Source organism: Aythya marila (assembly GCF_965140915.1).
Source record: "Aythya marila genome assembly, chromosome: 2".
Classification (NCBI taxonomy): Eukaryota; Metazoa; Chordata; class Aves; order Anseriformes; family Anatidae; genus Aythya; species Aythya marila.
In genome coordinates this window covers 86,237,305-86,381,483 of record NC_139043.1, presented here as the reverse complement: position 1 = coordinate 86,381,483, position 144,179 = coordinate 86,237,305, and the positions used below count along the sequence as shown (strand labels likewise).

The following is a 144,179-nucleotide window of genomic DNA, read 5'->3' as shown; positions in this document are numbered from 1 at the left end:
ACAACAACTTGGAACAAAGCCTGATTTTGTCAAGTAGTTGATTTAAAGGATTTGCATTTCTAAACATTCTGTATGCATTTTAATGCACTTAAATAAGAAAAACATCTGTGCATTTCTTTCTTTATTGGGAACTATGCTTGGCAAACAATCATTACAATTATAAGTAACATACCATTAAGCATATGGTTAAATGACAACATATTTGCTTATTTCAAGATCAATCCACTTGAAACACTTTTTTATATATTAATATTCATAAATCAAAGTTTTATAATTAAAACTACCTATACAATAATTCTTTGCCTCATGAGAAAATGCATGACCATTGCATTTACAGTTGTGCACAAAGTTAGTTTCTTGGCACAGTTCAACATTCCACTTGGCCGCTTGCTCAAGGAAATTTTTGTTAAATTCTGACAATCTCAGATATTGTGCCTGGAAAATAATTACCTCTTCTGTATGAATTTGATGAGATCCCATCTTACCTGTAGTATGTACTACTGCAATTCTTGCTAGCCGATAATGAAATGTCACAATCCTCAAATGAAAGATCACAGAATCACAGAATTGTGGTTGGAAGGGACCTCCAGAGATCATCGGGTCCAACCCTGCCCCGCCAAAGCACATTCCCTAAAGCAGGTTGCCCAGGTAGGTATCCAGACAGGCCTTGAATATCTTTGGAGAAAGATATTGTATCAATATATGCAATATCTTGCCTTCCTACAGTTTTCTTTTACTTACAGGATACAAGACAAACAACAGGAAGGAAAGCAGGCTTTATCATATGAAAAAAGGAACTGGGATACAAAATTTAGAGGCTTAGGTCTTCTTTTATTCCTTCATTTATTCCTTCTTAGTTTTGTTACAAAGGAATATAAATTCTGTTTTTACTGTGAAAAATGCCTGCATAAAAATCACAGTTCTTTACCTCTTATGTGCATTACCTTTCAAGTCCTTAAAAAAATCTGTGGCATTCAGAACTAAAAATATGATTCAATGAAGCTGCTTGATCTGCAAATTCAGCCAGGGGTCTGATATTTAAAGTACTTTCTTTCTTGCTCCACTATAATTCCCAGGCTAACATGTCTGTTAAGAATTTGGTGGGTGATGCAGTCCATCATAGTGTCTCAATGCCACATTTACCCATCAGAATTAATAAGAAATTATATGGAAGTAAATGGGGAAAATGGATTTATGAAGAAATCAAATTTATAACTTCCTAGTCTCAACTACTTGAATAAGATAATGCTGTGTTTTTTAATTGTGCTCTTCACATGTAATAATTAAAATACATTAACAGAAGTATATTCAGAAACATTTAATTTGTACATTGCTGAACAAACTCTTTTGGTAAGCAGCACTGTGTGCTCTATGTCAGTGAGAGTACATAGCAATGAACCACAAGGTACCAGCTTCAAACTGGCAAGAATACACACACATAAAAATAAAAACATTAGGTGGTCACAAAGGTGAGAGAAAGTGATATATCTGAGTTTTGGTTCTGAAATTACAGTTAGCACACACCTGCCATGATCTTGAAAGCTGCAGGTATGAAGTAAGGGCTAGCTGGAGACTTCAAATAGTATGGGCAACATGTACTTGTTTACTAGTTATAAGGGCCAACCTACTGTAAACAAACAAATAATTAAACAAAAAACACCAGAACCTGCTTTCCTTCTGTATCATCAGTCAGAGTAGATAACTGCACAGGTGATGTAAAAAAGAGGTAGTGTTTTGCATACTTTGAATTCAAAATGTAGGGTGGTGAAGAGCAGTTGCAATTTCCCATTAGCCCAAGAAACAGCAACAGCCTGGGGCACAAGTGGACATTCCCTCGTGAGTCTTTTTGTATAGAGAGAGAGTAAGAGAAAACAATTTTTTCCACCAATGCATGAGAACTTGAGCTAGTCATGAACTAAACACGTTTTATTTTTTTTTCAGAATCACAAAGTTAATGCATTTCTTTTTCCTTTTCCTTATGTTCCATGAGTTTCATTAGAAGGACAAGCCTTCTTGTCCTTTTCACTCTTGCTCTGATCAGTCTGTATCTTGCTTTTATCAGGCTGTATAGGAAATGTATTTTTTATTTCTGCCAGCATGAAGAGAAAGTATTGCCTAAACCAATGTCTCCTCCTTTACTGTCCTCTGAAAAAAATGTTCTTATTTATATCAATGGACTAATCTCTGTAGAAGAATCTGAGAAGCCAGCTTCAGCCTTCCAGATTCATCCACCAGGTTAGAATTCTCCATTGGGACGCAAATGGTGGATTCAAATCCTGACCAAATCCATTGGACATTCTAACTCAAACAAAACACTTCTGCAGTATTCAGTTAGAAATCTACTTTGCTATGATGTGTACAAGGACAAGAAATTAACTTCATGATATGTGGTCTATTTTTACTGTTATCTTGTTTACTTAACCCACTGTAGCCTGACGAGAGTTCTGTTCTGCTTTTCATTGTCCTGCATATTTCTTCCATAGCCTCCTTAATAAAATCTCAGAGCAAATTCCTCTAAGTCCTAGAGACTTGATAGCTTTCATTTGTGCTAAATTACTAAATGCTTCTGGCTGACCGGTCACAAAATCATTCAGAATACTGCATACACAAATAGTGTCAGATGGCATATTTTTCCTGATCTCTCAAGTAAATACACTGGAGAAGCATCCATGCAATTGTCTGTCCCTCCATCCTTTTTCCTAATCTCCATGTATGATTTTTTAATTTCTTCCTAAACTGAATTCTCAGTTTTGTTAACTTAAAATGTATTGTATATATTTTTCTATAGGTCTAATTTTAGTTCTCCTGGCATTGAGTCATTGAGTTTTTTGTTTTTTTTTTTTTTTTTTTTTTTTTGCATTCAGTATTTTGTTTGAATGTTTGAATTCTTTTCATTATTTATGTCCTTTTCTGTTGTTGCTTACACTTTTCACATAGCTGACTTCTATTCTTTTCTAAATTGGTCCAGTGACTAAATTGGTCTGATATACTATTTTTAGTCAGGATCAGTTCTTATGTTTGATAGATATTTATGTAAACTAGGATGTTGATTGCTGAGTCCTCATATTTCACTCAACTTTATTTCCATCCACTGGGAAGTTTCAGGTGCTTTTATTTACTGCTACAAATAAATATCTTTATATAATGTTCTGAATACAAGATGTGATCTAGCAGCTGCATCTCCTCTACCCCAATTCTGTTCTCTTGGTAGATATTTATCATTTCACTTTCTACTAATTACTAATATAAACTTTGATTTAAAACTTTCATTGTTTCTTTATCTCCAGGAGTGACAAATAGCAATATTTCATCCTTTGGATGAACCATGTGGCAAAAACAGCCATTGGGACTACCCTATGATGTGAACCCAATTTCCTAGCCCAGGATGCAGAAAGCAGGAGATACAAGAAATACAGCAGTGTTCCAGCATTTTCTGTTCTGACTTCTGTGCCACGAGCATCATTATGGGGAATTCAGAGCCAACAAATAACATTCCATGTCCAGAATTAAGGACTTCTGTGCACAGCTAGAATAAAAAGATTCTAAATGAATGATGGATCAGGCCTTCAAGAGAGATTTTACATACACTGTAAATTACAACAGTTTAGACTCCTTCAGACTAATCTCTGATTTTGGCCATTAGTCTTTTTCTGCTGTAATGCAAGCCATAATAGATTCATTCACTTTACTCTTTTAATTATACACATCTAATGAATATTACTGGGCTTTGTCTCCCTCTTGTATTCTGTCTTTCTGAAATATTGTATGACCTGAGCTTACAACCTCAATGATGGATCTTTAATGATTTGTAGGCAATGAGCCTTATAACTTCCTCTTGCCAACCAAGCTTTCATTTCAGACAATTTTATTACTTCTTAACATTATAAACACAAGTATGTCTCTATTTTGTTTAGAAGAATTTCCATTTCTAGTGCTTTATCCATTCTTCATCTATTGAATTTATGCATTTAAAATAGCTTTTTCAGTCTAAAGAATACCCCACTCTTAAATGGGAGGAACAAGCAAACAGGTCACCAGGCTGACTGATGCAAGGAGTTCAAAAGCAGATGGTACGTGGATGATGCCTTACAATGTTTAAAAATATTTTGCATTGAAATGAACACAATCAGTGTCTGTTCTTAGTTGGTGTAAGGGGATATCAGCTCAAAGAGAAGCACAAGGACCTCCATCTAGCTCTGAACTGAGAGCTTCTAAGTGACTTCCCTTTGCATGTCTCAGCCTGGGAAAAGCTAGCCCCCTACACAGGTATCCTCATTACAGTTGGTGTCTTTCCTTTACCATTCAGTGTATGTCGGGGCCACATGTCTTGGGTAGTTTGCTTCACCATGTCACCTCCCATCATTTGGGGGAAAAAAAAAAAATGTGATCAGGAAAGACAAAGTTAAGAAAGCAGGCAGAAGTCTCTTGCTGATCCCAAGGCTAAGCTGAGTAGAGTGGATGGAATGCCATTAAGTATTTCTGTCATAGCTGCTAGCTGTGTTGAATATTCAGCAATAAATCAATGTCCTAGCCCATCATGACTTCTAGGTGTGGATATAATGATGTTACACATGCAACGGGACTTATTCAGGCTGTTAATGATGCCAGATATTGGATCCAGGTGCTAAGGTAGAAAATCTATCCTCCTTACTGCCCTTAACTAGTGACCTTCCTCACATTTACTTGTATCCTGCAAGGGTGGGTAGGAAGTGAGGAAATGCCACTGACTATCCAAACCTGTAAGGTGGTGAGTGGAGAACACAAAAAATATAGGAAAAAATGCCCTCTGTGAGTTCTCACAGGAAATTTTACTTCCTGGAGTGGAGGATTTTCTCATTTCAACATAAACTAATGACACACATGTATAATTGAGTCTAATCTGCAGTATTCCATCTCATCTGCCACAGGATGTTGACCCATGCAGTTAACTTCTCCCATAGACAGCTGTACTACTGTCAAAATGTATTACCAATACTCACAGAACTTAGCTTGGAAGTTTTCTTGGCAGGTGTTCAGTATGCTCCTATGCTGTCATGCAAAAGAATTACAGGGTGTCCTAATAGCTTCCCAGATACCATTAAAAGATGAAGAGGCTGATAATCAGATAATCCTCAAAGTTCTATAAACAGATCTTCAAAAAGAGCAATAAAATTCCACTCCAAATCAATTAGAAAAACAGATTTCACTGAATGTATCCACACAGAGAATCCTAAGAATATACCTCAGAAAATTTTTATAGAAAGAAGCAGTCTTTTAAATAGAAAAGAGAGGTACCGAATGTCCTCAGCATCAACACTTACATGTAAAGAAAATAGGAGCAATACAAATGTAGAAATACTGCTGACTTGGTATTGCCAGATGCCAGATATCTCCTGCTAGCTAGGGAATTAGGAAAGCAAGCAGAAATATCTCGATAGTTCAATACACAGTTTCTGTCAACAAACTCTCAGAGACTCCGTGGTAGTGAAGGAAATGCCATGCAGAGATAGTTGGTGAGATGTCCATTTGGTTGGGAACAACATTTTGGTGCTGCAGGTATGTATCATTAACCAACATAGGAACTGCAGGAATATGATAACCTACCGTTTGCTTTGATGCCATCTGCAGCCCTGAAACAAGAACACTGTGGTCTCACCAACACAACCTTTTTTGATCTGTGCTGCTACAGGAAAGGCATAGTAATATGGCAAAATGTACAATGAAAAGCACTAATAATCCTGATTCCAGTACCCATGAATAGAGCTGCTGCCTTCCATGGGATGATGAATATATATTAGGCTAAGGGCTTATATATGCCATGTGACAACTTCATGCAAAGGGAAACACTGAGAATAAATAGTACTAAATCATGATAAAATTAAATCGAAGCAGATGAAAGCCACCCTTGCTTTGAGACAGAGTAGTGTATCTAGCAACAAAATCATTCTGAGAGATTAGTCGCAAATAAGAACAGGATGTTTTCTTATTCACAGATGAATGAATCACAGTTCATCTATCCTGTTTACATATACATACCAGAGTAATAAATAATGCACGTGCATGCAGGACCTTTCATTAAAGAACTCTTCAACATAAATACAAAACTTGTATATTTAAATTGAGATCTACCGGTAAATCTGGAAAGGCTAACTTCAAGGGATGGGGAGGAGGAGACAAGCTACCGTCTTTTGGCTTCTTTCATAAAATATATACATACATATAAATAAATAAATAAATAATGTAGAAAAATAGAACTGTCCATGCAATCCAAACAGCAGGACAGTAGGGTGCCCTTACCTTCCCTTACTAACCTACTTCACAGGAGTTCAAATTTACTATGCTATTTTTTCCTGAATGCTGTTCTTTACAGCCTACTGCTGAATAATACTGGTTAATAAACAAGCATTGTAAACAAGAAACTCATTCTTATACACAAGGTAATGAAAACACTCCTGGAGATAGCTTCATCAATCCAGTCAGTCAGCTTCAAAGTTCACACATTGTTTTAACAGATTGAATGGGAATGGTATTCTGTTCTCTCTGACATCAGCATTATCACTCCATTCTACATGACTTCAGGAACGTATGCTGGTGGCTCAAGTAATAGATTTGTTTCATCATCTGAATCCGGAGACACCTCATCTAGTAGACTCCTGGAATTCATACTGGTAGGAATCAGAAGTCAGCTGTCTTAATCTCAGCCTATTCAAAAACTTCATAAAAACAAAACCCCAAGATATTTACTTTTTGCTGGATCCTCTATTCAAAGTAAACATAAAACCGAATATCACCGTTGTACTGAAAATTCTTAGTTCTATTTTTATTGTTGATTTCAAATGTATTTTAATATATTATATCAAATATAATCAGATATTTATAGAAGACTTAATAGATAGCTCAAGATTAAAAATATACGACCAATTACCCAGGGTTTCCCTGTTTAGATAGAAACATTCAAGAGTATGACCACACATATCTCATCATCAATTAATAGTGCCACATGGTTCCACATGGTCAATAAGCACTAATAATTGTCCATAAAATACAAATAAAGTTTAAACCAGTACTATTGGCTTTGACCAGCTTCTAACCCAAAGCAAGTTCAACTCCAAATTCAGATCAAAACTTAATTCACTGTCATCCAAGGAATAATGACATTCAGGATGCTTCAAGAATTTCCCCACATCCTTTGGTATTGACAGCAGATCCCCAAACAGTAGACTATCCAGAGGCTGATAAACAGCAAGACTACTGTGGTGTAGTAGTGGTTTCAGAAATATGGAGTTACCTTGCAGTAATGCTTCACAACAAGACAAATTTGACCCCATAATCACAGTTATCAAATGTTCAACAGCCTTTAAGGAAATTTCAGCAGACAAAATTTTAAGGATGGTATCAGTCACTGAAGCATCAAAGTAACTGAGCATCAAAGCAACTGGTGTGGGACCTGTGTGGGGTGATAGGACTCCTTTCTTCAGCCTTCCTTCAGCCACACACCTCAGAATCCACCAGCTTTCTCAGCTGCCTCAGCCCTCTGGCACTGGGCCCCATTTGTCTCAGGAGCTGTGTGGCCCCTGGCTCTTCTACCCACCAAAAAAATGACTTCCAAAGGAGAAGAAATTACATAAAATTGTAATTTGAGGAAAAGAAAGTGATTTTCCAAGATGTTAAATCTGGAGTTAAGGCAGCCTGATCAGTCTAATGAGAAAGTACCTGTTTTGTCCCATGTTTTCCTTAACAACTGTGGCCTATTGTGCTCTACAAGTGTCATCTGCCCAAAGTCACAAATATTAGCATCTTCAGTGATGAAGCATGATGACTTTCCTTACAGCTACGGGAGAAAAGCTATACCTGAGACTAGATTTTGAATACACAGCTGCAGTCTCCATCTCCATCTGTTCTCATTCCGTACTTTATGTTGAACTGGAATAATGCATGACAACAGCAGTCCTGATGCATTGAATTTCTTACAACAAATCAGTGTGTATTTTCTATATTCAAACATATAGCTGGGTAGCAGATTTCTTTTATTCAGTAATTACAAATCTGATTTCAAAGCAGTTAAATTTTGTAGTTGTACAGCTGTTTTCACTCATACCACTTAAAGGAGGATTAGTACAAAAATATATCTCACCTCTTATATCCACTTCTCTCCCTGCAATCCCTTTTCTTTACTCACTAATCTTACTGGCACTTTCTCATTCACCACAGGTTTCTTGTCAAGCATCATTGTCAGATCTCAGGAAAAATAATATTTGCAATCTGTGGTACTAGGGTTACCATGAAATAGTATAATCTTGTATATTTTTAGTGAGCCAGAAAATGCTATCAATTTTTTATAGTTGAGGTTAGGAAAACAATTTTTCTTATAAAAGTTTTTTTTTTTTTTTTTTAAGTCTAGAAGCATGATCAATAGAGGTGTCTTCTAGAACATAAATTTAGAATAAATTCAATTTTTATTTGAACTTTCCAGTTCACTTTTATGACAGGTTTGCAAAACAACAGCACTGGAAATCTAACTATGCATACTGGAAATCTAACTATGCACTACTAAGGTCTGAGTAATCACTGATGTCAAATGAAACAGTACACCCCCCAGCAGATAACATTGTTCTGTATGGCAAAAGAGAATTCTCTTGATTGAACTGCACCCTATGTCAATCCTATAAATGAATACCACAACAATTATTGATCTTGTGTGAATAAAAAGCACTGATATGATCTAGAAGAACATCTTTCAACTATTAGATATATCATTTGTTGAAGGTAACAAAAATAAAATCCTTGGCCTGGAAATTCTTTTTTTAGCCTTCCATTCATGTGGAAAACCTTGTGTGACATTACACAGATTTCTATGTAATATTTTTTCAGAACTTGTGTTACAGCAGCCAGAAGACACAGTGACCATTTTAAGATTTCTACTTAATTCCTAATTACACATTTAAGAACCATTCACCCTTAGTTGCTGCTAACAAGTAAATTCAATGTTCATTATTCTTTTCTAAGCCACTGGTACCTGCAGTGAGGTACTGCAAGATAGTGTGGCCACTCATGCGGACAAGAGTCAAGTTGTGCAAGGACTTGGTAGGAAATTAGCTTGAGATGAAACAGTGGTACCTTCAACCACAGGTAGCATTGTAGAACTAGTACTTCCCCATAACCTCTGTGTGTTCTGTGTGGCAGCCCTCAGAATCTGTCTTAAACCGATCAGCAACCTATAAAGTTGTCCAAGAAGAACAGTTGTGCAGCCCTTACAATATGCTTATCTCCATGAGGAATAAAAGAAGGGTCAAAACAGCTCCTCAAGTTCTCTCTGCAAGCTTTACTCAGCTACAGTCAGAGCATTACATGCTCTGGGGACAAGGCATGTAATCAAAAAGATAACAAATGCCATGCAAATTTAGAAATCTGCAGAAATATAAAACTACTGTTTCACCAGAAGATACGGAAGAGAATCCTAAAGGTATACATCTGCTCTGTTGTAGAGTTGCACACTGTCACTGAAGACAAAATAATGGTGGCAAAGAAGGAGATGAACGTTTGGTGAATTTTTTCTCAAAGCACTGAAGTCATATCTACCTTGATGGAGATGTTAGGCCATCAAAGTGAAAGCAGCAGGGACAGGCAGAACACAGGATCCATAGTCAGCTGTTAGTTTTCAAGTTTCTAGTGATAATACTAGAATTTTTTTATATGCGCTCATGAACTTAAAGATAAACTTGCTGATAGTTGTTGCAGCTCATGTTCTTTCCTATAGAACTCACTTATAGAGAAAAATGATGTGAAACTCTTCTGAAAAATTCCTACTGTTTCTCTAAGTATTTTTTAGACTTAAAGGATAATCTTTTTTATTCATCAAACTGAGGATATCTGAAATCCAAACTGCACCTCACAATTTTTGAAAACCAACAATAGTATTTGCTTGTGATCAGAATAAGCTGATGTCTCTGCTGTCTCTGACAGCAAGAGATAAGCAATCTGTCCCACTTACCTCAAATTCCATGGTGTTAAAAATGATTGTTATTGCCAACAAGAAAAACACAGGCACTGTGCACTACCAGCTTTCACACTAGAAATTCCTATTTTAAGGGAGATTAAAGTGATGTTCAGATTATTCTTTTGCATGGAAACAATTTTCCCTCCCCTTTTATTTAGGGTTTTGATTCTCCTTTGTCTCCTCAATTTCAAACCCAAAATCAAATTTAAAGAAACATAAGAAAACAGTCCTGTGAAAGGGATCTTATCAATGTTTACAAATATCTTAAGTGTGGGAGACAGAGAGATTTGGCCAACTTCTTTTCAGTGGTCTGTGGGAACAGGACAAGGGGCAATGGCCACAAAATGGAGCACAGGAAGTTCCGCACCAACATGTGAAAAAACTTCTTCATGGTGAGGGTGACAGAGCACTGGAACAGGCTGCCCAGGAAGGTTGTGGAATCTCCTTCTCCGGAGATATTCAAGGCTCATCTGGATGCCTACCTGGGCAACCTGCTCTAGGGAACCTGCTTTGGCATGGGGGTTGGACCCAATGATCTCTGGAGGTCCCTTCCAACCCCTACAATTCTGTGATTCTGTGACTCTGTGACTCTTCAAGGCCATCAGCAACATGGTAGGCATTTTACAAAAGAAATTAAAGCTAGAGCATCCTGCAATGAAGTGGTGCATGTATGACTGACTGCAGTTTGCTTTACCTGAATGTGATCAACCACCTTGACTACTACCATTTAACTACTTCAGGACTTTGTTGCAAGAAAGATAAGTTGCATAGTTGTATACAAATGCAAATTATCACTTTCTTTTAGTTGCTTCATGCACTGGCATAGTTACATAACTAAAACATCAATTTACAAACTAGATTTTCAAAGATTCATTCAACAAACAATATAAATTCACCTAAAGCAAGGTTCAGGAACCTAAACCTAAGATTATTAAGTTGTTTTGAACAGTCATACCCATGTTAAGTCTGCATTCGAGGCAATTTTGTTTTCCGTGTATACTGCTGTGAGATTGAAGCAGTCAGTGTCTTCAGACAGGAATAAAAATACACAAAAAGAGTTCAAATCTACACATTGCAAATGGTATTTGTAACTTCACTCATATAACAACCCCTGTGGCATGGTCCTAGGAGGTATGCAGGCCTGAGACTATTTCAGAGGTGATAATAGCATAAGCCACCATCCTGAGAGAGGATTAAAGAGAACGTCTGATCTATTTTCTACATATCGCTCATTGTTCCTGATTCTATCACCCACAGAGACAGCCAGCCTTCTCTCTCACTGAATGGTCCTGGGATTTTCAATCTCTGTCCATGCAGGGCATATTCTCACTTTTTCTGTTTCTTTCATCATTCCTGATTTTTGTTTGTCTTACTTTCCTTTTTTTTTTTTTTTTTTTTTTTTTTAAGAAGGACTGTTACAGTGTTACAGAAGGTAGCAGCCACAGGAGGGCATACTATTGATCTGTCTAACAGCAACCTATTGGTTTGAGCCTGTCCTGTTGCTTCATGTTGCAGTCCACAGTGCTAGTCTGATTTCTACAGTTTAGTCTGATTGATCTAACACAGGGCATGTGCCCAGTCTGCAGCCACAGGTCAGACTGCAGTTTGTTTGTACACATCTGGGCCACCTTTCACTGAGCCAGCCTGGGTACGGGAAGCATAGTAGTCCAGCACAGGCTACAAAGTGCTCCTGAGAAGCTGACTAAATATGCAGGCAATTAGGCAAGGCTAAACTCAGTGTGGCTGTAACTATCTATGCTGCCAGGAGCACCTGAACCAGCTGTTTGTGATGGTGTTTGGGCAATGTGGATAAGCTGTGGCTCCTCAGCCCCATTGGGTAGCCCTCTCCCTTGGTTCAAGCCAGAATGGCAGAGAAAGGACAGGAACAACCTCAGTTCTGCATCCTTTGTAATCTGCTCTGTAGCAGACAGGTTGAAAATAAGAGGCTTTCATTCACCAAGTAGGTTTAATGATGCTTGAGCTCTCTGGAAAGCAGAAACCCACACACTGCAGAGTTCAGTGCATGTGCTCTGCACAGCAGACAACATGAGGTGTACATACGTAGCATGGTACAGAAGTGCTATTCTCTATGTATAGGTGCCTGAGACTACGTTTTTTTAAATTTATTTTAAATAAAGTATAGATATATACTTTTATATATTTTTAGATATATTAAAAAGGACTTAAGAACTTTGTTTTGCCATTCATTGGTTCTCTTTGATATTTTTATATCAAACTTTCTATACTGTAGTCTACATGACAGATGTTAAATTCCCTAATTCTGACACCTACTTTCAGTGAGAATTATTTGCTTGTGTTTCTTCTGAGATACACAAGGCCCGAGATAAACTCTAAAAATATAAAGAATAATAAGTTTAATTATGGATCTTTGTGCAAAGTTTAGTATTCAAGATATCCTTCAGCATGTAAGACAAATTACCTCTTGATAATCCTAGTGCTCAGATAATTTATTACCTGCATATCTTCACTGTAGAAAATAAAAAATGCATTCTATGCAATTGTAGCAATCTATGGCTTAGTGATAGCTTCTGCTTCTGTGATTTAGGTGTCTACCAGTGCAGAAACCTTTGGAGAAAATTCTTTTTGGAGGGCAGAAGGATGAATTCTGAATAAATAAGTAAATAAATAAATAAAAATAATTCTAAAGCAGCCCATTTAGATCCATACACTGTGAAAAATAAAATAAAATTAAATTAAATTAAATTAAATTAAAATAAAAAAAAGAAATCAGGTTTTATTTTTGAAGTGTGTAAGACAGCTTCATATTTTAACAGGAGGGCTACCTGGATTTATAGTCTGATTCAAGCAATTGTAGGACATAAATAGTAATGTTCTTTGTTTTAAAGCATTTTGAAAATGCTTGCAGATGATTGTCACAGAGATCTGGTTCATAGTTGAAAGATAAGAGATTATGATTATATTTGTGCCTTCCAATCTGCAAAGTTGGGATATTTGATGTAGATTCATATAGAGGATGGATGGAAAACAGCCATTTTGGGACTAAACAGACATCTTTAATACATAACACTGAAATACCCATTCAGTAAACAAACAAGCAAAAAAATGCATACATTTTTGCCAGACCTTATTACGTACTTTGCTTCTACAAATAGAATAATATGAGTTCAAACATTAGGTTGGTTTCACACCTATTCATATCATTTTGAATATGACAGTAGTATCTAGAGACTCCAACTAAGAGGGGACACAGTTATACTCAGACTGCACAAACACGCTCTAAGACAGACCTCTTCCTACAAAGTTCAACTATGTACAGGAGAAAGAAAAGCTGTGAAGAAGGAAACACTACTACCTCCATTTTCTGAACAGGGAATGTGGCACCCCAAAAAATAAACAAATTGTCATGTCCACTGATTGATGTCAGAGGAACTAAGGTATCAAATAATTTTGAAACCACAGAATGAAATGATGTGCCCTTGTCTGCAGTTAATTAAGGAACCAATTTTTAATCTACTGAATTTCAGTTGACACTTTTAACTAAAAATAAACAATAAAACAAAATAAACATCCTCCGACCATACACCACCACCACCCCTGAAAAAAAAGAAAAAAAAAATATATATATATATACATATATACACACACTATATATATATATTTATTCGGGTTTATATTATGTATATACATATCAGAAGAAGCTCACTTATTAATATTAGTATTTCACAGAATCACAGAATAGTGGAGATTGGAAGGGACCTGGTCACAAGTCACAAGTCATCTCACTTGTATTTCAAAAGATGTTACTAATGACAAGTCAATTGACATAATGCATTTTTGCTTGTATGAATTCAGTAGAGACAGGTAGTAAATGTTTGATTTTGTTTTGATTTTGTTCCTTTTGTATTCAAAGAGGAAGAGCTATCATCGTCAAGAAGATGCAGAATGGGGACACAATTTATATTAAAAAAAAAAAAAAAAAGATTAAAAAAAAAAAAAAGATTAAAAATACAGCTATTTTCAGTCATTGCTTTGAACTGGTGGTTCAGGAAGTCTGCCCTGATGATGCAAATATAAACGAAGCCTTGGAGCTTAAAAGCTACCTTCATCTTTTGTTGAGCAGAACACAAACTGAATTTTAAAACCAAAGAGATGGGGCTATACAATTTTATTGGCAGCAAATCTTATTTTCAAACTGCCCTCAGGCACCAAAACCAGGAGAATATTTCAACAACTGCATAGAGGATTATTGTTTGATCCCTGTTTCAATCTCAAAATTTGCACTATGCTTCACTCTCTATTGATAAACATCTCTGCTCTCATAGGCAAGGCGAGGTACTTTGTGACTCCAAATACCTTCCTTGAGATTAGGCAAGCTCTCAGAGAGCAGGGTGTTGTTCAGAGAATATCAAAACATAGGAAGCTCACAAAGAACAGCTGGATTGCTATCTTTTTTTTTTTTTTTTTTTTTTTTTTTTTTTTTTTTTGCTATGATTTCTCATTGTTTTGTTATTAATATTGTTTCAACCAGAAGCACCATGAAGACAAATACAAACTGTGTGAAAAATGCAAGTCAAGTTCAGGCAGTGAGTTTTCTCTAGCATGGCTAAATTTGAAAATAGTGAAAATGAAATGAGTCTGAGAAAAGGTAAGATATACAAGGAGGAGAATAATTTTACCCAACTCCACAAGTTTAGGAAATACATGCTTTGTAAACTTTCTGCTGGTGATGCATCTTCACTGCCACGTTGATGCCTTTCATCTCTTTTTTGTATTTAACTGGGAACTGCAATGTTTCTTGCTCTCAAAACTGGTGTAAAGGGAGGGGGGAAGAGATGTGGAGCAAGTAATGTTTGCTCCCTATAACAGTGCTTTTTTGTGAAGTAATTCTTTAGTACTTCAAATTTGGACATTATGTCAGGGAATGAGAATTGTTTCTGTAGTTTATTATAGCTATTACTTATACTGCAATTTGAACTCAGAAATCTATGAATATTAAATCTGTTTAAGGACTTAGCATTTAAGAATGGTGAGAAGAAAAATCCAATGACTATTCTGTACTTTCCGTATTACTGTTTATACATTTCATTCATGAATTGGTTAGAAATGACCAGTCACTGAAAAATTAATCTGATTTTTAATGGTAGGTTACATTTCATCATTGTCATATTGAGTCAAAAACATTCTACGTATTTATTTTGTCTAGCAATATATCAGCAGTTTTAATTTGCATACATAAGTATGCACATATGCACGTACATCCACTGAAAGCATTATTACTGACTCGAAGGGGGAGGAAGACTTTAAAGACTACTTTCAACTTATCTTTAAACAGACAATTTCTCTCAGCAGCTGTTACTGTACATTGAAAAAGTATGTGTATAAAGATGTAAAAATGTGCTGTTCTGCACTAGACATTCAAGCGTTGTAAAAACTCAGAATTGGTTTGTGACAAAGAGAAAGATTACAGTGAGGAGAAATAGTGAGGAGACAGTTTGTATTCAAAGGCTATGATTATTAATATTATTTAATAAGAGTCATACTTTTTTTCTCCCTAAATGTACTAGATATAAGAAAGTTCTACTTACAAATAAGAAAGGCTTCATATTTTGTTAGTGAATGTATGCATGGGATTCCCATAACAACACAACTTAATGACAGAGGAAAAAAAATGGACAGAAAAATTGCCTATATAAAGGACATTCAAAGTTAATGTAGACTCCTTGTAGTAGACACAGACTTGATTGGCAACCTAAAGTGACAGACACTGTAATTCACAGAATCACAGAATTTCTAGGTTGGAAGAGACCTCAAGGTCATCGAGTCCAACCTTCAACCTAACGCTAACAGCCCTCCACTAAACCATATCCCTAAGCTCTACATCTAAACGTCTTTTGAAGACTTCCAGGGATGGTGACTCCACCACTTCCCTGGGCAGCCTGTTCCAGTGCCTCACAACCCTTTCAGTGAAGAAGTTCTTCCTAACATCTAGCCTAAAACTCCCCTGGCTCAACTTAAACCCATTCCCCCTCGTCCTGTCACCAGGCACGTGGGAGAACAGGCCAACCCCCACCTCGCTACAGCCTTAGGTTAGGATCAATGACTGAACTTTAATGTGCTAATCAGAGTTATACCATTGATCGATTTTGAACATTTTAAGCCTACTTATCAAATGATTTGGACTGACAATTAGTAAAGCATTAAAATAATGTGTTCAGGAAGAAACAAAGGGTATTGACCAGAACTGGGAGGGGGAGAAGAAAAATAGAAAACTTGAAATTCAGAAGGAAAATATCTCTCAGGTGGTGGAAAGGCAAATTCACCGCTGCCTGAATGTGGACATTAAACATAATTAAAAAAAAAAAAAATACTATTAAGTGTAGGTGACTTTGCTGCAACAGAAGAGTGGTGATGGGAATTATTCACAGTGAATAGTGTATTCAGAATTAATAAATGTTTCTAGCTGAACATAAATTATCCAAACAGTGCACATATTTACAGAGTTTATCTAGACATTTTTAGAAGCACATCAGCCTTTGCAGCACTGCTATTTTCTGTGAGGTTTTCTGACGGCACTATCCACCTCAAATTCATTGCTCCTATTGGGTAAATGCTGTGCTTACAAAATATTTCCCTGGGCAAAGGGAGTCCTTGGGGATCCAAGAGCAGTCCCAGAAAGTGTCATGGTGATTTTTTGTTATTGAAATAGCACAAAGCAACCACAAATATACAGAGAGAGAACTGTCTTACTGTCCATAATGAAAAAGCACATGCATGTTAAACAAATGTCAATCAGCAACAAGACAACATAAGTAACAGTATTTGAATAATCATGGAGAGAGAAACTTAGTTTAGGACTACTGCAACAGGACAAGTGCTGAATGGGAGAAGTAGGACTGTTTCAGTCAAAATGACATGTCCACCCCACTCAACACGATTCCCTGACTAACACTGTCCTTTGAAACAAGAAGATGCTGTGAATACAAACATCCCTTTAAGTAGCAGCAGATCTGTATTCCTGCACAGATTCTGAGTACCTACAAACTAGAGAGTGAAGTTTAAAAATGCACCCTTAAACCCAAATTAACACCTATGAGTCATTCCCATCTGTCCTAGCTAAAAACAGAAGCCAACAACAGCTTTGAGGAAAAGACTTTTGAAATACCCAGAAGCGTTATTACACCACACTAATGACACCATCCTAAAAAGACTCATTTTACACAGCGCCAGGTCAGCTATTTGGGAACAAACACCAATTCAGCTACACTTCATCATGTATATTGCTATATATGCTACATATATTCAGCTACTCCATCATATATATTGGAAAGTGTTTGATTTAAATGAGGGGTAGAAATAGATTGCAAACAGTTATACTTTCTTGACTTGTTGCAGTTTCAAACCCTTGACTGCAGACACACATTGCCCTTCTTTATCTCACTGAAATGCAAACTACGTCCAAACCACTTAATGCTATTTGCACTTTCAACATTTTTTTTTTTTTTTGGTCTGGCTTCATAGGATAAAGCTGTTCATGGAAATGACAGAGCCTCTACTACATGCATCAGTTACTCTCTGGCTGCATCGGTAGAATCAGCCCTGACCTACATTCCCTTACTTTCTCCATCTGTAATTTTATGTTCCTATTTACAGGGCTGCCACTTGATGCCTTTTATTTTTTTGCTTCAAAATGAATCATATATTGGAACTATGCTACTGAATTTTATAGATTCCATTATTTTGAATCTTCCTTACATATCATTACAAATAATCATGCTTTTAGGTTAGCGACTAATGGTGAATGCAGAATGGGACAGCCAGTCCCGTTCTCTCAACTAACAGAGGAAATTACACAACTGCAAGTCTGAAGATTTAGATATCAGTGAACAATAGAAATCATTCTCCTTGCTATCCTATTTCAAAAGAAGAAAAAATAAAAAAGCCTTCAATAGATATAGATTACCCAGTGGAACTAGTGGTACAGGTTGAATCTTGCTTTTCATAAGCCTGATGGTAAAGATACACTTTCAGAACACGTTATGGTGTTTTTTTTCATTGTTGATTTGTGGCTGTTGTTGGTTTTGTTTGTTTGTTTATTTTGTATATGACAGTGAAGTATAAAACAACTGAGTTCTTTCCAATGAATTCAGAAATATCAATACGTGTTCAAAGAAAAATCATTTGACGTAGTAAGTAAAGGAGGTAGTCACCATAGGCTGATTTATATTTTTTTATTAACCTAAATGTTCCTATCCAGTCTAAATTAATCATTTACATTTTCTTTAGAAACAAAAAAAATATTCTAGACCTTTCCAGATGACTAATCCCACTGATTCTGTGACAGGAAGCAAGCACCTAGAGAAACAAAGGAATGCAGCACAACAAAAGAATGTTACTCCTAATCTGAATATTCTGAATATAAGGCAAATGAGAGAGATATCTATAGATTATGCTGCCTAAAACCTAAAAACAAATTAAAACATGCAACAGTAGAACTGGGAAAAATACATAACATTAAGAGCATTCTTGGGGTATGGTACAGCTAATAGCAGTGCTCCAATTTTTATTTACATATTTATTTAATATGTTGTAAAGCAGCTTTATTCCATTGAACTCAATAAGAATTCATTGATTTACACTGGTAGAGTGATTGATCAATAAAATTTACAATCAAAGGAGAAATCAGATTAGATGGCAGGCACTAAGATTAAGAGACTGAATTTAGTCAAATAGAGAATTTAAAGAAACAAGGCCTTTATTTTTTGAAAAATAAAGGACCTATTTTGGAAAATACTGAAAGGGCAGGAAAAGATGCTTCAACATTATTTGAACCTGTCACATGAGCAAACCTAAGGCACAGACACAAACTTAAGGAAGCTTTGGGACTTGGGAAGAAAAAAACTATACTTTCCCATTCAAAATATCAGTACACACTTGGGCAAATCTGTTCAGAGTTTTCATCTTCTGGTTTCCATAACCCTTAAGCTTTCTTTGTAAATGTTCTTTGTAAATACTGTCATGACTGCTGTACTGAACTTTCACAGGACACCCTGGAATTTTATGTCCCAAAGACTCTGTTGTTGCTGTTCCAATAACAGGTGTATTCACCCAGCTGGACACAGCAGTATGACTCATTTTGTAGCTGGAGGAAGGAAAATTCTACATTGCCAAGTAAGATTTACAAGCAAATTAACATGATTTGAGATTTATTTATTTTTTTTATTGGTTGGATCTCAACCTCAGTTGAGATAATGTGTACATATTGGTACATTATGAACTTTTTTTTTTTAATTCAAAATATATGAGAGACCATGAATTTCAGTAATAAAAAGTATAAATAATTTCAAGTGCAATTAGAACTCAGCATTCTTTAAGTTCTCATAGGTATATTTGCAAGAATAAACCATTGACATATATATCTACAACTGGATGTAATGTCATGTGCACAGAACTCCTTGCAAAGACTTTCTTAGATAGGAGTATGAAAACTTAAACTACTGAGTGTTTTGCCTCCCGGGTACCTAGTCAGCTCCCCTTCCACCTTAGCTTTAATTCAAAGAGTTAGCATCTCAGATATTTCTCAAAATATCCATGCTACTATGCATATCTAACAAACACAAAGTTTGTTTGTCATCAGCATATTTTGTCACACTTTTCTAGGGATAACAAATACTGAGGAGTTCTAGTGGTATATATGCTTACATGTTTGGGGCACAAATGCAGGGATAATTACTCAGGGAGTTTTATGGTCTAGCTTTGGAAAATTCAATAGACATACTTGAAATAAATCTTAGCTTTGTAATTCGTTATTAACAAGAATCATTTATGAAATGCTTCTACATTTAAACAGACGCAGATTTTGCTTTATTTCTCATTCTTTGAATTTATATTATTATGGACATTTTTAGCATATCCTCCTACAATATTGAAGATAAGGATTTATACTTATATCTCTGCATTTTATATATTATCTATCTATAATTATTTACACATGTAGTTATGAGAGCATATATTAAAAACTTTATATAAACCACACATACAAACTTTCTCCCCCTCTCCCTAAAGAAACGCCATCATCCTACAGCCTTGCGTATATTTAGAGCCTTGAACTTCATGATAAGTATTCCATCCAGAGAAAGGAGATAGTGGCCTACCCAGCTCATAAAATGCATCAGATAGCAGGAAATAGGACTGTCATTGTCAGACCTTCTTGGATTTGGATTCCTAAACATGCTTGTAGTCCATCTTTCCTTTAAGCTGCCCTAAATTAATGATAAATCAAGCAAAACTTGCTGCCTTAGATATCAAACCACTGTGCACTCACAAGATTTCCTTGGGTTGCCTCCTCCCTCACATCAGTTCTGTAGTCTCAAGTCTTTGCTTCTTCTCAGTTTCTTTGGCAAGCAAGACAAGATGATACACTGTTTGTCTCTGCATACAAGATGAAAGGTTTCTACTTTTCCTTCTGCCTGATGCTGATGTTGCAGCACAAAATACACTTCCAAGATAAAAAGCCCGTAAGAAGTCAGCATGCACTACAGAATTTCTGTTCTGCTGCTGACTACAACAATTCCTGAATAAGAAAAATAGCGAGCACCTGACTACATACAGAAAAGCTGCAGTTATAGTGGCAGTTTCTCTTGGATCATATATCACAACAATAATACTTTATAGATCTGATTAAACATAGCCAATTATTTGGATTCACAGTATCCTGAACATGCCAACATTTCCATACAGTGTTCTTAAATATCCGGAATTATTTTCCAATGGTTCTTGCATATTCAAAGAGGTAAACCTATTGAACACAATTGTTAACAACTTTAAGTAAGGCATTTTACACTGACATACAGAAAATCTGGAGAGGAAAATGCCTCCGTGCCTAGAAATTTTTCATGTGGATTGCTGTAAAACTAATGCAGGTAAACTAGTTAAGTATATGATAGTTTGCAATAGGATAATGTAGTAAATAAATGGTTTAATAGAAGAGGAAGGCTCTTATTATTTAGGAAAGAAGTTGACATTAGACTGAAAGACAGAGGTCTCCTCTTCTTACTATTTCATATATACTATATTCTCAAGGTTCCTTGAGAATCTATGATAATACCTAAACTCTTAAATCTAGCTGAAGGTTTACCAGTTTGCACATTCATCAGAAGAGCAGGCAGGAGAGATATATTCTCTCCTATATTCTACGTTATATCTTTTGGGCCCAACCTGCTGTCACTGATGCTCAGAATGATGCTCAGAACCCTTCTTCTCCTTCTCATGAAGGACTTTCATATGGCGTTTTCTGAACAAGATGTTTAGGCAAAGATGAATCAGCCATTTCCATTAGTTGGTGCACTCCTTCAAGTTGGAGGTATCAAAGGAGTAGAAATTCTTCCATAAATCAGTACTAAAGTATAGAAAGCAAGTATAAAATGATCTTATATGTAAAACTTTATCTCTGAAGATTCTTTTCCTTGCCATAAAACTTTAAAAGCTTTTAAATACACTGACAATATTATGATAAGGCCTTGAAAGTATTAGCTTAAAAAATAATAATTTATTGAATGCCAGAATGCAACAAAAGAAATCAAGTTGTTTTCTCCCATTGAATCTCTTCAACAGGAAAAAATTATGCAGTCTATTAGAGCAACTGATAGAACCAAGCAACGCACAGGCAACCTTCAATGCCAGAGGCACAGTTGCTGCTGCCAGCAGAGCTTTAATGAAAACAGTTCCTGAGAGTTTTCACTGTTTAACATTGAGAATTTCTCTAAAGAGTTTCTCTTTATTCCTTTAAAGGAATAAATGGGAAGAACAGGACTGTGTGCTAGAATCTCTTCCTTTCCTAAGTACAGCTGAAGAGAACAAATAAAGAGCAATGTTAGAAAATTAGCCCAGAAGGAGAATGATTAGCTGAGTGAAAAACATACCACAACAAAAGATAAACTGAATTACTTCAGTTAAAGCTAACTGACAATATCATGTTATGGGTACACAACCTGAGACAACAGATGCACTTAATGTCACAGAATCACAGAATTGTCTAGGTTGGAAGGGACCTCAGGATCACCCAGTCCAACCTCTGACCTAACACTAGCAAGTCCTCCACTTAAACCATATCGCTAAATTCAACATCTAAACATCTTTTAAAGACCTCCAGGGATGGTGACTCAACCATTTCCCTGGGCAGCCCATTCCAATGCCTCAAAACCCTCTCAGTAAAGAAGTTCTTCCTAATATCCAACCTAAAACAACCCTGGCACAACTTTAGCCCATTCCCCCTCATCCTGTCACCAGGCACATGAGAGAATAGACCAACCCCCATCTCACTACAACCTCCTTTAAGGTACCTGTAGAGAGCGATAAGGTCACCCCTGAGCCTCCTTCTCTCCAGGCTGAACAAGCCCAGCTCCCTCAGCCGCTCCTTGTAGGACTTGTTCTCCAGACCCTTCACCAGCTTCATTGCCCTTCTCTGGACTCGCTTGAGCACCTCCCTGTCCTTCTTGTAGCGAGGGGCCCAAAACTGAACACGCTACTCGAGGTGCGGCCTCACCAGAGCCGAGTACAGGGAAACAATCACTTCCCTAGACCTGCTGGCCACACTGTTTCTTATACAAGCCAGGAGGCTGTTGGCCTTCTTGGCCACCTGAGCACACTGCTGGCTCATATTCAGCCAACTATCCACCAATACTCCCAGGTCCTTCCCCTCCAGGCAGCTTTCCACCCTCTCATCTCCCAGCCTGTAGCGCTGCTTGAGGTTGTTGTACCCCAGGTGCAGGACCTGGCACTTGGCCATGGTTGAACTTCATAGAGTTGACCTCAGCCCATTGGTGCAGCCTATGCAGATCCTCCTGCAGAGCCTTCCTACCCTCGAGCAGATAGACACACACACCTAACTTGGTGTCATCTGCAAACTTACTGAGGGTGCACTCAATCTCCTCATCCAGATCATCGAAAAAGATATTAAAGAGGACTGGTCCCAGTACCAAGCCCTGGGGAATGGGGATGTGAAATATTATGTTTTAAGTTAGTGCCACAGAATTTGCTAAAATGTAGTTTCTTATGTTTCCTTTAGGTTTGGATACTAAAGACTAATAATGTTCAGTGATAACTATTAGTATGCTACAATTGCAAATATTTTGTGGCTATCTGGGATGAAGAATAATTACTAAGATCACAGAGAAAGTGACCCTGAAGGAGAGTTCAGGTAATTAGATGTCCTAAAGAATTTCCTTTGTTCAAACACCTTGGGTATTCCACACCTCTGGTGACTGCTTCTAAATCTCCAAATAGCACAAGTTTTTTTTTCCACAGAAAGGGTGTGAATACAAGTGCCTGTTTGCAGGGGAGGAGATAACACTACCAGGGAGACACAAAACACAGAAATCTCCAGAGGAGTCAACCACAACACAGAATACAGTATTCCTAAATGAATCATACCTCCTATTGTCACTGCAACCATTTTCAAATTTTGCAGGTACCCTCCTACTATCATATTTCTAAAACTCCTCTGCTAATAATTTCCCCATGGTGCTCTTTTCTGACTTTGAGCTATTACTCAAGGTCAGTCGCTTTCTACAGGTAACTGCTGTATATTTTATTCCACCACAAGCTAATATGGAAGGCTTTTTTTTTTTTTTTTTTTTTTTTTTTTTTTTTTTAAGCAAAAACACTCTGCAGAAGTGTTATCCTGTATGCACTAAGGGATAGCTGTTAAGGCATCTCTTCTGTACTTCCAATAGGGAATAAATGTTCTATTAAGAGGATGTTATTGCTGAAAGGGCTAGGCATCTATAAGTATATTGGCAGTCTTGCAAATTCTGTTAATTCCTGGGATTTAGGCAATGGGGAACACAGGGCTTAGCAAAGGCTCAACGCTTTTTAGTTTGTTTGGGCCAGCTAATCCAGATGTGCTACAGCAAATAAAGAGATTAGAAATATAATGTTTATTTGTGTTCTATCAAAGCATTGGCCAGTGCCAGGTCTTGTATTTTACTATAAAGGCAACATGAATGTTAATTTACATGGCAACAAAAGTTACAGTATACACTAATATAACAGTTTACATTATAGCTTCAACTTAAACTAGCAAGAGAAGAAACAAGGCAATTTTCTAGATTTTTTTAAACCAGTTCCACAAAAGTATGCTATACTATGTTTCGTATACAACAAGTTAGTTTTTTATTATTATTTATTTATTATTATTATTTTTAATTTCATCAATTTCCTTTAATTTCCTCTTGATTGTGGAAGCTCAGCTAATCAAGTCACTAGAAGAGTTAGACAGGGAAAAGCAACGTAAATCAGAGAAAATACAACTTACAAGCAAAAGTGAGAAAAACTCACTGTTAGGAAGCTGAGTGAAGAGATGCAGCATCTTAGAGTGAGGGCTCATCGCTGATCTCACAAATTTTCCCCATACTTTTCTGCAGATTCACCAGGGGATTTAAAAAATAAATTAAAAAAAAAAAAAAATCTAATACCTTTAAGCTTTAACGTACCTATTAGTACCCTGAAAACAACAGTGCTTCTGTACCTCACAGAGACATTAGAACTGAATGCTGGGTGATGATGAGCTGAAACCTGGATATTCTTTTACATCAGACCTTCTGATTCAATTATTTCTACATCTGAATAGTCATGCCCTGGACTGGAATTACCTGATATACACCATAACACTCACAAGCTGCAGCTGACCTCAGCTTTATGCTTGTCCAATGCACTGCCTCTACAACTAAAAAAAATGAGAGGACCTGCTACAGACTGGTTTGCCAGCCCAAAAGAGATTTGCACCTACCCTAAAGCCTTCTCATATATAATTCTATTTTTTAAACCAAATGCACTGGGCAAAACTTCCACATATAAATCCTATATTTTTCTTTTGTCCAGAGCATGCTATAAGATCTCAGAGATCCTTCTTCTTGCACAGTCTCTCTCTTGAAGGTTTCCCCTCCAGCTTTGCTCAGCAGTCTATTATAAGAAACACGTGACTCCTTTCCAGCTGTAACTGGTTCCCCCATTACTGTGGCCATATACCTAAAAAATGGTATATGTCTAAAGAAGGCCTATCTCAGAATAAGGCTGGTATTCTGCAGACCAAAACAAACCTTGAAGTCTGTTGTTGCACTTATCCTGCACTGACCCTTCAACTGGGTTCTGAAGCCCAAACTAAAACATCAGGAAGCTGTGGGGACACACTGAGTCTAAGGCAGTGAGGCGGTACTGTGAGGGCTACTGACATTCCCTTCTGGCCATTCACAGCTGTGCAATAATTCATTGTTTTGCACATTTTTAAGCTAAGTGCCAGAGGAGTGTATTAGATGTGAAACTGTCAATCACCAGACATACAGTCTTTAAAAATAAGAGCAGAAAATTAAAATCTGTTCAATTAACTTTTTGTTCATTGAAATATTTCTTTTTATAATTTTTATTCTTGCAAGAACATCCTAAGCAAGAAAAAAATACCTTAAATCTTTCCAGGGACTAAAATTCATTGAAACTGTACAGACATAAAATGTATTTCCCTATTCCCTGTTTGCAATGAAGTTTGCCTAAGTGAATAAAATCATGGAGAAGAGTTTATTTCAGTGAGGTCCCTCCCTCTCTATCTAGCAGTGTAGCTATCTATGGCTGCCTATATTAGCAGCAGAGACATAAAGAGAGATGGGTTGAATCACTCCTGGGATGTACTGATCTCTTTCTTCTGCTGCAAGACAGTCTAAGGTGACCATGCTTCTAACTCAATTTTTTCAGCTAAGTGTGTCAAATTAGATTATGTGAGTCTGGGCTAGAGTAAGGAAAAAATGTCAGGTAGTTTAATATGACCACATTAATACATAGGAAAGAGGTAGGTAGAAAACCATATCAGAGGTCTCTCCTACCATGTGTCCCATGCATAGGATACAGGTGTTATTTTCTGAGCACTAAAGATTGCACAAAACTCTTGGCTTATACTGTGAAGAAAGCTCTCCATTTTAGGAATTGTTTTTGTGTAGAGTCTAAATCTAATTTGATATATATATCATGTAAGAATCAAAAATAGGCAGCTGGGAAAATGGAAAATACACAACAAAATGGAAAGATTATCTTATTAGTCAATAAGACAAAGCAGTTATTCACCTTGCTGGTGTATCATACTGCCTTTTTCTCTTACATTAGCATAAACATTCTCAAATGAATTGTTTAAGAATTGCAAATGCAAAAAAAAAAAAAAAAAAAAAAAAGACAGAAGACCTAAAACTATACAATATTTTCTCTTTTAATACCATTGCTGAAGCAACCTTGAAGGGCATGCCAGGTTTGACCCTGGAGCCATTTGCTAGCTAACTACTAAGTTCTACTGAGTTAAAACCCCCCTCAGACTAAGAGTTTCAAGACAGAGCTATAACTTTAACTATTGTGTGCTTAAGGCGGGCACAGCTATGATAAAAGAAATATCCCTAGTGTTTTTTATAGTTAGTTCCTAATGCATCCTTCTTTATAAGAGCTTCAATTCAAGGAGCAGCTAGGTGAAGCAGCTCCCAGGGCAAGACATCATTCTTTAGTATTGTTTGACCTATAGGTTCTGTTTAAAAAAATAAATATAAAATTCTGGTCATCAATCTTAAAATATAATTAATTCAAAAAGGCTTTTTATTAACAAATAAAAAAAATGCATTTCTAGTTTATGGGTCTGATTTGTTTCCACTGAAATAACTGTTAAAATTCCCACAGATTTAAAACATGTTATCTTACCTTTCATAGGAACACAATTGCATTTCATCCAGTTTCACTGATTCTAGATGTAAAACACCAGCCTCAGTTTCAAAAGGACTTATTTCACTTTTCTTATTAGAGGAACATATGTATGCACCCACAAATAAGAAGGTAACTGAGAAGATTCAGCATTGCTGAAGGTAAGTCGTGTCTTACCAGCAGGATGACCATCTATGATAAAATGGATGGAGTTGTAGATAAGGAGTTTACCCCAATAGCAGCAAGACTAAACACACACAGTATTGTCCCACAATATCATTTCATCCAAGTTTGTATGTTATAGTATGAATAGGTAGACAAACAGATAGTAAAATATTACAGAATCACAGAATTTCTAGGTTGGAAGAGACCTCAAGATCATCGAGTCCAACCTCTGACCTAACGCTAGCAGTCCCCACTAAACCATATCCCTAAGCCCTACATCTAAACGTCTTTTGAAGACTTCCAGGGATGGTGACTCCACCACTTCCCTGGGCAGCCTGTTCCAATGCCTCACAACCCTTTCAGTGAAGAAGTTCTTCCTAACATCTAACCTAAAACTCCCCTGGCTCGACTTAAGCCCATTTCCCCTGTCACCAGGCACGTGGGAGAACAAACCAACCCCCACCTCGCTACAGCCTCCCTTGAGGTACCTATAGAGAGCGATAAGGTCGCCCCTGAGCCTCCTCTTCTCCAGGCTGAACAAGCCCAGCTCCCTCAGCTGCTCCTCATAGGACTTGTTCTCCAGGCCCCTCACCAGCTTCGTCGCCCTTCTCTGCACCCGCTTGAGCGCCTCCATGTCCTTCTTGTAGCGAGGGGCCCAAAACTGAACACAGTACTCGAGGTGCGGCCTCACCAGAGCCGAGTACAGGGGGACGATCACCTCCCTAGCCCTGCTGGTCACACTGTTCCCGATAGAAGCCAGGATGCTGTTGGCCTTCTTGGCCACCTGAGCACACTGCTGGCTCATATTCAGCCGACTATCCACCATCACTCCCAGGTCCTTCTCTGCCTGGCAGCTCTGCTTGGGGTTATTGTGCCCCAGGTGCAGGACCCGGCACTTGGCCTTGTTAAACTTCATGCAGTTGACCTCAGCCCATCGGTGCAGCCTATCCAGATCCTCCTGCAGAGCTTTCCTACCCTCAAGCAGATCGACACATGCGCATAGCTTGGTGTCATCTGCAAACTTACTGAGGGTGCACTCAATGCCCTCGTCCAGATCATCGATGAAGATATTAAAGAGGACCGGCCCCAGCACCGAGCCCTGGGGGACACCACTAGTGACTGGCCTCCAACTGGACTTGGCTCCATTCACCACGACTCTTTGGGCCCGGCTATCCAGCCAGTTTCTAACCCAACGAAGCGTGCGCCAGTCCAAGCCTAGGGCATCCAGTTTCTTGAGGAGAATGCTGTGGGAGACGGTGTCAAAAGCCTTGCTGAAGTCAAGGTAGACCACATCCACAGCCTTTCCCTCATCCACCCAGTGCATCACTTTGTCATAGAAGGAGATCAGGTTCGTCAAGCAGGACCTGCCTTTCATAAACCCATGCTGACTGGGCCTGATCGCCTGCTTGCGATGTTGTTTGGATGATCAGTCCAAACAATCATATTGTTTGGATGATCAGTCTCAGAGGGACATATTTAACTAATCATACATTGCTTTGGAGACCAGTAGCAAGTAGAGTATCACAAAGATTTGTCCTGGAACCTGTCCAGTTTTACATTATTCTTAGTGACCTGGAGGAGGCAACAGAGTGCTGTGATTGGGCTCCCAGAAGACACTAAATTGGGGGGACCAGCTAATATCCTTGAGGATGGAGTTGCCATTCAGAGGGACCCAGAGAGGCTGGGGGAAGGGGCCAACAGGGACCTTATGCAATTCAGCAGGTACAAATGCTGAGTCCCACAGTGAGGAAAGAAGAGCCCTTGCAATGATGCAGTCTGGGGATGAGTTTGCTGGGGAGCAGCATGAAAAGACCCTGTGTTGTGGCAGACAGCAAGCAGCACATGAGCCAGCTGCCTGCCCTGGCAGCAAAGATAGCCAAGAGCATCCTAGGCTGTATGAACAGCAGCACATTGTAATGGCCCTTGTTAGACCACATCTAGATGCTGCTTCTAGTTTTGCTGCTCCTAGTACAAGGCATTGATAAAGTGGAGTGAGCACAGGGGAGAGCTCCCAGGATGGTTGGAGACCAGAAGCCTTGCCCTTTGTGGAGAGGCTGAGGGACCAGGCCTCATTCAGAATGGGGAGGAGAGTTTTAGTGAGGGCTGTTGGGGAAATACCTGATAGCAGTCCCGCAGTAGCTACAGGGAGGTCATTCAGGAAACAAAGCTAGGCTCTTGACAGAAATGCATAGTGCAAGGAAGAGACACATTAGGCATAAACTGAAACAAGAGAGGTTCAGATTGCACATAAAGAACTTTTTTTTACCATGGGGCTACTCAGACATTAAGACAAGTTGCTGACACAGACTGTTCAGCTGCCATCCCTGGAGGTTTTCAAGACTTAAAGTCCTAAACTCCCTGACTCTGCTTTGAGCAGGAAATTGCACGAGAGATGTCCTGAGGTCCTTTCCAACCCAAATTAGATCCTGAAATTTAAATGCAAAACAACCAACCAAACAAACAAACAAAACAATAATAGATAATGGGAGTGAGTTATATTTGCATGTCAAAATAAATAAAGTTAACCTAGATCAAACAGAATGTAACTAAGAAGTCATTTTACAGCCATTCTTTACAGGTCAGGCATGCAGGCTGCATCTTTATAGGCCAGGTTTCAAAGCTTTCTCTCTTGCACACATGAAAGGCTTCTCCCTCCCAAACCTTCCTTCTCTGCTCCCACAAGGGATGCACCTTTAACAATCAGAGCATTATAAAGAAGTTAACAGTTATGATTCTTGCTGGTGCATTGAGTCCTCTTACTGACAGGAACAAATCAGTAACTTTGCCACGAGCCAAGTCTCTCAGAGGAACCTTGATAGGCTTGAGAGTTGGGCCTGTGCAAACCTTATGAGGTTCAAAAAGACCAAGTGCAAAGTCCTACATATGGGGCAGGGCAATCCCAAACACATGTACAAACTGGCAGAGAAGCTCTGAGGAGAAGGACCTGGGGGTGTTCATTGATGAGAAGCTCAATGTGAGCCAGCAATGTGTGCTTGCAACCCAGAAAGCCAACCATATCCTGGGCTAAATCAAAAGCAGTGTAGTCAGCAGGGAAAGGGAGGTGATTCTGTCCTTCTACTCTGTTCTCATGAGACCCAACCCAGAGCACTTCATCCAGCTCTAGGGCCCCCAGCACAAGAAGGACATAGAAGTATTAGAATGAGTCTAGAAGAGGATCACAAAGAAGATCAAGGGGCTGGAGCAGCAGGTTGAGGGATTTGGGGTTGTTCAGCCTGGAGAAGAGAAGGCTCTGAGGAGACCATACAGCAGCCTTCCAGTACCTTTAGGTGGCCTACAGGAAAGCTGGGGAGGGACATTGTGTCAAGGAGTGTAGTGACAGGACAAAGGGGAATGGTTTTGAACTAAAGGAGGGTAGATTTAGATTAGATATAAGGAAGAAATTCTTCACTCAGAGGGTGGTTAGACACAGGCACAGGTTGCCCATTGAAGCTGTGGATCCCTGGAAGTGTTCAAGGCCAGTTTGGATGTGGATTTGGGCAACCTGGTCTAGTGAGAGGTGTCCCTGCCCATGGCAGCGGGGGGTAGAATTAGATGACCTTTAAGGTTTCTTCCAATCCAAACCTTTCTATAAGTATGTTATTATATGATTACAGTAGATACTGGCTTTCCAAATATTTCATGACATAAACTCTTAGCAATTCTATGAGATCCCTGCCTAGGATATGTGGCTATTCAATTAAACATAAATTTCCTGTAAGACAAAAGAGCTTTAAGGCATTGACCTGAACAGTGCTCCCAAAATTTACCTAACTGAAGTTTGAACACTGTTAGCCTGATTCACACATGAAATAGCTAAATTGCTGTCATAAACAAATCCTCTAATTCCTCACTGTTTGGCTTTGTCACCATCTGTACTGGGTCTGGCTGGAATGTTAACTTTCCCTGCAGCAGCCTATACAGTGCTGTACTCTGCACTTGTACCTGGAACAGCAGTGTTACCACACCAGTGTTGTGTCTACTGCTCAGCAGTGCTGGCACATCATTGGGACTCTCTCTAACCCTCCTGGGGGGTGGGCAAAAAGTGAGAAGAGAAACATCACCAGGGCAGCTGACCTAAACCAACCAAAGGGATATTCCATACCATGTGATGTCACACTCAGCAATAAAAGGTGGAAACAGGAAGAAGAGGGGAGGGGTGGGCTCTTGTTGTCAAAATGTCGGTCCTCCTCCTGAACACACGTAGCCGGTGTTGAGGCCCTGCTTCAAGGACGTGGTCAAGCATCACTCATTTGTGGGAAGTAGAGAGTAATTTCTTTCCTTTGCACTTCTACATAGACTTTATTTGTTTTGTTTGTTTTCCTTCTTTTTTTTTTTTTCCATTTCCTCCTCCCTTTTCCCCTTTCCTTTTTTTTTCCCCTTTAGTTAAATTGTTTAGTTCAATTTTTCTTTAGTTTTCTTTTTTTAGTTCAATCTTTCTTTAATTATTATTATTATTTCCCTTTAAATGAATTATCCTTATCTCAACCCATGAGTTGTTCTTTGCTTTGCTTCTTCCCCTCCTCATCTAAGGAGGGGGAGTGAGAGAGCAGTTGTGGTGTTTAGCTGCCTAGCATGGTAAAACCACCACACCATCATACTATTGTAAACTTAGGAGATGCATGCAGAGCTGGACTGCTAATGAGGGTCCTAGACAAGGGGAAGACCCTGAGTGTCTTCCCTGATCATGTCTGCCTTGCACACTGGAAGACAGCCAATGCTATCAAACATAATCTGGGATGGACATCAGGCATCATAGAACTACCATAGTTGCTGAATCTTTCAGAGAGAACATTTTTCATTTCATAGTGAAAATGTACCCTCATGGAGGCAAGATACATGAAAAAGAATTGGACAGGCCATTGGACCTGGGTCTTTGTTGGTATTATCTTGGGTTTTCCTTTTGATGTGCTGAGATGGTTTCAATTTTAGTATTTCAAAAGCTTATTTTTCCTTCTAAAACCACTTCAATATACAAACCTCCATAAGGAAACACAATATTCTGTTTACTATACAAAAAGATAACTTTTTAAATTGAAATCATACTTCCATGTAATAGCTTGCCCCCAAAATGTCTTTTAAGCTCCTGCTATGTCTTTCTTCAATTGCTTCCTCAGTATTTCAATTACTCTGTCTTGAAATTACAAACAATAAAAGCCTCTTTATAAAAAGTAGAATTATACTTCTAAGGTATCTTCTTATGATAACAGCAAGAAAAATACTATTTTTAAAGTTGAGTTGTTCATTTAATCATCTCTGAGATTAGGTCAGTTTGTTTTTTTTCTGCGTTGTGTTCTAATATTGTTCACTTAGATGTTCCTTAACTATTGACATTATCATAGATAGCGAAAAAAAACTCTAACATATATGCAACATCAATGCTAAACAGTTAACAAAATCTCACATAGACCAAGAAGGTATTGCAAAATTAAAAATAATTGGTGCTATCCGCACTATGCACTTTAAGCAGGTAACTTGGTTGCAGTTCAAAGTCCAAGATCTGTATGTTTGCAGAAAATTTTAGCATGAGGCCAAAGAAAGCCATCTGGATACCCACAAAATGTCATAGAGATGTTTAAGAATGCTGTTAATCCCATGAAGGCTTTTTCTTCCATGCCATGTCTATGTGTGAGGATGACCATTCTACGAAATTAAAGTAATGAAAGTAAAAGAACTGTTTATGTCCTTTGTCAAACTAATCCACATATGGAGCTATAACATTGAATCTCATCCATAATTATTGCAAAATGACTTCATTGAGGTGTCAAAATATCTTTACAAACTAAATAAGAAGCTCTTTAAAAGGTAATATGTATATATTCTTCAAAAATCTTCAAAACTCTAAGCACAGGTAAGCAAAATTAAATAGAGCAAATTCATTTTCGTCTGACTTATGTAGACCTAAATCCTTTATGCCACCCACCTGTTGGTGCCTAAATGCAACAAAAACATTAGCCATGCAAATCTGTAACAGCAATAGTAGTAAGCCAGGAAAAGCTTACAGAAGGAGGGATAGTCAGCAGATCTTCTAACCTGGACATCCCCCAGCACTGCTTCCTTTTTAAAGGTTCATGGAAATCCTGAAATACTTTTAATGAGGGACAACATCAGGGAGAGATTATCTAGTCCAGCACTCTAGCCTGTCTGAAAGGTCTTGTCTGGGCATGAGCTGTAGTCAGTCAGTTCATGTCCATATACCTCATTGTCAAAATTTCGAGGTGTTCAGTTTAGCTTTAATCCCTCACATTTCGTTTTAGCAGATGCATATACATTGCAACTAGTAAAACAGGGAAGATGAAAACATCCTCCCTGATGTTCTTCCCTGATGGTCTGATATTTATTTCTCCTTTAGTTAGTCACACATATTCAATGCAATTACTCCTACTCTTGCAAGAATAGCTGAAGATAGGAGAGAGGAGGTTACCAGGCATTCTTATCTTAACTGCTAAACTACTGAAATAAAAATGAATATACAGTTTTGCCTCCTAATGGCGGTTTGTCCACTAAAAAACATGATGAAAATAGGAATGAAATCACACACTTTATTGTGATTTTAACTATCTGTAAGTATCAATACCACACCAGCTCCTCGTTGAAAATTTATAAAAGATATTTTTCAGTCATAACCACACTGGTAATCTGTTAAATTCTGTTGTTTTTTGTTTGTTTGGTTGGTTGTTTTTGTTTTGTTTTGTTTTGTTTTTCTGTTCTGTTAAAGACAAACTTTTACCTTCAAAGAATTAATTTGCAGTGCTAGTCATCTCTTCTTTATTGAGAAGAATAAATTATTTTTTAAGTCATGCATGAAAGAAAACAAAACCAAGTCCTACCACTCTGGGTTGTCATATTCATTAGACATCATTTAAGAAAACTCAAATGTTGAAGCTTTCCACTGTTTGTTAAATGTTATATTGTACTAAGTTGAGGGAATTAAGGCTGGATATCAGGAAGAGGTTCTTCATCAAGAGGATTGTCACACGCTGGAATAGGCTCCCCAGGGAAGTAGTCATGGCACCAAGCCTGTCAGAGTTCAAGAAGTGTTTGGACTTAGTCATATGGCCTGAATTTTTGGGTCGACCTGTGTGGACCAGGAGTTGGACTCAATGATCCTTATAGGTCCCTTCCAACTTGGGTTATTCTATGATTCTAGAAATCTGTGATGACCATTAACAGGGCAAAGCTATTGGCAACCACCTTTAGCAGAACTGGAGGAGAGGAGAGGAGGGGAGAGGAGAGGAGAGTGAGAGGAGACGAGACGAGACAAGACGAGACGAGACGAGATGAGAAGAAGAAAAAAGATGATTCTGCTATAACTGGAACTTTTTTATCAAGTAAAAACACTTCAAACTGTGCCTTCTTTTATGCCAAAAAAAATCCAGAAAAATTGCTAGTTACCTTCTATTGTCAAGATAATTGATACATACTGTTAACAGAATATTTATTGATGCTCCCATTGTATAGTGTACCATCATGAGAAAGAGCAAATACAAAATATGATATACATTGCTAGCAATCTTTGTGTGTTTTGCTGGTACTAGGTAAATAATAGGCTGCTACACAACAGGAAGGAAAGAAAAAAAAAAAAAAAAAAGTAATGTATCAAAATCTCTGCCTATGCTCAGAAGACTTTACAGCTTTAGGAGAAAAAATGCCCAGACCAAACTCACCCAGAGGTCCATCTATGGTGGCAAAGCTACTTTTTGATTTCCTAAAACACCTCACTCCCATTTTGCAGAAGCGGCATCAATAGCTGATGTTTTTTGGTGTGGCCAGTGCATCTGTACTAGGGGCCTTGAACATCTCAGATGGTGCTTTGCATCTTCATTCAACTTGGGCATGCTGTCAGAGCTGTGTTAGAGACATAATCTAAGTCTCCCTAAGTATGAGGCAAATAAAGCTAAAGTTTCTATGACGAATAGTGCAAATCTACAGTGACAGATGGTACAGCATCTGAAAGCAAAAGTAGTCCCATGCTTTAAATTTTGGGTATTGCACAGGGAAAAGGCATTGTCAATGCTCTGTAAACAGCTTAAACACTGCAACCTACATTATCCTGGGACTGACACACTTGAGCAACATTTTTTACTTCCATGAGCTGAGTCAACCCTAAACAGCTCCACATTCAAAATAAGAAGCAGTGCTCTCTCTCCAGGGTGCTGTGTGCTGAACATGTTAGTCTCACACTCACTTCCATTCACTCCCTTCATATATCAAAGCAGGGCAAAAAAGTAATATGAGGGGAAAAAAAAAAATTGTTTCAAATATTAAAGAAAGCACACACGATATTTATCTTGTTAAAGACAGGGTCTTCCTAAAGCAAAAAGCCATAAATTTTCCATCCTGTTATAGTCAACTCATAAAGCAGTTCATGCTTCCTAGAGGAAGCATGATGTCAAATATTCAAGCACAAGTAAGGTAATCCAATCTATATATCTACATATATACATATAAAATAAATCCTATTCCTCTCCTTTGCAATAACTCAGAAGAAGAGACTCTTGGATAGCTCTTTGAAGTATGTGGCAAAATTTTATTCTATACTGTATGGAGATAAAAAGACTGAGCATGTACTTTTTTGATCATAGATGAGTTGCCTAATTTTAATAAGTGCTAAACACCTGCAGATTTTACACAAACAGAGACAGTGAAGGTTGAAGTTTTCCAGGGGGAAAAACAAACTAACAAACAAAACAGGTCAAATTCCTTTCTCTGAAAGCCTCTGATAAGAGGTGTGTGATTATCAGAACAGCAGCCTATATCAAAATGATGAACTAAAATATTACCGATGTTTAAAAAGTCATGTTCACTTAATCATTGCTCTGCAAGTGTAAATATATAAAAGAATTACCCAAATCTAAAGTAATTTACCCAATAGATCTACCTTGCATTGCTTCTATAGCTCCTTATTATGTGTATGCAATGGAATGGAATGGAATGGAATGGAATGGAATGGAATGGAATGGAATGGAATGGAATGGAATGGAATAGTTCAGTTGGAAGGGACCTTCAGAGATCTTCAAGTCCAACTGCCTGACCTCTTCAAGGCGAACCAAAAGTTAAAGCATATTACTGAGGACATTATTCAAACATCTCTTGAAACTGACAGGCATGGGACATCAGGAAGCCTGTTCCAGTGTTTGATCACCCTCATAGAAAAGAAATTTTTCCTCATGTCCAGTCTGAACATACCCTGGCAGAGCTTGGTGCCTTTCTAATGTACATTTAATCTTCCAGCCTTATTCCACCTTTGTATTAGTGTGTTAGTGTTGTCCAATCTCATCAGCACAATAACAGAAATAATTGCTGGATATCTCACAGTTTCAACTTTTGTAAAACACTATTTTCTAACATAGCTAACAGAACTGGAGATAAATACAAGGGCTGAACCTACTTTTAGAAAAATTGTTGACAGTGACACTCCCCACTCCCCCTCTGCCCAATAAATAAATAAATATATGTGCTGTTCTTATTCATAAACTGAAAAAACAAACAAACAAACAAAAAACTGCATTTTCAATGTATTTCCTTGGGATCCTCCCCCTCATGTGACTTTAGATATAGGGGCCGAAACACAACATCCTACTAGATTGTGACACTGTCATTTGTTTCTTAGATGTGTGTAGTATAGTTGAATTTTTTGCCTCCTCCTTTGTATGTTTATTCCATGAGGAAGTGAAGGACCTTCTGATAGTTTTTGTTGGTGTATGGTGTAGGGAAGCAACAGACTGAGGGTATGTGACCAAGCCAACTTTCCCAATTTCCATGACTTTAAATAAAAAAAAATACCTCACTCTCTCAACTGTTATTTTCCGACCTTTACAACTTGCAACTCAACAGAGTTGAGTTGCAAGAATTACTCCAGAATTAGCAACAGCTTTAAGTTCATACCAGGACATTGTTTTTCTTTTTTCTTCAGAACATCTGAAAGTAAAATATGGTTCTTTTTTCCTTTATGAGAGATGGATAATTTTTTTAAAAAATGCACTTATGAAAAAACATTTAATTAAAATTATAATGAAAATGCATAAAGCAAATGTATTCTTTGTCTTTGAAATAAGAATTAGAGACTGTAACTATATTCAAATAGGGTGTCCTTCATTACTACCCTGGATAATTTACAAATAGAAAGCTATTTCATCTAAGGCTTCTTGTCCAATGATTTCAATCACTTCATTTGGAGAGCTGCAGGGAAGGTAAGATCTGTTTTAGAGAAAAAAAAAAAAAAAATGAAAAAATGAAAAAATAAAAAAATAAACAGAAGATATACAGCCAAGTATTTCTAAAGGCTACCCTACTGGAATAGTTGAAGTCACAGAAACATTTAAGAAACAGAAAGGAAACAAAAGATCTTGAAAATGAAAAATCTTAACATTGTACCTGTATAAAGAATCTGAAAAAAATGGAAGACAGCAGATAGAGGCAAGGTATTTCAAAGGAATTAAAAAATAAATAAAATAAAACAGCAGAAAAGTTAGATACATTCAGAATTAATGTTCAGCTTATACTTTGAACACAGAAGGTAATTCGTAGTTGAGAGATCTTACCCAACAGCATGGCTGAGACAGTGGAGACTCCTAAACTCTGGACACTCAGGTGGCTTCTTTTTCCTATGATTAGCTCTGACTCAACACATAGCTATGGGCTTGGGGGCAAAAGTTGAAGTCAGTTGAGTTCTGGCCTGCAAGATGGCAAATCAGATGATGATAACTGTCCTAATACAGTCCATAGCCTGTGAACCTGTGACAACAGCTGCCTGCATGATTGAAGGAAGTTTGTGTACAGAAAGAGATATAAGATTGGTGCAAATGTCACCAAAGACTTTGGATCCAGCTAGGACAACTCATCCAAATATGAATTTTAAATCCTTCTCATTTGGGAAAGCATAATAAGCACACTGAATTTCAAGCATGCATTGAACTTTCTTGTTCTCAATGAGATTCAAGTACTATGATTAAATAGCTATTTTAATGTCTTCAAGAGCGATATTTTCCTAAATGGAATCTGGACGGACTAAGTCAATCTTTAGGAGAAATATTGTGTTGTCCTGCTGGAGTGTATGGATACTCCATGCAAAATATCCAATATGCTTCCATACAAAATTTTCACAAAGGCTTCTGGCCTTACCTTCAAGAATAATTCAAGAATGTCCAGCTGATGTGCTTACAGAGGCCAAGAAAGTCCTGCAGAGGTAATTGCCACCTTAAGGGAAGAAATGTGCTTGTAGGATAGACCCCATTGCCGTGGCAACTCTCACACAGCAGCAGGAGTCACTGTGCACATGCATGGACATTGTGCAGAATGTCACCGCTTCACTGCATCATGCGATGGGCTACAGCAAACCCAGAGGACTGTCTTGTTAGCAGTCTCCTTGCTATCATTCTAGAAAATAGGACTCAGCACTCTTGTTGCTATTGTCCTAGGAAATATGATGCAAGTGAATGTGTGAGAATCTTCTGTCCTGCAATCATGTCGTCATATAACCTGTTCACAGGAATAGCAGAAAAATGTTCGATGAGATAGTATTGGAGAAATGCTAGCTAATTGAGAGGCAATAGTTACCAGGGGAAGGTAGTTTATAAACACAGGGGACTTTGTGAACAGGAGTGGAAGATCAAACTTACATGCACTTCAGATACAATCTAGGGACCTGTCTTTGTACTCACATCAGTGGAAATTCCTTGGTTTCAGTGGATTTATTAAAGTCAGCAAACCTCCTTAACAGCTAATGAGAAATTAGAGAAGTAACTGATAATAGGCAGCCAAGGCAAATCATCAGCTATTGTAAATTGGCTTTATTTGTCCACAAAGAGTGCACAAATACTAAAGTCACAGATATTGTCTGCATGCAAAAGGGAGCTATTAAAGAGGGTTCCACTTCTTGCTACACACTGTTCTTCGTGCTACCATTAGTCCTATGATGTGAGGACTGGTATCCTGGTATCCCTGACTGTCATAGCATTCCCCTGTTTTGTCGCTGCAAGACCAGGGCATATAGTCACCGTGGAAGTCTTGAAGTATCAGTTCCCGTGTAAATGAAGCAGATAAAAAATAATAATAATAAAAATAATAATTAAAAAAAAAAAAAAAGTGCAGTATTCCTTCCTAATTCACACCTAGAAGAAACAACTGTATATGGCAGTTTGTCCTATCTCCTTCTGCTGGCAGTGCTGTAAAGTGAAAATAAAGCAATAAAGCATCTTGTGGTAAGCTGGGAGAGACAGATGTCCAACAGTCTGTACTGGGTGCTACACATACCTTCTGTGTGCATTATTCCAGAAAGGACTGCAGGCAGCTGCCTGTTCCCCTACAGATCTTAGGAGTAGATGTAACCTTACAGTCTCATCAAACTCTACATTAGTAGGTAGACTTCCTTCACCAAGCATCAGCTGTATCTCCAAACTTGTCCTGTTCTTCACTCATCACAAACAGTGCTTTAAGACTTCTAAAAGTGTACAGGAAAAAAAGGAAAGAGAGCAGTTAAATATATTTACTGTCATGATGCTTGTGGTGCCATATGAAATATAATATATATATATATATTTCAGTACTCAAAGAGTTACATTTATGATTCACTGGCAATCGTGTTCACAAATCCCAGCAGGAGTTAGCCAGTAATATCCAACACATTGAGATGAGAATGTTTCCCCAAATTTCTTTGACTTTCCAAGGCTACCAGCAGATTGTTATTTAGAAGAACATGCAAGTGGGCTAATCCACTTAGGTAAAACATCTGTTTATAGGCACAGGATCAGTTCTGTGAATAATCACAATGCAATTCTATAGAATCATAGAATCATAGAATATCCTGAGTTGGAAGGGACCCTTAAGGATCATCAAGTCCAACTCTTGACACCGCACAGGTCTACCCAAAAGTTCAGACCATGTGCCTAAGTGCACAGTCCAATCTCTTCTTAAATTCAGACAGGCTCGGTGCAGTGACCACTTCCCTGGGGAGCCTGTTCCAGTGTGCAACCACCCTCTCTGTGAAGAACCCCCTCCTGACGTCCAGCCTAAATTTCCCCTGCCTCAGCTTAACCCCGTTCCCGCGGGTCCTGTCACTAGTGTTAATGGAGAAAAGGTCTCCTGCCTCTCGACACCCCCTTACGAGGAAGTTGTAGACTGTGATGAGGTCTCCCCTCAGCCTCCTCTTCTCCAGGCTGAACAGGCCCAGTGACCTCAGCCGTTCTTCGTACGTCTTCCCCTCCAGGCCTTTCACCATCTTCGTAGCCCTCCTCTGGACACTTTCCAACAGTTTCATGTCCTTTTTATACTGTGGTGCCCAGAACTGCACACAGTACTCGAGGTGAGGCCGCACCAGCGCAGAGTAGAGCGGGACAATCACCTCCCTTGACCTACTAGCGATGCCGTGCCTGATGCACCCCAGGATACGATTGGCCCTCCTGGCTGCCAGGGCACACTGCTGGCTCATATTCAACTTGCTGTCTACCACGACCCCCAGATCCCTCTCTTCTAGGCTGCTCTCCAGCGTTCTATGCTCACCAGAAGTTATTACCATATTCTAGCAATAGTTAATATTAATATGAGTGGGCAAGGGAAGCACTAGAGGAAATATTCTCTCATCTGTAATAGCCTCTTAGTGCATACTGTTTCTTATTTTTTCTCCTAGCACAGAAAGATTTAGGTCAGGAAATAATTGTTCATGGGTAATAATTTTCAAATCCTCCTTGGAGTGCACATGCTCTTGGCAGGTTAACATTTGCCTAAAGGGGCCTCTGATGAAGAGAAACAAGGACTTTGGTTTCCATCACAGTCAGTCCATTAGCATTAGCCTAGATGAACACACACTCAGCATTCAGAGACATAAAAACAAAAAGACCCTATGTCTTCAAAACAATAAACAAACAAACCATCACTGAGATCACTGTTGTTTGTTTGTTTGTTTGTTTGTTGTTTTTGTTTGTTTGTTTGTTTTGGGGGGCTTGGTTAATGATTATTATTTTTTTGATGCTGTAATAGCCTCTGCTTTAACTACCTGCATGGTATGGCAAACTTACTCTCAGAGGATTCACCTCCAAGAAAGCAGCTGCTCTTTCAAGAACTTTACCTTCTTGCTCCCTCTAGTGTTCTGAGAAATCAAGCACAGTTTTACCTACCCCTAATCAGAACACTCTTCCTCTCATTTCCTTTCCCATCACGTCCAACCAAATTGACTTGATAGGAAAGGACAGACACTGACTTTATTATAAGCAATAATTTGAAATGTAAACCTTCACCTAGCATGCTACTAAGAAATCCAAACTGTTGTAAGGTCCTTTACGTTGCTCAAATTAGTATTTCTTATCATTTGCAGACAAAACAATGTTTGGGCTTGGAAGAGACAAAGTAGACATGTATGCACTATTATGGCTGCTTCTAAGGACACCCGTTTTAACTAGACATTGTTGTCATAGACCCAAGTAGTGATCATCAGTTAACTTTTTCTATAACTAAAAGACGAATGTGTCTGCATGTTGTACATAGTTACTTGTCTGATCATGATACAAACACATAAAACAACTGGCTAACTGCTTCAAGAAAACAAGTTTCTAATCTTAAAGGAAAATGGAACCTCAATCAGCTGTTGTTATTAACACTTATAGCTTGCTATAGATGGTGGTCATCCTGAATAATGAGCTTCTGAACTACTTGGTTATATATTAGAAACACTATTGCTATGCTTGCACCAAGCATACAATATGCATCAACCAGACAATTTGTATTATTCCCCAACTGCTGTTGAAGGCTCATCTTTACTTAAAAAAAATAAAATATATATATATTTGTTTTCAAAGCTAAGATCCAAAACATGAACACAGCACTGTCTGCCTGTAACTCCAATCTACCTAAAACAATGCTGCTCCCAGGCATCTCAGTGGAACAAGTTAAACTCTGAAATGTCAAGCTTACAAGACAAGACTGCGTTAATTAACTTCCTGATGAACAGGAGTACTTACAGCACGAATGTTTGAAGAATCTACTATAGAAAACAGATTATTTTGGTATCAAAACCTGGGGAGAATCTAGAAAACTAGCAATTGTACTTTTTCTGGTTTGACTTCTGCCAGTGACAGGCTGGAAACATCCCCAGGAAATAAAATGTGAAGGGAGCAAAAATCCACTTCTGCTGCATCAGCACAATCCTCCTGCCACCATATAAATTAGAGATGTGGAAGAGCAGTCTTTCTTTCTGGTAGTTTTCAGAGACATTTTTAAAGCTATTTTTGCTACACAAAGAAACATCTTGGATCAGAAAGATATGGAATAAAACTTTTTTTTTTTTTTTTCCTACATCTACAAACTACTCTATCAGCCTTGCTATGGACAATGGTGGTCTTAATATATAGATACTATTTTAAGCTCCCATTCCTAATTACATTCAATCAGTTGAATTATATTCTGTAATGGTATATCAGAGGACAAAATTCTTGCACATGTATTTTGATTTAAATTTTATTTGCTTCACCACAATCTGCACCTAAGTCATAGAAGGCAGATTTTATCCCACTGCTATGTAGAAGAAATAACTATAAGCCAACAATTAATACCATGAAAAGTTTTAACTTCATGTCTAACTGTGAATCACTAACAGAGTGATAGAGCTTTTTGATACACAGATGTACATTTTGAGAAATCAATATAAAACTTTTTAAAGGGTCTACATAATGCTGTCTTAACAAACAGGGTCATATTCTTTTCTTTACAAAATCAATTCAGTGTGAATCAAGAAAATGAGTCATCTTCATTTCCCCCCCCTTCCACTAATGTTTCTCATTGCTCATAGTTTGGTTTCAGATCAAAGCAAGATAAAAGTGAATTAAAGATTCTTCTATTCTGTTATTCATATCTGACTAGAAATATATTTCCTTGTACATGCAGCATATTATTTAATATATTTTGTTTAACTGTGTTTGGTAAGAAATCGGAATAAAATGTATTTGTGGAAAGTGAAGCTTTATTTAAACTTAGTGAATACTTTTATCTGCATTTCACTGACAAGGTAAAAACAATAAAATCTCTACACAGATACGTAAATTAGTTGAATCAGTAATGTATCTATTACCAAAATGAGTGTTAGTGTTTATTTGGTCAAATTTGTAAGGTAATAAGGCATAGCATTTTCAAAGACACCTAAGGGATTCATTTTCAGAGTCATTTTCATTTGGTAGAGAGAAAAAAAGGTAGATGCTTCATTTTTATTTTTATTTTTTTTAAAAAAAAGGGTCATTTTGATTGAAAAATTATTAACAGCCAAAATATTTCTTTCATCTTCTGTCCCTCCCAATCTTCTACATTTACACTTGCAGAAAAAAAAAATAAAAATAAAAAAGAGAGAGAGAGAGAAATAACAAACCAAAAATCAGATTAATGAGGACAATGGCTTTTATTTTACTTTTTTTTTTTTTTTTTTTTAACCAAAGAAACTACAAGAAACAACAAGCCCTTGGTTTGAAATAAACGTTGTTTCTTCATCCTTGCCAATACACCCTGCCATTGTTTTCAGACATTTCTCCATTTCACGCTTAGTTTAGTGGTTCTTCTAGGAAGATATTGTACTTTTGAGATGGTTTCTGCCACCAGACCTTACCATCATAATATAATTAAGAGTTGGACTTTTATACCCACTCGAAGCTTCATTAAAGCCTGTCGTGGTTTAACCCGACCGGCAGCTAAACACCACGCAGCCGTTCGCTCACCCTCCCCCCTCCCTCTCTGGGACGTGGGAGAGAAATGGAAAGTGAAGCCCGTGAGTTGAGATAAAGACAGTTTAATAAGACAGGAAAAAAAAATAACAAAAATAATAATAACAATAATAATAATGATGATACAATGGTGATAATACGAAAGTAATAATAGTATGTACAAACAAGTGATGCACAATGCAATTGCTCACCACCCGCTGACCGATGCCCAGCCTAACCCCGAGCAGTCCGGCCCCCTCCCCCCGGCTAGCCACCCCTATATATTGTTTAGCATGACGTCAGATGGTATGGAATACCCCTTTGGCTAGTTTGGGTCACCTGTCCTGGGTCTGTCCCCTCCCAGCTCTTACTGCACCCCCCAGCCTGCCCGTTGGCAGGACAGAGCAAAGGCTGAGATGTCCTTGGCTTAGTATAAGCACTGCTCTGCAACAATTAAAGCATCGGGGTGTTATCAGCACTCTTCTCATTCTAAGCCAAAACACAGCATTCCACCAGCTACTAGGAAGAAAATTAATTCTGTGCTAACTGAAACCAGGACATCTATGCATCGGGGCTACATGCAAGCATCGTATTTGTTTTTATGTCACTGTGACCTAAATCAGTGTCATAACTATTTTATAGGCTGTTTGGCAACAGAAGCAGACAACATGGCAACTGGGGTCACCAGCATCATGTACATCTCTACGCTTCCCATTCAGTTTGGAAGGAAAGGACTAACACCCATCAAATTGGCAATTGCAGTCACAACTATTCTGGCCTCAGAAATGCAAACCTGGAAGAAGAAAATCTTTCTATAGTAGAAGAAAATCATTCTATAGTAGATTTCCCAACTCTGCACAAACCCACTGAAAAAAAAAAAAAAAAACTAAAACCTCTCCATACTTTCTGAGAGGCTTTCAATATTTGAGCTCTCTTAATTTTGCCTATAGGGACATTGTGTGAGACACGCATGCTTTTTAATCTTCCAAATTCACCTAAAGAGAGACTAGTAGTCAAACTGACATTTTCCCCTGGGTTGTGAATGAACTAACACTCTAGTTTGTAGAGCAATCACTGAAAATTATCCACCAAATGCCTTGAATGACTTTCTACAGTTAGTGAAGAAACATGGCCCAATTGTTCAGTGATCAAACCCTAGAATTTAGATCTGATCAGGCACACAGTCATGTAAGTAAGAGTGATGGAGCAATAGCAATTCTAACTAACTCTCACCCTTGGATTTTGAATCTTGGCTCAAATTAACTGCATGCTCATAAGGTGCTTTCTGTGAATATTATCTGATGTTTATAAATGGGAGCTGTTCTTGTGAAAACAGCTACTCTGAACCATTGTGTAGCAAACAGACCTCCACGCACACTTTTGGAACTCACACAGAAGTGCCAGTGCTTTCTTTCATCTCTTCCTGAGCAAGGGATTGTGCATCCGCCACCTACTAATGCACCCTCTGCTGGAAGAAGCTAAGAGCAAGTGGGAGATCTTGTACAGAGCAGAACAGATCAAAGACATTATCAGTGCCTCTAAAGTCTACAAGAGTAGCACATTTATTTAGAGAAAAGCCTCTAATGATTTAGGAGAAGTGAAGCAGAACTACGATCCACAGAAAAAGTCTCAGTTTTTCAGTATTCCCTACACAATTTAGAGGAAGTTTTTCACATCAATGATCTGGCAACCAATATAGGGAGGAAAAGTCAAAGCAGCTATCAAGGGAAAAAGACTTCCCTCAGATGCTGAGGTTGTTTCAGCTGGGGTCCTATTTAAGGACCTATGTAACACATAGTACCATAATAATAATAATAATAATAATAATAATAATAATAATAATAATAATAATAATAATAAAAAATAGTGAGCTACAACATCTACAACATGACAGCAGTGGAGTGAAAACCAAAGACTAAGGACATGGATTGCTAAAAGCATATTAAAAGAATAATCATCTTGAGGAGAGTTCTAGCAAATACAACCCTCACTCAAAAGTGACAAAATCTCATTCTTCCTGAAAATCTTGTGACATTCTCTGTGTTACACCTACATATGTGCAATGGAGGTGTTTAGAAGTTGGCAAGCCCCACAGCAAGAAGCTTTCAAATTCTTCCTATGGCTGGTGCCTTGAAGTGGTTAAAAAGATGTCTCTTGCCACTTTCTAGATATATGCACCCTTCAGGCACAGACTAACATTGGATGTCTGCTGCCAGACTCCATTCCCAAGTTCAGACATGTAGCAGATGCTTGGTGCTCCTGCTGTTCTCACCTGAAGGTGTGAGGCACAGAAGTCAAAGCAAGGAGAAAGTGCACAGAAGATGGAGAAAAGGAAGGGAAAAAAAAAAAAAAAAAAAAAAAAAAAAAAAAAGCCACAAGCTGAAATAATTTACTGAGCAAGTTCAAAGCCATGATACTGTCACTCTTTTCACTTTCTAACCTTTCTTTTCTACCACGCTTGTTGAGAATCTGCCCCAGAGAACCCACGTTTTACTGTTTTCAAGTAGCTAATTCAGTGAACTGTAATTGCAATTGAATAATTGAGGGTTTGGAGAAGTTGAATGTTGCTGGTCTTTTGCCCTTTCTTCCTTTCCTTTACACTTTCTTGTGTAATAAAACCATAGCCTCTAGACAGCTTTTCATAATAGCTGCTCATTCAGTTCTTTTCCAAGCACTGGATCACATTTCTTCATCCTCTTAAGGCCAAAAGTCACCTCCCTGCCTTTCTATGTGCAGCCAAAATTTCTTTAGAAGATGAATTTAAGATTATGAGATAAAATACTGTGTCACATATATATTTTTTTACATATTGAATTTAACCTAATTGTAAACAGACTGTGTGTGTGAATAAATCCAATTCATGATTATATGAGCGGAACCAAGGAACAGGATGTGAGGGAAGGATGCAAGCAGGTAGAAGAGGACATAATTTTACATGAACAATAAAATGTTTTTTGTGTGTTTTGTTTTGTTTTGATTATGCCCCCTTGAAGGTTTGAACAGACTCCCAGTTTTGTAGAACAAGACAAGGTAAGCCATTTAAAGTCTTGCCAGGTCCTGACTGAATTGCTGGACTTTTATGTGAATATGGTGAATTAAGCTGTAGAGAAAACAGAATTTGATTCTCATTCGTCAGAGTGATGGAATGAGGAACCCTGTGAACACAACTGGCAATGAAAAGCAACACAAGAAATCACTTTTGAGTCAGAGTAAAGAGGGTTCAGCTCCATGAGATGCTGAACTAGGCCAGTTCCCACTAAAGGCCAGGACCTGCTTCTCTATTCTTTCATGCATTCATTGGAATATAAAATTCTGCTATTCTGACATGTCAGTGTTTCATCTTATACTTACTGTTGACAATGGGATGTCAAAAAATGACCAAAGGCCCCAGAAGTGAGCAGAATTGTGGGTGATCAACACAATACCAGCCAAGTTCATATATAATGAGCAACCCTCCTGTTGGGAAATAATTTGGCCTGGTCATGTTGATGGCTATTACCAGGATTACTGTGTTATGTCAGGTTTTTTTTTCATTAGCATTAAAGATATTCTTTGTTCTTTTATGAGAGTTCTGTCCTTCCCTCCAAAAATAATATGCATGGCCTCTCTACTATTCCTGTGGCTCAGAGAAACACAATAACACTGGCAGCCTACCTCCAAGGTTCTTTCACTTCAATCTTACAGCAATATAAATTGCCTCAAAAATAAATATATAAATAAATAATAAATAAACAAACTTTTCCTTTCACTCTATTCCCTTTTTCTTTTACTTTATTCCCCTTCCCCTCCTACTCTCTGTCTCTTTTGGTCTGGCTGCACACCTGGGATGGTTTTGAAAAACTGACCTACAAATAAAACAGCTTCTCATTTCAAATCTCTTGAGCTAGTCTTTCTCTATTTAGTTTTAAATATTGGGAGACCTGTCTTACAAGACAGACCAATGGACTGAAAAAAATGCAGATGCTCTGGTTGTCTCTAGACTTAATGACAAGACCACATATTTGATTTACTAATCTCAGAAAAAGGGTTCTTTTCATAATTTTGCCACTATCTTCCCTCACAGCCTGAAACAAGTAATTTATTCATTTTGTTTATACCTTCTTGTTTGGGGAAAATATTTTGACTATTTATACTTAACATTTTTGAAATCTTCTACTGTCATATCTTCAGAGCACATTAGACAACTGCATCTGTTTTCATTGTCTAATCATATGTATCACAGTTTGCTGAAAATAAGAATACATCCTGTATAAAATGCCTCCCAACACCATTGCCTTTTGATCCAACAAATACTTACTTCTTTGGCACAGTGAAAGAGTAGACCTGAAGGAATTAAAAACAGATTGTGCAGCTGATACACCAGAAGGAAAGGATGCCATTCAAAGGGACCTGGACAAGCTGAGAAGTGGGCCAATGTGAACTGCATGAGGTTCAACAAGTCCAAGTGCAAGGTGCTACACGTGGGTTAGGTCAATCCCAGACATGAGGATAGACCAGTAGAAGAACTCATTAAGAGCAGCCCTGCAGAGAAGGACTCAGGTGTTCTGGTGGACAAAAAGCTCAACATGAGCCAGCAGTGTGTGCTTTGTAGCCCAGAAGGCCACTGTGTCCTGGGCTGCATCAACAGGAGTGGCCAGCAGGTCAAGAGACGGGATTGTCCCCCTCTGTCCTGCCCTTGTGAGGCCCCGCTTGGAGTGCTGCATCCAGGTCTGGGGCCCCCAGCACAAGAAGGATGTGGGGCTGTTAGAATGGGTCCGTGAAGATAATCAGAGGTCTGGAGCACCTCTCCTATGAAGAAAGGCTGAGAGAGCCAGGAATGTTCAGCCTGGAGAACAGAGAGCTCCAAGGAGACCTCATTGTGCCCTTTCAGTACTTAAAGGGAACTTATAAAAAAGATGGAGAACAACCTTTTACACAGACAGATGGCAATAGAACAAGGAGAAATGGTTTTAAACTAAAAGAGGCAAGATTTATGTCAGATGTGAGGAGGAAATTCTTCACTCAAGAGGGTGGTGAGGCACTGGAACAGTTTGCCTCAATTACTAGAAAATCTATTTCTTAATTGCAGTTTGCAAAAAGAAGAAAAAAATCTTCAAAATATATTTTGTGCAATAACTTTTACTGCTGGTTAAACCAAACCATGCATTCACTGAAAATAAATAAATACATAAATACTAGTAAAATATGGTTGTCTCAATAACATCACGTGAAGAGCCTCAGCTCTAGGCCATCAATAAGTATTTTAAGTGACTAGTTGGCCATCGGCAAGCATCCCTTCTAATCATTTAGTTACCTTTGGGGAAAAGAAACAAAAAAAAATAAAAACTTCAAAATGTGTATGACCTTAATGCTTACTTTTCATATACTGAGAATGCTCTCAGATCTAGGTTCAACCTGTTCTGTATTCACATATTACTAATAGAATTGATACATCTTAACAGACTTCTGTTAAGAAAATAATTTGATATTCTTTTTATTAGATGCTTATTGTCAGCTACAAAGTCCTGGATGACTACAATTCCTTAGCTAGATCATTATGTGAATTTTCCATTTTACTCAGAACAAATGCCACACATTCCTTCACTCAAGTTTTCCTTACCCATAATTTTTAAAGTCTGAAGAACCAGCTCTGAACCAGCTCTACCAGCTCGTTTGAAACCAACTTTGAAAAAAAAAACAAAACACTTTCACTTTTTGTAGAAGTTGAATCAAGTTCCAAATGATTTAAGTCTGAGAAGATTGTTAAGATTTTGCAGGGGTCTAGTTACTGAATATAATAATATGTATAATGTGCATAGAAGAGAAATTGAATTATATGCAATACACTTAATTATAAACCAGCATTTACTACCTCAGTATGAGGGTGGAAGAACTCCTGATTGATCTTACCTTAAATTCCAGCACATTAGATGTTCCTATTCTTTTCCTGCTGGTTGCCTCATAGTCAGCTGAATCCTAAGGCACTTCTTTAAATTGTCCATGGCACCAGCAGCTTAACAGGCAGCAAAATTATACACATATTTTATCCTGTAGCTGGAATAAAATAGTTGCACATGGAAAACTGACCTGTTGACATTTACTTTTTTTAGCTTATATTTTCTGTTTCTCCACTTGTATTTTGTGGGAAAGCTGGTATGAACATTGCCAGTTTGATCTGCCTAAGCTAAGGATGTGCATACACTTTTACAGTGCAAAAGTCTGATTACAGCTTTTTTGTGGCCATTGCTCAAGGAGCCAGAATGAGCCCCAACATCTATTTCCATGAAGCAATAGGCATGAGGGCACTGCTGAAACAATATTCACTGTATTGCTAAAATTTAATAAAGAAGAAAAATGTTTTGGTTTCTTCAGTGATCCATATCATCATTCAGCATGGAGAATTCATCTGTTAAAACATTCAGCAGAACCTTACCTGGTGAAAGCAGCAGACTATTGCTTTCTCTGTAATAGCAAGATAGCTGTGATTTCTGCTTCACACATGCTGCCCATTCCATTGCACTTACAGCATTAGTTTTATTTGCAAGTACCTAACATGCAACTCAGGAAGCATCTTCACTTTAGTTACTGTAGATCTCAGGAAAATTGTCTGACCTAGCTGGCTTTCAATCACTTAAAGCAAGATATTCACACTGCTAGCTTTGATCTCCCTATTCTTTAGAAAGAAAAATTGAAAGTGCTGACATAAAAAGATTAAATCACATTAAACTGAATCAAAGACACTGTCAGCTTTTCTACTTACTAGGAAAAAAACAGGAAAGTAATATTCTTAGCTAAATTAGGTTTAGACTGATATATGAGTTGAACAGCTCCAACAAGAGCCAGATTCAACTCACTAATTTAGGAGATTTCAGACCCCAATTGTTCAAATTTCATAAGGACAAACAAACTCATAAGGCTCCCATCATCATCCCAGTCAGGGTACACATTTCCACTACCCTGAGAGAAATTTAACATCTTCGGTCATGACTGAATCAAACCAGGAAATATGGTGGGTTTTTTTGTTGTTGTTGTTGTTGTTTTTCAGGGCAGAAATGTATTCAGAAATTTAATATGAATTAGGATGCAAAATGTCAGTTCATGAGTTTTACCATCCTGTCCACTACTCCCATGACCCCACCACCTTTATTGAATTTGTGGTCCTTTGATCTAAGGTTCAGCCCTACAGTTTATTTTTGACCACTTTATTCTATAATTTTATGAAAGTTAAGCTAGGGCCTGAAATAATCTGCACTACAGTTGGCAGAAGCTCTTCTGTTGATTTAGACAATGGAATAGTCGCTTAAAGTATGAAAATCATCTCCCCAGCTTTGATTTTGAGCATTTGAGAATTTCAGTTGATTTCCTAATTCCAAGCTTAATCCCAGTTTAAGACCCGGGGTCAAGGGAATATATTCATATTAAAAAAAAAAATACCAGTTGAAATATCTTCCCTATCAAAAGTCTTCACAAGAAAAGTTACTGTTTTGAATCCTCAGCCGTCTTTGATTCAAAATTCAGGAGTGTCAGAAGAAGAGGTATTTCTGCATGCTCTGTGAATTCAAGGACTATTTCATCATTAACATATAAATGGCCTTTTCTGTCCAGACTCCTAGTTTAGGACTTTTTTTATTATTATCATTTTTTAATTAAAAAAAATCTTCAAAAACTGGTCTTGAAACTTACATATTTCAGGAATGCAGCAATTCAAGGAGATGGAAAATGTCCTCTGAGACAGAACCCAGTACACTGGAACTCAATTAGATTTTGACCTTCTTCAACCATAAAGGATTGGGAGACAAACATTGTTTGCTACTTGCCTGAATTAAATTGGGTCTCCTGAGATGCATATGAAGCAATTTAAAAAAAGAAAAACACTGTTAACTGAATTTACTCAACCATCAGTCTGAAGTAAACCTTATTTACTGTATTCATCTATTACACTAATATAATCTTTCACATTTTAATAAGAAAAAATGACATTTAATTAGTGTTACACAGCCAAACCCTGAAAAAGATCCCCTATCTACACATTCAGCTAGGCCACCATTTTTCAGCTTCACCACACAAGTCCTGTATACTTTAATGCTTCCCTTGGTCTAAGAAAGCAGTAGGACTGTTTTATTAATTCAACTCCCTGTCACACTTCCTAGGCAGAAGTTGACATTCTTGTCACAATTCTATACAAATGGGACCTTTAAGCTTTATAAGCTTTATAAGCCTTATGCCCCGACAACTGACACTCTCTCCTTTCCCAAAACCATCCTTCTAAATTTCTTCATGTATGGTTCATTTTTTAAAGACTTGTGATGTTTGAAAGACAGAGATATTAGTGATTATTAAACAATACAAATAATTAAAAAAAAAAAAAAAAGAGAAAGAAATAAAAAAAAAAGAAAGAAAGACCTATGCACATCTTCTTTCCATGCTTTCCTTTCTATTTTTCCATCCTAGCAACAGCTCCAGAAGCTTTCTTCTGTTGAGTGGATTCAGATTATGACTCAAAGATACTTGGTTGTGCCTTGTACATTCAGTGTCTTCCACCCTAAGTAGGCCACTCTTAGCATACCCCTGTTTCTGCCAAAATTTCCAGCATCTGCCTTCTTTTCTTTTGCCCCCTACCTCTTTCACACATTGTTAAGACTGAAGACTGACCATTCTTCTTTTGTTTGTAAACCTGAGAAACCTCATTCAGAAAAAAGTTAATTGTTTTCACCTCAAACACAGCCATCCCATTGTACCAGGGTAATAAAGTAATTTCATAAACTCACTTGCTTTGATCTATAGATACATACAAGTCTGTATGTCAAGTCTTTAAATCTTCACTTTTTTTTTTTTTTTTTTTCCCTTTAGGACTTCATTTCACCTTTATAAAAATAGGCAACCTGAATTCTAATTTTAGAAAATGAAACTGGGACAAAACCACAACAACAAACCAAGTGTTAGTAAAAGCATTAATAAGGAGTCTCTGAGTCAGCTTGAAAATCCTAAAACACATTTTTTGTTGTTGTTGTTTAATATTTCATCACTGTACAGCAGGGAATTAGATCATTAGCACTAAAAAAAAATAAATGTTTTAAAATCAGATTTTTCAATCTCAAGGTATAGCTCCCACCTACCTTGCCCACCCCAGAACCCAGCAATACACTTCCAAGTCAAGAGTTCTATAGTTTCAACTATTGAGCAATATAGTCCAACAGTGATATCAGCTACTTTTAGAGAATTGCAAAAGGGCTTGACTTGGAAAAGCCAGCAGCTTACTTCACAAAAATTTTCATTATTTTTTTTCCACAAAACAAAAGGAGTTTTAATTCATTTATTTTATTTTCATATTCATTTATTTTATTTATTCACTTCTTTTACATGTGCATAGGCTGAAGGCTTTGACATTGCCTCATATGAAGTATCTAGCACCAATATACACAATTATTGAAAAGTTTATCGACCAATGTCTGAATGCTTAGCTTATTTTTTTAATATGTCCCTTAAACAGAATTTTGACATTTTCTTAAGAAAAAGAAAAAAAAAAAAAAAAAAGCTGAGGAAAAGGAAATAGGTCATTAAAAAGATACTTGAGAATTCCTCCAGCAGCAACCTGTAGGTGTAAGGGAAAACTCATTGTCAAGTATGATTTATGAAGCCTCATTAAATTTACTTAACATAACTGGGAAGCAGACTAGTACACTAATACCCTCTTTAACATAAACCTTCATGGAATATAGTGCATCCTTTACACAATAAAAAGGCTAATATAGCTTGTCACAACACAGATCTGAACTAATGCAGAAGTCAAAAGGCTCTCAATTTGTGCTATTAAATACAAATATTGGGTGATAGCCTAGCTATTTCAACCATTCAATGATTTTTTTCTTGTCTTTTTCATGTAAAAATCAGTTATTAAGTGCGCATGCAAGAGAAAATTACTGTAGTCAAATGAATATAGATCCACCACAAAAAATAAAATAAAAAATACACCATACAAAGTGACATTTCAGATCAGCTTTTTTTCTTTTTCTTACACAAAGCTGCATTAATTAAGCTACGTGTATTATAAAATTCCAGTTCATTTCAAAGCATTACTTTCTGGCAGATTTTTGGTCTGCATGTAACTAATCTTGTTTTACTGAGAACTTGTATCATTCCTTCTGGACTACAAATGCCAACTCACCTCTGCTCCTACTATATTCTTCTCACTCACAAACTGTTAAAAGCTGAAAGTTTTATTACATAAAAAAAATGTGTGTATATATACACAAACAAACACATACACAAATGCTGCTGAAGCTCTATCCTGTTCTGAGCCTAGACTGGCAAGTGGTCTTGACGAACGATGGGAGGTTCCTGTGAAGAAGGCGAGGTACCTTGCTGTTGTGTGGCAAAATTAATAAATACCTGTAAGGCAAGAAAAAAGTAGGACTTTCAAAATAACAGTATTTGAACAAAAACTTTGGAGATGTAGATGGTGATTTTTTTTCAGTTGCTTTTCTAAGCTTTTCTGACACAAAAATTAATAGTTTATGCTGCAAGAACCCCCTTAGAGATATGTTTTGTAAACTCTATAAATAATCCCTCTTCACCTCTCCAGCTAACACAGTGGTTGATGAACTATAAAAACAATGGTAAAATGAGTTACCAACTTATATATGAAAATCATATTTTACTGCTACACAAGTTACTGAGAAATAATTGTTTTACTTTGCATTTAAACGGCACGCCAGAGGAACTTGAGCCTGCTGTTTCTATCAACCACCATCACACAGATGAAGGTCCAGATATTTCAAGGCAAAGGTATATTTCTGAACACTACACAGTAATGATTCAACAGCTCATGTGCCTTCCTGATATATATATATTTTTATTTTTTTTTCTGAACAGATCTTACAACAGAAAGACTTGTTCACTTTTAAATCACATAACTATTTGACAGCAAGGAATGGAGAGGGAAAGATGGTTATTCTTGATTCAAATGATCATATTATTCATATGCAAACAAACAGGGTGTATAATAAGGATGTTTGTTATTCAAGAGAACTATTTTCCTGTTTAAGACTGACACTCAGTCAGGGAGAAGAAGCAAGAGTAGGTGACTGAGGTGATGAATCACCATGAATAATGCAGAGGAAGTAAGCTTGAGTGAACAACTCCTGAACAATCATGAGGCTGAAATAATCTTACATTCAGCTATTCAGTGAATAGATAATTTACAAGCAGTTAAAAGATTAGTACAAATCAGAATATTTCACTAATGATTTGCACAAGGGTAAAGGAGCACATTCACACCATTTATCATACAAATTAATGCTTTGACTAGATGTGACTCCCTTGGTTTGCAGAATACATAACAAGAAGTTGCATACAAGAATGCTCTAATACATCACAGCCACTCAGAAATCCCACCCTTGCTATTGTTCTCTTATTCCTTCTGCCCAAACAGGATTTATTAGTTGTTAATAGCGGGGTCTCTTCTGTCTGTTTCTTCTGTTTGTGCATTTCCACTATTCTCTATTGTGCAGCATAATACTCACTGAAAAAAAAAAAATCAAAGGAAAATGTCCTGTAAGCCTATGGTTTACTGTGATTTACAGACTTCTTCAGTCTTTTGAAGGGTATTGGTAAGATCCCAACTTTTGCACTGTGGAGGGTTGTTCACAGTCCTGCCTTCTCATCCTACACAGAATGAGTAATCTAATGAGTAATTATGCTTGCACATATAATACAAACATGTGACTTCATGCGCTGCTTTGACTGTGCTCACCTGCAGTGTAAAAGCAGTAGGGTTCACATGTTACTGTGTAGATCTGAGATAGTCTGGAACTGCTGGTTTATCACATACATCCAGCAAATGATTTTAATGCACCAATAATTACAGTAACACAGAATGTTTACGGTTAAAAAATAAAAAAATAAAAAAATACCTGTTCCAGCGTGGTTTGGTTCATGGAGTAGTGTTTGATTTGGAGAAAATCTTTGTGGTTCTCTAGGACTCTGAAGAGCTCAGCTAAGCATCCCTCACTTCGAGGGATGTGGTATTCAAGCAGGTTAAGATGCTGTCCCTATAAAGAAGTAAAAATAATAAAAACAGATAAAAGTGAATGCACACGATGATGAAGCTGTATTTGCTTTAACCAATCTGGTTTCAGTAGACCTTCACTGCAAATTAGCAATATAAGCTTTTAAATAAGAATATATTTTGCCTGCATTGGTAGCTAAATAAAATGCTCTTACTCAGGACATATGTATTTAGTGCATGTTCTGAGATGACATTTTGTTAATCTCATAAAGGATATATAAATTTAGGACACTTTTATGTTATAGGATTGAAATTTAATTGATGGTAGCCCTGATACAATGGATTTTGGGAAGACACGAGGCAGTAAACCAAAATTTACTTACCGGTAGGCTTACACATACCCATTTTAACTATAAACAAAACAAAAAAATATTGGATTCCCTCATCATTACGTAATCAAGTGGCTGGTATCTAAGAAAGGGAAATTTTCTGTTAATCTGTGTGCTTGTTTTGAGCTTCCATACATCATAAGATTGACTTTGATTCTTACACTGAACTAACACAGATATAAATGAAAACAAAGGAAAATTTATAATTTAATGGATAGGATATTAAAGATCCTTATTAACAATTTCTGCAGTAGGGTGCTTTTCAATTTTATTTATGTATTTATTAAACTTCATTTCAGACAGAGAAAAGTCTTTCTCTCTTAATTCTGTGCTTTATTGGTAAGCTTCCTGGGAAAAATATATATATTTAAAAACAAACAAACAAAAAAAAAAAAAAAAACATATGTATAGAGAGAATCTAATTGCTATAGGTCTTTTGTAAGGTTTCATATCAAATAAAAGAATCACAGTAAAGACACGGTTGCCAGCTGTGGACCTTAACTACACTCTCAGCAAACTCACTTAATTCCTAATACAGGTGAACAAAAAGGCAAGTTTATCTTGGTCAACAATAAAATCACAAGAAAAGTATTACTCAGCGAAAGGACCTATTTGTTTATGTTGCCTAAATGACCATTTGGAATTGATTTAATCAATATTCCAAGTCAGATTTTAAAAAATTGCTTAATAGGGAAATGAAAATATGCACATGCATACTTCTCCAAAAAAAAAAATAAATAAAAATCAATATATATAAACATGTATACATTGTTCTTATCAGCCCACACTTGATTTTGTTTTAGAATAATTACTATGATGAGGAATTTCAGCTGTACCTTAAATTGTGCTCCAGGAAAATGCAACTGTAGACACTCCAGAATCATTCTTTGAGAGCTTATTTCTTTGCTCAGCCAAATTTTGACAGAATAGCCATCTCCAAACCTGAGAATGATACGCAGAAACATAGATCCAGTCATCTACACTATGAAGTCAGGAAGAATATATTTTTTTTCATTTAATTTTCCTGTAATGATTATGGTAAACAACATCATGTATACCCATTGCATTATCACTGGGATATTAGCATTATACTATAAAAAGCAGACACTGATTTCAATTAGAAAGTTGTTAAAATAATGGCAACGAATAGAAACAAACAGGCAAAAAAAATCCATATTATCCATAGATTTTAGTTACAATACTATATTTTATTATACGGTGTACCTTAGACTAACTAAAATATACTTTAATTACAACACTGCTTTGAAGAGTTAGCAAAAGGAAAAAAAAAAGAAAAAAAAAAAGAAAAAAGAAAAAAAAAAGCTATGAAGTTTACTAGTTACAAACAGAAAAATAAATCATTTATTTTAACTTTTTTAATGATGTAACAGTATTTCAAACCTTTTAACAAAGCAGGCCACTTTTTATTTCAGCAAATATGTGTACAAAATGTTTTTACATATACAAAAAGTAAAGTACACAGGTATTTCCAGAGATGGCAGAGTTCATGAATTTTCTTTAGCTCTTTGGCCACACAATCTGTCTCAAAAAATAATTTAGCAAATGAACTTCTCTCTTAATATAGATGTGATAAAAGTTAAGTACAGGCAATCTAACCAACACATTATTTTGTATTAAATTTTCCTGTTGTTGAAGTTCCAATACATCTACCAACACTAAAATGGCAACCGGAGCCTCACACGTGTTGCTTAAGTGACAGAAGTTATGCAGCACTGGGGGTAAGGGCAGAGCTCAGCAGAGATGGGGTGACTCGGGGCTGCTGCATGCCTCCATGCAGCTACACACCCTCCTGTTGTCTTCACTGGCTTGGTTATTCACTAGGGAAAAAAGCCCAGCCAGAGCCAAGTCGGAAGAGATTTCCTCTCACCCATGGCAATGCTCTCAGCATGGGTTTGTGCTGGGACTTTACTACCGGCACCAAGCCACTGCTGCTCTCTGTTGTCCAGGAGTAACGGAAGGGCAGATCTGGGAGGGAAACAGGGAGCTCTGGCTGCGTGTCCACATCCTCCCAGAAACCTGGTGGTTTCTCTGCCTTCCCATTCCACCATTCCCATATCCTTCACTCCAATGTTATTTCTTTTCAGGCTCCAGCCCCAGAATCACTCATCCCCAAATCCTTCACTTCAGTTCTTCTGTTTCTATTTCCTATCCTCCATATTGATCCCTCATGCCAATGTGCCTTCCTGGGTACACCTCTGTGATTCAGGGTAGTGACCGAATTAATTGGATCCTACAGTTATGAAGCATGTTTTCACATGATCAAAGCAGAAGTAAATATTGTAGCATACTTTATGATGCTGCCCTTTTCAAATATAGAAAATATGGTCTACAGAATCTCAATCAAAGTGTAACAAAAATAATGACTATTTGGAGACATGTCCAGTTTAACCACTGTCTCAGTAACTGCCAGCTAAATACTTCACATGAAGCACCTTATGTCCCTCATCTGTAGTACATAGGGCAACAAAAGGGCTTTAACTTTTATTTTATGCTGTACCTCCATTGTTATAAAGCCTTTGGTTGTTTTGCTTTTGGAGGGGTGGAGGGACTTGATTTTGTTTTTAGCCAAATACAGCCACTGAACCAACTGAATTATAGTAAAAAGAAACATTCTTGATTCAGTATCCTGTTTGCTTGTTCTTAAAGGACATTATATGAATAAATCCCCTCCAGTCCAAGCAGTACCAGCTATTCACTGAGCAGCGCGACCTGACAGATGAACAGTGCTGTTACACTAAAGGGAATCCAAAGCAGTGGCTGGGTGGTTTGCTTCACAATGATTTACTAACACATAATAGATCTCTAATTAAATCTTTTAAATGCATAGCATCCTCCCTGCAAAAATACATGTGACAATAAAAAAGACGTTACAAAGATGGATATAGTTAACCAGGGTTTCAAATTTAGATGGACAGCCAACCTGAGGCAACTTTTTACAAGAGACCACTGATTCTGATCAGTTTTCTGGCATTTCTAGTCATACACTGTTGAATCATAGTTTGAAAAATGCTGGCTTATGGAGATGTTCAACGGTCTCGTAAAATGAAATTGTTGCATGAAATGAAGTTTCCAAAGAAAATGTATCAAAATTCTGATTAGCAAAGACCAAGAAGCCTGTGCAACTTCAGTTTAATTCTAAATTGTGAACAGCATGAACACTAGCACAGTACATATAAAAAGCTTTAAAAGATTTTTTTCTCTTCTGGCTAGTCAAATTATGGTGCTTCTATACCTTGATTTTATAATTCACTTCAGTAAAGCAGCTCAGAGTAAGCTGATCAGCAATAAACATTTCCCCTTGCTATAATCAGCAAGCTGTTTTCCGTAGCAAACTGAGTCAGTGGAAATTGAGTTGACCATTCTTTTTCACTCTGTTTTCCTCTCTGAATCAGACTATATAATTAATTCAGAAACCCAAAGTGGAATTACAGGGAACAGCACAATCTGGTTTGATTAGTGCTGTTAGAATCAAACCTTTAACAACTGATAGTTCAAGACCTAAGGAGGGAAACATTATCATTAAAATGGCATAAGTTGAGCCAGCACACCTGTTCAGCAGCCATCTGTTGCAAAAGAATCACCATCTCTTCAAAGCTATTCAACAAAGATATTTTCCATTGCTAATTTCTATCACTCACTTTAACAACACCTGCATTTTTATTTGTGTATACACACACACATAAACACATATTCTAACAAAAATTATTTTTGCTCTTTATCTTTTCTCTCTTTTTTGTCTCAGTCAAGCTAGTTGTTTAAGCTTGACTTTCACCTCATCAGCAGTTCTAGGAGAATTATTTGAGTGCTTTACCTACTTAAATGCAACCACAAGACTGAAACTAACACAAACATTCCCAGACTGATTTTAAAGTAGTTGGGTATTAACAACAGCATCAACTGAAGAAGTATGAACTTAGCAAAGACTACAAAATGCATCCAACTGCTCCACACCTGTAATTGCATGGGTCTTCAAGCTTACTGAGAAGCTCAAATGACAAGGGAAAAATGGAACTTAAAATGGCAACAAGGAATGAAACAATTTCACAATTGTAAAACGGAACAATCAGGAATTACAAAATAGGCTATAACTTTTTAGCATAGAAAAAAAGATGTGTAGGTGGTAGAAAGCTACCCCAAATCATGACTGACCTAGACAATGCAATTAATGATTGCTTCTTCACTCTGCTATGACCCTGTTTTTCATGCAAGACCAGGGAGCATCAAATTGAATCAGAGGGAAGGGAATTCAAATTCAGTAAGAGGAACTAATTTTCCATATAGCACATAGGAAAACTGTAGAACTCATTGACACAGGATATGCTGGATGCCAGAATTTGACATGAGCTGAGTAAGAAATTAGGGAAATTCACAGGGGGAAAAAATCCACTAAGGGCTCTTCTGGCTTAGGAAATCTCTAAGCAGCAAATTGCTGAAGGCTTGTTGAGTAATATGGAAAAGTATCTTAATGTGCTTATCTCGACCTTGTACTTTTCCTTCCTTGCCAGTATTAGACAGGGAGGATACAGTGTTAGATGGGTCTTTGGTTTGACCTTATAGCTGGTAGTAAAAATAAAACAAAGCAGAGGTCAGCCTGGGCTAATTTCCCAAATGGTTCCCCTATTTTTGGAAGTGGTTTGCTGCCCTTGATGTAGCCATGATGGCAGCCATGCTGCCAATTGTATAACAATAGATAGTATTAAGCTAGTTCACATGTGTGTCCACCCAAACTGCAATCACACACTGGAGTAAGGTGTAGCTAAACTTATAATGATGAGCAAGTCCCCTACCTGCTTTCTTGGGGCTCCTCCTAGCCTTGCAGTGGGAATGGAAGTACATTCAGTTACCCAAAGGCTAAAAATTCTCATAAATACCAAGTAGAGGGGCTACCACTTAAAGCAAATCAAGTAATACTAACTTCTCAATGTTCTTTTCTGCCCATTTTTAGAGGTCCTGGGTCAGAGATTTGAGTGAGAACAAGAAAAGCTCTTAAAACATGCCTTGTACTCAGATAAGCCTACACTTGGATGGTCACAAGGGGTCCCTAGAGGTACTAACCCAGTATTTTACAGACATAGCCCGTGACATCCTGTTATCTGTGAAAGGTAAAAAATAAAGTGCAGTATCAGCAGACTTCTTTCTATTTGCTTTACAATAATCTTTATTATATCTCTATTATAAATTATTTCCTTTAAAGTTGTTAAGAATTTGCTTGCTTGAAAACAAACAAAACCTAATCTAGAAACATCCGTTTTAATTTACAAGAGAGTCAAGTATGACCAGCTCCTTCAATCACACTCTTTCCAAACCCATAACTCTTCTTTCCCCACACCAAAATTGCTGAATGCAACCTCAGGAGATCAAGAACATGGCCATATTTCCTAAGCCTTGATGAAAAAATAAAAATAAAAAAAAATCTTATAATCCATTTGTTTTTTGTTGTTGTTTTAAAATAAATTCAACAAAGATTAAATTTCCTGAAGAATATTATGCTATTAAGTTTTGGCATCTGTGTGTATATATGTGTGTGTGTGTGTGTGTGTTTGTGTGTGTATGTATGTATGTAAGTATATATTTATACACACATAAAAATTACAACTCACAGAAAGTTTACTTGTGGAAATATAATGTGCATATTTTATATATGCACTAGTCTGAGTGATTAAAAGAATACTCCAAAATGACATTATTGAATAACAAAATAAAAAATAAAAAGAACATTGGCACTTAACGTTTGAAAGGAAATGCATCTTTTAGAATTTATGCCATAAATCAAAGAAGAAGAAGAATTTGTTACTGAGCTGTTTGCCACGATGCTTCAGTTTGCATTCATTTACAAACAGATAAGGTTCTGCTTTCCATAAAGTCTCATCTAGACAAGCCAACAATTATTCCAATATGATTACTCAGGCACAGGATATAGATTCAGGTCATTCAATATTAAGTGGTAGAGAAAGACAGTATCTAAGATAAAAGAAAGGTTTCTAAATTTGAGGTATGTGAAATACTTGCTTTATTTAAAAAAAGAAAAAAAAATGTTAATATCAAATGCAAAAATAGTATGACTTGTAAAATGCAAATTCATTCTGCAATTATTCAGAACAACCTCAGTGCTGCTGAACAAACAATAAAAACTTAATTAGATGCAATAACAACTAGCTTATAAAATCTATCTTCCATATACTATTCATAGATTGTTTCATCTTTTTTTAATTGATTTTTTTAATTGATTATGATTTTTCCAGGATAACAATAGAAACAGCTATTAAAACAAGTAATATTTGTTCAAGTACATTGTACATGCATTTATGTGCACATATACTCCAGGCTTTCATACCAAGTCACCTAAAGTAAATTTCTAAATTTAATAATATCATTGCAATAACGGTGATCATCTCAGATTATGAACAATGCAGGGTACAACATTACCTTGCTCTCTGAATTTCAGGCTTTTAAATGCTTAGGTATAGTATCCAAATATGTGGTAAAATTTTCAAAAAATCTTATTAATTGTATGTACAACTGTATGCACACAAAATCTGTCCCAATACAAACATATGTATATGTGCTTGTGTTTGCACATACAGGCAAGTATCAGAGATCTGATACTCTTTTTTTTTTTACTTACATATGGCATTTCCTGAGAAACAGAAAGAATAGCACTGTAATTCTATGAAAAGCTGATGGCAGAGCCTACAAAGAACTAGAACAACAGTTCCTTAAAGTGCCTTCTGGGGCTCAACAGTCAAAAAAGCAGAAGGAAATAATGTTATCTGTGTGTTTCTGTCACTGTTTTCAGTTTGTTTTTTATAGTTATTTATTTTTTTATCCAAATATTATACACTAAGATGTCCATTGAAAGGATCTTATCAACAATTTAAGTTCAAATTCTCAAGTTCAAAAAATGTTAGAATGAAGGCCAGCTCTGAAATCCACATTTAAACAACTGGAATATCTACATTATTATATAAGCTTTAATTGCATCACTGCATAGTATCTCTTATAGAAATCCCTACCATGAAGAGTTTACAAGACAAACTGGAGGTAAATGCTCATAGAATTGATTTTGTTTATTGAAACATCTGGAAAATATTGTAAGTAAGATAGCAGATTGCTGAGTAAGTGCTTCACCGTTCTGGTGGATGAGAATGGCTCCGTGGAAGCAAATCCTACCCTTCCACTCCAGTACACCTGTGTGACCTGTGGTAATTCAAACCACATTTTTCACTACTGCTTCCTACCCTGCTAAGTGCTCACCTTGAGACCTAGGACTCCAATCTGCAGAAGGAATTCATAGTACTTTCATAACACTCACTGCTACAGCTGAAAATTGCAATGGCTTTGTAGTTTTGAGAATACCAAGCACTGTGTAGCGTTAAAATATTTAGTCATAAACTGCTCAGAATGGTTACCCAAAATCTTTTAACTTTAACATATTTGTCATGCTCCAGTTACATCTCTATAAAATTGAGATAATTATTTCAAATCCTGTTTCCTGGGAGTATCGTTGAAAACATAGATGTTAATATTTACAAAGCACAGCTCTAATGAATGCTGATAATAGTATATTTAGAGACAGGTTTGAAAAATGCCTAGTAACGATGGTACACAGATCACATGGTAGGGGAAGAGAATACAAGTAGGCAGCTATATTGCAGTGTCCCACAGGAAACACCATATAAAATTGCACCCCCCAAAACTGCATTCTGATGTACATACAGAGTAGGGATGAACTAATGTTGCACAGCTAGCTCTGACTTCTGAACTAACAATCCATATGCTTTTAAAGTTGTAGAACTCTTTTCTTAAAGATTTCCTCTGGGAAGATTTAAAAATAGATATATTGCATGAATACACATTTACTGCCTTAATAAGTTTTTTATGTACAAAAGGAATTTATGTTGTCTATCAACAGGAATAAAAATTATATTTTTGAATATCATCGCTTCTACATTTTATGGCATGTAAGAAAGTCACTGCAAATATTCCTGTTAGCATGATAACACACTGTCCAATGACAACTGAAATATTCATGAGATCTTTAAACCTAATCCTTTTTTTTTTTTTCCATTTAAGAAATCCACATGCAAGTTATCTTGAGAAAAGCAATAAAATATTCTTAATCAACCTTCTAAAAAAATGTAAAGTGTAAATAGCTTGGCAACACATCTTCCATTCTAACTGCTATAACAAACGGATTAATTGCTGGGTAATTTAATCAGATGGCTTGCTGATACAATTTGAGCAATGACTTGATGTGTGTCCAGCACTTGAAAAATTGGTATGGCTTTTTCAGCTAAAAGAAGTCTGTCCAGATGGCCCTAAAATGAAGAATGGTACTCAAAATGTTGTTCCCATAGGATTGGCCAGCTGTACCTAACATGGAAATGCTTCTGTGATTTTTTAAAAAATCGTTAAGTATAATGGAAAATACTGGAGAGAACGTTTAGATGTAATCCATTCACAATTTAGAGTAATTGACTCAGTTGGCAGGAGTCAGCTGAAATTATGTTTTAATAGGCACAACTGCTAACACATCTATCTCATACAAACTATATCTAGAACTAAGATGCTAACTTTTTGGAAATTACTCTTCAATTCATTCTTCCTGGCTAACACCTGTTTTGGCCTTATTCAGAAATTTGCCACCTGAAAAAAATAAACATAATAAATAGAGCTCTTCTAAAGAAGTCTAATACTCATACTAGTGAGAAACATTTGAGGGTACTTTAAATGTTTAAACAGATAAAATTAGTCAGGGCTCAACAGTTGGGAATAAAATCTAAAATACCTTCAACTGTGGAGAGGAGACATTTTTGGGTGAGCATTTGGTAACAGGCTTGCACAAGAGCTGGAAAAATTTAACAAGTCTCACACATTAGAAGCAGCATGTGTCACTTTTTATAACCCTATGAAGCTTTTATGCACATTAAAAAGCACATTAGCATCTTCCTGGAGCTCACTCATAGCCTTCATAGCAGAATTTTGTACTGCCATCTGACAAACCTGTATTCAGTCCAAGACTATGGTCTTTTCCATCTGCCAAGGGCTGAAAGTGTACTGAGAAAGAAAGCTGAATCCTTGAAACTTCCCACCACAGTAAAGAAGGAAATTTAACATGGCTCCAAGGAAGACCCATTAAGACTTCATCAAACATTCATCAAAAAGACAATCATAACTAGACTTTATGGGCTGGAGTGCTACTAGAAGAAAAGCAAATAAAACAATTCTGATGGTTTCCATCAAGACAGATAGAATCCCCACACAGAGAAGAAAAATGTTATTTTAGTGAATGTAGCTACACACAAAAGAGGAAAAAAAAAATCCTAAGACTTTAATACTATCACACGTAATATTAAAATGTACTTCCATGGTAATTTCTTAATATCTAGGAGTCATTCTATCATAAATAAAACCCCTATGAAAGTTCTCTGGTTTAAATGTTCATACAGTGTTTACATTTCTTTTATCCAGTCAAAGCTAGATTAGATTACCTGTAATTGATTTTTAAGTATTTGTTCAATCTAATTTGTAGAAACAAATTGAAGATAGACCAAAGATATCAATAGCTGCTTATAAATAAGAGAAAAATAAAAAATCACGAGTTGTAAAATCTAACACAACACAAAACCATAATAATCTACAACAATGATGGCCGCCATGAATTTCTTTTGGTACAATTCCTGCTTGTTAATATTAAGTAAGTATATTGCCAGTATGATTAATCCACATACATAACACACAAAAGCATCATCAAGAAACAAATTTCTATAGTATGAGTAATTTAGATCGAATCAGATGCAGGAAGATTAGTTTTTCTTATGCTTTTTTCACTTACATTGCTTCACGAAAGAGTTTTGTTAAATAAAATGTAAAGCAATAGTTTTTTTTTTTTACTCAGAGAAGGTGGCAGGGACAAATACGCTAAAAGGTGTTAATGCAGGCAAACACTAAAAAAAAAGAATTAACCAGCAATCATACCAGTGGATACGGCTGTTAAGGAAAGTGTTCTTCAGCTGGCAGATATTTTTTCCAAAGAAAAGATTTAGAAATTTTTATGGTTTATCACTTTAAAAGGAAAAAAGTTTTGCTCCATATGAGAGTATATGACAGGACTATCATATACATATACATCATATATAATATATCATATACATATCACAGGGAGGGAAGGAAAATGGGAAGGAAGGATAAACTCTTTCAGGTCCTGGAAGTTTTTCAGGATGATAAGGATGATCACAGGTGGAGTGGAAAGTGAGAAAATTACAATTACAATAATTAAAACTTAATTATTTCAATGGTTTGGAGTAGTAAGTAAAGGAATCCTGCTTCTCTTGTGCAGATGGAGAAGTCCCCTGCAAGATAGGCACATGGTAACATATCTGGAAATTGTCCTAAAATAGGTTTGGAAGGTGAATTATACAGAGGTAATAGACTTCTTAAACCCTCAACGATTACCATATATATTAGTTGTGTGACAACCTGAGGTCTATAATGGAGCACTGTATGGACAAGTGAAGAAAACCACAGTCAGTTGGTCTGTCTGGAGGGAAGACCGGAAACTAGAGTAAGTAACATAATAATAGGAATTCAATGACATTTTTTGGCTTTTTGCCAGCACTTATCAAAAGTTTTCCAAAGAAAGCAGCTTTAACAGCTGCTTGTATATGAGGTTTTAAGACTACACTCTCTACACTTGTTTTTGCTCTCAGAAGCCAAGAAAATGAATTAGGCAGTCAGTGAGAATTCAGACAACTGTATAATTTTAATTAAATCCTTTGGTAAAGCTAGTGATTATTTTATCCTAATAAAAGGTTTTAAAGTTTTAGAAAAAATTAATAGGTTCCTGAACAATAGGTGTGGAAAATTTTGAGACTAAATCAATCCACAAGCTAGGAGTTAAAGGGATTTTAGTCCTACCTTAAATGAAAATCTTAGTGCAGCTTCACCTACACAGTTTCAATTGAAAGCTTTAGTGATACAGGTGTCCAGTGCACATATTAACCCACATGAATGCTACTGATTTGCTTTAAAGTCATGGCAATACAAGGAAAAAAAACCTACTGGTAGTATGTAATCCTAGTACATAGTGGTTTTGTTTTATAGATAGAGAGATAGATTTAGAAAACGATAACTATGAATATGACTACCAAACATTCTTATCTTTAACTTGGTTTGGAGAGCTTAAAAGAGAAGCTGGTAGAGCTTTGACTTGTGAATGACTGATCTGTAAATATCTTGATGTTCTTAGAATTAATTTGAGTATTCTTCCAGTATGTCACATAGTTTATTCTTCTGCACTAAATTTCTTACTGTGATCCAAAGAGGTATATTACAGAATCATAGAATGGTTTGGGTTGAAAGGGACCTTAAAAGCTATCTGATTCCAACCCTCTGACATGGGCAGGGACACCTCCCACCAGACTAGGTTGCTCAAAGCCCCATCCAGCCTGGCCTTGATCACCTCCAGGGAGGGAGCATCCACAGCTTCTCTGGGCAAACTGCTCCAGTGCCTCACCACCCTCATAGTAAAGAATTTATTCCTAATATCTAATCTAAAGTTTAAAACCATTTTTAATCTTTAGTTTAAAACCATTACTCCTCATCCTATCACCACACTCCCTGACAAAGAATCCCTCCCCAGCTTTCCTGCAGACCCCCCTTAGGTACTGGAAAGCTGCAATGAGGTCTCCCTGGAGCCTTCTCTTCTCCAGGCTGAATGACCCCAGCAGCTCTCTCCACCTGAAAAAGTATCTAGAGAAAGAGGATAGAAAAATCAAGAAATTTCCTATTTATATGAATATGGTGCATAATTATGAGTATGTTTAGGATTTCTTACTTCAAAAAAAAAGCTGGATGAAAAGATGCTGCTAAAGGAAACATCAGGAGGGGCAAAAGAATGACGGAGTCACTGAGAGGATATTGGTGAACCTAAACTTTGTGGAATGTTCCCCCCTCATGGTCAAGCTGAGGAGACAGACACACACACAGCCTCCAGAGGATCTGAAATATTAAAAAAAAATAAAATAAAAAGGAGAGAGAGGGAGAGAGAGACAGAGGGAGAGAGAATGCCCACATTTATCATAGCTATTTTACACACTCAGCTGAAGTGCCTAAGAACCTAATAATACTGTTTTCCCTTTTCTGGGGACATGCACATCTTAAAAAAGCATTTTTACCTGCCCAAGGTCTACGTTGTCTTCTACAGACATCTGTCTCTTACTGCAAAAGGAATAAGGGTGCCTGGAGTCGTACTAAACTACTTCAGCTAGTGGGACAATAGACCTTTCTATGCTTTGAAATTTGGTCAAAATGGACTAGATAGCAAACAAAAAGAGCTAGGAACAAAAGAAGTGGAAACTCCTGAAGAGCTTCTCCTGCCTCCAGAAAAACAAGCACAAATATGGAAGCAGATCTCAGTTCTTTTCACCGCCCTGTTCATAGGTCTGAAGGTCTATTTCACTGTTGAAAAAAACAAAAACAAACAAACAAACAAACAACAACAAAAAAAAACTTGGAAGGAAAGAGTACATTAAGGTAAACATGATTCAGGCCTATCATGCTAATGCAGCTGAGAAGTAAGGGCCTACAGTTCTATCCAAAGGACAGAAAGCCAGAAGTGCCCTCAAGGGACAAAAAGTTGTATGAGACTACAGAGCGCTTTATACCCATAATGTAGCACAGTTTCTGTAGAGGTTTACATTGTCAAGTGTATCTGTACTCAAGAGTGCTAAATGCTGAGCTGGTACAAACCATTGTGGCTTTTCAGCTTGTAAATGAGCAATGCCATTACACAGCTGGCTGTCTGGATGCCATAAAAATTCTACTTATCACTGAATGTAAATGTTCTATCTCGAAGTTGCAGCAGGTCTGCCTTCCACTTCTGGTCCTGTTTTCTTCATGGTGAATTCAGCCCATCCTCTAAATAAACGTCCCCATAAACAGATGTTAAATTAACTTATGATCAGAGTTGAAGTAGAAGAGATGCTCATCCACACCAGGAAAAGAAAGCAGAAAACTATAGCATAAATATCTAAAATTACCAGTGAATTTGTTAGGAGACAGTAATGGTTCAAAATGTGTTGTCTTACTGTCTGCTGACTTGTTAAGTGCTTCTTCCTCTTATGAAAAATTATCACAAGGAACTAAAGGGTATCCCATAATATCACAAAATGTTGAAATCTCACAATGCATTTCTCAGGTTGATTGCAGAATTGCTTCATTTAGATACAGATCTGTCTTATTCAATTACCAGTGAAGACTACAAAGCATTTTAGTAATGCCATATGTCAACTTAGCTTGCTGAGATATTGTAATTGGCTCCTTTTTAACTTCAGTGATGTCAGGAAAAGATGTGCTTAGCAGTCATAAGTATATATGCCTTGGCACTACTAAATATCTAGCCAGTTCTGAGACTGCACGTATCTGCAGAAGATTCAATGTTGATATATAATACCTGTTTTTGATGTGCTGGGGAGAACCAAGACACTTGAAGCTTCCATTCACCATAATAGCAAGCCGTGTGCAAAGGGCTTCACATTCCTCCATACTACAAAACATGGTGGAGAAAAGAAAAAGGGATTAAAAGAAGACAAGTGAAAACAGAGAACACTATTTATACCTACCTTTAATTAAAATGGAAGTAATCTGGACAGCTGCAAAAATAGGTACAACAAAATCTTTGGCTTTAAAGGCAACGGTTGAAATTGTAGCCCTCGTTGGTTCATACCAAACATAATTACCACATGACACCTAGAAAAGAGCCTCAAAACTGAGTTTATGGTTTTAGTCCATATCTAATTTGACCAATCTAGTTATGATACAAAGGTTTTATTACTACAGCCACACAGCTGGCAGGCAGTCACAGAAACGCCACTGAATGTGAGACAATTATTCCCTGTAATATGTTTGCGGTCATTTTAAGCAAAGGGATGGAGGGAGAAAAATGAAGTTTGCTCAGCTCGCCTCTTGCAAAATATATCTCCTTAAAAAGGAAAGTTACCCTTAGCCTGACTGCAGGACAGAAGAAGATGCAATACACTATAGTCCAAACAGAATTTAGGACATGGAAAAGCAACTGAATAGAAAAGCATGTCATATATGACTTAAAAAAAAAAAAAAAAAAAAAAAAGCATGTTATAAAAAAGCACGTTACAAAAAAATTTGTAACATTTGTTAAAAAAATTGTTACAAAAAAAGCATGCTATGTATGACTGCTTCAGATGATAAAGAATAACTTTGACTTGTAAAGTTTAGGGCAGATATGCTGCCTTTCTACATATTACACAGAATTATGTGAACATTTCTTCCAAAGCATGGCTTCAGACAGGACATCAGTCAGGACACATTCATCAAAGAGCTGACTTCTCAAAGAGAAGTTGAAGTTGTTTGATGTTCTTGCAATTCACTGTGCTTACTTCCCCATCGCCTCTGAGAAAGTTTTCTCGAATGCCTCAGCCATATAGCAGTCCAAATTATAGTATTTACTGAGTGAGCAGGGAGATTAAGTACCCTCCTAGGAATAATTTTCTTAAAATGGGACAGGAATAGGGTGAGAACTGCCAAACCACAAGCCACTATGTTTGAGAGAGATGGTGAGACAGCTAATGCATTTTCCCACAAAGCAGGAAGTTAGCTGAGTCATTTTGGCATGTAGTATGTCATAATGCTCCTCTTGGCATAACAATTCCCAGTTAGGACAAAATAACACAAATTTAGGCCTGTATGGACTGTCAATACAACCACATTCCTCTCCTGCCTCAAAACAAAAGTTGCACATTTTCTCTGAAAATGAAGTAAATAGGTCTCAAATGCCAATCTTTACACAGGAAACCATCTCTATACCTCGGTGCATTTACTTGCTGATATGCATAAAGATTCATTTCATAAGAAGGAATATTTTACTTATGAAGTAGCCTTCAAGAGAATAATCTCAAATAAATCTCCAATGGCCTTCAGCAAATAGTATAAAATAATTTCTCTTTCATCCAACCTGCCATAACAATGTCTGATTAATTAGAAACGAGATGTGTACACTATCGCTGTACTTATAACTGTTTCAGACAGAAGTCAGTAATTTGTGGAGCTAAATGAGCAATTAGTTACAATTTATTTGATGGATTTATTTATTTATTTATTCTGTTCACAGCATATTAATAATGAGACCACACATCTCTTCTGTTTAGCTGGTGTTTGACAACAGAGGGTTCTTACTATGGACTGGAAAGTTAAAGCAAACTTTACTGAAGATGACTTAATTTACATTGTGTAACTTCTGTTCCCTAATAAGTGAGCTGGTAAACACTTGGGGATCAAATACAGGTATGTGCTTTTGAAGATTCAGTTTCAATAAACAATATTCTTGAAACTTCTGACTGCATTTTTTTCAGCAATAATGTCACACGCACATGTACAGGGACAACAAATAGACATTTTTAGAACATATGAAAAATTTAGCATCTAGCAAACCTATAAGGAAGTTTTGCTACATTCTGTTATTGATTTATTTACTTTTCAAATTTCATTTGGCCAAAACATTGTGTTGCTGTTTTGATTAATCATTTTTTGTCCTTTCTGGGCATGTGTTCATGACCTTCAATCGAAGACATTTTATATATAATTATACTGACTATACTATAATCCCTAGGGGAACAAGTAATTTATTCCATTCTACTACAGACATTACAAAACAGTTCTGATGTTTTCCCCAATAAAATGATGCACCAATAACCATATCAAAGAATTGACAAGATAGATGCTTCTAAGAAGACAGGGTTAATCCTTCCATTTCCAGCAGTGGATACAGAAAATAGCTGATGTATCTGTCTTTAGCATACTGCAGCATTCTCCTTCAATATGCTCATGCAAAACAAATTCATTAATAAAATCAGAAAAGTGTTTTCCACTCCTGTGTTTCTAAGGATTTGTAAAGTGGGCAACTGCAAAAGGATAAGTTGTGTTCCGAACAAGAGATGCTGCAACATTGAATGGAAAGAGCTTAGAAAAGGGAAGATTCACTGCATCATGTTTCTGCCTGCAGCCTCCTTAAGCCACAATCTAATCCTTGAAAAATGAATATGGAAAATATTTATGATTTATGTACGTTCAACTTTCATGAGCAGGAAGGAGTTGCTAAAGGATACCTAAAAGAGTGAATATGAGTGAAAAAAGAGTGAATATGCCTTTAGAATATTCTCCTCTGCCCTCAGTTAACAGCAAGTGAGGAAGGACAATAGGAATACGCTTGCTGCTGTAATAAGGGTCACACCTGTGGGATGTTAGCACAGCTGCACAGCCATCCTGAACTTCCTTCAGAATGGTTTTCCAAAGGTAGCGTTTAGAGCAAGGATCCATCCCAGAACTGGGCTCATCCTATGGGAAAAATGAAAATAATGATACAGCATCACAGGAAAAAGACAGCAGACTTCCAGCCCAGTATGGACAGAATTCACAGTAACAGTACATATTTGTCTCATTTTAAAAACTATGGTTTGGGGAGGTAACTGAAAAGACACCCTGATAATTTTTTTTGTGTTAGCACATTTAATTTCATTCCTATATTTATAAAACACATCTTTTTATTCCAAAAAAAAATATGTGTGTGTATGTATATATGTATATATATACATGTATATATTCTATATGAGAGACTTGCAGGTTTTTTCTCACACTCTGCAAGGTTTGCGTTTGTGTCTGTCCCCCTACATGCATAGCTGCCATGAGCGCAAACAAGTGCTAAAGGACTTGTGCTAACACACAGCTGCTTGCTACTGCTCACCCCATACCAGGCATAGACAGTATGTTTGGACCATACATCTTCCAGCTGTTACTCCTGGAGTCCCTTTAGAAAAACTCCCACCCGTGATGGAAAGAATCCACAGAATTAAATAACAACCCAATCAGTGTTGCCCAATGCAAACTACCTGGCTTTTCCTGTTTCCAACTCAGATGGCTTCCATGGAGAAAGAAGCAAAGCTACAAAGACTACATTTCCCCTTCCTATCTAATCCTGCTTTCCCCGTAGATCAAATTTTGACCTCTTCTAATCATAGAAACATAAAGAATGATATCTGATTGCCAAAAACAATAATTTTAATTTTAATACTGTACAATTTCATGAAGGCTATCAGCACCTTCATGACATATCAAATTAGGATGGCATGGGCTTGGCCCATGTAGCAAGGACTCCTAGCTGAAAATTGTAAGCAGAGTTATCAAGAAACAAAGCAAACAAAGCATCCTGTCTGATGCTGATTGTGGTGCTTAGCTACCAACAACAGAGGTGAAAAGGAATTCAGTTCAGCCTCTTAACTGTAGAGGGGTAACAAAACAAAAATAAAAAGCAGTAAAACTGAAAATATAATAATAATAATAATAATAATAACAATAATAATAATAATAATAATAATAATAATAATAATAATAATAAAAAATAAGGCTATCACCTAAATTAATAGCTACAATCCTGGATACAAGCTGGAAATAGATACAGTAGTTTACATAGGTGCTTTTGCTTCTCAGACAAAAAAAAAAAAAAAAAAAAGAGAGAATTTTTTAAAATACTGAGCAGCTCCCTTAAAATCAGATACCTTTTTTTAAAACCAATCAAATCTTTTAAAGTTTTTGACATGTTTATACATTTCTTTCCTTTTTTCATTACATATGCAATAGCATCTGCCCTGAAGGTATGGCTACTTGCAGTAGCAAGCTGTCATAAAAACATTAAAAAACAGTTGGAGCATTTTCTAAGATCAGGAAAAAAGCACTGAAATAAGATTATCTCCTTTTACTAACTGAACCAGCATCAGTTTAAGCATAAAATGTAAATAAAATAATTCAACTCAGAAGTGAGTCAACATTATGAAGCTAGAAGAAACAAAATATGTCTCATTTTCAGAACATACAGAGCTTTGGAAATGTAAAGCCTATAAAGCCAACACCAATTTTATATTTTTCTACTTAGTCTATGATCTATGACTGGAAGTACTATTTGCCCTCTCAACTCTGGAGGACAAACCACATCCTCCTGACAATTCTGAAAGGCTGATTCAACCATTAAACTGGTTGAGATCTTCCCACCCAAGGTTGAAGGAAGAGTGGTCTCATCTTCTCTAGTGAAAAAAAAAAAATATGTGGTGATGAGAAAAAGAATATAGTACAAAATTCCCATAGCTTTGTAATTCCATGATCTTCAATACAAAAGACATTGCTTATGCTGAAAAGGCCAGTTTCAGGCCTAAATGAATGGTAAAATGCGGGCACCAAGACAACACATAATTCAATTTAACACCATTCAGGATTATTAGTTTGATTAGTGAATCCAATAAAAACATAAAAACTGGACAATTTATGAAGCATGATGAAGCAAGGAATATGAAAATCCTCAAAAAGACAGGTAATTAGTAACGCCAGCACCAAATTACTCACTAAAATCAAAATCTTCCTTCTTGAGATGGCCAGTAGAATTGTTCATACATATTTTTCTCATGTTATATACAAAGTAAAGAATACATACATCATTAACGTATTTTACAGCATTTTTTTTTCTCTTCTACATAAAGAAATCTTAAAATAAGTTATTAATCTATTTGGGTCATGGGATGCTATAACTGCATTTGTACTTGTTTAGGGTCCTTTTTCCTTGCCCATCCCATTGACTCAAGGAAAAGAAGAAAAAAGAAAAAAGGAAAAACAACATCAGATTATGATTTGGAAGCACTGGTGAATAAAATTAAATGTTCATACAGCAAAGCAAACAGGACAGTTGTTCATTTGTGTATCAATTACTTCTTGACTAACCAGAAAACTACCTGATTGTTATTAAAGCAACACACAAGACAAGGAAATTCAATGCATTTATCATGTTTCCAAAGTAGCCGTGGTACTGCCTCTACTCACCAGTAAAAGTATTTGGGGTTTACCAACTAAAGCCACAGCAGTAGAGAGTTTTCTCTTTGTGCCAGCACTGTATGTTCTCACCAGTTTGTCAACATGGGCATTGAGATGTAACCGGTTGACAAGGTCCTCTGCTACCTGCAGTTTAGAAATTTGAAAGTCAACAAAGACAAGCCAAATAAGGTAGACATTTAAATACACTGTTCATGAAGATTAAAAGTAAGCATACAAGTTATTTCCTCATTTACCCCCATTTGCTGCATATTATTACTTCTGAATCATAGAGGTGCACAAAAAGCTATTTTGGGACCCTTTTCCTCCACACAAAGAATAAGGATATTCTTATATAGAAAATTTGGCTCTGTCATTCCTTGTAATTCCTTGTGCCATTTACATTCACTTTGGTTTGGTAGCTCAATGATCTAAAATGTTCCTCATTTTACTTAGTTCTCCAGTATTCACCTGATCAAACACCTCAGTGACAGAAATTCAGGAAATAAAATTCTACATCAACCACAAAAATGGAAATGGCAGAAAAGAAAGTCATGGATCAAACATTTAGAGTTTCTTACAGATCATTTAGGATTAAATTAGCAGACCTTTGAAATAAAGGGGAAGGGCAAATTAGACGCAGCTCTTGGGTGTAATATTGTGCTTAAATAAGTATTTGTGATCCACAGTGGTCATGCATAAGAGTGCAGCAGGAGACAATGCTTATATCCTCTATGGCCTTTCTTCTCTACCAATCAGAGACAATCCTAATGTACTAGCCTAAAGGCTACCTCAAATACTGCTGCTAAAGAACTTTAAATGTACCAAGAGCCTTTTTCCACCTATAGCAACTAGACCATCCAAAGAGACCTCATGCAAAAACATGTAGGACTCTTCTACTCAGCACTAACAGACACCCTACAAAACACTATGTCTTTAGCGGCATGCTGCTTGGTGGCTCTATCATCAACAGGTGATAAAATTTGCACTACAGCCAATCTACCTTTATGCTAGATGTAGCACAACCAGGGGATTCTTGTAACAAGTAGTTGCATGATGCTCTAACTCATGTCTCAGATCCAACACCAGAGCATCCACTACAGTATTATGCGTTATTTTTGCTTCTGTTGTGCTACCTTCAGCAAAAAGCAAACATTGGAAGGATTTGTCAGATCAGATTGACTGTGTTGAGTTAATTTAGAAAATCCAACAGAAAACAATATATCAGTCAACAATACTATGAATATTCACTATCCATTTCAAATAAACTGCCATAAACAATCATTTTCATGAGAACTTTATGCAATTTCCTTAGGAGACAATACTCCAGATATTCATGACTCTTCTAGCAAACTTTTCAGTAATACGCATAAAAATAAAAGACATCTCCAAGTTCTTTGTAGGCAGGAATAATGCTGCAGCAGTACGAATCTGGAATGCTCTAGCATAGACACTGGCACTGGTATTCCAAAGTCACTTGTGTTCTGTGTACCTTATTGTATAACCTGAGAACAGTAGATGTTCTCAGACTAAACCTACATTCAAAAACGTTGTTCTAGCTACATTAAATGAAGAAAGTTTAAGAAAAAGAAAAAACAAAAAACATTAATCAACAACTATCAAACCATCCACAAACAATTTTATATTGAAAAGTTCACATCTTCTTCTGTTTCAGAGGTAATTCATAGTGTTTTGCTTTCCTTTAGACACTATTGCTGTATACCAGTACAAGTGCTGCAAACTCAAATATTCTGTGGTTTTAGAAACAGTTGAAAGCCTAAGCTTAATTATAAGATATAATAGCAGAGAGTCTTTTGTTTTTGTTGTTGTGTTTGTTTGGTCTGGTTTGTGTTTTTGTTGTTGTTTTATCTTTCAAACATAGGTCTTCTTATACACTCAAGCAACCTGTAAAATAAATACCTCTAAAGCACATGGTAAACTGCTTATCCACTCTACTAAACTGATTTAATGTTGCTACGACTGGAAATGCATGCATGTTAGTGATGAGAGGATTATCCTCCTACAAATCACAGAATCATAGAATATTCTGAATTGGAAGGGAGTCACAAGGATCGTTGAGTCCAACTCCTGGGTCCTGTGACCACTGCCCTGGGGAGCCTGTCCCAGTGCCTGACCACCTTCTGGGTGCAGAACCTTTTCCTTTCATGCAGCCTGAATCACTCCTGTCGCAGCTTCAAGATGTTTCCTCGGGTCCTATTGCGCGTCACCAGAGAAAAGAGATCAGCGCCTGCCCCTCCATTCCCCCTTGTGAGGAAGCTGTAAGACTGCGATAAGGTCTCCTCTCAGTCTCCTCTGCTCTGGGCTGAACAAACCAAGTGACATCAGCCACTCCTCATATATCTTGCCCTCCAGAGCCTTCACCATTCTATGGATTCTATGATTCTAAAGTGACCTCAATGATAATGAAAATGTCATCTGAATGAAAGTAGATATATTATACATTAGATATAGTGTGGAAGAGCCTGCACATCTTCATTATAACTTCATTTATCTGTATAACCAGTGGTGTCTTCTGGTTTACATCATAGTGTACCATAAAGTAAAAATGAAAATCCCTCTTAAACGACTTTAAGTGAAATCCAGAATTGGACATGTGACAAATCTTCAGATACACACAATTATGCAAGGCATTTACAATTCTAATGGTTTCCTTCCTTTAGTGAATATGAGATATATCCACAATCACCTTCTCTCCCTCCCTGTCCTATTCATCATGATGTTCTATTTCTGGTTTCAATTACTTTCAGCAGTGAAGAGTGAGGAGATACATGAGGAGATACATCAATTTATATAGCAAGTTGGTAATATCGAGGCCAAATGAAAAGACGCAGTTATATGCAAAAATATATTTTGTGAGTGCATTTGAACCATAAAGATGTTTTACATCTACTCATGCCTGTAGTCATGAATTTAATCTTTCCTCCCTTTCTCTTCCCCCCATCCAGATAACAGAATTTATATCTTTAAGCTAAAAATTTCCCTATTTTCCAACATTCCTTAAACTGATTTATTTTCCCTATCCAAGTCTAATATCTAAAGAAAAAGTTCTTTTTTTTTTTTTTTTTCCAAATTAATTTAATAGTTCCCTCAACTTTGGAATACTCATTGGAATAAGTCCTTGAATCTGTAAAATCATGTACAGACCCATGTGGGAGCAGTTCTTGAAGAGTTGCTGCCTGGGGGCAGCCCTCGCAGGATCAGCTGGGGAATGGCATCCCGTAGGAGGGACCCCACATGGAGCAGGGGCAGGGAGTGTGACTGTGAAGGAGAAGGGGAGACGAAGATGACAGCAGGGGACTGACCACAGTCCCCATTCCCCACTCCCCTGCACCACCTGGGGAGAGGAGGTGGAAGAGGGTGGATAGGGGGAGGGTGGTTTTAGTTTGCTTTTAGTTTCTCACTTCTCTAGTCTTTTAGTGACAAGCAACAAATGACATTAATCTCCCTATGCTGTCTGTTTTGCCTGTGGCGGTAATTGGTGAACCATCTCCTTATCTCAACCCTTGAGCCTTTTCTATTGTATTTTCTCCACCTCTTCCTCTGAGAAAGTAGTTGTGGTGGAGTTCTGCTGTCCAGCTGGGTAAAACCACCACAGCAAGGTTACTTGAACTTTTGCACACATCTTAATTTTTCTAAGAGTAAAGATTAAAGTAGGCATTGTGCTATCTATCGACCAGGAAACCAAGAGGTACATTTACTTCTCTCAAAAGCAGTAAATGATATTAATATGATATTAAAATGATATTAATTATGTAACCCACAATGCTAATTATTTTCCGCTGTCCTCCAAAGTTACCACTAATAGTAAAACATTAAGTAGTACTGAGAGTGATCAGCTAGTATGTCTTCCAGAAAAAAATGGATTGAGTCAGAGAGGCCTCAGTCTATTAGAAGTCTAGAAATGTAGTGTAGCTATCCTGAGTTGAAAGGCTGTAAGCATCAGCTTTTTAATTTTTCATAATTCTGACAAAATAAACATAACGTGCAACTCTTTGTTATTTTATTGAGAACAAAACCATTGAAAACCAAACCCGACTGAAAATACTGAAAGTGTGTCAGACATAACAGAAATAATAAGCATAAGATGAATTCTAGAGTCACTTGAAAAAGTTATACAGTCCCCAAAGAAAAGTTGTTCTATCTGTCAGGTTCTGAGTAAATTTGAATGCCATATAGATTAAGTATCCTAAGAAACAATCAAGCATCAAATCCATGCAAAACAGTATTTATTCTGCTTCAGAATAAACCTTAAATTTTTATATTTCTTCCATTAGGAAAGTGTATCTCATGGTCAAAGTTCTCAGGGAAAATAGTTCTTTATCCCAGATAATAAAACTGTACACTCTAATTCTGCTTGGAGTCTTAAAAAACAAGCATGAAAGATTTGTGGATGCAGAGAGTAACTGCTTTTACAAGTTCCTGTTTCCAGCAGCGCTAGAATAGAGCACATAAGCAAGTCAATGAGGCTCCAGAGTCAGTGCAAAAATATTCCTGGAGAGTGAACTTAAAAAGAAATCACATTGGCACAGTAAAAAGTTGCCTCTGAAAGCGTGGTGAAGCTTGTTTTGAGATCTGCAATGCATAAGTTTTAATGCAAATGGAATGTGTCAATTAATGTTGTATTAGTATTTGACTTTTTTTTTTTTTTTTTTTTTTTTTTTAACAAATTGTATGCAGTCTTCTGGAACAAACTGAGATGCCGAAACTTGATATATTAAAGAAATAAAAATAACTATTAAAATACTGTGTTAAACCAGCATATGTCTAAATAGTCCACAAGCTCTACTTCCAACTTACCAGTTTTTATAAAAATAACAAAGTTTCAGAGCAGCTTTAGGAAGTAAAGTAAAACTTCATGTTCCATGAAACTTAACATTGATAGCAAATGACCCGTTTTCCTCCTCCTTTCCCATTCAGTTAATTACTGTTTTGGAACATTAAGTGCACTCAACTTTATGTCAGGCACTTAACTCCTGCTGTTGATAAATCTGTCTAGCAAAAGGATTTGATCTTTGAAGTTAGTGCTTCAGTAGATATCTTCAGTAGCAAGACATCCAGTAACTCACCTGCCCACTTGCTAATTTGTTTTAAAACTAAACGAACGTATGTTGCTTTCTGCATAGTAATCAAAACCATGTACTCCCTAGAATATACACGTGTGTGTGTGTGCACGCACTAATATCAACACTCACATGTAAGCATTCAGAGGCAAGCTTGGAACACCATATCATAGGTAGGAGGGAATGAGAAAATAACAGCTTACATTTCCATACAGTTGCTGTTCCAAAGCATTCTCAGCCTTATTTTCTTTATAAGCAACTAAAATGCACACTTTCTCCAGGCACCAGCCATTTCTGGGTTGAAGCACAGCAGCTGTTCAGCACTTCACAGCAATGCCACACTGCTGGGAGGGCCCACTGACAAAAACATTTGTTTTCCTCTGAGATAGCTGCACTTCAGTTGTTGATGAAGGTAAACTGGAGTAGCTAAGTAATATTTGCAGGAGGCCTTTGATACCTTGATTGCAAGCATATGGCAACAAAGTCTGCTCTGTCATCTATGTAGACCAAAAACAATGACAGCTGAAAGGAAGAATGGTCTCTATATCACAGATGTGATACTAAGGCACAAGAAGCAGCACCTAGATCATCTAAGGTTCAGGATAGTCAGAAGATTGACAGTTATCTTCCCTCAGTGCACCACAGTACCATAACTCATCTCTAAACAACAAATAATTTATTTTAATCCACTTGAAGCAGGAACAGTATGTGAGTTACTACTCCTCTTGAGGAACTGTTCCCCATATGGTTTTGAGAGCGTCCATTGGAGTATCTGTGTACTAATTACCCAGAGAATAGATGGAGTTGAATACAAAGTGGAAGCTCTTAGGTACAGAAATTATTCATCAATACTTCTGCATTTGCAAGGGGTTTTATGAATGCCAGATATTTCAAAGAGCGAGCAAAATTCTCATTTTAGAGGAGGTATAGGAAGTCAGGTTATCCTTGTGGCTCCTCACCAAATGCAGACAGGCGACAGCAATCACAGTGGTGTTCATTTACATATGCACATGCAGAGAGACCCCCTGCAGGCACAGCATAGAAAGCTGTTGGTATCATCCTGCTCACTGCAATCTGGAAAATTTCCCAGACACCTGAGATGAGTTCAGTACCACATGGGACAGGTTATTTATGAAATTCAGATCCTTGTGGCAAACCACAAATCTATCTCCATTCTCAAGGCTCCACACCAGCTCCTGATCCTGCTCCTTAGGCTGTCTGGAGACAGCCTAGCTGCCTCCAGAGCAGCTGCTGCTGGAAACCTACATCATAGGCTCATTGCTACTCTATGGTCACCATCTGCCTCACTTTATGTGCTATTCAGTCTATTCACAAAGGGAGATTGTTTCCTCTATGCTCCAGGGTGCACTTTCTGAGAGCAACATGTATGTATAAGACCTCGAGTCTGTGAGTTTAGAATCATAGAATCATAGAATATGATTCTAGTTGGAAGGGACCCTTAAGGATCATCAAGTCCAACTCTTGACACCGCACAGGTCTACCCAAAAGTTCAGACCATGTGCCTAAGTGCACAGTCCAATCTCTTCTTAAATTCAGACAGGCTTGGTGCAGTGACCACTTCCCTGGGGAGCCTGTTCCAGTGTGCAACCACCCTCTCTGTGAAGATCCCCCTCCTGACGTCCAGCCTAAATTTCCCCTGCCTCAACTTAACCCCGTTCCCGCGGGTCCTGTCACCAGTGTTAATGGAGAAAAGGTCTCCTGCCTCTCGACACCCCCTTACGAGGAAGTTGTAGACTGTGATGAGGTCTCCCCTCAGCCTCCTCTTCTCCAGGCTGAACAGGCCCAGTGACCTCAGCCGTTCTTCATACGTCTTCCCCTCCAGGCCTTTCACCATCTTCGTAGCCCTCCTCTGGACACTTTCCAACAGTTTCATGTCCTTTTTATACTGTGGTGCCCAGAACTGCACACAGTACTCGAGGTGAGGCCGCACCAGCGCAGAGTAGAGCGGGACAATCACCTCCCTTGACCTACTAGCGATGCCGTGCTTGATGCACCCCAGGACACGATTGGCCCTCCTGGCTGCCAGGGCACACTGCTGGCTCATATTCAACTTGCTGTCTACCACGACCCCCAGATCCCTCTCTTCTAGGCTGCTCTCCAGCGTCTCATCGCCCAGTCTGTACATGCAGCCAGGGTTTTCCCGTCCCAGGTGCAGGACCCGGCACTTGCTCTTATTGAACTTCATGCGGTTGGTGATCGCCCAGCTCTCCAACCTGTCCAGATCCCTCTGTAAGGCCTTTACGCCTTCATTTGAGTCCACAACTCCTCCAAGTTTGGTGTCATCAGCAAACTTGCTCAAAATACCCTCTATTCCTACATCCAGATCGTTTATAAAAATATTGAAAAGTACCGGCCCTAAAATGGAGCCTTGAGGGACCCCACTGGTGACCGCCCGCCAGCCTGACACAGTCCCATTTACCATAACCCTTTGGGCCCTGCCCGTTAGCCAATTGCTCACCCATCGTATGATGTTTTTATTTAGCTGTATGGTGGACATTTTGTCCAGTAGGATCCTATGGGAAACCGTGTCAAAAGCCTTGCTGAAGTCCAAAAAAATCACATCAGCTGGTTTCCCTTGGTCCACCATACGGGTGATCTTATCATAAAAGGAAATCAGGTTAGTTAGGCAGGACCTACCCTTCACAAACCCATGCTGGCTGGGACCAATGACTGCTTTGTCCCCCAGGTGCGCCTCAATAAGTTCGAGAACCAACTTCTCCATGATTTTACCAGGCACTGACGTGAGACTGACAGGCCTGTAATTGCTAGGGTCTTCTTTCTGACCCTTCTTGAAAATCGGCACAACATTTGCCAGCTTCCAGTCTACCGGGACCTCTCCAAATTCCCAGGATCGTTGAAAAATAATTGAAAGAGGTTCCGCGATGACGTCCGCCAGCTCTTTCAGCACCCGGGGATGAATCCCATCCGGACCCATGGACTTGTAGGGATCCAGGTGGAGTAGCAAGTCCCGCACATGTTCAGGGTCAGTTGGGAGTTTGTCATCTCCACCGTCCCGGTCCTCCAGCTCAGGGCACCCTGGGTCCCGAAGCCCATCATCGGCATTGAAGACAGAGGCAAAGAAGGTGTTAAGCGTCTCTGCTTTGCCTATGTCATCGTCTGTGAGGAGACCTTCCCTATCAAGGAGCGGCCCTATGTATTCTTTAGTTCTCCTTTTTCCATTTACATATCTAAAAAAACCCTTTTTATTTTCTCTCACAGACACAGCCAGCTTCAACTCTAGCTGTGCTTTGGCCACTCGAACTTTCTCCCTACAAACACGAACAGCATCCCTGTATTCTTTCCATGACGCCTGGCCCTCCTTCCAGTAGCGAAACACTCTCTGTTTCCGCCTAATCTCCATTAGAACGTTCCTGGTCAGCCACGCCGGCCTCCTGCCCCGCCTGCCTGACTTGCGATATTTAGGAATTGCCTGATCTTGTGCTTCTAGGAGGCATTGCTTAAAGAGTGACCAGCACTGGTGGACATCGAGGCCTTCAAGAGCAGTTTCCCAGGGGACCTTGCTGACTAGTTCCCTGAGCAGCCTGAAGTCCGCTTTCCCCATATCTAGGGATGAGGTTTTGGTGGCACTTTTCCTTCTGTCACCATAAATTTTGAACTCAACCACTTCATGGTCGCTATGACCGAGGCGGCCACCAATCACCACATCTCCCACCAGACTCTCTCTGTTTTCTAGCAACAGGTCTAGGAGGGCACCTTTCCTAGTTGGCTCCGTTAGCACCCGCACCAAGAAGTTATCATCTAGGTGCTTCATGAACCTCCTGGACTTAGTGAGTTTAGTGAGTCCCCTGAAATTTATTTAAGACTAAGTACTTCTATCATTCAAATGCTTTTCTGAACCTCACACTCTTCCTAAGATGTCTTAAAAACTGCTTCATTTATAGCGCATGGTGTACCATTTGGACATATGGGTTATAATATATTGTACTTTCTTCTGAAAATTATTTAAAAAAAAAAAAAAAGCTTAACAGCCATGTTTACAGCACTTTAAAGAACACTGCTGTGTAATTAAAAAATCAAACTTTGATTCCATTTTAAATTGCACTGAGGACCAATAGTATTCAATAGCTTCTGTAAGAGGTAAGAATATTTACTAGCATCATTTTGAATGACTACACCGCTCTAGGAGAGAGGCCAGAATCTGTTGCCACCTATGTTTCTTTTAAAGCACCATGATAACAAATGCTCGTTATGATAGGCTTTTAGCCCAATTGTTAGATCTGCCACTTAGTGGAAAAAAACACATAATTATAGTTGAGAAGGCTAGTACATTAACAATTAGCCCTTAATATGTTTCCTTTAGATCAAAGTAAACATATTCATGTTTGTAGTATTCTGCCAGTACTCTGAAGCAAAAACTACCGATGATGAGTTAAGATCAGCAAACAACTAAGTAAAAGACTGCAGCGTGATTTCTAAGAACCCTGCAAGAAGTATACTGTTAAAACAATAAGCTAATGTCCAGCCAGGGTCTATTAAGGAGATAGCCCAGGAGAAGGTGCAAAGACTTGCAAGAAGCTTTCATATCCCCTAACCTCTGATCCAGCAACACCCAAATGATTAGCTTAAGGAAACATTCAAACTATTACCTGCCCTGATGCTATTATTGGGGTAAGATAGCAGTTATTTTAGAATATTCAGTGTCCCATTGCTGGAGACAGACCTTTTTCTCAAATAGTACCTAGCTGCTGGGGGAAAAGCTGCAAAGAAACAAGAAGGCAGACTCAATACATAGACAAGGAACTGACAATAAACCACTTGGTGAACCCTGAGGCAATAACCAAGAAGGCGGTAGGTAGGTAGGTAGCTAAGTAGGGAGGTAGAAAAGATTTCAGTTACATACAGTTTTGTTTCTAGGAAATGGGAAAGGAAGACGGACAGTCTTGTGGAAGTTACAAGGACAATGTGGGATACCATACAGACCTAACAGTTATGTGGTACCAATCTATATGAACTTGATTTCATATCACACTTCAGTTTTCACTTGTAAATAGAGATGCACAAGAGACTGAACTGCTTAAGAATAAGCCATATCAGAAAATTCCATCAGTAAATTATAAATAAAAATAAATAAATAAATAAATTTTATACTATTACCATTTAGTATGTGATTTCTAGTATGAGTTGACTGACGAAGCTCTTTAAAGATTCAAAGAAGAAAAAAAAAAGGGAGAGAGAGGGAGAGAGCTATTTGTTGCTCAGAACAGCCACATCTGTATCAGTAAACCCAAAAACTCCCAAGTGACATTCCCAGATATTGTAATAGCCTTTGCTAGTAAGTTTAGTATGTTGTTAAACTATTTCCTGACACAGGTTTGGCCTCTTCTCCTCAGACAAATCCAGGAATATTTTAGGGACTGCTCCCAGCAGGCAATTTGAATGCAGCCACTGCCTTGTGAAGGTTAAGACTTTTACCAGCTGAGTGCTGACAGCTGCCACTTGGCCTCGGCACCCAGATGCTTATTTTCTTTAAATAGAAATTCAACAGATTTCAATTTCTTCCAAGTTTAATTCCATCTCTGAAGAAAAGGTGCATGACCTGGCACATTTGGTGTTCCTTCCCAGTCCTCTACATGTGGCAATGAAGGTATTGAATCATTCATAAATTTCATTTCCTTTAGAATCTGTGTATCAGAGATTGTATTTGCATATTTCACTATCCTCAGTGAAGTTACTGTGTTTGAACTAGCACTGGACAGAAAAAAAAAAAATACTTTTTAGATAAATTAACATGACAAAAAACCTTATTACAAACACTGTTAAGATGAAATATTGGATATTATCACGTTAAAAAAAGCACCCTTCTTTCATAAACTCCACTGCCCAACCTGGCTGCAGCTCCACCTGCAGATCTGTTCATATCTGTTCATACCTTACAGATATGTTGTTTTGGAATTCCACGCAGTATGCAGTAATAATAAAGATGCTCCCAACCCGTTAAAAGTTCATCCAGGGCATCATGCTGTGGACAATAGCCGATAAGAATGCCTTCAGAGTTAGCAGACAGTATATCCATTTCAGATCTGCTTAAAAGAAAAAAAAAAAATGTAAAAAACACAGCCCTGGTTTTCACCCTTGTGATATAGAGTCTTCAAGACAAGTACACATCTCTTACTCTGTTGGTAAATGGGTTTGACTCTCTTCACTGTCATCACTTAACATGGTACCACCCATACTCAATGCAAGCTTTTTGTCCCTATCTCTGAGATATGCGCTGCCACCCATGCTTTATTGCTCCAAATGTACATGGATGAACAAACACAGGAGGACAGATCTATGAGAACTAATTCTTACCAGGTTTACCTCCCCTATACATTTAGTAGACCCTGTTCTGGGGGGATATACTTCAAAACCATGCAGTGTTCATGACATTCAATATTAGAGGGGCATTAGTCTCGAAAGAGAGAGCAAAACATTGCTGTGTATTCTTTACGTTCTGTATACATGCATACATGCATTGTCTAAACAACAAAAGCCAGAAAACCAAAGCCTATTAAAGACTAGAAAGTTTAAAGACAATACAGGTAAAAATATAAAGTGATTCTGATTTCAGAGACTTTGGCCATCTCTTCATAGCTGTATGGCATTACTTGAAATTGCATTCATTGCTAAGAAGCAAGCTTGATTGCAAGGGTATCTCATTACCCATAATGGCATTAAATCTATCCTATTTATTCCAACATCTAATCCAACATTCAATGATGCTGATTTACATTTACAGAAAAGACCTGTCAAAACTAAGCTACTTAATTAAAAAGAGAAAAATTGAGTTTTGAAAAAAGTTTTTAAAAGGTTCTGCATTACAGAATGGCTTACCCCTTAGTGGTTGTCTATGTTTCTGGTTAAGAGAACTAAATATATGATTATTAATTTAGACACAATGTAAATGCATTAAATGGAGGATCTACTAATACCAGCACCAGTGAAAATAGAAATATGTATCTCCTGTTTCTTAACAACATTCAGGAGTCTGAAGAAAAAGAAAACACAAATTACATTTTACTTGATGAATCACAAAATCAAAATATTTTAATCCTTTCAAAAGTTATCATGATTATGATGAACCTTGCTGGAGACTAATTAGAATGGGCTTTTGCTCTTAATGGCAAAGATATAAAATTTTAGTACCTTTTTAGGTTTGGATAGTGCCAAGGCAGTTAACTGCCTGTAGATATCTCCCTAGGTAAAGACTTAGAAAAAAAGAAAAAAAAAAAAGGGGGGGGGGGGGGGGGAGGAGCGAAGAGGATGCTAGAAGTGCACTCTGTCATTAAATCTATATCTACTTAAAGATTATCTTAAATAACATATATACAGATTTTTTCCCAAGCCAGTTTCTAGACATACCTAAATCAAATTAAATGAGTTTTAAGGTCATATTTACCATAAGCTATGGACTGAATAATGTTGATCTTACTACATGACCTGACAGAAGCTGTGTATTCTTTATTTAACAAAATCTAACATTGTGAAACTATCTACAGTGAAATGCTGTCAAGATGCTGCTGAATAGAGAGTGATGTGCATAAGGTTTGCTATACTAGGAAGATTCAGGCAAGCTAACAAGGCTTCTTTTTCTTACAGGTACACTCCTTGGAGTCTGGGTTTTTAGTTACATGCCAAGTTCAATCACAAGAGAACAAATCACACTCAGGGGTAAATTCAGGGACATTTACTCAGCATGAACTCTCTATCTGGATAGATACATATAGCTTGGAATGGATTTATACCACGAAGAACAAAAAATAAGTATGCATGGCTGCGAAATATAACAGACACCTGATGTCCTTAAGCTAGAACTTGATTAGACCATAGTTACTCAGCTTGCATTGGGTAATAAAAACACTTCTGTGTCCACAGTGCTAATTGCACAGATACAATTTTAGTGTTGTGCTTCCTATGAAGCATACACAGCCTTAGATGAACAAGATCCCACCCAGCAACCTTTAGCTTTCATAAAGAAAGAATGGAGTGAGAATACATCATTTAATATTCTTACTCAGCTTGGTCCTTATCTTGCATCTACATCCATTAGTGCTGACCTTGAACACATAAAGCGTTCCCATTAGTAAAGAAATTCTAATGTATCCACTAATGAACTCACGGACCTATCCGTCATAAAGCAGAAAGAAATCTGAATAGAATTTAACAACAACAACAAAAAAAGCCATATGTGGATTCTAGCTATTTCTATTGAAATATTTTTGATATATATATTAGAATGCCTACTCTTTCCACAGCAATAATACTGAGTAGATGTCCAAAACAAAAAGGTTGGAGATCAAAATTGAGTTTTGTTTAGCCAGCATAACGTTTCTCTGAATACTAGAATAAGAGATGAAAGAAAGCCACAGCATAAGCTTTAATTACAGAACATATTTTAGGATAGACACCTGCCTTTATCTCAGGAAATTAATTTTCCTTGGAATTCAGTTAATTTCTCAAATCTCATTTTCATGTGCTTAATGAACTTTTCAAGAAGTTACAGCATGATACCCCAAACCCTTTTCACTAAGTGATATAGTGTAAATGCTTAAAAAAAAACAAAACAAAACAAAACAAAACTCTGATGATATTCAGTACATTAATTATATCTTTCTTTAACAAACATCATGCATGATATTATCAGAATACAATAAGAAACATACATTTTTATATTTTCTGAAATATAGATTAGCATGCAGCAAACTAACAAACTTTTTCTCAGCCTAGAGAAAAGCAAGCCTTTGTTTTCTGCCCTATTATTATCAACATGCTAGCATTTCTCATTAGACCACTGATGTAAACAACATGAGAGACGGTGGGGGAAAGCTGATTTTAAAACTGAAGAGAGAAAGCACATATAACTACAGATTCCAACCTTTCTCTGCCTTTCTGTCCATAGTACAATAGACACTATGAATACCAGTGTAATTTCTAAAAACTATAGGATAGAAAACAGACTTTTACACAAATAAAAGGATTTCTGTATCATTATCAAAATATTTAGGAATGGTTATCTTCAGACTCTTAGTTATTTTGGTCTGACCTATTTCAGGCATGGAACATAAGTTCTCATCTTCCTAGTGAAGATTCATTTTTAGATTGTATTGTTATGCTCAGTCAATACTTTCACTTACTATTTAATTTTTTGTGTAAAGTGGAACAGCTGCAACAAATGAAACCAGCAGAATGTATCCAGAATATTTTATATGTTAAATAAAAATTTAAAGGTGAAAACTAAATTGCTAGTACACTTCTTGAAAAGGTCAGCAGACTCTATGGCATCCTTGAGAAAAATAGTACAGAGTAGCACTTGAAACCTTGAAAATATTGTATTCTGTCCCTTTCTATATGCTTTTGTCTCCATTTATGTGGTAAGAATTATGATAACTTTCACTTAAATCATCCTGAAAAAAAAAATAATCCAAGACTTCAGGAGGCTTCCATAAATTTGGAATGCTCACCTTACAAAGTTTTGTACTAATGATGAAGGAAACTTGCCAGCCTTGCAAGGCAATGGGGATTTTAGCAAACTAAACTCAGAGTGGATGAAACCTTCACTTAAATGTATTCCTCCACTGATCGTTTTAAGGTATTTAACCGATCCATTTCTTTTGTGTGTTGCAGTACCCCTGAAATCTGATTCCAGTCTGGAAAGCTACCCTGGAGTGGCATGGGTCCAGTCAGAAAGGTTTTGCTGCCACTGAAGAGAGAACAAAACATTTGAATATATGCGAAGAATCTCAAACAAAACCTGTTGCTTTCTGTCACATGAACTGGACTTACATCTTCCAGAAGGCTGGGTTGGTTGTTGCTGAGACTGAATTTCCTTCTCATTTATTACAGTGGTTACCAACAATATTGCTTAGGCAACTGTAGGTTGACATTCAAAGGTATGACCTCAATTTCAGCACAACTTAGTGCCCCCAATATCAGCCGTTTGGCTGTTTATGAAAAAATGTTTCACTGTTGACTCTGCTGTGCACTTTGGTTCATTTTTGTGTGCTTTTTCTGTGGTGTTTGAATGTAGTTAAAATAAAGGCAATGATATATGTGGTACTTACAATGGCTTCTGCAGAGAGATAAATTCCAATAATTAGTCAAAATGAAATATAAATTTACAAATTGCAAAAGTAGTTAGACATTCCATTGTACTCATAACTGCACATTCAATTCAGTGCATACTAATGCTCAATTAACATTATAAAAAATCAAGGTTAAAATATAATTAATGTAACTAAAGCTTAGTTATAATTAAACTAATTATACTGATATACAGTGTAACAACAGCTTTCTCAGCCATTATATTGATGCAAATTTATTCTGCCTTTCAAGTAAAGCTATTCGAATTACATTTTAAATTATTTATCAAGCTGAATATCATAACTATCAAGAGTCCAAGTTGTAGCTCTATAGAAATATTTTATTTTCCCCTCTTTGGAAAGCAGTTCTTTGGTCCTATGACTTTGTAATCCAACAGCTGAGATGACTGACTTTCAAATCAAATAGTATGGGGGGTTGCTGCCATGGAGGATCTCTATGCAGAAGAGAGAAATTCATGGTATATAAATTAATTATATAAGGAACACTGCCAAATGCTTTAGGACACTTATGAACAAGATTAGGTTCACGGCAACTACTTCTTCTTCTATGCACCCCCATTACAACATCGAGTATGAACTTAAAATTGAATATGTTCAGCAAACTACAGTGGAGAAAACTGCAAAATAGCTTGAGTCAAAAAGGCAAACAAAACACTAAACACTAGTCGCGTTATTTTACACTGATCTTGACATGACACTTAAAAGGATTTTGACACATTCTCTTCCCAGCTGTCTTTAGCCCTTTTCAGTTGAGGGAGGCTTTACAACAGTTATTGCAGGAGGCTTGGGTACAAACTTGCAAAGGGGAAGAAAACTAACAGTGGCCAATATACACTTAAAGAGTGGAACAGATATGCAGTATCTGCTGATGTATTAGTCCAGAAGTGATTCAAAGACTAGGAGGGCTCACTTTGATGGGGTTCACTGTGTTCTCCTTTCTTTTACTACTTTGGTAAGTGTCAGCTTTTCAGAGTACATATATAATACAGATACTATTTCTTCAAGCTATTTGACAAAAACAGTAGCTATGAAAATGCTTATGGATATCCACAATAGCTTTCAAATAGCCAGCTCCTGGTGACAATCTGGTCATAGCAGTAAAGCTAAGGATATATTACTCTGACTCCATTTGCACCCTTAAAGAGGAGCACATACACTACAGAGAACACAAAAGAAGTGCCATGCAGTCAATCAACTGTCATATTTGTTTAAGCTTGACAACTCCTTTGCCTAGACATTGCTCAAAAGTCAGTCTCCTGATGTCTTATAGTACCATTCTTGATAAATAAAGGCAAGTAAATTTTATTAAAAGATTTTCTTTTTCCCTTTTTTGCTTTTAATATTTCTGACCTTCACTAGAGGGACTGCTGATACTTCAGTGTCAATATTTCACTTCCACATTTTCCTTTGCCACTTTTTAAACCACTTTGAGGGGTTGCAAATATCCCTAACATAGAGACATTTTCTCTATATGATATTATTTTTATGTTTCATCTGGACAGATATGTCACTGATAATGGCAATGTTAATAAGGTACATAAAATAATAAAAAAGGCAAAATCCCCTATGAATAGCATTTTGCTTCTATCTTCACAAGACTGTCTGTGGTTAGTGATAAATTCCTATTATTTCTTTTACTAAGAGTATCTTTATGAGGTCACAGTTACAACCAGAATGGGATTGCAAAGGTTAGATGTTGCCTGAAAGACTTTTCTCCACAAGAATATTAATTTTTTTAAAAAAGTAGTTCCTTGGTAGACTGCTTAGCTTGTATACTATAAATGTGCATTCCCCACGTAAATGCTAAGATACATCAAAGTTAGGAACATACTCTGCTTAAAATATCTACTTGATTTGTAATGTATCAAAAAGAAAAAGTTTAAAGACATCAGAAGCCTTCCCTTCCCCAAAAGAATGTCCCCATCAAAGAGAATGCCAAGAAACTTTCATGTGCAGAAGAGATGAAGCTGGAAAGCTGGATCTAGTATTTAATACAAATTTCTTCTTAATAACACCCAGTCTTACAAATCTGAGAGATAGCTTTAACACATTTTATTAAGCTTTTGTTACAATACCAAAAAAAAAAAAAAAGTTTTCTCAGGAATAAGCTCATTTTTTGTGGCTCTAAACTTTCAACAAACAATTCAGAGGCCAACAAATCTTTTGGAAGTACTTGAAGGTATTGTGAATCTAATTTTCTGCCTTTTTAAAAAGGCAGCTCTAGACCCGAAGTACATTTTACAATTTTCTTTGAGAGTCTAGCTGGATTTCCCTGAACACGACTTGATCATCATTGTATGAGGAGCACACCTCTCTCTACACAACCCCAGACACTTCCAAGATATTTTAGGCTGAAGGTCCAAAAATTCTGCTTTGCAATTCAACATGCACTTTTGGAAAGCTGATCTGCCATTTCTGGTCCCCTGTCCAAAGGTGCAAGCAAATGCTGTCCTGTTAAATTCAGGTCTGATTTCAGTGCGTCTGTCTCAATGAGACACTTCTGACTTTTTCATATATTCTGTGAAACTATTACAATAATAATCAGGATTATTTTTTTTTTAATATTTTATATTTTTATATCCAGGAACTTTCAAGAACAGTTTATTCAATGAAATAGATCCTGTTATGAATTAAGGATTTTTAACCCACCTAAAACCCCTTGGGCACCTGATACACAAACCAGACAGGGCTATGTTCTCCAACTATTTACATTTTTGTGTTTATTGACATACATAATTATATATCAGTAGCAAATCAATCCTTAGAGAGGAAAGATGAAAGTTGCAGTTGTCTTCCTGATGTGAAATGCACATATTCGTTACAGAACATATTGCATAGCATAGCAAGTTAAAAGAATAGAAATATTTCCATCATAGTGACGTTTCTTGGTTTTGCCTCAAATACTGATTTAAGTGTTGCAGCCAACGATAGGGGACTCAAGCACACTCATTTCACTTTTAATAATTGTTCCCAGAAGTTGCAACTAACGAAGATGTAATTAACAGTTTAAAGACACCTGAAACTAGAAAATATTCAGGACACTCGCACATATATCAACTGTTACACAAAATATTTTACATTTCTTTCTTTTTTTCCTCCTGTTTGAGAATTTGGTATTTGTACTTATAAGCAGGATAAACATGACTGCTGCTCAGGAAATAAAATAGTTATACCTGAAACTGAAGTAAGGAACATCAAATCTTATCACAAGCATCTTTGTGTCTTCTCACTAGACTACAGAAAATGGCAATTTAACTGATTCAGAGATCATAATCTTTTTTGTTGTTGTTAAGATTATAAATCAATTCTATTCAGAAAAAAAATATATATTCTGCTTTGCATAAGAATTTTTAGCAGTAGTTCAAGTGTTGTGGAAGGGTTCTTCAGACCTGCTGTGGTTAGAATCCTATCTATGCAAGAGTCAACAGTTTTGTCCACTACTAATTTACAGTAGCACAGCAACACAGTGCATCTTGATTTGCTTTGTATCAGTTGACAAAATATGAAGCAAGCAACAAAATCAGGAATGACACAAATCTCTACTCCCAACCTCAAACTTGTTTGTTTCCCCGGGGCTAGCTATTGTGTAACTGCAGCTCCTGCTTGAGGTTGCCACCTTTATAATATTAGAATAAGTGAGTGATAAGTTTTGAAAACACAGAAATGCTTTACTTTCACTTATAGACTTCTGTCTTCAACCATGCAAGAAACATCAGAATGCCTAAGGTGACGTCCAGGTCAGGGTAATGATTGTCAATGACAGTTTGAAACCTTAAATATGACCATCTCCTGAAGGTTCTTCTCTAGTCTTCTAAATGTGTCAAATTTCATTACCTATATATAGTAAATAACATTACATTTTAAATGAATGGAGTAAATGAAAGTATCATACAAGGTGGGTAGCAGGCATAATCAAATATTATGTAATTATGTAGCATGAATTATCAGGTATTACTGCCTATTTGAAACTATTATTAAATGCCAGAAGCATAAAGATGACCTCAAAAGAATTATCTCTTTCACAAAAATAAATTGCAACATTCTAGTAAAAGGAATACATTGATATATTGTTTTATGATTTTTTGAAGAATTACCTTTAGGGGTTCTGATAAAATAATGTATTTAATAAACATAGTGTAACTGCCAAGATACCTGACAATGAATTATATTCTTATAACTTTATATTTGCTTTCAAGTAGGTATTAAAATATAGAAATTGCCACACCAAATCAAATCATTTGCCCTTATACAGATCTGATGTCACATTGTATAGAGAAATCCATACGAAATTCATGAAGGCATAGGAAGGACCAAAGGCAAGTCCCAGGAAAAGCTATACATGTTATTCCTTCCTCCTGATTAATAATTATTTGACGGTGATTTGGGGAGTTCTTTGTTATTAAGCCCTTTTTACCTGAATCTACTGAAAAAAAAAATGTTGTTATGAAAGACATTTTAAAAACAAAACAATAACAACAACAAAATCAATTACATAGAACCATGTTTAGTAGTGGTGATGGTGTCCACTTTTTCTCTTCTTTTAAGGGTAAACTTTCAAGAAAACATAATTTTGCTATAACTGAAACTACTTGCATTATGAAATTATATCTATTTATCATTATTTTCATTAAGTGAGCAAATACTGACATATGAAAGCATTTAAATTATAAAACAAAGATATGTATCTTCACATTTTGGAAATTTCAAAATGTTTCATTTTAAAGTCTTCTGAATTAAACCCTTCACCCCTCATTCTCCAATTTTGAAATGGACATAATTTTAAAAACAAACAAATAAACAAACAAGGTTTAAAATTGTTAACCAGCCCACAATACATTCATACACATACACACATTTTACTTTGCTTTTACTCAAAAATAATTTTACTTTCCCTCCAATGTTGCTGGTAAAACCTGTACATGTTGGTTACACCTAAACCAAAAAGGCCATTATTCACTTATCACTCCATCAAAGTTATCCTCAATACCACAAACACTATATCTCTTTTCTTCATTACACAACATGTTGATCAAGTAATTAATTAATGACTCTGAAGGACCCAAGTGTCAACATTTTAAAATTATCCACTTTAAGCACCAGTCATCATCCTCAGCCTGGAAACCTTTTGGTGCAGCACTAGCATGGGAGATTTATGTCCCACTAGCATGCGAGATTTACATCCATGCATCTGTACATACGGTATATTAAGATTTTTGTTACAACTGAGGCTTCCTGTAGCCTACTCTTTTGCTACCAGACAACTTCTTCAAATTCTCGATTAACAGAGCTCTCAGACTTCAAAATGTTGTCATAATCCCTGATGTTCCTGACAAGGGCTTAACAGCAATGATGCAATATGGATTTAAAAGGGATCAAACCAGGTCCCTACACTACAATATAAAGGACTGAAGACTGCTAGTTTTTGATCATTGGCATTATCAATTAGCACTATTCTGATCAAACCCTGTGTTATTTACCCTGCAGGAGTCCGGATAACAGCACGCCCTGCAGATGGGATGATGTCTCCAGTCAGCATCTTAAATGTTGTGCTTTTCCCAGCTCCATTTGTTCCCAGGAGTCCAAAACACTAAGATAAAAAAAAGAAACAACCAAACCAAAAGAAATAAAGCAAACAAACAAAAAGAAAAAATAAGGAGCAAAGGTGAAAAATTGTTATCAATCTGCTATGCTGAAGGAAATATGTAATATTAATTCTTCAACAGTTTCTCCCATTTTCATATTTCTTATCATGTCTGTAAGATACTGTATACGGCTATTCAGTATGTGCAATTCCCTTTCCAACAGAAAATAAGTTTTCAATAAAATAAAATAATTTGATTACCTCCTACATTCTTAAAAATGACTTATTTAGCCTTCCACTTAAAACCCTGTCCTATAATTTAATGCATGTTATTTGATCAATTAGTTATTACTATCAAATAGTATTAAATAATAATTATTATCATTATTAATTTTAATATAATTGTATATATAATTATATGTATTAAATATATATAACTATATTTGATATAGTTATGTATAGTTATAATAAATAATTTAAAACATTAACAATTGATTATATAATGATTATTGTTATTAATTATTCTAATTATTATTGGTTGTTATTATTATCAATTATTAATAGTTGATCATTATTATAATGATCAATTAGTTATTAGTTATTAAGTGCTAAATTTGAGCTTGGAGGTTTCACATCCAAATTGAGCCAGAAAGAAATATAGTCAATATTTTTTAATTAATATTTCTTAGTTTCTCCTAAGCTGCTTCATCTTGTGCAAGTAAACTAACAGTGAACATCCAAGACACTGACTCAGTTAATTCAGAGTCCAACTGTGATGAATACTTGCTCAAGCTAGGACAGTATTTGTATTAAGTTTACAAATAGCACTTCATAACTTTCAAAATACTTGTTTCATGAACTTTCTTATTGATAAATAGGTTTTAACCAGCAACATCCTCCAGGTTACTCCAGTTACCCAACAACTGACCTGTAACTGTCTGTATCTTACTGGACCTGTGCTGCCAAGTACATTTCTCATATTTGTTTTTACTAATGCATATTTGTAGTTTGCTAACGTCAACCAAGAAAAAAAAAAAAAAGTCTTATCCTAACCAGTATTTTAAATGAAAATTTGCACTTCCCAAAAGGATCTAAATCTTGAAAAACTAAATGCTGTTCTGAAATCTTTAGGATTACCATCATTCAGTGTGAGTTTTCAGTTTATTAATATAGCATATTGGTATATTATATACTATATTAAAATACACTGGAATGATTTCAGTATGAGAAATACAATGTTGCCTTGGAGACAAATTCAGAATCCTATTCACATTTTGCAATTGTGCTACATATTCTTTGCTTTCTCTTTGGCATTGAATTGCTCTGCTACCTCCTGGCACTTCATGTTAGCCAATGAAACAGTAATTCGCTGAAGATAAACAAGATGAAAAAATTAAGACTCCGATACAGTGTTAAACCAAAGAAATAAGTGAACTGTTGCTTCTTAAAGACCACCACATCTTCTACTTCTATCCAGTTACCGATTTTCAGAAATTACTACAACTGAAATTGTTCTCCTATCTACAAATCTTTGATTGCAGGTCTGAACAACTGCAGGAATCAAGTGGGGTTTGGGGGGAGGAGGGGGATTTTTTTTTTTTTTTTTTTTTTTTTTTTTGGGTGGGGGAGGGAGGGGGAATATTTGGTTGGTTGGTTTGATTTTGTTTTGTTTCGATTTTCCTGAAGGAAGAAAAAAGTCCTCTTTACCTCTCCCCGTGGTATTCCCAAACTTATGTTTTCCACAGCTATGTTCTTCTTACTGAAACCTCCATAACACTTCCTGAGGTTGTACAGAAGAAGGATGTCATTACCAGTTCTTTCACCAAAAAGTCGCTGTCGCTCCATCTCTACATCAATATCTTCTGAAGGGCTGACTATGCTATTAACTGAACACTGACCCCTAAAATAGAAGATAACGAATCCCACATAACAAATTGAACATTGATGTACTCTGGATTACTCTTGTTTTATTTACCTGGAATCCCTTAAAGCTTGGTGATCACCCTTCAGCAGAATCCAAGGGAAAAAGAAAGCATTTGTGCTTTTTTTCTGCAGTTTACAATAATATAGTAATATTGGTGGTAGGGGGGTGGTTGGACTAGATAATCTTGTCCAAAAGACAACCTTTTGGACCTTTTCCAACCTTTATGATTCTGTGATTCTGTGATTTATTTCTCCTTCCTAAAAATGCAATTGCACTCTACTGCTCATATGAAACAGCAACAGAGACATTTCAACTGAGAATGAGCTCTACATTGAAACATTATTTAAGTAAGAAACAAGAATGATGAAATGGGGAAATCCTTCATTCAAAATTGAAGCATGGAACCACAAAATCATCCAGTTCAAATAACTCTGAAGCAAACAAAACAAAACACCTAAGTGGGCAGGATTCCATTTTCTTTCTTTAAAAATTAGTTAACTGTTTACTATGGCAGAATACAAATGGTAATGCACACACCTTGGTTTCTGGAGGAGATCCCAATGGAAAAAAAGACGTAAAAGAAGAAGAACTGTTCCCTGCAGGGCCATTTCCAAAAAAATCCAGCCCAGGAAATTCATCTCAAATGGGCTCACATATGAATCTATTCCAAAGTTGTTGGTCAGGTCAAACTTGATCTGGTTGTATGAAAGTTCTATTAAACCTTGGCCTAAGCAGAATTGTGGGAAAATTATAAATGTCCATTTGAGGATATTGTAGATGTACTGAAAACTCTTAAAATCCATGAAGAAAGAAAAAAAAGAAAGGAAGAAAGAAATAAAGAAAGAAAATTAGTTTTCTCCAACAAAACATTAAGCATACTTACTAACCTGGACACACCTTTCAAATCTCACTCAAGGAAAACTGATTTTGGCAGAGCACATCATGAACTATTTTGGGACAGGGATCATCTCTTATCGTGTTTTAGAGTGCCTACACCCACAGAGTCCTAGTTTTCTGAGGTTCACAGACAGTGACAGAACAGACACATGGCTGTGGTCACTGCACTTTCTTAAAATTTTAATATTTGAATGCTATTAATTCTAAATCACCAACTTAACCCTAGTCGAATTTTGGAGGCATCAAATCTGCCTCCAAATTTGTGTGATGTGTAATCCACATTTGTCTTCAAACATCAAGTTTTTGACCTGCTACATGCATATGTAGCGAAATACACATATTCTGGTTTTCTTTCCATCAGGTTGCTTAATTACCATTAAGAATAATGAAAATTACATACATGGACTGAGAATGCATATTACTATTCATACAGCGCATTACTGATCCTAGAAATAAGCGGATTATCTCTTATGTCAATATTATTCAAACACATTTTACAATGCATATAGTCTATTCAATGGACCAGAACAGCTCCCATTATGTGCAAATTACAACTTAATGGTCTGGAAAATGTCAAGATTTCAATTAACACTATTTTTCCATTATTTCAGTGCAAGTTTTTTTTTTTTCTTCTTGTTCTTCTTATAAACAAGTTAAAATTCAAGACAGTAACAAGCAATATGGTATATAGTGGGACAGAAATATCAGGAAGGTTTAAAATACCATTTTTTTTTTTCTGCTAGAAATTATCTAGTCTGTGCATAGGTATGCATATGCAATATGCATACACACATACATATGTGTGTATACATCTCATGAGTAATATGAAACTAAGGTTTCATACTGACCTGTACTTTGGAAATTATAGCTAACAAACGAGGTAAGAGAGTCACCAGCATGGTACAAAGGCCAAACACAAAGTTTAAGGAGATGTAAGAAATAAAAGCAACATCTGAACTTGAGAAGAATCGGGATACAAGATACATCCACGGTAAAGTTGCATATCTGAAAGTTAAAAAAAAAAAAAAAAAAAAAAAAAAAAAAAAAAAACATCACAAACAAGTTAAGCAACTCTTCTGACCAACTGAAAAAGAGGTCAAATTTGGGATAAATTTTCTTCATCTAATTACTTTATGATTCTGTAGAAGTACCCATTTCTACTGTCATGTAATAGGCAGATATGAACCATTTTTGCATGTATTAACTGCATGGTATTACTTTCACTGTTCCAGAGTTCACAAGCTCCATGGCAAAATCACGCATCTTTTAACAAATGTTTTATATGGGGATAGAATTAAAAACAGACTTTCATAGAAGGAAAAGAGAACACAAATAGAAAGAAAAAAAAGACAGGAGAGAGAGGGGGAAGATGTAAAATAAAATGAAAGGGGAGAAAAAGGGGTAGAAAATAGTAATATAACATTACAGTATGATGATGTTATGGCTTGGCTTATTTGATCTAGCAAAAGTTGGTCTTGTTTTTTTTCTCCTATGATGGGATGTCCTGGTCTTACAGAAAGTCCTTTCTTTTCCTGTATTCTCTCATAAGCAGGCACATTTTGCTATTTAAACATGTCTCATAAAGTATGCAATCTCCTTCACACAGATAGCAACTGTTATTTGGTTAAGGAAGAAAATTCTTCAGAATGCTTATCCTGTAACTATCCATTTTCAGCATTTCTCACATCACCTGGGACTGCACATAAGGCAAAGCAACAGCACAGATGAACCATTAGTTTGATTAAGCCCAGGGTTCAATATATATTTATATAGAGAAATCAATGCTCAGTTTAATTAGTTATTTTATCTTTCTGTAACTTTTATTTATTTATTTTATGTGAAACTTAAGCACGATGGTTATAAGGGAGGACTTTTCTATCTCATTGCACTATTTGGAGACAAATCTTCAACCAGTTCAGTACTCCACATTGGACAGCCTTCTCCCTGGATATATAAATTGCTGGAGCTGTATAAGATTACAGAATTACTGAAAATTGGTAGACCTGTAAAAAAGACAGCCACTTCTTGCCTTCTTTTTGCTACTCTGCACATCTAAGCACTGAAATTCTGACCTGACAGTTATTATTCCCTCCTTTCTGGAAGATAACATACAATCAATTTCTATCAGCAAATGATTGTTATACAGACTATTTTTGAGACATTTCCAGTGCCTTTTTTTTTTTTTTTCTTTTATTGCCCTGAGTGAGCAAGCAAGCTAATCCATCACCACCATCACTTCCACGTGGAACTTTCAAACTCATGTTTCAGCCTGTTTTCTTACTATCTTTTGTTGAATTGTAATCACTTCCAAAGAGAGAAAATCATGCATCCAACAGCAGGTGCAAAGCAAGTCTAAAGATTTCTGTTTGTTTTCTACGAGTCATAATTCCACAGTAGCATTTCCAATCACATACCCAAAGAGTACCAGCAGGAGAACAGTGGCTGCCAAATTCTTTCGGCAAGTGAAGGCTGAAAGCTGGAAGGCAATAACAACACCAACACAGAGGGTGACTGGAACCATGTAAAACAGCTAGAAACACAAGGAAAAAAAAAAAAAAAAAAAAAAAAAAAAAAGCACTTAGCAGGCGACTGTCTCTTAGTAACATTCTTAATTAGCATAGAAGGGCTCTACAAATGTACAAATGAACTTTTTCGTATTTGCAATATAATTACTCTGTGAATTACGAAGAATTAGGCAGAAGAATTCTGAGATTTCAGAACTGGCTGTGAAGCTACCCCTCTTAAACATATATACATGAAACTTACCCTGACAAAATAAAATCCGGCTATAGAGTATTCCCCTTAATTCTCTTTCTATTCACCTTTCTGATACATCCATTTAACAAGCTAACTCTCCCAGATAATGAGTCCTTATGGGACCATTGCTCCAAAATATCCAACTGTATTGTGAATACAGTTTCTTGGATCCAAAAAGAGCAGTTTCACTGATTTATGCTTCAGTTACAGGATACTAGTAAAGACACAATTTTGAAAGAGACGTTAATGAAGGACTTTGTGTGCTGATGAAGCAAATGACAGTTTTTTAATAGGAACAGGCATGACATTTACAAGAGTTACAGCCATTAGGCAACAGGGAAAGCAATTTCTATTTAGTCTCTTGATATAATGGTAACAAAATACTTCTTAGTGTGGGGATACGATTAGTACAGGGGATTCATATCCAAACAGTGAAGAGAGAGGGGCTCTGCTCACATTGAGCGATAGCAAGATGTGAAAATCTGCGCCTGGTTCTATTCCCAGCATCTGCCTGCTCTGTGCATTGAAGCTGAGCTCACTAGGGCAGTGACTGCCTCCACTTCCATGCTATATAAGATTTATAAACTTTATTCTAATATAGCTGAGATTCTGAGATGAAACTGCAATAAAGGCAACAAATGATTGCAATTAAGGTCTAGCTGAATACTCAGTGTAGCACAGTATACATACTGTAAAAGTAAACATTCATACTGAAGGACAATGCAAACCTGTCTATGCTTAAACCAGAAGGCATCATTTCCTTGCCAATGGGAAGATAACATTTTTTAATGGAAAGGCAATTGAGCAAAACATAGACTGGTGTAATGTTCTCATTTTGTTCACAGTGTACCTTATGGCACCATCAATGCCATACATAAATATCATACAACACCACTCCATAGATTTGGGCTTCAGTTTATTCTGGAGCTGTTTAACAAACATTGTATAGAAGTCACAAAGCATCTGAGTCCTAAAATATTTCAACAAATGAATATATTCAACTTGTTTTCTAGAAATAAATAACTTTTAACATTAAATTCTATTTAAATAATCTTACTTGAAAGCATAGCATGTTATAAAAGTCAGGCACAAATAAATAATCTTAATTGCCCCTCTATTGAAACAAGCTGAATCTAAACAAAATATCTCTATTTGTCATGAAATTTTCTTAGCACTTACATATTTTGTATTTGTTGAACATTGCAATGAATATTATTCATGTGCATAAATACACAAAAAACAGCCTGATTCTTATGACAGTAGTTTTATAAATCAAATACTTCTGCAAGTCTAATAAAGATTATGCTTCCAATAAGACAGGACATGGCCTGTAGTGCTTAAAATGTGTAAAGGTAGTTCAAATTTGATAGTTCATATATTCATGCATTCAGTGTCCTTAGATGATCTGCAGCACAATTAGCATTTAAAGTAGTGTCTGTTCTTTCCCAGATCATGATTGATCATGCAGTACGATGCTGAATTTGTGAGAAGATTTTGAAAGGAAGAGATTGGCAGAAAATAACAAAGAGCTGACTTCACTGCACAAGGAGAAACTGAATGATGAAGGACCGAGTTTTTAACCAAACCCTTTCATCTGACATGGCAGAAGAGGGAATGCAAAGATTGACTGGCCAGGTAAATAACTTTTGGATAAATGTGCTCTTACTTCAAGCTTGCTCAAGTGTGAAAATCCTGATTTCAAGCATGGATGGATGAAGCTCTCGTGTTTCAGATTTAGAATAACTTGAATGAGAATAGAATGTTCCAAAAAATCTCTGTTCTTGACCAGGCTAATTCATGTTTGCATTGTCTATGCCAGAATCCAGACCTTCCTTCCATTACCCAGTGGGTTAAAAAAAGTGCAGAACATTTCTTTCCCTCCTCTGGAGTGATGAACATATGCATTACTTTTGGATAATCCAGGATTCCAATTTTTCACTGTTGCCTCTGAAACAAATCTCCCAAGCCAAAACACCTTCTTCACAAATTCCTTTTAAAAACAGTTACTAAATGATCAACGTGGAGCATGAGTTCTCTAAAAGGAGGAATTCTATGCCTTTCCCACAATTAGATGCCCTAATTCCAACTCTGAAGTTCCCTCCAGACACTCAGCTAATACTATAGCAAGCTTCATTACAGGTGAATTATAAAAACACCTTTCAGGAGGGGACAAACACACATGAATGTGTGTGTTTATATATATACATATAAATGGAGAGATTATGCCTTTTTTTTTTTTTGTGAGACACCTTTAGAGAAGATTTTTGGAGAAAATTTGGAGAATCTAGACTTAAAGAGAAATTGAAGGACTTATATTATAACTGATGAAAAGTGAGTGACTGAGGACTATCATTGCATTGAGAAAATTGATTCTATTTCACCACCTTTTCTTACTTTCCTCAACAGATGTCAACTTCTCAGACTTGATGAAAGTAAGCAAAAAAAACTACTTTGTTTAACTGTGTTGGCATAAATCAGGTCTCAGTGGCATTCCTGTCTTTATATTTGGTTAGAAGGGTAAGCTTCAGGGAAAAATAATAATTTCCTTAGTATTTTTGAAAGACAAAATTTTCAGATTTGCCTATTTGTTAATGAACTGCATGCTAACAATACTGTTTGTAATGCTAAGAATGACAGAAATTACTTTGCTGGAGAAAAACAAACTTGCAGGACAGAGACTTTGTCCATTTCTGATGTAGGTCATTCTGTGAAAGTGAAATCATGAAAGAGATTTTCTACTGTCTATCTTGCCAGAAATAGATACTAGCAGGGAGTACTTCTCAGTTTATCCACCAAAAAACAACCTAATTATGCCTTTAAAGTAGCTGACTAGTATCTTCAGGCTTCTCCCATAATATGAAAGCTTTTGCCAGTGGCAACTCAAAGCACTGAAAGCACAGTAACTCTTGCCATGAACAACTGTGTGGAAGATCCTCTCTGTCTAGGCTGATTAGCCAGTTCCCTTTTATTTGTGAAATACTGTAGGTGCCTAAAGCTAGCATATACTTTACCTTCTTACAATTCAGCTTTGAAAAATGGAAAACGCAGTGCCTGTTTTATAGAATTTTATCTCACAGTACTAAAGTAGGAATGGAGCCACAATATTTGTTAACACAACAGACAAAATTTGTTGCTCTATACAACTCAAATCTTATTCACATGTTTTGTGATCACATCTTTTGCTCATTTATAGCAAACTAGTTAAAAATTTTCACATGCTGCCCCACAGGATACCTACCATATCCCAGCAGAAATTAGCAAACCAGTATGTTTTATAACCCAGGCCTGTGATGTGTTGCAAACGTTTTGTGCCAGATACTCTGTCTTTCACTATAGCACTGCCAATGGATGCAGTGAGGATGGAGAAACCCAACATGATACACAGTGCTACCCCACACTGACGAACATTCTCCATTCTAGGATACAAAGCAAAATGTTGTAATGAAAACACAGTGATAAATAAATAAAATATTTTCAAGCCCAACCCTTTACTGAAACAACATCACACATTAGGATCTTAATACTGCTTGCAAAGACCGTGTTTCTACACTGTCAACATCCAATTAGAGAACAGGAGTAAGATGATGTGTCGAGTTACAAAACTATACATTAGTTACAAACACAGACTGTGCTTAGAGGTTTGAAAAACGAAGTGAAACTTTAGCAAATATTTCTGCCTTTACAAAAAAAAAAAAAAGAAACTAGATAATCATTTAAGGTAGTTAACCTGTTTGAGAATTCACAACCTGCTCACAAACACTCTGTAAAGTGCAGTCAGGGTAAATTCAATATTTTTTCTCTAGAAAATAGTGCAACCTATCTAATATAAACAGTAGACGATGTATAAATAGCAGGTTAGAGAACATACTTCACTCAGTGGAACTGAATTATATCTACCAAGTCAACAGCTGTTGCATGGAATACACATGCTTATTGAATTAACAGCTTCAATTGCCTAGTCATTACAGCTGTTTTTGTTGATGTTGTTTGTTTGTTTGTTTGTTTGTTTTTGTTTTAAGAGTTTGCTCACATTTTGTCCTCATGCAGCAAGGCTCCTCCGTAAGGTTGGCTGTAGAGTGTGATCCCTGTGAAAAGAAAAATTATGAAAGAGTAAATACTACATCAAGATTTAAGAGTTCTAGTGTACACAATCTTTGGAAATTCACGTGACAATTCCCTTACTTTTTGATTTCCATGAAAACAGTTAGTCCTGGAACAAAACAGGTAAAGCATGCAAAGCAGAAGCAGAACTTACAAAAGCCTGAAGTAGAAGGAGAAAGAAGCAAAGCAAGATGAAATAGGGAGTAGGATGAAGAATTGAAAGTAAGAACTGCAGCCATCTTACTGCTTGAGCACCTGTTAACAGGATGTTGATCTTCCATACAAAGTATCACTTTACAAACTATTTCCTGCCCTTGGAAGGAAGGTGGCTTTAAAGCAGTGCACAGGTAAGTCAACTTGCTGTCTCTTTTAACTAACCCTTCTTGACTATCCATTGGCAAATGAATAGATTCTGGACCTGCAAGTTACACTTTCACTTTCCAGAACCAGGATTCAGCTCTAAAATCCCCCTCCTTCATTGACAAATTACAAGAACACAAAGACTGAATACTTTGCAAGTATACTTTTCATATGCTTTATTAAATGAGAGAGAAAAAAATTTTCATCTCTCCATGGTTTTGAACTGCTGAAAACACAAATTTTAGCCTATAAATGAAATTTTATGTTTGCTGTATGTAAACCACCAAAGAAATAAGCACAGTTATGACTGATGCAGACTTTAGTTGTTCTCCCATATTAATCCTTAAACTGGTATCCTATAAACCACCACCTGAATATTTAGGACAGATCTGTGGTATGAGTCCAGAGCTATGTGATCTTGTTTTCTTCTTTATGCTACAAAAATATTACCTTTTATATATAAAAACATTAAAATAAACTGTCTCACACTAATGTGAAATTTACTTTCTTTATACTCCAGTTTTACTACTGGTCTAAATAAAATATCATATCTAATGCAAAACAGTAGAATGTCTAAAACATTGTCCCTCAACAAAAATAAACCAAACTGGTACTGAACAGTCTTAATGATATGCTAAAATGTGGCATTATTAAATAACAGTAGATGACTTCTTTTTTTAAATTTTATTTCAGATTCACAAACTAAAATGTTAGCTTCTCTTCCATTTTACACCTCTTGCCTGTGCCAGACAGAGCCATCTGGGGGGACACTGAGGGATTTTTTTAATAGCTTTGAGCTGAACTGGTGTCTTGAATTGGTCTCATCTATCTTATTCTGGTCATTAGCAACAGAGATCACCACCCGGCACCTATATGTGACCCCTTTCTCTGTCTGAAACCTCATTACATGAGATGAATGAAAAGGCTAAATACTTAATGAGCAACAGAAAGAGCTCAGCCACCAAGCTGCCAAACCAAATACTGTATCCTGTTGAGTGATTTCCAGAGTCTGGATATAATGAATAAGCATAAGCACTAGCTGCTTTTCTGCACTCTGAACTGCAGAATTAGGTTCAACAATGTCATGTATTGCTGTGGGATCTGTCTCACAAAAGAGACTAAATACAAAACAAAGTAGAATGCGCATGTATATCTGATCTTCTGGATTAAGTTAGGCTGTTATCTAAGCACCTGACATTTTCTCAGTGCTAAAAATATTTTTAGATTGCATATGACATGTTTTGCAGGCAAAAACTTTTCAGCTAAATTAACAACAACACCCCCCCCCACCCCCCCAAAAAAAAGCAATAATGAATACCTCAAATTGAAACCATGGGGTTTTAAGTTAAAAATATGTCCCATTTGGGAGCCTGAGAAAAATCCTACATGTGCACTGCATACTTTGACTTTTCTGTTTCTTGGTACAACCAGCTTGTAACAATGTAGCCAACTATGTAAATGAAAATTGAAATTTGGAATTGGAAGATAATTTAATTTAATAAACTGTGGCTGTTTGCTTTTCTTCTTTTCAAGAAAAAGAAGAAAAATAGAGGGATGAGATTGTCAGTGCAAGAGGAAGTGTACAACTGATTAGGTTATTTTTAAAATAAGTTTGGTTTGTTCCCAATTAAAAAAAAAAAAAAAATCTATCCCAACAACAATTATAATCTTCCAAGTATGTTTGGGAATGAAATATATTATTAGTAGCCTCAGATGAATTTTACAGATTACCACTTGAATGCACTTTGTCATACTTTGTTAGTGTCCAGCTATATAAATATAAATGTTGTCTTCATTCCAGTAATAGGTGCAATTTGACTGAGTACATCTATGCTTTTATTTTTGCCTCTTTAAATTTTCATTCCTCATTTTAAAGACAGAACAATTACAATATCACAAAGGCACTTTTGGGTTAAAAGTGGAAAAATAGAGGAGGATGATTAACTCACATAAAACAGTAGTAAAAGGTAATGATTTTCCAGATACTGTCAAAAACTATACAGTGAGGCCCAAAGGGAATTAACAAATCAAAAGAAAAATCAGGCCAATAAGGTTCATCACTAGTAAATACATGTGCTATTTGCAGATGTCTTTTTTGTCATTTGCCTAGAGGAGATGTTTAAAATTTTTCTTTGTTTTTCTTTTACGCTATTGATTTTTTAAACAACAATTTGTTCTGAGGTAAAAACAGGCATATCAGAGAGAATTATTTTTTCCACTGGAACCAAGTACTTTCTGAAATTCCATTTGTGTAAAGGAGAAGCACCATGACTCAAAAGAGCTTCTTTCCCAGAAAGTTTTTCTAAGCATTCTCAGTGATTGAATAAATGTGTACATATTAGAAGAAAGAATGTCTTTACTTCATATATACAAGGATTCCTACTGAACTGGAAATGAATAGCTAAAATAAAATTAAAACAGATTTTTATCATATAGGCAGACTGAAACCAGTCTGAACTTACTTTCAGACCTGGTTAGAAAAGACATAGAGATAGACAGATAGACAGACACACAGATGATTTTCAGACAATCTAACAACAATGGATCAAGGCTTTTGAAAAATGGGAATTCAGATAATTTCAGGAGCACTAAATACAGAAAATTAGCATCACAAAGTGTTCTTGTACTCACTAGTGCTTAGCTAAATTGGCAAATAGCATAAATACAGCTTCTAAGCCTCTTTTATAGCCATGAGGAAAGGTCTAGTTATAGAGGAGCTTCCCAGAATTGTCAAGGTCTTGCCTGCATGGTTAAAAATTTGAATGCTCTTACCAAGCTCTTCTCTCCCCAGCTTCAGATGACTGAAATCCTACAGTAAAATTATTCCACCTCAAAGGCTAGCATTTCTAGAGACTGCAAATCTTAAAGGCTAGCATTTCTAGAGACTGCAAATCTTAAATCTTAAATCTTAAATCTTATAGCTTGCCAGACTATGGTTCCTGATGATTCATATCGCTTTTCCAATAGCTGAAACAAGTAAAGATGTCATGTGGACTACAGTAGAGAATTATCGCCCATAAAGCATCCAGAACGGGAGCAGTTTGCCAGGAATTCAGGAAGGTTCTCCACTATATTCCATCAATTAATCCGGACTGATCTGAATCATATCCCATTGTTCTGCTACTAACCTCTTGAGAAATTCAGTGAGAAATGCTAGAAAAGAAAGAGCTATGAAACAGTACTCTCACAACTGCTTGTGCAAATGAATTCATGCTCATAAACACAGGTTTGGCCTGTGTTTATGAGAACCAAATCAATGAATTTTATAGAAGATAATCTGCATTTCTGAAACTTTTCAAAAAGACCCACAGGGATTGAATGAGCCATGCAAAATATAATGGAGACAAAAATGACTGCATGACTCAAATATTTCACAAAGAATAACTTCTGTTTAGAAACCTTTAATGTGCTGGGCAGTAATCTCTCTCCTGAAGTCACCACAGCCTGTATTTACTGAGTGCACAGGCCCCAAGAGTAAACTAACAAAAACTTCAGATTACTACATTGCTGTCATAAAGAAGTCTACAGCAGTTGACTTCAGTCCCATGCACAGAAATATACTGATACAACTACAGAAAAAACAGACTGTGAAAAAGAGATAACTGCTGGAGGGAGAGGACAGGAATAATAATAATAATAAGCATTAAATAGCATAATTAAATAGCATAATACATGCACCTTGGCTTGTATCAGGAACAGTGTAGCCAGCAGGACCAGGGAGGTAATCGTACCCCTGTACTCTGCTCAGGTGTGGCCACACCTCAAGCACTGTATTCAGCTTTGGGCCCTTCACTACAAGAAGGACATCAAGGCCCTGGAGAGTGTCCAGAGAAGGGCTACGAAGCTGGTGAAGGGCCTGAAACACAAGTCGTATGAGGAGCGGCTGAGGCAACTGGGGTTGTTTAGGCTGGAGAAGAGGAGGCTCAGGGAATACCTTATTGCTTTCTGCAACTACCTGAAAGGAAGGTGTGGGGAGCTGGGGGTCAGTCTCTTCTCACAGGTAACTAGTGACAGGACAAGAGGGAATGACATCAAGTTGTGCCAGGGAAGGTTTAGGTTGGAAATTAGGAGATATTTCTCCTCAGAAAGAGGAGTCAGGCATTGGAACAGTGTGGCCAGGGAGGTGCTGGAATCACCGTCCTTGGTGGTGTTCAAGGAAAGGTTGAACCTGGTGCTTAGGGACATGGTTTAGTGGGTGATAGTGTAGGGGGATGGTTGGACCAGATGATCTTGAAGGTTTTTTCCAAACTCAATGACTCTGTGATTCTATAACAATCCTTGCAGGCTAGTATCGTACAATACTGATGAAAAAGCAAACTGTACTGCATTAACTCCCTACTATGGAAGAGTCCCAAAACATAATTGCTCCTCTTAAAAGTAGCAACCATTTTCTACAGTCAATTTCCATTCAATCCATGTCGGTGAAACAAAGGATTACATTTTTGGAATTTTACACGCACAACCAAGATGAAACTTCTCAGGGCTGCTGATTACAATTAACCGAAGTAGGTTTTTGTTAACCTACATTCATCTCTGTGTTAGAATTCTAAAATCCTATCAAAGTATTACATAAATACAATATTTTACCTTTCATTCATTATTTTAAATTTTTCAATTAGTCTGGAGCATGAGGTTTTCCTGCATTTGCTACATTTTTTAGTATAACAATTTCCTCCCTCCCTCTACAGTTTAAAAATAGATGATGAATTTACATAAAGCCAAGCCTGCAATTCACAGAAGGAAAAAAAGTTCTCTTGAGCCTATGGAAGAGAAAACTATACAATATCATCCAAGACAAAAATAACCCTATCATTTTGGTATAAGCTATTTGCTAGTACATGTATTTCTTTGTTTAAAAAAAAAAAAAAAAAAAAGCATACTTTTATAATCTATCTCTTCCTAAATTTCTACTTTTAACTACCTATACTGTCTTTCTTTACATACCTCTCTCTCCCAATATACTTGTTAGCAAGATGCACTAATTGCTTTCTTGCCTTTACGTACATTCTTTTCATGCAAAGCTGCTACGATGATGCTCAATATGTTGAAAACTAAACACCATCGTTGAGAACTTAAAATAAAAAACCGTAAATGACAGATAAACCAATGAGTTCCAAATGACAAAGCCTCTATTAAACAGATAAATGTACGTGGTACTTATGCAAGGGTGTTTTTTGTTTGTTTCTTTTTTTAGGATTTTATTTGTAAGCTTTGTATGAACTACCTTCAGGACAAATTCTCCTGAATCAGTATTCACAAGGGAAGCACACATGACAGGGAATATCTACAAATATGAAATGATACAGCTCTAACCCTGTCTGCACCTTTTCATAAATTTCTTAATATAAAATGATTTCTTCAACATCTACAGATTGCTATTACATTCTCTAGACTTAACTGCAACCACAATTTCTGCAATTGTCCTAAAACATCCTTTGTCTATGTCCTTGGTACAGCCTTGGTCACATTATTTTTACAGTGACAGTTCAGACTTCTTTATGGGCACAAACCAAAAACCTGTGATAGCCACTAATTCCAATCTTTCCAAAGCCCTGCATAAGCAATTTGGAGCAAGAAAAACTGTGACCATGAACATCCTTAAACTGTATCAAGATTTTAATGCTGTATTCAGAGATTAAATGAACACCACAATACCAAGACTTTCTAAGACCTTCTAACCTTCTCTAATAGAAAGATGAAGAGCTTGGGAAATGAGGGGCACTAATTCCCTGATCAGAGTGGGGTGGACTAGACAGCTTCTCAAAGTAAGAAACATGATTGTATACATGTAAATTGACTGTGTGTATAGTTCAGAAAAGGAACTAAGATGTCACTTGCAATGCGCCATAAGCTACATGTTATTTTGGTAAGATATTTTCTTAGCTAGTTTTCAGAAAATTCTTCTCCTTTCTTTCCTCAATCTTTTTGCAAGCACAGTTAACTACAAAGTAGGTTGTGGGTTTTTGTTTGTTTGTTTGTTTTCTTTTATTTGTTTATTTGTTTGGTTGGGGTTGGTTTTAAGGTAAAAGTCTCAGTTGCTACCTCTTATATTGCTCAGTGAAAGACTCTAAAAAACTGGGGTGGGGGTAAGTTTAATCAATTTTACTAGTACTGGAAGCCATATTAACAAAGGGAAAAAAAAAAAAAAAGTGGGAGTATAAACATTTGATAATTTCTTTTCCTTGTTTACCAAATAGAATTACTAGAATTGCAAGAGATAGGAGATATTTCTTAGAACTGTCCATTTATGCCAGAAAGAAGCATTGGCTTGCAGTTGACCAGCATTTTATTGTTGTCTATTCCCTACTTTCGAACACTGAAAGCTTGGAAAATTACATCCTCTTGGCAAAAAAAAAAATATATATAAAAAAAAATAAAAAAATCACATATTTATACACTAAATCTGTTAAAAAAAAAAAAAAAATCATGAAACCAGTGCACTATAAGACTTAATGTTTCTTCAGCATTTTTTAATGGGAGAAATTGAATGGGCCAGCTGTTGATAATTTATACAAATTTCTGCTTGAGAACCCCCTTGTTGAAAACAGCTTGAGGACTGGTGGTAACGAAAAGTGAAGTGCTCCCTTGACTACTCTTAAACCTATGCAGATTTTAACTTCTACAACAACCTGCAGTTGGAGTTTCACAGCTTAACTATACGTTGCAAAAATAACCCAGTTGCTGGTGTTGTATTTACATTTGGAATGCCACTAGGAGCTTCATGCTATACACGCTTTTCACAGTGGAATAGGCAATAAACAATTAATTGTACCCTCTTCAACTTCTCCATGATTTACCCCAGTAGTTTCCCTTCCAGGTTTTAAAATTCCTGTTCCTTTCTTTACATAGTTCCCAGTTAAACTCATTTTAGATACCAATATTTTAAAAAAGCATTCTTAAATTGATAGAATTAATTCTTTATATATTTTATAAGTATTGTGACATTCTGTAGAAAAAATACTTCCTTTTCTTATTCTGGTTCACAGGAAAAAGAAAAACATATTTATTACAGACGCTTGACATGAACACCATGTTGGCAGTTATAGGAAAAATCCTGCTCATTTCCCTTTCAGGAACTGCACAACTCAAGACACTTCTCCTCATACCAACATCTTATTGACAGTCTGCAAACAATACCTCTGGATCTTCTATTTCAAATCTAAACTACATGACCATTACTCAGAAAAGAAAGCTGTGTGCACATTGGCATAGTCTTAGAGACTCAAAATGTTTCCATCCTGCTAGTTAATAAACAAGATAATAGGTAGTCCACTCCATACTACCTGGATGCAACTTTTCACATAATCAGGTATTACAAGATTTATGGTTTTACAGTAGGAATGAGAGAGACAGTGATATGAACCAGGCAGTACTTTTCCAGCATAGACTGGAGAGATCTAGGGAAAAAGTCTTGTGTTTCTTCTAGACTGCATACCTTCTCTGTAGTCTAATCAGGGCTGTACTTAGTTCTGCAGTTCTGCACTGTGTATCTGAGCCTGTCTCTTGTCTCCTTTCAAAATATCTCTTCTTTCTGTTGTGTAGCATACTGAGTCTTGAGCACGTAAATCAACTTGGACCTCTACTACTAAACCTAAATATCATAATTGTTACAGACTTGAATAGAAGACCAATCTACATTTCTTTAATAAAATGAAATTGTACGTATATATTTTTAAAATGGAGATAGGCTACATATTGCAGCCTATATATATAATCAGTTATATTATATGATATATAATTAGTTATAAATCAGACTCAGTCCGCAAGCTCTCCTTTGTGGGCATTTAAAATTTATAATGAGACTTCTGTTTTTATAAAATGAAAAATTACAACTTTCATTTTATGGAACATTTCATAGGTGGCACCTCAAAAATGATTTAAATTTTATTTTTGGCCCACTAACCAGACAGGGATAAGAAGGTTCCTACTAAATAGTGTTTCACAGGTTCCTTTGAAAAGAGGTTCAAAGTTACAATTTGCAGATCTGGAGACTGTACAGTCACTTTCCACCAAAATTCGGCTGAAATTGGGTCTCTTGATCCCTTCAGCTCTTTTGAAGAACTGAATCTCAAATAAATGAGAATGCTACATGAACCTTACAATGAGCCATAGCATGAAAGGTTTTTTAAAAAGCCGATGATTTCTATTGAAGTACTGAGATGGGGCAGCAGTACAGCACAAGGCCTTTCTATACTGATATATTTCCATTCTTTGAGTAATTATGTAAGAACTTTTTTTTGACCACCGTACTTTACAGACATCATTACAGATGACTACCACTCCTTTTTTCTTTATAGAGTTACCCTAAGAGGTAGATAATAATCCTTCCCCTACAGTCTGGCATGCTTAACACATTTTGATGCAACTGTATAGAATAACATAGCTCTACTCATCAGAATTTATATCTCAAGCTTATGGCAAATATGTTCCCTTTTAATTTTTTATTCCTCTTACTTCATTATTTCATTTGTTATTTGCTCCCAGTTGCATTAACTAATAACTGGAATGCAGCATTTCAGAAAGAGATTTAACAACATAGAAACATCATATACGTAGGCTTAAGGGCCAACAAAAGCTGATGGGTTTTGACCAAAAAAAAACAGTACATCTTACTTTCTCTGTTGAAGTGCCTTTGTTACCTATGATGGTTTTAATCTGTTTATTTCATTTTTTTAACATGTTCATTTTCATTATCTGTCACTGAATATATAACTGCTGGTAAACAAAATGGACTTGATTTTCCTTCCAGTAATACAGGTGAGGTAATCCTTTCCAGAATAGAAACAGACCTACATGATTATGAAGCTAAATGTGGCTATCCACATGGTACAGAAGATGAGACTTTCTTAAAAGATGTATTCCTCAACTGATGTTCCAAAATAGACATCCAATCCATTAACTATGACAAACTAATTTAAATCAATCTGGTCAACTTCAATCTATCTTTTTCATGTACCTCCAGCTGACGCACACCATTTTTTCAACAACCATCCCACTCTAACTTTTTACAATAAAATTACATGAAGCAAACATCGGGGCCTTCCAAACACTGCTACAGATAAGACTACTGAAAATTCTGTACAGGGGAAAAAAAATGAAATCTCTCCCCTAGCAAAGAAAGGATTTGGAGATCAGATTAATCTCCTCTTAACAGTGGGTCTATGTGCTCCATACAGCATTGGAAAACTGTTCACTTAAAATATATATATATATATATATTTATACACACGCAAACACACATATGTATGCATATAAGTACATATATATTGTATTTTTCTGACTTCACTTTCTTGCTAGGATTTCCCCATCGGGTCCCTCTCCATTAGGTCTCAACAGTATGATCAATCCATCCTTATTGTACCTCTCCAATAGAGAAACACGTAAATAAATTTCTTTCCAGTTCATAAAATCTACTTCTGCAGAGATTTACCCAAGATATTCTGCCAGAAATTTATATCAAGTGGCAAGATTTATATATGATAGTCCAACACTTCAAGTATTTGCCAAGCTCTATCTTGTTTATCATATTTTTATGTCATGCAGAGACATAAAATATAGCATTTCCACAACCCTTGGGATAACTATGATTTTCTTCAGTCCTAATGTGGATGATAAATTCCCAAATCCCCATGACAGATATAAAGGTAAAGGTACATGAACGTTTAAATCCCTGAATGGGGTGTGTAGCACTATAGAAAACAAGTCAGCATCAACTCTATTCATCAAGTGCAGGGAAACTAAAAATTGATTTTTATTAAAAATTATCATTAAAATACTTGATTTCATTTAAATTTAAACTTTCTGCAGAAATACATTAACTGTGATTTGTTCTTATAATACATTTAGGAAAAATAAAACTCCAGCCATCTTGAAAACTAACAATTATTCTTTTTTTGACTTGACACTCGGGATACTTTTCTTAACGAATTTGTCTTCTAATACTCATAATTCCTTTCCCTTTTTCACTGATTTTCTTCTTCTTTATTCCTTCATTATTATATTATATTAATATTATATATATATTATTACACGTATGAATGGTATAAGATCAAACTATGACAAAAGTCTTGATGATGTACAACCTCTCCAGGTCTTCTACTGTGCTTAAAGAGGACAGAAACCCAACTTGAAAGTCTTCAAATTGAAAATGAAAAATTACAATTACTTTGTTTTAACTGAAAAAGGGCAATGCATAAATCAATGTGAACATCACATATAAAAAAATAATAATACTATCTACCCTAGAGAAAGACAAACAGGCAGGAAGAAAGAAAAGAAAGCTACTCTGGTCTTTTTTCCCCATAAGTTATATCGATGGAGAAAAGTAATTGAAGCTCTGAGTATAATTTCACATTTATACATAACCATTCTACTGTATATGATCTTTTCAAATACTCTCAAAAATCAGTCATAAGCTATTTTTAAATTTCTCCAATACAAGCTAATTCTGCTTTAACAGAACCTCAAGAATGAGATGAATTGGAATGAACATGTTAGCCTGAACTGTCAAACTCAGATTTCAAACTGGATTTCAACATCCTAAAAATTCATTGTGTTATCAGCTGATTCTTTGGCTGAAGCCATTACCACATATGACAGTTTGTAAAATTTGTTTTAACTAGTTCTATACAGTTCAAGGGTATGTGAATCAGAGAATTCAGACACGAAAGATAAAAATCTCTCTTTTGGTATGTACAATAGTAAGATATACCAGTCTCTCCTGTTCCTTGAGTAACAGGATGCTATGGGACATTACATTGCAGTGCGAGTTTACAGGATGCTCTGGATTTACCCTGGATATTTACTTAATGAATAGTGACAAACAAGTTCTAAATTCATACTCTTGTGCGTTAATCACCCCACCTAAGCAAGCCCCCAGTCGTTTCCAAACACCTCAACCATAGCAAAACAATTTATACCTACTCCATAAGAATGTCCTTTGCAAGAAACTGTAACAACTGCTTATGGCATAGACAGTGAGCTGTCAATTCAAATTTTACCGTATTGCACACTATGTTCTTCAGACACATCTTATATTTAAATTAAAGTTTCACTTCCAAAGCCTTCCGAAAATCTGTGACGCTGGAATCTGACTTGAAACCATGACAAATTTTCACATTGAAACTTATTTTATTTAAAAACTATTTTTCAAGCAATATGAATAAACACAAAGGGCTATTACCATACTGTCTCCAATCCACAGCTGGAGGCAAATTCAGCCACAGAATCAAGTTATTGAGTTCATTTAAGTAGGATGGCAGTGAATGGAAACCCTTTTGGTTGTACCATACCTGGAAGAGAGAATGGAAATTGTGAATCAAAAATGGGTTGAATCCAAACATTGATCTGAAAACTCCCATATTTTAAAGAATTGCATAAAGATATTAAAGATGAATTCTCCTTTTAAGACACACACTTTTAGAAGAAGAAGGTGATCTAGGTGGAACAGATTTAGATTAGATACAAAGAAGAAATTTTTTACTCAGAGGGTGGTGAAGCACTGGCACAAGCTTCCCAGAGAAGCTGTAGATGCCCCATCCCTGTAAATGTTTAAGGCCAGGTTGGATGGGGCTTTGAGAAACCTAGTCTAGTGGGAGATGTCTCTGTCCATGACAGGTGGGTTGGAATTAGATGATCTTTAAGGTCCTTTCCGACCCAAACCATTCTGTGATTCTGTGATTTAATTTGTACATTTCTTTCAATGGAATCTAGCAGGGCAGAAAGTTGTCTTAATTATTAAACTACGATTCTCCATGTTAATGAAAAAGTCCTTTCCTTTATGCACATTTGGTCAAACAAATAATAGAGGAAAAACAATGTGAAAATAATATTGGCCAATTTAATTGGAAAAAAAGAAAGATGGAAAAACCTGTTACAAGTGAAGAATATTGATTGTTGAAAATGCAAAGAGACTTATCAAAGTAATACCTGCAAGTGACATATAGCATAAAATATCAAAGAAAGAGAATGTGTCCTAGAAAATTGTGAACGGAAAAAACAAGGAGACACTGCTTACACAGTGAAAGTATGAAACTATGCCATGAAGGACAAAGCCATGTCTCCATCTTCAACAAGCAATTGGTTTCAACATGGTTTCTTGAGTAAGGAGGAAAGGGAAGACAGATAAACTTTAAAGCAGACAACACAAGCCTTTGAGGAGCACAGGGAAGCATTTCTGCTGTAACATACACTTTATCCTCTAATTATGCAGAATTGCCCCAATTTAATTTATGTTTCCAAAATCCACACTTTCAGACCTGAGGTCTTCATGTGCTAGAATCAGTGCTGAAAGCCTGGTTATGTCCCCAAACTGAATATACTGAAGTATTAGTTTTGCTTTCCTGTTAGAATTCAATTCTATTTCTGTGCCTCCCTAACTGTAAAGCAAAGAGCCTTTGACCCTACATTATCCATACTGAAAAACAGGTCAAAGAAAAAAAGGTATGTTTTCAGTTTTGATGACATTTCAAATCACCTTTGATTACTATCCACTCCCTCACTGCACAGCAATCTTTCATCTCCCTTTTTTATTTACGCTGTTGAAAAATTCTTAACCTTTTCCTATTTGCTATCAGCTATATGCTAATGTGCATTTTGGCCATCTTGAGTTGATGCTGGGCAATTTTCACTTTGTGTCTGGACTCTGAATCATATAACAAAGTATATGTTTGTTGTTTTGTTTTTTAAATATAAGTTCTTGCCTTAACACCATTCTTCTAAGACTTAGTTTTCCTAAATGCTTTCTGAAATTACCATCTATACAGTTACATATTGAAAACTTCCTTGAATAATGTTTTCTCATCACTTAGATGCTGTTCTGATGTAGTCCTTTTCCATATATATATATCAGCCTCAGTACTGGTATAATATTCCAAATGTGTTTTTGTTCTTTGTTTATTGTTTTTAATTTACTTGCAGATAATACTTTTTTTTTTAATTTGTAGAATCAACCTACAATCCTTACTTAGACACAACATTCCAGACTTTGCTTTTCCTGCCATGTTCTTTTCCATGCTTCCCCGTGCAAGTTGTCTAATATTCGGTTCTATTTCTATTTCCTAATTGTTCTTCTCTTCAGATTTATTTTCCTGACTACCTATTTGCTCAGATGTCTACATCACACTCTGTTGTGAGGCAAGGTCTGAAATACATTAATCATCCCATTCAGTTCCCTCCCACCTTCCCTATATCATGCTTTCACACAGCAATCTGAGCTCCACTGTCACTTCTCCTGTGCCTCTCACTCTTGAATCTTCTCTGCCATAAGCTCTGTTCAGCATTATTTCACAAATGAGCAACTTTGGTCAAGTACCACTACTCTTTCTTGCAGTAGCTTTCACATTTTCTACTCTGTTCTTTACGAGACATTCACAGCTGCTTCAAATCTCATCAGCATTTTATGTCCCCACATTTAGAGGGACAAAAAAAATCCTAAATTGTTTACTCCTTTGCAAACTTGTACGCAACACCTTTGTTCTCCTCCAGTTCAATGCCCACAGAACTGCACAGACTAGGTCTCCCATTCTTTAATCAAAACAGAACTCCTTAAAGAGATGAACTGAAATAAAACCTAAGTGTACTGGGCAAATGAGCAGATTCTTCCACTGCTGAATCTCCTGTGCAAATACAAACCAGGCCAAAAAACAAACATATGATCAAGGGTAAATGGTCTTTTTCACATACTGATTTCTTATTGTATCTTATTTAAAAAAAAATGTGCAGAATATAAATTTATAAATATGTTATGAAAATCCACTAAAATTGCGCTGATGGTATTGAAAAAAGTCAATTAAGAAAACAATAAAGCAAAAATCCGATGACACGTCCTCATTTAATTGAAGCAGTGCGAAGGTCTCAAGCATCCACAGAATACCTTAGAACTATAATAATGTGACCAATATTCAAACAAAAATACAAAAAAAAAAATCCATAATAGAGCATTGTGTGTGTGAAATGTATACATTTCAATATCCCACATAGTAATTAGAATTCTTCATTCAAGATGCATTATTTAACTGAATCAAACTACCAGGAAATAACCAAATTAAAACTGGTTATTTAATTGTTTATAATCTGGCAACAAGCAAAAGGAATAGTGTCTGAGGTTGCTCTCAGAAGATATGTTTAAGTTTTTGTTTTTGTTTTGTTTTGTTTTTCCTAAAGCCTTATGCTTTATTCTAAATTGATAGCAAAGCTAAAATATAAAAAAGGAAAAATATTATTTCAAGCTGAAATATACTTCATCTTTCTTGTGCATCTCACAGGTAATTATTTACAAATGGCAGGAAAGAGATCAGTATTGGAAAAAAAATATAGAATGAGACAATTAATTTTGATTTTTATGATTTTATCATCTATCCATGACTGATAAAATTTGTTCCTAGGAAAAAATACTGTCCATCTCTACATTAAAAATAAATTCTGCAAAGACATGTTTCCCATTACTACATACCATCTTTATCTACCTTTAACATTCCAGAATTATGTTAGACTAATCTTTTGACCTACCTGTGGCCTATCAAGGAAAAAGGATGAGGAGGAGCAGAGAAATTGCTAATACCAGACAATGGGTATTAAAGTGGAGAGATATTTTTTTTCAAGTGAACTTTGTCTAGACACTTATACATGTACTATTACTAGGTAGTAAAGCCTCAAATCCCAAACTTTGAGACTGGAAAAATGCACACTTCAGAATGCCATTTGAATAGTATAAATTGTCTTTCAGGCCTATTTAAAATTCCTACATATTCTTCCTGTATTCAGTTATGTTACGTATAACAGCAACTTTGTCCACAACTACCAAAATAAATGAAGGAATATACAGTCAGGGAAGAACAAACAAACAAACGAACAAAAAAGTTAAGGAGCAGTTGTGCTCCATGCAGCAATGTCCATCAATGAATGTTCATTGTCAATGGTTTTAATCAGCCAAACCTGGCATATTCTTTCTCATGTGTGAACACATAACTTTCTCTGTATGTACAATGCATATGCAGCACAGTAAAGTAGAAGACTGTTTCAGTATTTGAATAATTGTTTTATTTGAACTGGGAAAAAATGTCTGTTGGACTGGAGAATAACATATAAGGATTCAGACATTTTCTAAAATGAAATTAATTGTACAGTAAGTCAAATGCAAATTTCTCATTTTACTTCATACAAGACTATGTAAATGGTACATTCACTGTCTCATGAACAAGCCTGAAAGGTCAAAGTAAAAGTCTGGTCATTAATTACTAAAAGGTTAATGCAATAATTTGACATTGCATTAGTTGAGAGCCACTTCCAGGAGGTATTTTAGATAACACAGTGCCCTTTATAAATCTACTCCACTATTTTCTTTGGCTCTGAAATATGAAGCTTACTCACTAGCAATATAACTATAATTTATCCTTGTGCTGATGACAGGTGGAGCTCTATGCCAAAGATATTAAAAAATAAATAAATAAATAAAAATAAAAAACACAGCATAGGCATGTCAAAACAAAAGTCTAAAATTATTAAAGACATAGGACAAAAACAGCAAAAATAGCAGTCAGAAAAACACATCTTACTGCAATCCTCTAGGACTTCAAGTTCCTAATAAAGGATCAGTGGAACTGGATTTCAAACCTATGAGAAATCTGGAGGTAGAACGGGATTACAAATGACCTAAATGAAAATATATATAAGACAAGGTGTGGATATGAGAAAGAGATTGCTATTCAAAACTACGAGGAAAAAGCATTGTAAACAGTCAACAATATTGCAAAATGAAATGTGAAATTATGTTGGCAAGGGAGAATATCTGCATCTTGTTTTAACTACAGTTTGCCCCAAAAGGGATTTGGTATAGAGCTTAATTATACTGTTGTTTCTCTTATTCATTTGAAAGAGCAAATAAAATCTAGTGTCTATAAAATAATATAAAGGAAGAAGCACCTTTCTTTCATATTCTAATTTGAAATGCTAAAGGTCAAGCTTCACAGTTTCCTCTGGCAATAAATGTGTTTTGCTTGGATACAGAAATAGAGGCCTCTCACTGAGATTCTTCATAATCTCCTCACAAACTATTAATGGTCTCATTAATAGTTTGAGTAGACCTCATTAATGGTCTACATTTGAATGGACCTCAAAAAAAAGCTTTCAAAACATTCCCTATGGAAAAAAAATAAAAAAATAAAATAAAATAAAAAATGCTTTGCACTGATAATTCCCTTTTAGCTTCCTGGCTCTTGGGAGAAATTCCAGACAGGAAACAATGGCTACGTGTAGCATTGCAAGACAGAATGATCCACTGTCAGAAGAGATTCATAACTCACAATCTGACCAATTTCAGCAAGGTGCAAGTTTCCCTGGGATAAAAAGCTGCTCATATTTGAAAAAAAGAATTATAAATGCAAGGTAGTACACTTGTCATGCAGAAGTAATATTCCCAGAAACTATATCTTGATTTTTGAGGATTTTTCATCTTAAGGATAAGAGGGGAAAAAAATAAGGAAAGAAATGTAGTGAAGAAAAATATTTATTTCAGAAACAAAACAAGCATCAGTAACAATTAATTTCTGAGAAGTTCAATGGACATTCTTCAATTCTGACATTAAGTTTTTGTAGAACACAAACAAATAAAGAAATTTGAACTACCTAAAAAAAAATGTAAAGGTGAGCTCAGACAGACTTTGAAAGAGGTTCACAAGAAAACAACAGAAACTGTATCATTCAACTCTTTTTTTTTTTTTTTTTTTCAGAACACAAGGGAATATTTATATAATTATGAAAAGAGAAATGGACTATACTAGTCAGAGAGTTTTTCTCCCAATTTTTAAAGGCAAGGATTTCATATAATCATTTATTATTTACTAATTGCAATGAAGTCTGGAGACTGAAGAGGTAATACATACACAGACATGCAACCCTTACCTTAGCCAGAGGCTTAGACTTGATCTTATTCAATTTTTGTTCTTGAAATGCAGAGACTTTCCTCCCTCCAAAAGACCAACCACCATATCTGTTAATAGACAATAAGGTAACAGCACGCCTTAAGCTCTGTCTTCTTTAGCAATCTTTTCTTGCAATGATAAAGTGGAAATATCTATATTAACACTATATTTGTCAACTGAACTCATTGCATGGCAAGAGCCTGGAAGCAATTGTCATGCAGCTGCTGGAGAAAGCTCTGAGAAGTCACCATGGAGGGGACTTAGCCTGGCAGTACACCTTAGTAACATCCAATAAAGGCAACTGCCCTTTACACTCCCAGTAACACAGACATGTGATTTGGATTAGGAAGGACTGTGGCTTTGTTTTTGTTTGTTTGTTTGTTTTGTTGTTGGTGGTTTTGCTTGTTTTTATATACATAAGGGATAAACCACACAGACATTTTAGGGTTACCTTGCTTTGTTGGAAGACCTCACTAAATATTCTTCCACAAGTAACCCTGACAGATTATACAGAATATATCCTTTCTTATTCTTCACATAGCGAACAGAGGTGTTGAAACTTGGACACATCTGGAAAACAGCATAACAAAATATTTAATACATAAAATAAGTACATGCCTCCTTAAAAATCAGTGGCACGACATTTAGCCATTTTTTAAAAAATTTGCACACAGTTTTTACAGCATTGCTTGTCAACTGGATTTGCCTCTTTCAGCTTTGATAACTTTTCAATAAATTACATGTGGTTTTATGTTTATAAGGCATCTCAAATAATTGTAGCTGTCACCTACACGTGAGAACCACCTTTGATTTCACTTGCAACCCTATAAGTTATTTTTGAAAACGTTAAAACTTAAAAATAAGTTTAGAAAGGTTTATAGCAATGAAAAAGACTTCTATTCAATTCTTGTTCCTGAAAATAAAAAAAAAAAAGGCATTACATGAATCTGGATGAAAACAAAACTTTGATTCATGTACTATGCTTCTAAAAGTTTCATTGAGGGACTGCAGTAGAGAAAAAGGGAGATGTTTTCTAGCAATTCAGTGGGACATTCTCACAACCAAAGAAGAAGATGTATTATGATAAGATACCTGGGAAACCTCATTAAGTATATAATGAGGTTTTATAACCTTTTTTTTTTTTTTTTTTTTTTTTACAAAACCTGAAAATTTGTAATTTTCATTTGACATCTCAACCATCCACAAGCTAAAATTCACTCTTTAGTGAAGACATTCTGGTTTACCATAGCTCATAAATAAAATTTTTGTTTCAATTGTCAAGTGACTTCTCTCCTTTGAACTTCCACAGTTAATGGGCCTCTCACTGAGCTTGAGTTTCCATTGCCACTTTATTTAAGCTTCTTGTATTCTAAGTATCTTTCTACCATATTAGAAGAAAACTTGTTCCTTGCCCAGAAAAAAAAAATAGTTGCCCCTTCCACATTTCCCAAAACTATATTGCTATATTTCAGATGCAGTTCTTACTGTAAATAACTTATCTCTTTCATAAAGATATAAATAGTCCCACCCAGGCAAATAAATTAGACAATTCAGACTCAGCTTCATATTCCCGTTTATTACTCACTCTAAGAATCAACCTAAGCTGGAAAACTCACCAGTCAAGGAGGTCAGAAATTCATTATATTTTTCAAAATCCATTCTTTCCTGAAGAACTGTTTTATTTTCAGATATACAGTCCAATGCAAAAGTAAACTCTAACAATTAAATCTTAGTCAGATCTACAGATTCCCTGGTAGCTTGCCCTTTCCCTTCAGGAGTAGGTAGTCTACCACGTAATCAAGTTTTATCTTTGTTTTATCTGACTATTTTTTTAAGCAATGTCCTATACCAGGTTTAAAGTTCCATCTGCTGGAAAGAGTTCAGCTGTCTTTGATTCCTTTTAGTTCAGGTCAATCTATAGCCTTCTCTAGTATGTATATAGACATGCACACACACACATACATATATGCAACAAAAGCATGCTTGCAACCTCTTTCCCTGAAGACTTCAAAATATGTAGGCCAAGCATTAAATGAAACAAAGAAATAACTCATCAGAAAAAAAAGCCAGTGTGCTGAGGGTTTACTTCCTCATCTCTTTCTCTACCTCTTCAAAAAGAATAGTCAAAGTATTATACATGTATAACACACACACATTTTTACATAAATACATGCACACACTTATACATGGACATACCTCCTGTTCAGACACACATCTACATGAATCCTGGGGTAAAGAAGATTCCATCTGCCAACATGAATTATTTTTTCTAATGGGAATAAACATAATGATAGACACAGCCATTATGAGAAAAGCATATATGACTCTACAGAAGAAATCCACAGAGTAACAAATATATCCGTAATCTTCAGCAAGTTCTTAGTATTTTATCACAGTGGCAACTGTGTCTGAAGGTATATCAATTTTGCTCATTTGAGTCAAGGTGGATTCACAACAAATATTTACATGAGTACAGCAACAAATGAGCTACATGCTTTGTGTTTGCATCAGTAAGTTAACTAAAGCATGGTAGCCATTTTGTACTCCTGACTTTTGACACCTGGAATTCTTCTTACCATTGTAATTAGTGTCTAACCTACATTCACATGGACAACAGACTTGATCAAAATCCTCCTGAAATAAATGGTAAAGCTGTCACTAAATTCTAAGGGATTAGAATCAGACCTTTAACAATGAAGCCTACTTACATATTCTACTTAGATACTAGCTCCTTCATCAAAGAGGATTTGACATTAACCTCACACTGCCAATAAAAGCCTAAGACAGTCCACATTACACAGCAAAATATATTGAATTTACCACTTTTTTACAACATTTGTTTTTATCTAGTATTTTACCTTTTTTTTTTTTTTTTTTTTTTTTTAATATATGCATTCAGCGAAATTTGTTCTTAGTCTCAATTTAAGGCTAATTAATTTCTACTGTTACATTTCATGGAAAACATGCTAGATTTATTGATTTCTTCACTACTGTCATAGTCTCCATTTCAAATTAGCAGCAAGTGTTAAATCAGTATAGAGCATTTTGAAGTAGTTACATCAGTAGTTACCCTTGGTTAGAATGTATGCAAGTATGGTCCCAGTCAAAGAAATATCTCAGTAGAATCTGAGAAAGGTTTCCTAGGTAATCATCTTCAGTGCTGTTCAAAGTGGGCCACAGCATCGGTGGGTGGAAAGGAGAAAGAAACACAAACGTTACAATGTCTAGTTCTATTAACTTTAAGCCTCATGATTGTACATGTTTACCAAGAAATTAAAGAACTATCAAATCCATGCATAGGAAACATACCAAAACAACAAAATGACCTCATTTCAAAAACTGCTTGTGAACATGTAAAGAAACCTCAATACAAACATGCATTCCTAACAGCACATTTTAGGTGATCTATGTTTCATTTATAAATTTAAACATCACCACATTATCTTTCTGAAGATATCTGGATATTTGTCCAGTAGATAAAATAATCTGTGTGACATCAGTCACTTGCTGAGGCAATCGGCTCCGGGGCAGACGCGTTCTGCAACGGAGTGGGGGATCGGACAGGCAGGACTAAATTTTCTGGCACTGAGCCCACTCGAGGGAGCCGCCAGGACCCGGCAGCCCTCGTGAGGGAGGTGAAAGAGGTGAGAAGGAGGCATAGGTGGAGCCAGCAGCGCCCCCTCCCCGGCCGTTCATAAGATGCCCCTAGGAAGCGCGGTGAACAGGATGGGCAAACAGGGCGTGGCGCATCAGAAGGGAGTGGCACAGCAGTTCGCGCAGGCAGGGCAAGCAGGAAGGGCAGAGTGCTCCCCCCCTGCCCATATGAACACCTCCTCTAATGGTGGTCTGCCGCTAGCTCAGCTGCAATGGTGTACACCAGGCACAGTGCGCTCTCCAGGAAGTCTGTACACACCCAGACCGACTGCCCACTCAAAACTGTGGCAGTTCAGGTCTCCGGGTGCAGGGAGTGCCTGAGCCTGTTGCTACTACCTGCGGGGGCCAGAGAGACTGTGTGCGTGAGGTGCGAGCAGGTGGACAACCTGGTCTGCCTGGTGGCAGAACTCAAGGAGGAGGTGGAGAGGTTGAGGCATATCAGGGAGTGCGAGCGGGAGATGGACTTGTGGAGCAACTCCCTGCGTGGCCTGAAGAACAGGCACCGGGGTAAGACACCCCAAATGGGGGTGGACCCCCTGCCCTGTTGCTGTCAGGCAGAGGCAGGGGACCTAGGAGTTGAGGAGGAATGGAGACAGGTCCCTGCTCAACATCGCAGGCGAAGCCACCCCCCTACCAGGTCCACCTTCCCAGGTGTCCTTACACAACAGGTTTGAGGCCCTGGAGCTTGAGAGACCGGCAGCTGAGAAGGAGGTAGAAAGTCTACCCAGGAGGATGCCTAGGGCGAGGAAGTCAACTCCACACCTCAGGACTGCCTCCACCAGGACAGAAAGAAGGGTGATGGTTGTAGGCGACTCCCTTCTCAGGGGAACAGAGGGACATATTTGTTGGCCTGACCCTACCCGTAGGGAAGTCTGCTGCCTCCCTGGTGCCATGGTCAGGGGCACATTGCCAGAAAGCTTCCCAACCTGGTTCGCCCCTCTGACTATTGTCCTCTTTTAATAGTCCAGGCTGGCAGTGATGACATTGAAGAGAGAAGCCTGAAGACCATCAAATGGGACTTTAGGGGAGTGGGATGGTTAGTGGATGGAGCAGGAGTACAGGTGGTGTTTTTGTCCATCCCTACAGTGGCAAGGAGGGGTACAGAGATGACACGGAAAGCCCACCTGATAAACACGTGGCTCAGAGGCTGGAGCCAGCACAGGAATTTTGCTTTTTTTGACCATGGGGCGCTTTACTCGGCACCCGGCCTGATGGCTGCAGATGGGTCCATATCTCTAAGGGGAAAATGGATCCTGGGCCAGGAGCTGGCAGGGCTCATTGAGAGGGCTTTAAACTAGGTGAGAAGGGGGACAGGGCTGACACAAGGCTTGTTAGAGCTGTGCCAGGGTAACAATGGCAAGGCAAGGAGAAAAGGCAATGGCCCAACTGAAGTGCATCTACACTAATGCACGCAGCATGGGTAACAAACAGGAGGAGCTGGAAGCCATCGTGCGGCAGGCAGGCTACGACTTGGTTGCCATCACGGAAACATGGTGGGACAACTTTCATGACTGGAGTGCTGCAATGTCTGGCTATAGGCTCTTCAGAAGGGACAGGCAGCATGGAAGGGGTGGTGGTGTGGCTCTCAGAGAGAGTTTTGATGTCACAGAACTTGAGGCTGGGAATGATAAGGTTGAGTCCCTATGGGTTAGGATCAGCGGGAAGGCCAACAAGGGAAGCATCCAGGTGGGGGGCTCTTAGAGACTACCGAACCAGGATGAGGAGACTCATGAGGAGTTCTACAGGCAGCTGACAAAAGTTGTGAAATCATCAGTGCTTGTTCTTGTGGGGGACTTCAACTTCCCAGATATATCCTGGAAGCACAACACAGCCCAGAGAAAGCAGTCTAGGAGGTTTCTGGAGAGCGCTGAAGATACCTTCCTGACACAGCTAGTTAGTGAGCCTACCAGGGGAGGTGCCCCGCTAGACCTCTTCACAAACAGAGAAGGACTAGTGGGAGATGTGGTGGTTGGAAACTGTCTTGGTCAGAGTGACCATGAAAGAGTCCTTGGTAGTGACCATGGTAGAGTTCCTTGGAGAAGCCAGGAAGGGGACCAGTAAAACCGCTGTATTGGACTTCTGGAGGGCTGACTTTGAGCTGTTCAGGACACTGGTTGGTAGAGTCCCTTGGGAGGTGGTTCTGAAGGGCAGAGGAGTCCAGGAAGGCTGGGCGCTCTTCAAGAAGGAAATCTTAATGGCGCAGGAGCGGTCTGAACCCATGTGCCCAAAAACGAGCCAGCGGGGAAGAAGACTGGCCTGGCTGAACAGAGAATTGTGGCTTGAGCTTAGCAGGAAAAAGAGGGTTTACAGTCTTTGGAAAAGAGGGCAGGACACTTGGGAGGACTATAAGGATGTTGTAAGGCTGTGCAGGGACAAAATTAGAAAGGCCAAAGCTCATCTGGAGCTCAATCTGGCTACTGCCATCAAAGACAACAAAAAATGTTTTTACAAATACATTAATGCAAAACGGAGGACTAAGAAGAATCTCCAGCTTTTACTGGATGCAGGGGGGAACTTAGTTACGAAAGATGAAGAAAAGGTGGAGGTACTTAATGCCTTCTTTGCCTCAGTCTTTAGTGGCAAAACCAGTTGCTCTCTGGATACCCAGTACCCTGAGCTGGTGGAAGGGGATGGGGAGCAGAATGTGGCCCTCACTATCCATGAAGAAATGGTTGGCAACCTGCTACGGCACTTGGATGTATGCAAGTCGATGGGGCCGGATGGGATCCACCCGAGGATACTGAGAGAACTGGTGGAGGAGCTGGCCAAGCTGCATCATTTATCAGCAGTCCTGGCTATCGGGGGAGGTCCCAGTTGACTGGCTGCTAGCAAATGTAACGCCCATCTAGAAGAAGGGCCAGAGGGCAGACCCGGAAAACTATAGGCCTGTCAGTTTGACCTCAGTGCCAGGGAAGCTCATGGAGCAGATTATCTTGAGTGTCATCACGCGGCATTTGCAGGGCAACCAGGTGATCAGGTCCAGTCAGCATGGGTTTATGAAAGGCAGGTCCTGCTTGACAAACCTGATCTCCTTCTATGACAAAGTGACTCGCTTGGTGGATGAGGAAAAGGCTGTAGATGTGGTCTACCTTGACTTCAGAAAGGCTTTTGACACTGTTTCCCACAGCATTCTCCTCAAGAAACTGTCTGCTCATGGCTTGGACTGGCGTACGCTTCGTTGTGTTAAAAACAGGCTGGATAGCCAGGCCCAAAGAGTCGTGGTGAATGGAGTCAAGTCCAGTTGGAGGCCAGTCACTAGTGGCGTTCCCCAGGGCTCGGTTCTGGGTCTGGTCCTCTTTAATATCTTTATCGATGATCTGGATGAGGGGATCGAGTGCCCCCTCAGTAAGTTCGCAGATGACACCAAGTTAGGTGCGTGTGTCGATCTGCTCGAGGGTAGGAAGGCTCTGCAGGAGGATCTGGATAGGCTGCACCAATGGGCCGAGGTCAACTGCATGAAGTTCAACAAGGCCAAGTGCCGGGTCCTGCACCTGGGGCGCAATAACCCCAAGCAGAGCTACAGGCTGAGAGATGAGTGGTTGGAAAGCTGCCAGGTGGAGAAGGACCTGGGAGTATAGGTGGATAGTCGGCTGAATATGAGCCAGCAGTGTGCTCAGGTGGCCAAGAAGGCCAACAGCATCCTGGCTTCAATAAGAAGCAGTGTGGCCAGCAGGTCTAGGAAAGTGATTGTTTCCCTGTACTCGGCTCTGGTGAGGCCGCACCTTGAGTAGCGTGTTCAGTTTTGGGCCCCTCGCTACAAGAAGGACATCAAGGTGCTCAAGTGAGTCCAGAGAAGGGCAACGAAGCTGGTGAAGGGTCTGGAGAACAAGTCCTGTGAGGAGCGGCTGAGGGAGCTGGGCTTGTTCAGCCTGGAGAAAAGGAGGCTCGGGGCGACCTTATCGCTCTTTATAAGTACATTAAAGGAGGCTGTAGAGAGGTGGGGGTTGGTCTATTCTCTCATGTGCCTGGTGACAGGACGAGGGGGAATGGGCTGAAGTTGGGCCAGGGGTGTTTTAGGTTGGATTTTAGGAAGAACTTCTTTACTGAAAGGGTTTTGAGGCATTGGAATAGGCTGCCAAGGGAAGTGGTTGAGTCACCATCCCTGGAGGTCTTTAAAAGATGTTTAGATGTTGAACTTAGCGATATGGTTTAGTGGAGGACTTGTTAGTGTTAGGTCAGAAGTTGGACTCGATGATCTTGAGGTCTCTTCCAACCTAGACAATTCTGTGATTCTGTGATATGCACTGAACACAGAATAATTCAGAGATGACATACAGGTACTGTAGACAAAAAAGTATAATACAAAATAGTCTAGTTGGTTTCAAAGCTTAATAAAAATAGAAAGTGGAGGTTCAGTTAGAAGGGCACCAGGCTTTCTCAGTGCTCTATGGCACTGTCAAAGCTGAGAAATTTTGAGAAAATTACTTCAGACCTAATCAACTTGAAGTTGAAGCAAGCAAATGCTTGTTTAAAAGCACTTAGGCATTTACATATAAATGGTCATAACTTGTATTGCTTGGATTACTTAACTATTACATAACTTGGATTGCCCAATCCATTCTGCTCCAAAATCTTTGTCCTTTCCTCCATTAAAACCTTTGCACAATGCTTTTCCATTTTTATTTGCCCCTCATAATAATCTATTAAAATGTGCTAAACAACTGGAACATAAACAGCTGTTGGGAAAAAAAAAAAAAAAAAAAAAAAAAAAAAAAAAAGTAACCTATTATAAGAAATATTCATTAAAATATGAGAACTCAAGGGTAAAGATCCTGGAACCCTCGATATTGATGAAGATTGATGAGCCCCTTACCTAAAGAAGGATTCTGCATTCTTGTAAAGTCTTGGTGTCAGCTTGAGAGAAGGATAATCAATAGCCAGCGGCTTCACACTAAACAAGGCCATTGCCAGTGCAACAAAGACGACAGGCAGCAGTACATTTGACAGACTTCCTCTCCAGTCTCGTCTGGCGTGGTGAAACCTCTTCATCAGAATGGCAACTATTTGTGCAAGAACAAGACTGGCTCCACATACACGTGAGGCCCCTGTAAGTGAGATATCTGTGTGACAAAAACAAAACAAAAAACAAACTTCTGACAAACAAGGAAAATCAAATTAACCTTGTTTGTATTGCATTTTCAAATACAGATCACAATGGCCTTTTTAACAGAAAAGCAAAACTATAAAATTTTAAAGTGTTCTTCTGGATGAAGCAGTATGAACCTCTCCCCACACACCATTATAAATAATTAGCTCAGCCTACAAAGGGAAAACAGATCTACAGCCAAGGTATCTTTGTAGCTACCTGTACGCAGCTAAAGGAGTACTAAATACCTATTGCCCAGGGGTCTTTGTCCAGGGGTACAACAATTTTTTGTGCATTGCCACTTTTGCCCCTAGATAAATGACTGGCAAACACGGCCTGTATTAGCACCAAGTTCGTGATCCACCCTGACGGAAATCAGTGGCAACTTTTCCACAGGATTTCAACATGACATCTTCAGAGTATATAACAGAGAATCATAGAAGCTAGAGAGGTGGATTCTTGTAAAAACATTCCCTTCATTCTTGTGCCCATAGAGGACTGCTAACAGTTATTAATGTGCTCATCAAAGCAATTTTCATAATCCCAGCTCATGGGCTGTCCCTCAAATTCCCATGGGAGTGTTTCCGCAGCTTATTAACATCTCACCAAACACACATTTCCCTGATATGCTCTACCTGAATTTCATTTTGTTGCTCTTTGTTAAATACTTTTGAGAAACACCAATCCCTTTGCCTCCATTTTAGATCCCAGTGCCTTTTAGGTATGTGAAGGGTATTACCACCACCTTCTGTGGCCTTACCAAACTGAACATACCTTCAGCCTCTTTTCCTCCTTAGAGAATAGCAGTCTCCTGTAGATTTATTACCACAAGTATTTGCACTGTAGCAAGACTAAAGAGACTGTTTATCATAGTGCTCAAAGACATACCATATTTTAGGATCCCTTGTGATTTGTCTCTTACTGCCTTCTGTTCTATGTACTGAGACAACTATAAACAGCATTTCTAAGTTACATTTTAACAACTGCTTCTATGAGAGCCTTCATATAACTTCAAATTAACTGCCCTTCACTTTGCACTGTTTCTTCTGGTTTACTAGAATTTTAATCCCAGACGACAGAGCTGTGGGATAAAAGAGGGGAGGAGATGGCAGAAAAGACAAGTTGGATTTCCAACAGAGTAGCCATTGAACAATGCAGCTCAAACTCTGTGCTCTGTAACAACCAGTATGTGGACTGTAAACTTACCATTTCTTATATTAAAAATTACATGTACTTTTTATGGAAGATTTTAATCATACATCAAGTAGACATGTTATGGCAAATGGCAGCTTCTAGGGTTTGGGCATACAGAAGAGGAGGAAGTCAAGTAGGACTTCATGGTGACATGGGATACCTCGTGAACTGCCCAACACAAAGACTTCTGGAAAAGATAAAGATCACATCCACCTTCAAGATAAGCAAAAAGGAGGATCCTGGTAAATAAATGCTGATCAGCCTCAGTCTCTGGGATGGTTACAGGTGAAATCCTCCAGGAAAACACACACAAGTTATGAAAATCAAGGTTCTTGGGAATACCCAGCAAGGCTTTACCAAGGTCAAATCCTGCCTGACCTGAGAGCTGCAAAGACAGGACATGTTTGGTGAATAAGGGATGATCAATGGACGATGTTTCCCTTGACTGAACATAGCCTGTGACATGGCCTCCCATAGCATCCTTAGAGCCAAAAGGGTGAGGAAGACTATAAGGACCACTGACCATACTGCTCTTCACCACACTATGGGCTGGAGTAGCAGTACTGCGTCCAGCCAAGGTACAGTTGGCTACTAATGCTGTCCATCAGAGTCAATGGTGGGGAAAACACTGGCTGACAGCTCTGGTTAGCAAAAGCATGTGTACACAGCAACACCAGGTGGGGGCCTCACTGTTTGAAGGTGCCTGTGGGGCTCGGCACTGGGATGAAGGACACCTTCCAGCAGGTTTGGTGGGCAGAGTCAGTTCAACAGCAGCACCCAGGGGCCCTAGTGGCACCAGGGAAAAAGGTCACTTCTCAGGGAAAAAAACAAAGAAGAAACAAGCAAATGATGCAGCACAGGAAACTCTAACACAATAAATATATGAGGGAAAAAAAAAAATTGCTATCATGGAGACCAACACATCTCAAAATCAGGCAGGACAAGACCCTGAATAACCGCTCTAACATGAGCTGCTTTGAGTAGGTGGTTGGACAAGATAATCCCCAAATGTTTCTTCAGACCTTAGTACCTTCTGTTTCATTTAGATTTCAATTACTTCTAAGTAATTAATTTTACTTTTATTTCTAGAAAATAAAACAGTAGTTATTATTTTAATTCTGCAACTGAATGGCTTTTTTTGTTTGGTTGTTTTTTTTCCTACAGATCCCTATAGAACAGAAATTCTGTCTGTAAGCAGTTCTAATCACAGCTGTATTTTACTAATTTGACAGCTGGTAGAAATGGCAGTTGGGATTTTGGTCCGTTATGGAGAAAAAAGCCACAAAATTCAGATCCTGGTCCAGTATTGAAATGCCCCACTCAAGAACAGTTACATTTGGGGGTTGGAACTTGGCTCTTCTATAATTTAGGTAGTAGCAGAAGACAATCTTAGTAAAAGAAGAAATTCTTTTTTAAGCAAACTTCTTATGAATGTATTAAGCTTTTTGAATTATTATAGTGAGATTTTCCACAGTTGACTCAATACAGAAATTGAGACACTTGGAAGCAGAACAATTTGCAAGGGATGGGTGTTTTTAGAATAAATGAGATCCTGTAAGCTTTTCCAGCTGAACATTCCTGAAATTGTAAAATATACTATCTCTCATTTATCAAAGCAGTGAAATACCAGAAAAGGACAGAGAAGCAGCACAGAATAAAATATTTGCCATAGTCCCAGACGTGTTCACAGATTATAAACTTGAAATGTGAGTGAAAAATGCTTCAAAAATATTTGCCCCTTTGAATCTCTGAAAGAAGACTATGACAATTATTTTATAGGGGCAGAAGCAAATGGAACAGAGAGAAATGATAAAAAATTAATTGAATAAAAACAATGGTTCATTTTTTCCAACATTCTGACTTTTACTCAGTATTGCAAAAACTGGCCAGCCAAGATATATCACAAGAAGATACATTATATTAAAAGTATTTATTTGCCTTAGGCATTTTTTTTTCCTTTTTAAAATGATTGTCTTTTATAAGTATGTATTTATTATTTCAATTTATCCACAAGGAAGGTGTCAAATGTCTTTCTGAATCAAATTTCAATCTTGGTGACCTTAAATTCTGTCATTCCACTGTGTTTCAAGTTAAAAAACAAAAACAAAACAAAAACCACCTTGTTTTGAATTTACTCTGTCCGATGGAACTGGATACGCTCCTAAATCTTGCTCTGGGGAGATAGGTTACAGAAGTTCCCAATCTATCTTCTGCATAAACAATCTCAAGCTCTCAGTATCCTCTTATAAAAATCTTTATAGTTCTAATCAACCTCCACCACTTGCCTCAAGTCCTCTTATATTATTGCTGTATCAGTTTTGAGACACCGTGTTCAGCACTGCTGCCTATCACAAGTGGAAGCACTACTGATTTATACAATAGCTTTATGCATTCTTATACTGATCACTTGTGTTTTCTAGGCATTGTACAATTTTGTTTGGCTGTAGACACACAGTACCCAATATAACTTTTGAGATTCCTTAGGTATTAAAACACTCGGAAAAATAAGAACTTGAATAATATTTATCCATACATCTGACATTTAACCTTTCATGTTCAATAATCCTATATGCAGTATCTACTTTACTTTTGTTTTAACTAGAACCTACAAAATTATGTTTTGCTTTATAAAGAGTGTAAGTAATTTACCACCATAAATGGAGCACAAATTTATGGGAACAATTTCTGATTATGACTGGTAATCATACAGTCTAGAAGACTAGAACAAGACCAGCTGACCTCTCTGTTATGAAGTCAGTTTTTATGCAGAAAGCTTATGGAAATATTCTCATTAATAATTTAGATCATGAAATTAAAAATCTGACCCAAATGTCAGAAGCTGTCTTTCTTGACTTATGATTGCAATTAAATGCAAGAAGTGCAATTATGTTCACAATTAAGTTGTACTTCCCAACCATCCAGACACTCCTTTATATTTTGGAAAAGATTCTTGGTGCTTTCCAACTCTTATAGTTAATATCAGGGAAACAGAACATTAGTCCTAAAATTTCAGAACAAATATTATGAAAATCTTTATAGACTGCTCTACAGTTAGTAGTAGAACCAAAAATTAAAAATTCAACTTCATATTCTGGGCCCTGGACTTCAGAATGAGTCTCAGTGGGCCTGAATATCATTAAGACAGAATAACTGAGATCTAGGTACCTGTAGACCTCATCAGTAAAATTAACATATTTCAAAGTCAAAGCTCAGTTTTCTGTCACTAAACAATCTTGTAAAGAACCCCCTTTCACAACTCAAATCTACCAAATCTCTTCAAGCCAGACAGTTGACTGATCAGAGAATTTCCTTCCTTTATCAAACACATTCTTATTGCTTAAGATGCCATGTTTAATATTTTAGCACTGTGTAGGGCACTGAGAGAACAGCATGAAATACACAACTGATCTGTGATGGAAATCCTAGAAAGAACCAATATAACCAGAAAAATATATTGAAAAACATATTGAATACTCTCACCTGCACCCCCCAAACTCCTCCCAGTTCAAACCCACAACCCAAAAAAAATCCTCAGAAAAGGACAGACAAGACAGACAGCAAATGGCAGACTTGTAACCTCTTTAAGCCACTCATTTTTGCATTCTGCAGAGAAATGAGCATGAACAAAAACTCGTCTGTAGGCAAGATTAGGAAAGGAATAGGGCAAACCTCATTCAAACTATCTAATTTTCTATTTAGAAGAAATGAATATTCACATCAGGCCTACCCACAGCAAACTGTAAGGGACTGAAGAACTGGTTAGGCACCGTTATACTTAAAGAGACGAGAGTACTAGAGGAAATGTATCTGTCCTTCACTGCCTTAAAGGAAAGATACAGCCATAGAATTCTATGAATGGTTTGGCCTCCAGCTTTCCTGTAGGCCCTCTTTAGGTACCAAAAGGCTGCTATAGCGTCTCCCCAGAGCTTTCTCTTGTCCAAGATGAACATCCCCAGCTCTCTCAGCCTTTCTTCATCAGAGAGGTGCTCCAGTTCTCTGATTGTCTTGATCGGAGGACCTCCTCTGGACTCTTTCCACATACTTCTTACGTTGGGGACCTCAGAGCTGAACACAGTACTCCAGGTGGGGTTGCACAAGAGCAGAGAAGAAGGGGAGAGGAGAATCACCTCTCTCAACCTGCTAGCCATGCTTCTTTTGATGCAGTACAGGATATGTTTTGCTTTCAGGCCAATGGCATCCTGGGGTCTATCAGAAGGGGTGTGCTTAGTAGGTCGAGAGAGGTTCTCCTCCCCCACTACTCTGCTCTGGTGAGACCACATCTGGAATATTGCATCCAGTTCTGGGCCCCTCGGTTCAAGAAGGACAGGGAACTGCTAGAGAAAGTCCAGCGGAGAGCCACCAGGATGATTAAGGGAGTGGAGCATCCCCCTGACGAGGAAAGGCTGAGGGTGCTGGTTCTCTTTAGCTTGGAGAAGAAGAGACTGAGGGGTGACCTTATTAGTGTTTATAAATATGTAAAGGGTGAGTGTCAGGAGGACGCAGCCAGGCTATTCTTGGTGATATCCAATGGTAGGACAAGGGGCAATGGGTGCAAGCTAGAACATATGAGGTTCCACTTAAATAGGAGACAAAACTTTTTTATGGTGAGTATGACAGAGCACTGGAACAGGCTGTCCAGGGGGGTTGTGGAGTCTCCTTCTCCGGAGACATTTAAAACACACCTGGACGTGTTCCTGTGTGAGCTGATCTAGGTGTTCATGTTCCGGCAGGGGGATTGTACTAGATGATCCTTCAAGGTCCCTTCTGATCCCTAACATTCTGTGATTTCCAGATCACACTGAGCTTCTCATTCATCAACACCCCCAGGTTTTTCTCCTCAGGGCTGGTCTCAGTCCATTCTCTTCTGAGCCTGTATTTGCCCTTGAGATTGACTCAGCCCAGGTTCAGGACCTTGCACTTGGCCTTGTTGAACCTCATGAGGTTCCCAGAGGCCCAACTCTCAAGCCTGTCCAGGTCCCTCTGGATGGCATTCCTTCCCTCCATTGTGTTGATCACACCACACAGCTTGCTGTCATCTGCAGACTTGCTGAGTGCACTCAGTCTCACTGTCTACATCACCAACAAAGATGTCAAATGGCATGGGTCCCAGTATGGACCCCTGATGAACATTAGTCATTACTGATCTCCACTTGGACACTGAGCCATTGACTGCAACATTTTGAGTATGACCATCCAGCCACCTCCGTCCACCGAGTTGTCCATCCATCAAATCCATGTCTCTCCAATTTAGAAACAAGGATATCATGGTGGACAGTATTTACTGGTGCTCTTCCTCTACCCACCAATGCTGTAACCCCATTGTAGAAGGCCAGATATGTCAGACATGATCTGCCTTTAGTGAAGCAATTTTCAATGTCACTGATCACCTCCTTATTTTCTGTGTGCCTTAGCATAGTCTCCAGAAGGAATATAAAGTGCTTTTGTGAAGGCAAAGTGTAACACAAGGAAGAGATAATAAATCTAAGCTCTGTGGTGTTTGTTGCTGTTGTTGTTTCTAACAAACTAGAGACAGAGGTGAATCCAAGCAACAACATTTGATCCTGGACATCACTGTTTACACCTGGGATTTTCATGCAGGTTTGTTGCAAGTAGAAAACACGTTGTACAGATTCACATAAGGTACATAATTAAATGGCAATAGAAAATACATAGCTAATATCCACTAGAGAAAAGGAAAGAAACAAAACAGAGGTATAGTGGGTTTTGTCCCCACCCTTCACATATTTTTTTATTTTTTTTTAGTGTTTCACTAGGCACTATCATTATCTGAAAAACATATAGTGCAAGACAATACATGCCAAAACGTTAGTTTTTTGGATACTAACTGAATTACCATTATCTAGATTATCAACAGCTCCTTAAATTGATATATTGCCATTGCTGACACAGGTTAATCTATTAGAGGTGAAACTATGCAGTCACACCTTTGACACCACAGGCATCTCTACAGCATGAGTACCCCAAAAATATTAATTCCCACTGCCTCACCCCTTCGACATTTTACAGATTACTAAGTGAACTTTGAAGAGAGTCCATATGAGTCCACTTCCTCCTATAGCAGTCCACCTATAGTTGCCAGTCAGTGAGTCCATTTCAATTTTCATTTATTCCCTCTTCTGCTAAATAACATGGTATGTAGCTACTATACAAGCATGAGCAAGAAAAACTGACAGAAGCCAAGACATGAAGTGAACAGAGTTGGGAAACACTCATCCCATCTTTAGACTTGAATGACTCAGAGCACGTAACAGCTGAAGTTCCCTACTTAACCACTGAAATGAAGCAAATTGGAGCATATTAAGAAAGAACAGAAGGCACACTCTTACGTGAAAATGATTCACAAAAGAAAGAAGCAAAGACAACCTGAATTAAATCAACAATGGAAGAATTGTAGAAGCTGCATACCTTTCCTATCATAATATAAAAGATAAGAAATGTTTTATAAAGGTACACTTGCAAATATCTACAAAATAATCATAACAGGAGATTCCTAGTGTAAATAAGAATCCAACTCAATGTTTTCTTGTTCTTTTCAGGCATGCTTGAGCCTCATCCACATTCAGAACACCATCATTTAATTTCAGCTCTTTTATCAAGAACTTGTGCTTTTTCAAACTTAGAATATACTATTGCCTGCATTACACAGACACATAGCTGAGCACCATTATATGAAAGCTAAATATTTCTTATCAATTACACAAATTGGTTACAAATTAAACATGATTGAAATTTTCCCTTCCTTTACATCTTCAGACATTTATGACAATTTATAGTATGCATGTTATATTTCTATTATAAGTATTAATTATTAATTAAGGTATCTGTAACACCCAAACAAGATACAAAGAAGGTAATCCAGCCTCTTAAATTCACATATAACAGATACTGCAATATACTTAGCATTTTCTGATGGTCTTCACTTTCTCACTTTCTATTTAATGCAAGAATACCCTGCCTTAATGGATTTTGCCACTGCAAAAATCCATTAAGCTTTCTCATCACTCATACCAAAATAGCAGGCATAGTATAAAAGCATACCTCACAAAGTATAAATGTCACACCATGCAACAACACCTCATATGTGGTAATAGATAAGAAATTTAGAACAGATGTGTATCGCAATCACCATGTATTTTAAGGGAAAACTTGGGGAAGCAAGAGTCCAATTGACATTTAGCTGGTAAATATGGTAACTAAAAAGTCAGTAAACTAAGTTCTCTGCTTTTAATGTATGGACCTTGTTTATAAATCTTACCTTCCCAACCTATACGCCTGTTTTATCCACTCATTGCATTCAGACTTAAAAGTAGACTGCAAGCTGTCAAAGGAAGTGAGAATCTGCTTTTTATTACTATTAGTCCACAAGGTGTCTGGAACAACAGAACTTGACTTTAGATTGGGTTTCCAAGGTACCACTGCTAGTATAATCAACCATAATAACCACCATAAAAGCTAGGAAAAAAAATAAAACTAAACTAAACTAAAAAACACCCTAGTTTCTGCTGAAGCGTTAGCTGATGTCGAAATACCACTTGTTATTTTTGCTAATACCAAAATTAATAAGCATGTACCCATAAAAGCAACTCATGTGAGCATATAGTCATTTTGGATTGTAACACTTAGTGAGTGGTAAAAACACCTACTTCATTTATTAAATAGATTTTGTTTAGAATAATTTTATAGTAAAAAATACTTGATTTCTTCCCCTTTTCCCATCAGAAGCATGCAACTGTTGCAAGAGTGTAAAGAAATGGTAAACAGTGGTGCTGCCTACCTACCTATTATCTTGCAAACCCCAAAGAGAATCAGAAAGGGGTTATTGCACATAGAACCAAGGTCCATCTAAACTAGTCTGGTCTTGGTAGAGAACATAGTGCTGAATGCACTGCTCCCATCATTCACTTTTGAGATAATTTCCTTTTCCTTTTAGAAGCTGTATTGGGTTAATGCAGCAAGGGTTTTATTGGTTTTGTTTTAGTTTGTGGTGGGCTTTTTTTGTTTGTTTGTTTGTTTCCTTTGGGGGGGGGGGGGGGCGGAGGGAGGCAAGGCCGGGAGAAGAATCCAGCATCTGCCCCATATTAGATAAGATGCAGTTTCAGCCAGCTCCAAAAGGAGCCATTGCTGGCCAGAGCCAAGCCAATAAGCAAAGTTGTTTGTACCTTTGTGAAAAGGGATTTAAGAAAGCAGATTTAAAAAAAAAAAAAACAAAAAAAAACAAAAAAAAAAAAACAGCACTACTACGGAACAGCAGCTGAGAGAGAGGAGTGAGAAGCAGCCCTGAACCCTGCAGCCCCTAAGGTCAATGCAAGCAGGAGGGCAGGAGGTGCTCCAGGCACACAGCAGCAGTTCCCCTGCGGGCTGTGCAGGGAGAGGCCCCCGGTGGAGCAGGCTGTCCCCCTGCAGCCCATGGGTCCCCCATGGAGCAGATCTGCACACTGCAGCCCCCCCGTGGGTGGAGGAGCCCCCGGTGGAGCAGGTGGATGTGGCCTGGAGGAGGCTGCGGCCCATGGAGAGCCCCCACAGGAGCAGGCCCCGGGCCGGAGCTGCAGCCCATGGAGAGGAGCCCCCGCAGGAGCAGGGGGTCTGCGGGGAGCTGCCGCCCAGCCGTGGGGGACCCGTGCTGGAGCAGTTTGCTCCTGGGGGATGGACCCTGTGGTATGGAGCCACGTGGGAGCAGTTCTTGGAGAGCTGCTGCCTATGGACAGCCCCCTCAGGACCAGTTTGGGAAGGACGGCATCCTGTGGTGGGGATCACACATGGAGCAGGGGCAGAGAGTGACCATGAAGAAGTGGCTGAAACAAAGCTTTAGGGACTGACTGCAGCCCCCATTCCCCATTCCCCTGCACCACCTGGAGAGAGGAGGTGGAAGTGGGTAGATGGGAGGAGGGTCCTTTTAGTTTGTTTTCTCTGTTTCTCACCTCTCTAGCTTATTAGTAATAGGTAATAAATTGCTCTAATCTCCCTACACTGAGTCTGTTTTGCCCATGACAATAATGTTTGAGTGATCTTTGTGTCCTTATCTTAACCCTTGAGCCCTTTTCATCGTATTTTCTCCCCCTTTCCTCTGAGGAGAGGGAGAAAGAGACCAGTTGTGGTGGAGTTCAGTTCTCCTTCTGAGTAAAACCACCACAGAAGTGTAAATCAGCACTCAGAAGGCTAAACTAAACCATCCAATCCATGCCTCTAGACTACGGTAATAACATTTCAAGATTGATTCCAATCTAAACAATAGGGCTACAACCCATATTCGTTCTGCTGTGTTTGGTGAAGAGTCACCAGCCCTAGAAGTATTCAAAAGATGCTAGATGTAATGCTTAGGGACATAGTTTAGTGGCAGAATTCACAGTGCTATTGAATAAGGAGGTACTGGGGAGGCATTGGGGAGGCAAGGACAATCCCCAGACATGGACTGTATATCTCGAAACAAGACACTGAAACTCATGATAAGGAAGCGGCAGACGGACAGAGAAACAAACGTAAGGACTATAAATCTCAAAACTGGACATTGGAATTCATTATAAAGGTACAACAAAGGGAAGAATTGGCAACAACCAGCTCTCGCAATTAAGAAACATGCCAATTCAGCAGATTCCTGACCAAAGGTGAAAAGTACACTGTGAGGAAGACTCGGGGTCTTCCTCCCAAAGACCCCTGCCCACGTCCCAAAGACCCCTGCCCACAATTCTTGGAAGGCTCTACGCAGGCGCAAGGTGCCAAAAGGCTAATTAGCATAAGAAGCGAGGGAAGGCGGGGATAGGTAATGCATATGTATAGGTGCTTGTAGAATATTGATAGATTGATTGTATAAATTCAAGACTGCTTTTTGTTTTGAGTATGCACGATAGGAGGAGAGATCCCCCGTGCATCCAGCGCTGCAATAAAGAATATACCACTTAAAGGAATTTCGGCTTCGATCTTTGAATCACTATGTTAATGGTTAGATTGATAATCTTAGAGGTCTTTTTCAACCTAAATGAGTCTATGACTCTGTGATTCTATGATTTAGTGAAAGAGCAGAAAAAAAAGCACAAGCTGAATGTTCTCTCTACCTCAACATAAAACATTAAATTCAAGACTTAATACTAAATATTAAATACAAAGTATTTTCAAATTTGACAGATTAAATATAGCAAGGATTGAGGGAACTATATATTTGAACCTGGTGTTTTCAAATACTTCACACTGGTAACCTGCTTCCTAGCAAGGGGTTGTTTAAGCTGTGGCTGTCTAGTTTTGTAGTGCAGATGAATTTTATTATGCAGCTGCTCAGTTTGCAGTTAGCAGCCTTTGTAGGCAAAACTTTGGAGTCAGTGTGTGAAGCACTCTGGAACAAGCCTCCTAGAATTGCTCAAAGAAAGCTGACAGTAATTGGAGCAAACTTTTTAAGCAGGGCCAGGATGTCACCTCAAAAGACAAGGGTGACACTCAGACACTTTAACTTTTACAACTTAGGCAAGAACTGGCTTACTCTGAACAAAGTACTTTGTCTAATGTATTGCATCATCCATAGTTAAGAATATCTTAGATGCTATCTCTACTGGAGTTATTCTATTAACAATAAAATCATATCACAATTTCTGCAGGGAAACAATTCCAAACTGAAAGATGACTGAGTTTTGCAAGAGGCTTGTTTTATTCAGACCCACAGCTATAGCAAACAATTGAAAAATGTATTTGATGAATATTCTCTGTCCTTAGGCATCCTGGTAACTCATAAATAGTGGTATTAAACTGGGATCTTGATTAACAGAGCCAACTGTTTCTTTCTTTTTTTTTTTCTTTTTTTTTTTTTTCCTAATGCCTCCAATGAATATGGTAACCTGGACAAATTGCAGAACAGAGAAACAGAAAATGAAAAAAAAAAAAAAAAGTGCATGGATGGAAATTACCACCTATCACAGAAGTACAACATAAGGTTATATATTGTAAACTTGCACTTATATATTTCAAATGAGGAATTAACTGGCAGCAGTGCAATATACAAATCTTATCAAGTTGTCACCTTGTAACCTATATAAAGTTATTGCCTGAACAATTAACAAAAGGAAGTGCAGCCCTAAGTGCTGGCTGCTTGGCATGCTGACTGAATTTACTCTGGATATTTTTCCTGTAACTCCTAAACCAGAGAAATAAAAATCTTGTTCTCTCACAGAATCTAAAAACCATATATGCGATTATTGGTAATGCCCTCCCCTGAAAATGAGAAGCTAGCAATTACTCCTGTTGTTCTAGTGGTAAAAGTATGAAACAGAAATCCAAATAAATCAAGAAATCTTAAATAATACTCCAGCTCAAAACTTTATCAGCAACCTCAGCAATGCAAAGACAATAATTTTCCCAACAAGGAAAATACCAGCACAACAACTGAAGTTAATCCAGTGATTCTGTAATTAAATCATAAGTGCTAAGCTGAAGTACTAAAATGCCTTAGGAAAACTGATGTTATTAACAAAAAAAAAAAAAAGGGGGGGGGGAGAGGAAGGGGGGGGGTTACCCTTCCTTTATATGTTCACTTTCTACACTCTTACTTGGTTAAGTACATCACAATAGAAATATTATTGGTTCCATCTAAACTACACAAAATTTGTTTGCCCCCCGTATCTAAAGAGGGCCTACAGGAAAGCTGGGCTTTTTACAAGGGCACGTGGTCATAGGTCAGTGGTTTAAACTAAAATAGGGTAAAT

The 144,179-nt window shown here is 37.3% G+C and overlaps 1 protein-coding gene across 1 annotated transcript; it reads right to left on the bottom strand.

The window, feature by feature from the left end:
- Nucleotides 1–52,986: 52,986 nt before the first annotated feature.
- Nucleotides 52,987–137,710, bottom strand: ABCA13 (ATP binding cassette subfamily A member 13; the record flags this gene model as incomplete). Its single annotated transcript, XM_082755379.1, has 20 exons — nucleotides 52,987–53,889; nucleotides 55,413–55,550; nucleotides 56,733–56,838; nucleotides 69,371–69,463; nucleotides 72,182–72,285; nucleotides 74,812–74,946; nucleotides 85,792–85,942; nucleotides 95,479–95,588; nucleotides 97,290–97,482; nucleotides 98,044–98,297; nucleotides 99,252–99,408; nucleotides 100,818–100,933; nucleotides 104,399–104,576; nucleotides 105,191–105,245; nucleotides 116,804–116,912; nucleotides 122,521–122,608; nucleotides 122,992–123,110; nucleotides 124,737–124,866; nucleotides 131,008–131,254; nucleotides 137,542–137,710. The coding sequence occupies 20 exons, from the start codon at nucleotides 137,708–137,710 to the stop codon at nucleotides 53,800–53,802; spliced, it is 2,742 nt and encodes a 913-aa protein (XP_082611505.1). The 3' UTR covers nucleotides 52,987–53,799.
- Between the last annotated feature and the right edge of the window lie 6,469 nt (nucleotides 137,711–144,179).